Source organism: Perissodus microlepis, chromosome 3 (genome assembly GCF_051167445.1).
Source record: "Perissodus microlepis isolate ML-2025 ecotype Zambia chromosome 3, ASM5116744v1, whole genome shotgun sequence".
NCBI classification, from domain to species: Eukaryota; Metazoa; Chordata; class Actinopteri; order Cichliformes; family Cichlidae; genus Perissodus; species Perissodus microlepis.
Window position 1 is genome coordinate 52,016,555 of NC_140463.1, and position 135,623 is coordinate 52,152,177.

Below are 135,623 nucleotides of genomic sequence, written 5' to 3' on the forward strand. Positions count from 1 at the left end.
CTGGCAGCACTTTGCTCTCCTTCCACATGTTTAAGGAGGAAGTGAAGAAGAGCGAGTGAGTTGTCTTCCTCTGTGGGCCCAACATCAGGCAGCAGCCACGTATTTTTAAAAACCCAGCACACTGCTTCAGAAACACTGAGTCCAGGTGACCAGAGTCATGTGATCAGTGAGGTCTTCACTCAGGACGTCACAGCTTCAGGACCTGATTCAGAGCTTTATAAGGACGTGGATCATTGGTGCTGATGTTGTGTGAGAGCTGGTGAACCATGGGGAACATAAATAACAACCAGGCCATCAGCAATTCTACCCCAGCTCTAAAACCTACATAATACACTATACATATAGTTATATAGGTTATAGTATGTTATATATAAACGTAGCTGAAGCAGTTTCATTTGTAGCTTCACGCTGCACTTCATATGTTTGTCCACCAGATGGCAGCACAGAGGCCTGTGTTGGAAAGCTTTGAGTAATGAAGCGTTTTTACTGTGTGTTGGATCAATAACTGAGATTCATCGTATCACACAGCTGTGCTGCTGCTGCTGGTGATGTCAGCACATCTGGAACAATACGAGGTATCTGCTACCAGACTGAGCAGGACGTGAGACCTGTGGACTGTTTAAAGCTGTCCCTCCACAGCTCACTCAGACCTGATCCACACCTCAGTGATATTCTCTGACTTACTCAGTAGAGACAGAAACCATTCAGATCTGGGACGATCAGCTGACTGATGATGTCACACAGACTGTGTTTTTCAGGAACAGTGATTCTGATGTGAGCCTGCTAGCTGCCAGCAGACCTGATGAAACCACATGTTCACATCTGTGAGGACAGACTGGACTCTGTGACTGCACCTTGGTTCTCCTCAGAGGTCTGTACAGGAGCATGTCCACCCCCACTGAAGATCTCAGTCACTGTGAAACATAGAAACCTGCTTGTGTGGCCTCTGCCTCACATGTAGATACAGCTACAGGTTTCTCTGTCAGTCAGACTGAAACAGTGTCCTGATGCTGCATCATTCAGCTCTGTGCCCCAGTCAGCATCACTGTGAGCTACCAGTGTCAGTGTTTCTGCCCTTTTCCTGTAACACTACACTCAGCACAGGCTCAGCTGGTATCCAGTGTTGGACTTTGGCTTCAGCTGCTGTGATAGATCCTCTAACATAGATCAGCTCTGCTACATGTTGTTAGATAAGTGCAGCTGCTGTCATGTCCTGATGTTTCTCTGGGTCAGCAGCTTCTCCATCAGAGGTTCACATGGAGCTGATCCAGTATCTCCAGTAACTGTGTTCTGTGCCTCACTGGTTCATCCTTCTGTCTGTGTGACGTCAGTCAGATGTTGAAGTTAAACTCTGTAATCTTCACTGTGTCACAGAGTTCAGTGAGTCCCGTTATTCACAGTATCAATCAGATCATCAGAGAACAGCTGATCAGCAATCAGTGGTGCCAACAGCGCCTCCTGTGGTGAGAGGATGCAATAATGCAATGTAGCATTTTTACACTGAACACTTGCAGTCATGGAAACTGTCTGTTGGATCTGTGTGACGTTGCTTTCTTGTGTTGCTTTCTTGGTCAGAGTTCCTCACAAATGTCCAGATTATTCTTCTAATGAGGCGTCGACCATGTTTTCAGTTCTTTGGAAGAAAACGTCGCCCTTTGCCATCCTTACTTTTCTTTGACTTCTTCAAATGCAGCTGAACTCCAGCTGGTATTTTCTTGGACTTTGCAGCTGTTTCTGGTCATCAGTTCATTCCTGCAAACCTCTGAAGCTGAACAACAATGATGCTGCATTGCTGGCTGATCCCAAAAGGTTGATTCTGTTCATCTGGACGTTTTCAGAAACGTTTGCTCACTGATCAGGTGACTTCTTCAGTCTCAGCTGACTGCAGCTTTACAACCTTACAAACAGCACATTTGCACAACGACTGAAACCAGCAGCAGCAGCACCTGATATATATGATACTAATATAATACAGATACATATATAATCCATACTAATGATGAAGGAACTGAGCTCACAGTCCATTGTTCATTCAGTGAACTACTCAGTTTATTTTGGGCCTCAGAAATGCTCACTCTGTTTGTACATCACTGTCAGCAATAGACTCATTCTGCTGTGTGGACAGGAACACATGTGACATCACTTCCTGTTTGTTTGTGACTGAAGAGGAAGAAGTTTACAAGGAATCATTTAGAAGAGTTTCAAACATCAACTGATTGAATCCATGAATCTGAAAACGTGTTTGTGAGTGAAAGAGACAGACATGTACAGACTGAACTATCTGTTCAACAGTCAGAGTGTTTCTCTAACAGGAGACACTCTTTACACTCCACTCAGCACAGGGACACTGAGGAACCAGGACAGACTGCAAACCCAGGATAAAGAGTTTGAGTGAATGTGGTGTTGAAGGTGTGGAGGTGGATCAGAGTGTCAGAGGAGACTCTGTAGAAGGACAGAGTGCCAGCAGGACAGTCCACATACACTGCTGCTCTGTTAGAGACAGAGGAGGAGGAGGAGGAGGAGGAGGAGGAGGAGGAGGAGATGGATGTTACTCTGTTATTGTGCCTGACATGACGAGGACCATCATAATCACAGTACAGACTCCAGGACTGATCATTCCATCCAAACACACAGTCATCACTGTCTCCTTTCCTTCTGATGCTTCTGTAACTCACTGATATACAAACGTCTCCTCTCCACTCGACCTCCCAGTAACAGCGACCAGTCAGACCATCTCTACACAGCAGCTGTTCACAAACATCAAATCTGTCTGGTTGATCAGGATATGACTGAACCTCCTTCACACGTGTCACCTTCCTGTTGTTGTCAGACAGTTTGAGGTTTGTGTTCACTGTGTTTGTGTCGATTGTGAGTTGACAGGAATCTGATGGAGAGAACAAACACAATCCAGCTGCAGTTATTGATCCATCATCTGTTCATTGATTGACACTTTGATGATGACTCCTGACATGATGAAGATGGTTGAATGTGTGCTGCTTTGTTTTCATGAATCCCATTAAAAACACACTTACACTTCCTCAGACCTGGTCTCAACCATCGGACTCCAGCAGGCTCCACCCTGAAAGGAGGAGGGGGTCAGAGCAGCACAGTCAGCATGCACACATGGACATTACATGGCTCTCACACACACTGTTACACACTGAGCTCAAAGCTCGGCTCCACTGTTTTATTCAAAGAAATCTACATTTATTTATCAGCACATTTAAAAACAGGTTGAGCCAAAGTGCTGCACAGAGTAGAGAGAAAATAGGAAACATACACAGTAATTACTATAAAGACTCGTCAGAACTGAAAGCTACAGAGTACAAATGTGTTTCCAACCGGCTTTTAAAAATGTCGAGTGTTGGTGACGACCTGATGTGAAGGGCGACTGTTCCAGAGTTTGGCTGCAGCCATCGATAAAGCTCACCTCTGTTTCTACGTCTAGTTCTGGTCAGAAGCTACTTATCTGCAGACCTGAGGGCTCCACTTGGATTCTTTTGTTAAAGAGAGATAAGATGGAGCCAATCCATTCAGAGATTTAAAGACAAACAACAAGATCTGGAAGTGGATTCTACCACGTACTGGTAACCAGTGGAAGAAGCTGGAAAAAGCTGGTGATGGGTTGTCTAGCACAGACCCACCGCTGGAACCAGACAATTCATGAGGGAGAGAACTGTGACAGCGCCGTTCCTTCACTTGACCTCAGTCGCTCTCGTCTGCTCCCTCGTAACACTGCTCTTTATTGAGGTTACATGAATATGCATAAGTTCATTAACATATGACGTCTTACACAGGTATGAACAAAGAGTACCAGTCTGTGCATAGTGTAGGTGTGTGTGTGTGTGTGTTCCAGATGTGACCCTGTGACCCCAAAGCTGGTGCTAAGAGTCCAGCGGTCCCCCTAACAAAAGGCTCTTATACTTAACCAGACACAGAGTAGGTGTCCTCCTACACCATAAATCAGTAAGAGAAGGTAAGACCTCTCTCATGACCTTAAGGTGTGTGTGCATGCCAGAGCACTCTGGAAGGCACACTGAGTCTTCACAGACTACTAAGGATCGAACCTCTATCATTATGCAATCGATTATAAAACTCATATATAAGTAAATATTTCTAAGCAAACCTTACAGCTGGTTTTAAAACCAGAATTTATTTGTTTCTCAAATGAGAAAGAGCTATCGAGAAACACTCCTAAATCTTTAGCAACCAGAGTTCTGAACTTTTCCAGTGGGCCAAGGTCAACATTATTCGATAATGCTAATTCTTTTCCCTTGCATTATAACAATGTGAGGAGTTAATGCTAAGTATACTGCCATTAGTGGCTAATTCTAATTAGGGGTGAATAATTATTACCAGCTAATGCTAATATCGTTTTCTCTTCCCTTTTAACAATGTGAACAGCTAGTGCTAGGTAGGCTGATGCTAGCAGCTAATGCTAATTTGACGTGAATTAGCATTATATTAGTGAGGAGTTAATGCTAAGTAGACTGCCATTAGTGGCTAATGCTAATTTTAGGTGAATAGGAATTGGCATCTAATGCTAATACCATATTTTCTTGCTTTATAACAATGTGACCAGCTAATGCTAAGTAGGTTACCATTATTAGCTAATACTAATTTGAGGTGAATTAGCATTATCCGTTAATGCCAACAATATTTTTTCTTACTTTTTAACAATATGAGTAGGTAATGTGAACACTTTTTTCATTCAATTTTAACTTTTCCCCTGCGATGTGAAGAGTTAATACTAAAGAAGACGCCATTATTGGCTAATTCTAATTTTAGATGAAAAAGCAGCTAATGCTCATATTGTTTTACTTTGCTTTGCAAGAATGTCAGCAGCTAATGATACGAAGTCTACCATTATTAACTATTGCTAATTTGATGTGAATTAGCATTATCCAATAATGTTAACCCTTTTCTCCTGCATTATAACGATGTCAGGAGTTAATGCGAAGTAGGCTGCCATTAGGGGCTAACTCTAATTAGATGAATAATTATTAGCAGCTAATGCTAATATTGTTTTCCCTTCCCTTTTAACAACGTGAGCAGCTAATGTGAATTAGCATTATATTAGTGAGCAGTTAATGCTAAGTAGGCTGCCGTTATTAACTAATGCTACTTTGACGTGAATTAGCATTATGTGCTAATGCTAATACTGTTTTCCCTTACTTTTTAACAATGTGAGCGGCTAACTCTAAGTACGCTGTTGTAAATAGCTAATGCTAATTTAATGTGAATTAGCATTATTCAATAATGCTAACACTGTTTTCTCTTACTTATTAAAAATGATAGTAGCTAATACTAATACTGTTTTCCGTTAGGTAACAACGATGTGGGGAGTTAATGCTAAGTAGGCTGCTTTTAGCGGTTTATTCTAATTAGGGGTGAATAATTATTACCAGCTAATGTTAATATGGTTTCCTCTTCCCTTTTAACAATGTGAGCAGCTAGTTCTAGGTAGGCTGATGCTAGCAGCTAATGCTAATTTGATGTGAATTAGCATTATATTAGTGAGGAGTTAATGCTAAGTAGACTGCCATTAGTGGCTAATGCTAATTTTAGGGGAATAGGAATTGGCATCTAATGCTAATACCATATTTTCTTGCTTTATAACAATGTGACCAGCTAATGCTAAGTAGGTTGCCGTTATTAGCCAATACTAATTTGAGGTGAATTACCATTTTCCGCTTATGCTAACAATGTTTTTTCTTACTTTTTAACAATATGAGTAGTTAACGTGAACACTATTTTTCATTCAATTTTAACTTTTACCCTGCGATGTGAAGAGTTAATGCTAAAGAAGACGCCATTAGTGGCTAATTCTAATTTTAGATGAAAAAGCATTAGCAGCTAATGCTTAAACTGTTTTCCTTTGCTTTGTAAGAATGACAGCAGCTAATGATATGAAGTCTACCATTATTAACTATTGCTAATTTGATGTGAATTAGCATTATCCGATAATGGTAACCCTTTCCCCCTGTATTATAACGATGTCAGGAGTTAATGCTAAGTAGGCTGCCATTAGGGGCTAACTCTAATTCGGTGAATAATTATTAGCAGCTAATGCTAATATTGTTTTCCCTTCCCTTTTAACAATGTGAGCAGCTAATGCTAATTTGATGTGAATTAGCATTATATTAGTGAGCAGTTATTGCTAAGTAGGCTGCCATTACTAACTAATGCTACTTTGACGTGACTCCTTTCACTTGCATTATAAAGATGTGAAGAGTTTATGCTAAGTAGGCTGCCATTAGCAGCTAATGCTAATACTGTTTTCCCTTGCTTTATACAATTTGAGCAGCTATTGCTAAGTAGGCCACTTTGCTCTGCTAAGGATTTGTGTGACCATGATGGAAACTCTGATAAGCTAATGCTGCTAAGCTAATGCTGTTTATGGGCCCTGTTAGAATCAATATTTCATTCTCATTCTGTTGTTTGAGAACAATAACAGAAAAATGTGCTCTTGAGAACAAATTTATTGTGAATTCAGCTGTGAATGTAGAGTTTGTCATTATTTAAGCTTCCATTTCCAAATGTTAGCTGACACTTTATTAGGTACACTGACATCTATCTCAGGTACACCTGTGACCTAGATGTTCCTGCAAACAGACTCCTTGGAGACCCCTACATAAATATCCATGTACTATCCAGCTAGACTAGTGTGTCTGTCCCTGAAAATATTCCTGCATGTGTGATTGTTCATGTTTCATCTGCAGGAAACAAACAGGAAGTGAGTGAAAGACACAGGAAATGTTTCCAGCTCTTCCTCCTCTATCAGACATTCTTCATACCTGAGAGTGTCCAGTCTCCAGCCTGGTTCCTTCAGTCCAGCCGACAGCAGCTTCATTCCTGAGTCACCTGGATGATTATAGCTCAGGTCCAGCTCTCTCAGGTGGGAGGGGTTGGAGCTCAGAGCTGAGGCCAGAGAAGTACAGCCTTCCTCTGTGATCAGACAGCCTGACAGACTGCAGACACACAAAACAACAATCTATCTGTCAACAACCGTTTTCTCTTTGTCACAATAACATCTATCCATTTACATCCATTCAATGTAACTTTATTTATAAGTGACAATACCCAACAGACAACAACAGTCATCTGAAGGTGTTTAACAGAGTAAGGTAACAGCCTCCAATATTAGAGAGAAAGCCCCAAACATCAGACAATCCACTGTGAGCAGCACTTGGTGATGGTGGGAAGAAGAACTCCCTTTGACACAAAGATCCTCCCAGTGAAAACAGGCTCCAGGAGGAGCATCTACTATGACTGGTTGCAGGATGAGGGGAAAGAGAAGAGATGAGCTCAGAGAGACAAGAACAAAACACAAACTAAGGAGACAGAAGACAAAAGTTAAGGACATGCAGTAGTGACATATAAAAGCATCAGGAGTGAAAAGAGGGGAGAAGAAAGCAGAGCATCATGGGAAGTCCACCAACAGCCTGATTCTATAGCAGCATAAGTAAGGGATGGTTCAGGGTCACCTGAACCAGCTCGAACTATAAGCTTTATCAAAAAGGAAAGTTTGAAGCTGATCTTCAAAGTAGAGAGGGTGTCTGTCTCCTGAACTCAAACTGGGAGCTGCTTCCACACCCAGTCCAACATAGCCAGGCTTTCTTTGCTGCTTTGACAAAACCTCAGATCCCAGTCAGAGATGATGAGCATCATCACAGTGATGATCATTCTCTGTTAACCCAGGCTTTCTGCTTCAGGATCTGTGCACGCTCACAGAACAAGGAGACCTTTAAACATCATTTCACTAAATGGATGGACTGAGCTCAGCCTACAGATGAACTAGTGCCAGAGATCATAAAGAACATCAAACAGTCAAATTCAACACTTTTAATGGAAATATGAGATTAATGCTGCAGACAATCATGAACCTGCTGAATTCATGAACATCAGGAATGCAGCGAGTGGTAAAATAAAGATTTGACCTCAGTGTGCTCAGTGTTACTGTCTATTCCTAACATATTCCTAACATGATAGCTGCACTTTAGAGCGCTAAAACTGGAACTGACACATATTTAACCCTTTAAAACCGGTCAGAGCGGGCATGCTCTTTTTTGCGCAACTACTTTTAAATCCTTGTAGAACTGCAACCACGTAAGCTAGCGCATATGAAACCGGAGGAGTTGTACTTACATCTTATGCCATCAGCTTTTCCTAGGTCACGGTTTTCTTCCACATATAACTTTGCAAAAACGGCATAAAAAGCACTTGCAGCAACAAAAACATAATATTCCAGAAACACGCTTTGCCGATCCGAGCAGCTGTTCATAACACTGTTCATAACACTTCCTACGTTAGAATAGACGTCAACTATTGCATGTCCGCCATGACCTGCCCGAAACCGGAAGTGACTTCATTTTCGCGGAAATGTAGTTTTTTGCCATCAGGGCCTTATGAGCCTATACTGGTGTTTTTAAAAGTTATGTTTGACTTTATGACTTTCTGTGTCGTTTCTGGGATGCTTAGAACTAAAATTGCACTGCTGGAAATAGTTTATTTTGATGCACATGCTGTTATATACATATGCTGCTTTTTTGCAAATTTGCATTATAATGTTTATTTTCGTTTTTCCTGCAGTATATAAAAATTGGTGTATTTCAAAAATAAAACTATGAAGACACTCAAAATAAATTTCCTGTGGTGGGAAACTATTTTGTTAACTTTTTTGTATTTACAGTTTTGAGGGATAAGCCTCTTAAATTTCTCTAACTAGAAATATATGTTAAAAAAAACAAAAACGATTTTCAAGTTTTTTGTAGTTTATTGCACTTTCTTGTAATTTATGTAATTTCTATGCACTTAATGCAGACATATTATTAAAATTTGGGTTATAATGGTTGTATTGATGTATATTGTAGAAATGTTTAGCTTATTTTAGAGTTTAGAAATGTGTTAACATAGAATGTAGAATTATTGCAGAGACACTGACACTGCCCTCAATGTAATAAAGGCCTGATTGTGTCATGAACTCAGGAGTAGAGTATAGGAGACCCTCCCTAGTTGAACTGTGAAAGTAAAACAGAGAGGAGTTAATGGCAAGTGGAAATTCCCCAGAGAATGTTTGGGTGGGGGTCTCAACATTTGTAACTGGATAACTGTGGTCTGGAAGGGAGATGGGTTTTATGACCTCTAGGGAGTCACCTACACCCACAGTGTTTTAACTGTCACGCACACTCACTCACGTGCACACACATACACACAGGTATGCGTACACAGTCACTCACGAGCACTCACATAGACACGCGGGAACGTGCACATGTAGGCATTCATGTGCTCGTGCACATAGACACAGACACAGAGTTTGCAGCACACCGTGGGGGGGAGGGGGGGGGGGGGTTTATGATGGGGACGCCTCTATAAAGCTGGCTGTAACTAACAAAGGGGTGAAGATTTTGCAGAGGGACACCGGCCTCGTCTTCCCTTCTAGAAGTGCATGCTTAAATGAAGATGAATAAAGATGAATAAAGGTTTTGTGTAATAACTACTGAGTTCCGGTGCCGTCTCTGGAAGTTTCGACGAATAAAAGAACCGGGGTGAAACTGATTTCGCAACAACATTAACTTGAAATGCTCCCAAAAATGGCACAACAGCATGTAAAAATATAATATAAGCTCTGGCGGACTTGGTTCTAAGGTAGGTCTTAAAGGGTTAATTACAGCGCAGAGTGCTGATTAGTTGTGACGATCATCACTTGAGTCTGAGATGGCCAAGCTTTTCATATATCAGACAGCGTCGGGCCGAGCAGTCGTATCCACGTTGTAACGATGAGGCGGTCACTTTCACACAGTCACAATGAGAAGAGAAGTGTGACAGCACATCAGAGCCTGTTTAGGCTTAAAGGGTTAAACTCTACTTACTGAACATGCCGATTTAGAAAAAGGGGAACCCCAGCTCAGAGTTCTTAGAATAAGAATAAGAACTCTGAGCAATTTGTACACACACACACACACACACACACACACACACAAACACACAGACACACAGAAAAGTATAAATAAAGCACGCAGACAGTGATGAGACGCAGGTCTTTTATCCATGACTGCCCTCGCGAATAAAGACAACTGCAGTGTTTGTGTTTTCTAACTCAGGTGTCTCAAGCTGAAGAACTACAGGGTGATTTTTAGAAATCCCCTGTCAGTATGTGTGTGTAAATACAGCATGAATATGTAGAGGACATGTTTGTCGATATAAGTAAATGAATGCTCTGCGTCATTTGAATCTTTGATTCTTGTTTCTGTTGCAGGTCTGTGACTGAACTTCTGGGAGGAGAAACGTTGGTTTCATGCTCTGTGATTCTGTGTTTTGTCATCTCTCTCAGGTGATGGAGAGCTCAGATGATGACCCCGCCTACGTGGTCAAATTCAAGTCTACATTCAGAACAGAGCTGGAGACACGCAAGAAAAATGCCAACATTGTATATGTGAAAACTGCTGCTGCACTGGAGCCAGATTCAAGGAGCTCAAGTGTTTACCCAGATCTTACTGAACTTACTGAAGGAACAGAGGGTTGTTGGAGGGGAACCTGTGGAAGCAACAACATCCGAGCCACCAGAGAAAAAGTTGGCCCTATTGGTGCTTCATCAGAGTGTGATTGTGAACAGGAGGAAGACTCAGCTGAGAACAGTGTGGTGGATACAGAGCAGAGCCAACCATCAGTACAGAGGCCTGTCCATTAGAGTGCTGCTCCAAACATGCAGCACATGTACTTGGCCACAGCTGCAACATCTGTACCTGTGAAAGCTTGTTCTCTGTTGCTGCTCATATTGTACAGAAGAAGAGAGTTTCTTTATCATCAGAAAATGTCAATGAGCTTGTGAGTCTTAGCAGCTGGCTCGGTGCAGAGGAGGAAGAAAATGTCAAGTCAGAGGAAGATAAATGCAGTTCATGTTGTCAACTCAACCTGGACTATTGAAAGAGTTTTTCTTTGTCTTGTTTCTGACTGAGATTCTCCAAAGGAAATCCAGCACAAACACACACTTCACACACTCAAAGTCCTGCACAGTAAATGAGCTGATGAGCGTTTGTGCTGCTCCCTGATAACAGAAAAATAGTTCTGCTGGTTCCTGTTCTGAAAACACACATTTATAAATGTTCACTTGCTGTTGATCAAAGGTATGTTGGTGGCTCTGGACGCTGAGGGGAACTTTGTAAAAAACTAGATCAAATGTTAACGTCCTGGCAGAGGCAAAGAACTTTGATTTGATATTTGATTAGATTCATGTTTCAGCTCAGATTGACAGAAATATTTGAACTGCTGCTGTGTTAAAGGGAACACTGCTGTTAGAAAGAACCTGATCTGTTTCTGCACACTGAATGTTGCACTTCTCATACTGCAGTACTATTAAAATAAGTACACAATACACTACTTTTGAACTCGTGATTGAATGTTGCTGTAACAAAGCCATTAATGGTGATTCAAAGTGTTCATGGTTTCCCAGCACAACAAATGATTGCACAAGTGTTACTGATCCACTTTCTAATGTGTGTGTAGCCCACACTGTGTGTCACTGTGTCACAGGTGAGTCTGTGTATCCAGGTTCTATGAGGAGAACAGGATATAGTGACTGAGTCCAGCAGCTTAAAGTCTGACTCCATCCTCCATTTAAATAACTCACACCAACAACTGAATAGCTTTGCCTTTGTGTAGCTGACACTTCATTTTAATGTCCTTCTATTCTGGTTCATCTGGTTTCAGTTTCTATAAGCACACAGGTTTCATAAGTGACTCTATGACCTCAGTAATCTTTGCTGGGCCTTAATGCTCTGAACAAAGCTGCACATCACAAGACTAAATAGAAATGAATCAGTCTTTCATTTCTCACTGCTGTTTGACTTCAGCTCTCAATGTCCCACCATAACCCATGGAAAGAATTACTGTCCATCCAGGCTCCTGAACATGAAGCTGATGAAGGTGGAGTATTGTGAGGGCTGATGGAGATGATGATGAGGAATCCAGGAGCAGTGGGTGGATGGCAGCATCAGCATGAAGGATCAGTGTGAGAATACATCATCATCCACAAAGAAAACCAGTCTGAGTGCCTGACGCTCTTGTTAGAAAGACGCAGTCCCAGCAGTTAGCTTGTCTGCTAGTTAGCTGAGAGCTAACTCACTTGTACATTGAATACCAAACTGTGTAAACCAGGGGTGTCAAACATATGGCCCGTGGGCCAAATCCAGCCCTTGAGATAATTTCATATGTCAAATATTGATGAATTTTCAGGCTTGCTGATAATCAATGTGAGCACGGCTGATGTTTTATTCTGATGAGCAAACCATGTGGCCAAACACTTTAAGAGACAGACTGGGATCATACCATTATGTGAAAGAGGACGGAAATGTCCCATAGACAGCAAGGGTAGTGGTAGAGACCACGTACACAGAGAAATGGGAGCTGTATTGAAATGCAAGCGTGTCAGGAAAGAGTGAAAAGGCAAAAAATAAATAAAAATAAGGCTTTTATGAAAACACTCAATAAAACTTGCTGCCTTTAAAAAGACTAAATGTACAGTTCAGTATTGAATACTACATAAAATAAACTATATATAAAGTGTGTCTGAATGGCAGAGATGCAGAAATATGTGCATGTAGCACAGAGCCATGGCTCAGTGTCTGAATGAGTCTCACAGACCTGAATGTGCTGTTGAAGCCATTTATAATTATAATGTAATTCTTTACTCGTTTGATCTGCTCCTTTCCACAAGCGACCAGACATAGAAGGTTTTGGACTTTTAACTATATTTTCTTAAGTTTTACAACTTTTCTTACTGTTAAAAAACCTCGTTATGTCCATTCATGCTATACAAAGTAATTAGACATGTGTGGTATCTACAGAAATGTCAGAATCTCAGCTAAAAGTTCACAAAACCATCTCAACAACCACCAAACAGCTAAAACAGCAGGTGAACAGATTACACAAAAAAGATGTAAAGACAAATCCCCCTGATCATCTGTTTTTTTTAAACATGAAGCGTAGTTTTGGACGTTCATTTACTGCTGGTTCAGTGAATTTTGGTTGGACAGTGATGAAACCTGCAGTCTCAGAATCTGTGAGAAGTCTGCTTTCAGCACGCAACAGCATTGTTGTGTTGTGTGCTGTGGATTCACCTCTGCAAACTCACCACTGTTTTACCATCATGTTTCTACTTAGACAATAACAAAGGAAGCAGTTCCCAGGAACTACTTCCTGTCTTGTTAAGATAAGAGTATGTTGCCCTTCAAAACACCTCCACTTCTCCTCTTATTAGAGGACTGCCTTATTATTAATCTGCTAATTCTGTCAGTTGATGAAAGAAAAATGCTTGATCTCACCTGAGAGTTTCCAGTGTACAGTGTGGACTCTTCAGTCCTTCAGACAGAAGCTTCACGCCTGAATCCTTCAGGTTCATGTTACTCAGGTCCAGCTGTCTCAGATTAGAGGTCTGAGAGCTGAGACCTGAGGACAGAGCTTCACAGCTTCTCTCTGACAGGTCACAGTGACTCAGTCTGAAAAATAACAGATAAACAATTACAAAAATAAAACACTTATGTTGAAGTGTAATGAGATACTATTATATTTAGCAATATTTAATCTTGTTTTTGTCAGGAAACTGAGCACTGATGCAGAGCAACATGTGGAGAGAATCAGAGGAGAAGAAGTGAAGAGAGAACAGCAGTAAAACAACACTGAATTGTTCAGTGTGCTTTTGATATCAACAAAATGTGTCAAATTTCTTTATTTTGCATTTCTTTTAGTAGAATTGATGATTATCACTTAGATAACAACCACAGGCCAGGTCTAAATTGCACTTTGGTAACAGTTACACCCAGAAATATTTCAGAAATGTGGACAATTTGTGCTCCAATGTATTCAGTATTGAACAAACTGAGTACCGATGACCACTTAATATTTTTGATATTTTATTTGAGTTGTTCCCACCTGATCTGTGTTAACTAGAATAAACATTTAAAAACTAAAGCTATGATCACATATGTACTTACAGAGCTTTGTTGGAGGCTTTGACCACTGGCAGCAGCCTCAGAAGAGCCTTTTTAAAGGCTCATGTTCTCACTTAGATCATCTATTTCTACTTACATTTCTTTCTGGGAAAAATGGGGATTACTTTGAAAACAGGAAGTATTATCCCCAAAAATCAGCCCTGGATTAGTAAATCACTCCAACATGTTCTCAGGCAGAAGAAGCTGTCTTGTTATGAGGGAGAGAAGAAAAAGATCGAGGCACAGAAACTTGTTGAAAGAGAGATAAAGCAGCTAAAATCAGGTCTAAAAGTAAAGCAGAGCATAAGTTGAATAAAGGACACTCAAGGCTGGCTTGGAAAGGAATGAAGTCCATGGTGGGGATGCAGAACAAGGAGCAAAGATGAATGTGACGCTGAATCAGCAGAAGACTTGGACTCATTTGATTCCAGCTTTGCTATCATTGATTTCAATGAAGAGCTTTGTGATTGTAGCAAAGGGCTGGTAGCTCTGAGAGTGACACTGATGAGGTGTCTGTGAAGGTTCGCAGTCATCTAAAGAGCTTAGAAAAAAAGGCATCTGGACTTCTTTAAGTTTCTTGAAGACGTTTCACCTTTCACCTCTCATCCAAGAAGCTTCTTTATTTCTAGGGTCAAATAGTGGAGAGTCCCAGATTTAAGCCCTGTGGGAGAGTCCGCCAAGGGGGTCATGAACCCCCCTGTTGATCCTCTACCCAATCACACGAGCCAAGGTGTGAAATGGGTGTAGGTCACAATCAGCCAAGGTTGCGGAGAGCTCATTGTGAAACCTAGCCCCACCCTATCATGTGATTTCTTGAGGTTAGCCTGTGTACAAACAGACTTCAGCCATATGAGAGTGAGTGTGAGTGAATGAGAGCACACACAGGACACTCTGATCTCTGAATGTGTGTGACGCAGTGAAAAAGAGGATTGTACTGGATATACTGTGACTGACAAACAGAGTTTAAAGAGAAAGGTGTTTGGATTAAAATGGATTATGCTAAAGCGAACGTGCTAATGAAATCTGAACTGACTGACATGTGAAGTGAAGATAATTCAGATGTAAAAGAGAGAGAGAAACTGATAATAAGGTGGGGCTAAAGATTAGGGAAGGGCATGTAAACACCTGATTGGCTGAGTAGATATCAGATCGACAGTTTCACAGTTTTCCCTGTGGATTATAACTTTAAGAAGATGTGACATTCATCAAGGAATCCTGCTGTCCGGATTATTTCCATGAACACTGAGCTGGAACACATCTACAGTGCTGGAAGTGCCCATCTCACCACCAACCTCTCTGTGCACATTCACTTTTCAACCCTTTGTGAGACACTAAAGATGTAAATCTGAGTATTATTCTATGTTAGTGCAAACACCTCTAATAGGTTGGTTTAGTCTTTCCAAGTCATATCTTCCCTTGGAGTCTGCGGTCCAGGCTCCTAAAACCATCCTAGTTTAACAAGCACTACAATCTAGAGGAGAGCTGCACTAACAGGTGTGACTGATGAGATCTGACCTGCAAGGATACTCATGTTTATGTGTATCAGGACAAGAAGGGAAGACCTGGACATCAACTCTGTCAGGCTGCCTGAGTCCGCTCACCCACATCAGCTCAGAACTCTGCATTATCTACTGATTCAGACTCAGAGGATCAGGGATCAGAAGTTCTACAAAGAGTAGAACCAGACTTCCTGTATAGAGGTCTGCGGGCCTACTGATCCACAGTGTCAGCACAACTTTCACATCATATTCATCTCAGCACAACTAAAACATGTGACTGACCCCAGAGTTTCAAATCGACATCGTGGATTCTCCAGAAGAACAGACAGCTGCTTCACTCCTGAATCCTGCAGGTTGTTGCACTCTACACTCAGGTCCAGCACTCTGGGATACAAGGGGTTGGACTTCAGTGCTGCTGCCAGACAATAACAGCTGATCTCTGACAAATCACAGTCAAACAATCTGTATGAAGAATGAAAGATGTAAGTTTATTAGACAAAGTGTGAGCTTGAAATCATTCAGTGTTTCATCATCTGTTCAGAGCTGAAGAAGAACAGCTGAAGCCAACAGGAAGCAGCTTCAAACAAACACAACAAGAGAAAAAACTCTGAATGTTTCACATTAAAGTCGTACATTTATCATAAAAACAGGAAAAAGTCGTGTTTTTCCTTCCAGGAACCACAAGGCTTCACTTTCAAAGGTGAAGTGTGAAAGAAATGGACATATTTGAAGTCCAACACCTTTTTCCAGTCACATTATTAAAGCAGACAAACTACAAGCTCATTTTCATTCCTACAAGTCATCTTCTGACCCTTTATTATTATTGTTATTATTCAATATTTATGGAGGATGTTTTTAAATTAGGCTCAAATATGTGACAGACATTTCATCCCATGTCAGTTCATGGGCCGGATTATCCAACACACACTCTGACCACAGGCCCAGGGGCCACGCACAGCTGGGCTCCATCCAAGAGACAGGAAACAAACCAACACGATAATACAGAGCACCATGTGATCTTCTTACATCTTCAAGACAAACATAGTAAAAACATGAGCATATTTGTTTCCTGATAAAATGATGTGACAGGTAGAACAGAGTAAAGTGGTGGTGTTACAGCCTTTCTCCCCTCTGCTGCCGAGGCTGTTAGTCTCTCCCAAACTCAGCTACAGGACTTCCAAATGAATGAAAGCAGCAGAAGTGGCTTTACAAATGAAAGAGGAAGAGGAGAAGAAGAGGAGAGGGAGGCCACCCTGACCATCACTCCAGCTGAAAACATCACACTTCCATTAAAGTTGGTGAGAAAATGTTGAGCAGGATGAGCTGCTGGCTAATCTGGAGGCTGTAGCAGCAGCTCACAGTCACAGTGGATTTCCACTCATGAAAAAGCTCTGGCTGCTTCATTTCTCATCTCATATCAGGGACCTTAATGCTTCACTGAAGCTGTACTGTGATGCTTCCTTTCCATATTCAGCCCAATGTGCTCTGTATTGTTTTATGCAGGTCATCTAAACAGGAATGAGCAGCTCATTTCAATATAAAAGGTTGGAACTGTAAAGAAAACAAACAGAGCTCATAAACTGAAACTGATTTCATTTTTTCAGCTGGAACAATTTAGTTGTTCCTTTTTCAATACATACATAATTATATTTACAGTAAGTCTTATCATTCCCCTTTTCCCTGTCAGTCACCGCCAATGTTCCCTCTAATGTTTCATGTGTCTGAGCGAACACACAAACTCCCTGAGCGGTCCCTTGGACCACTGTGAGCAACAGCAGACGTGTGCACTGTGGTCACGCAGGCATCCAATCCATCCAAGTTACATGGTTTATTAAAGTAATCAAATTACAGCATTTACATTTATGTTAGACTACTTTTAATTAACTGCTTTAGCCCAATTGCAATGAAAATTAAAAAAAATCTTGTTCATGACCTGTGTAGTATGTGAGTTTTGCAAACAACAAAGTTTGTTGCAATAAATACTGAATACTATCGTTGTTATAAACAACAATACTATTCAGGAAGAAAACCAAACATTGCAGATATTTTTATCATAACTCTGGTTTTACGTGGCCGATCAACACAATTTAAAAACTGGTTTAAAGTCCACACTTTGTCCGTCAATTGGTCCATCTGTCCTGCTCACATCTCCGATGGTTGTAAATGTTGTCATTAACGTGGCTTCACTCCACATCAGCCGTTTTGCTAGCTAAAACACCGGTGTCGGCACATAAGGACGCTGTCATAGCCTGTCAACCTACATTATCCTACATTCAAATATATTCTCCAGCTACAATAGTGTTTGTGTTCCTAAAAGGATTTCATGAATGTGTTATTGTTCATGTCACATCTGTATGAAACAATGAGGAAGTGAGGTTTATCCTTCATGATCACAAACTGTTCCAGCATGGAAACCTGAGATTTGTGTGGAGCAGCTGACCTGTATGATGTGCTCAACACAAACATTATTTACCATCACTTACTGTGTGACTGAACCACGTGGGTGTATGAAACATCGCTTTTAGTTTTAATAGCACATGGCAACATTCAGACATGAATCTATACAGTAACACTTTGATTTGTTACAGTGAGGAGACTGTTGAAGGGAACGATGAGGGGAAACTGCAACAGCAGCAACAGAAACCCAGGAGACAAAGCTGAGGTCTGGGTTCCTCTATGCTACACACAGCCTCCTGCTCCTGTGCTTTAGTAAACACATAAATATCTCCAAGTACACTTACTTCAGAAACTCTATTAAACTCATTACAAGTTTACTTCAGCTTTAAATTACTCACAACATCAGCACACGTGAGTAAACAAAGTAACTCACACAGCTACTGTTCAAGTTTAGTCATCTTTAATACAAATATACCTCATTATTATGAATCTCACAGCTACCTGCTCATTGAACTGAACAATAATTCTGTTTTACTATTAAAACAAAATATGTGACTGTAAAAAAAATCTTCAGACAGTAATTAAGAATCTCCTAAGCAATCCAAAGATAAAGAAAAGTTCACCTGCCAATTCTATAAAGCTTGGTTGTTTATACAATAATATCATTTAATGATCAGCAGTGGGGATTTTTGGATCCTGACCTGAGAGTTTCCAGTGTACAATGTGGACTCTGCAGTGCAGCAGACAGAAGCTTCACTCCTGAATCCCGCAGGTCATTGTTACTCAGGTCCAGCTCTTTCAGACTAGAGGACTGGGAGTTGAGAACTGAGGACAGAGCATCACAGCTTCTCTCTGAGAGGTTACAGCCACTCAGTCTGGAAGAAAACAAACAAACAAATTAATTAAATCAGTCAAATGAAACATTTTTTAATGCCAGCATGCAATACAATCATTGGTTAACTAAATAGCTTCATTAAAACACAACTCTTCTTCTATATCAGCACTTACTCCTTGTAAGCTCCACCTGCTCCACCTTCTGAGTCAGAAGACATGAAAACAAACTGTAAATCTAGTAGAAACATGATTGGAAATCTTCTCAGATCCATTTGTACATTTAGAGCCTGATCCTGAAATATAGCAGCACGGACATTCACAGCAGCAAAGGGTTCTTGCTGATCTGAGCTGGCTTGGCCCTGGCTTATTGAAGATTAAAGAAAGCGGAATCAGCTGTTCAAAACCCCACAAGGCTGCCCACTGTGACTGAAACAATGGGACGGGTCGTGACTTCTCAAAATGGGCTCATTGAACGCAGCACGGATAAGATCTTGAAGAAGCTCATGGCGGTCGTGAGTTCTCAGACTTTGCTCTTTGAGCGCAAAACTGATAACCTCTCGGAGAAGCTCATGGCTCTCCAACGGGAGATTGAGAGACGAGTGACGGACTGTTAGATCAGCTGTGAAATTAACATGCAGTTGTTCGCACCAAAGAAAACCACCATCATTTCATGCGGCTAACATACCGGCGGCAGCTGTGGTCTCAAGGCTGGAGCTGAACATAACAAATCTCACCCTGATGACAGACGGCGTTTAGACTGTTCCTTCCCATCCTAAGCATGCTTATCCCCTCCCAGCATGTAAACCTGAGATCTGTGTGGAGCAGCTGACCTGTACGATGTGCTCAACACAAACATTATTTACCATCACTTACTGTGTGACTGAACCACCTGGGTGTATGAAACATCGCTTTTAGTTTTAATAGCACATGGCAACATTCAGACGTGAATCTATACAGTAACACTTTGATTTGTTACAGTGAGGAGACTGTTGAAGGGAACGATGAGGGGAAACTGCAACAGCAGCAACAGAAACCCAGGAGACAAAGCTGAGGTCTGGGTTCCTCTATGCTACACACAGTCTCCTGCTCCTGTGCTTTAGTAAACACATAAATATCTCCAAGTACACTTACTTCAGAAACTCTATTAAACTCATTACAAGTTTACTTCAGCTTTAAATTACTCACAACATCAGCACACATGAGTAAACACAGTAACTCACACAGCTACTGTTCAAGTTTAGTCATCTTTAATACAAATACACCTCATTATTATGAATCTCACACCTACCTGCTCATTGAACTGAACAAAAATTCTGTTTTACCATTAAAACAAAATATGTGACTGTAAAAAATCTTCAGACAGTAATTAAGAATCTCCTAAGCAATCCAAAGATAAAGAAAAGTTCACCTGCCAATTCTATAAAGCTTGGTTGTTTATACAATAATATCATTTAATGATATGTTTGGATCCTGACCTGAGAGTTTCCAGTGTACAATGTGGACTCTGCAGTGCAGCAGACAGAAGCTTCACTCCTGAATCCCGCAGGTCATTGTTACTCAGGTCCAGCTCTTTCAGACTAGAGGACTGGGAGTTGAGAACTGAGGACAGAGCATCACAGCTTCTCTCTGAGAGGTTACAGCCACTCAGTCTGGAAGAAAACAAACAAACAAATTAATTAAATCAGTCAAATGAAACATTTTTTAATGCCAGCATGCAATACAATCATTGGTTAACTAAATAGCTTCATTAAAACACAACTCTTCTTCTATATCAGCACTTACTCCTTGTAAGCTCCACCTGCTCCACCTTCTGAGTCAGAAGACATGAAAACAAACTGTAAATCTAGTAGAAACATGATTGGAAATCTTCTCAGATCCATTTGTACATTTAGAGCCTGATCCTGAAATATAGCAGCACGGACATTCACAGCAGCAAAGGGTTCTTGCTGATCTGAGCTGGCTTGGCCCTGGCTTATTGAAGATTAAAGAAAGCGGAATCAGCTGTTCAAAACCCCACAAGGCTGCCCGCTGTGACTGAAACAATGGGACGGGTCGTGACTTCTCAAAATGGGCTCATTGAACGCAGCACGGATAAGATCTTGAAGAAGCTCATGGCGGTCGTGAGTTCTCAGACTTTGCTCTTTGAGCGCAAAACTGATAACCTCTCGGAGAAGCTCATGGCTCTCCAACGGGAGATTGAGAGACGAGTGACGGACTGTTAGATCAGCTGTGAAATTGACATGCAGTTGTTCGCACCAAAGAAAACCACCATCATTTCATGCGGCTATCATACCGGTGCCAGCTGTGGTCTCAAGGCTGGAGCTGAACATAACAAATCTCACCCTGATAACAGACGGCGTTTAGACTGTTCCTTCCCATCCTAAGCATGCTTATCCCCTCCCGGTGCAGACGATGGGTCGAAGGGATCAGCGCAAATGCTGCAGGCCCGGATGCGCTGTCTACACCGGCTGTCTCTCACCTTTTACCCATCCCTGTTGCTTGTCATGTGTTTCTATGGCGCGTTAAGAGTTTTCATGTGTTCTGCGCTAAGGTCTTTTTTTTTTCTGTTCTCAAACTGATCTCCCTGTTGGAGCTCAGTCTGGGGGGAGTTCTTTTTTCTCCTCATCTTTCCTGATGTTGTGCATTTTCTGCTGTTCGGTTCCGGGTCGCTGCTCTGGCTGACCGGCCAGCTACCTAGCCTGACCTGTCTCCCCAATGTGATGTTTGTGTATTGTATGTACGGTTGGCAAGGTCAGTATCCTAATTGCCCCTTGAAAATAAATACAGTGTTCTGAATCTGAATCTGAAAAGATTACAGAAGACGACTCTGTTCAGTAAATATTACGCTCATGCGGTCAAGAAATACCAAAGGTAGGTAAAACTCTGGTTGTTGCAGCCATCCAGTATGACATGCTTTGTACTGTCCTGCTGCAGTTTGTGACACCTGGTTGATGAGTTGTGAAGGATGATGAAACAAACACTTCACTCAATGTTTTTCTTCTAAACTGGATGTAATTTTGGCAGCTGAGAGTTTTTCACAATCTATCCCAGCTGCAAATAGGAACACAACAAATAACTAACTTTACCCACTTGGATCCTTATCATTCAAGATTGTGAAAAGATTCTCTACTCAGAGAATACTGGTGATTTTAGATGAGAGAGATGATTTGGAAGATGATGAAGGGGAAGAGTTTTCAGAACTCGAGGCCTTTTGTCTTCACTGTATAGGACAGAGAAGACAGGAAGGGAGGGAGAAGTGAGGAGAATAACACACAGGAAATGGTCTTGGGCAGACTCAAACCAGGCCCTGGAGTCACGACTAACTTTCAGTACATGGGTCACCTGCTCAGCCAGGTAAGCTACTGCAGTCAGCAGTGTGTGAGTTAATTTGGAGACAATGATGACTATAAGTCAGGTAAAAAAAAAACTTATCATCAATCAACAAGGGGAAAACAGTGAGCTTGAATGACCAAGCTTTGACCAAGGGTGGCTCACTCCTCGGTCTTCTTGCCCAAGGAGTGAACCACCCTGCATGGCTATCAATGTGGTGCAACGAAGGCCATCATACAGTACAGGCCATCCAAGCTGATTTTTAACTTTTCGTCCCAGATACCACCTTAAAAATCATCTAGATTAGGATATGTTGGCTGATATGAATTGTGTTCTAGATCCAATCACAACAAACAGAGAGCTGTTGTGTGTCCAAGGTGAACAGGAAGAATATATAAATGCATAAAGTCAATAAAGTCAGAAGGTTGTCTTTAGACTGTGCTGCAGTTTATCATCAAAGACTGACAAACAGGCACCATGCTGCCAATAAATGGCATCAAGTATGACTTGAGGTTTTTCTTTTTTTTTTTTTTATCAAGATTACATTTTATAGCAACCACAGCAGAGATGACCAGGGAAGGTGTGCTTGAGGGGATATAGCTAAAACAGCTGGTTTCAGACTGAAGATGAACTGAGGTGCTGCACCCAAGTCTGCAGGTTCAGGGAGGGACAAACATCTGCTGCAACCAGATTGGAGTGAGAGGAGAGAGCAGGCCAACAACAACAAAGAAACAACAAACACACTGTGGAAGACCGAAGCAGAGTTTAGTTTAAAGTGGAACTAAGGATGTTTCTCTGACTGCCAGGATTCACTGAGTAATTCAAATGCTTTCTTTAATGCAGGACCCACCAGGCATGTAAAAGCAAGTGTTTCACCAATATTTGTGACTAAACATAGACCTGCAGTAGAAATGTATCTAGGAGCATGCATGTGAATATAAAGTATCACAACATTAGGCACATGCAGCCTAAGTGTTTAAACAAAGACTGATAACATAACAGCAGCAGTGATGATCAGAGTTTATGGTGGATTCAGCGTCTCGAGTACACCGAGTTCTGGAGGCATCAAAAAGGTTACAGTTGTATTGGAGAAATCCCAAAACTTTAGGATACAAATTCATAAAAAGACAGAAAGCCTGGTGAAATAAATTACTGACATAGTTGGATGTTAAAAGTAAAGACATGAGTACAAATGTACTCACAGAGCTTTGTTGGAGGCTTTGACCACTGGCAGCAGCCTCAGAAGAGCCTCCTCTGAAGTAGAGTATTTCTGCAGGTCAAACACATCCAGATCTTTTTCTGATGACAGTAAGATGAAGACCAGAGCTGACCACTGAGCAGGAGACAGTTTATCTGTGGAGAGACTTCCTGATCTCAGGGACTGTTGGATTTTTTATTTTTATTTTTTAATTAATCCTTTATTTATCCAGGTAAAAAATCTCATTGAGATTAAAAATCTCATTTCCAAGAGAGACCTGGCATCATGGCAACAAAAGTCACATACCACATAGGTATATAACATTTAAAACAAATACAATATCCCATACAAACATGTGTAAAATATACAATAACAGATCAAATTAAGAGTACATTAAAAACAATCACACTGAGTAAAAGAGCTGTTCTCTCGTTCCTTTAAGACAGACTTAAACTCTCCCAAGGTAACCAATTCTGATAATTTCAGTTCCTTCTGCAGATTATTCCAGGAAGCAGGGGCAGCGTATTTAAAAGCCCTTTTGCCCAATTCTGTTCTGATTTTTGGGACAATCAATTGTATGATTTTGTTCGAACGAAGGTTGTATTGGTTGTGGTTTTTACACATATAAACACATAAATAAGATGGAACCAGCCCAAGGAGAGATTTATAGATAAAGATCAACCAATGGGAGAGTCTGCGAATATGCAAAGATGGACATTTAGCAGCAGCATACAAAGAACAATGATGTACATGATTTCCATAGCCAGTAATAAAACGTAAAGCACAATGGTACACAGTATCCAACCTCTTTAGGCAGTGGGCAGGTGCATTCATAAAAAGCAGGTCACCATAATCCAATAAAGGTAAAAAGGTTGCACGAATCAAATGTTTTCTCACTTGGAGGGAGAAACAGGATTGGTTTCTAAAAAAGTAACCTAGTTTTAGTTTTAACTTCGACACAAGCCTTTGAATGTGAGTCTTAAATGACAAATTCTGATCTATAATGATCCCTAGATACTTGTAAGATGTGACCATTTCAATTTCAGATCCTTGAATTGTTTTAATCTTAGGAGATGTAGCTAACAACTCTTTGCCATTTGAGAATAACATGAGCTTGGATTTCTCTGGATTTAACACCAACTTAAGTTGAGTTAAATGGGACTGAACGACATCAAAGGCAGACTGCAGAAATTGCAGGGTTTGTGCTATTGAAGGGGATGAACAATAAATAATTGTATCATCTGCATAAAGATGAAATGCTGCATTTGACAAATTATCACAAAGGTTGTTTATGTAAAGAGAAAATAGCAATGGCCCTAATATGGAGCCCTGCGGAACTCCTTTGGATACTGGGAGAAAAGAGGAAGAAGACCCAGCAGCATGGACACACTGTTTTCTTGCTGACAAGTAATTTGAAAACCAACTTACAGCATTTACAGATAGACCAATATTGTTTAGTCTATTTAATAAAATAGCATGGTCAACTGTATCAAAAGCCTTTGACAAGTCAAGTAAAAGAGCAGCACAGTATTTTTTGCAGTCCATCGAATCAACAATGTCATTAACCACTTTAATAGCAGCAGTTATTGTGCTGTGTTGTTTTCTGAATCCTGACTGATGTTGGGAAAGAACTGAATTTTTGTCCAAAAAGTCTTTCAGTTGTTCACTAATGAACTTTTCTAGAACTTTTGCTAGAACACACAATTTAGATATGGGCCTGTAATTATTAACATCTGAAGGATCACCTCCTTTCAGCAAAGGGAGAACATGGGCAGATTTCCATATTACAGGGATCTCACTGTTCGAGAGGCTAAGATTAAAAATGTAAGTTATTGGTTCTGCTATAAAATCTGCAGCCAACTTAAGAAAATAGGGATCAAGTTGATCTGGTCCTGCAGATTTATTTAGATCCAACAGATTTAAAGCCCTGTGGACCTCAAAAACATTTAGCGGAGAAAAACTGAAGGGTTGGACCACAGATTCAGTTTGAGCGGTTGCAGAGAGAGCCTCTTGTTGATTAAGCTGTTTTAAATCTGGATATAAAGATTCAAATAGAGATCCTGAAGAAACAAAATGCTCATTAAAGCAGTTTAGAATGTCGCATTTCTCTGTTAAAGTGCAGGAGTCTTTTACAACAAAAGTTGGCATCTCATTTGTAGTTATGTCCCCATAAGAAGATTTTATTATTTTCCAGAATTTTTTAGGATCGTTCAAATGTTTAGTAGTATTTGAAAGATAGAATTCTGATTTGGCCTTTTTAATTAAGGAAGTTGAACGGTTTCTGAGCTGTCTAAAAATCAGCCAATCCGCTTCGGATTTAGTTTTTCTGGCCTTAGCCCAGGCAGCATCCCTTTTTTTGAGTAGACTGGAGAGCTGAGGAGAAAACCAAGGGTTGTTTCTGCATTTTACTCTAAATTTGCGGATAGGGGCATGTTTATTTATAATTTTGATAAAAGTATCATAAAAATAATTCCATGCCAGCTCAAGATCAGTTATCAGGTAGATTCTACTCCAGTTATAGTCCCATAAATCATGAAAGAAAGCTTGCTCACAGAAATGCTTAAAATCTCGTTTAAAAGCTATCTGTGGCCTTGATTTTGGGAGCTTCGATTGTCTGACTACAGCTACCACACAGTGGTCACTGATATCATTTGCGAAAACCCCAGTGTGAGAATATTTATACGGCATATTAGTTAAAAATAAATCAATAAGTGATGACTTTTCTGGGCATTTAAGATTTGGACGAGTTGTGCTGTAAATTAGTTGTGTGAGATTATATGAATCACACATGGATTTAAAACTGTCTGAGGCAGAGGACAACCAGTCCCAGTTGAAATCTCCGGCCAGCACAATTTCATTAAAATCTAAAGTAGATAGTTTTTCACTAAGTGAAACTAAAGCCTCACTACTAGCTGAGGGGGGTCTATAACAGCCCACAATGGTAATAAAATAGCCCTTGAAAAGTTGGAGCTTGAGGGCAAGAAGTTCAAACTGTTTACAAACAGATACCGATGAATCGACAGTAACATGGAATTTGCTTTTTACATAAATTGCAACACCGCCACCCTTTCTGGGGCGGTCGCAACGGAAAAGATTATAGCCCGTTATTGCAATGTCTTTGTCAGTAATTGATTTAGTAAGCCAGGTTTCTGATAATATAAGAATATCAGTATCTAACTCTTTCATCCAAATTTTCACAAAATCAAGTTTGGGAAGAAGACTTCTGACATTTAAATGAGTGATACCAAGACCTGTTCGAGTTTTGAAATCACAAGGAGTACTTAAGCATTTGCAATCTGGACCGGGATTAGGTTGCACATTTCCAGATAAAAGAAGCAGAAGAACAATAAAACATTTTCTTTTCACAGATTTTTTCTGTAGGATTACAGACTGATTTCTCTTAGTGCCCGATCTCTTTGGGGGGTGAGAGGATTGGGAAATAAACCAGTAATATGGAATAAATAAATCAGTTAAATCAGTTGAAATGAGATCTCTGCTGATGATCACATTTGAGAAACTTCTAAAAGATGTAAAATCCCACCTTGTTCCCTTTGAGAGGAGTAAGAAGTATGGTGTCTCTTGCTCCACAGACTGTTCCTGCACCTCATGTAGACAAAAAGCGGTCTTCATTACAGGGTGGTTCTGGGAATGTACCAGGGCCAGGTGGCGAAGCAGACCATCGTCCGCCGACGGGCTGTTGTGACCTTCTTGCTCGTGGGAGGCTGAGTCATCAAAAGGGTAACTGGCGACCACAGTGCCACCATGCAGGCCCCCTGACAGCACAAATCCCCTCTCCTGGATCCATCTCATCACCTCCATCACCTCGGGGATATCAGCTGGATCCACGGTGGCCAGATTATAGCCAAGGGCTAATTTCCATCTGTTGTCCGGAGACTGTAGTTTGGGTACAGCAGGTGGAGGCCCAGGCAGCCGAGGTGGAGGCCCAGGCAGCCAAGATGGGGGCCCAGGCAGCCGCGTTGGTGGCCAAGGCCGCCGAGGTGGAGGCCCAGGCAGCCGAGGTGGAGGTCCGAGCAGCTGGGGTGGAAGCCCAGGCAGCTGAGGTGTAGGCCCAGGTAGCCAAGATTGAAAACCAGGCAGCAGAGGTGGAGACCCAGGCAGCCGTGGTGGAGGACTGAGCAGTTGAGGTGGAAGCCCAGCTAGCTGAAATGAAGGCCCAGGCAGCCGAGGTGGAGGCCCAGGCAGCCGAGGTGGAAGCCCAGGCAGCTGAAATGGAGGCCCAGGCAGCTGAGGCAGAAACCCAGGCAACTGAGGCGGAGGCCCAGGCAGCTGAAATGGAGGCCCAGGCAGCTGAGGCAGAAACCCAGGCAACTGAGGCGGAGGCCCAGGCAGCTGAAATGGAGGCCCAGGCAGCTGAGGCAGAAACCCAGGCAACTGAGGTGGTAACCCAAACAGCAGAAGTGGAGGCCCGGACAACAGGGGCGTAAACACTATTAGCTGAAGATGTAGCCTTACTAACTGGGATGGTGGTTGTAGCACAGTTAGTTGAGGTGGAAAGCAATGCAGAGATAGCTGTGCCCATAGGCTAACTAGGCTAATTAGTTCTAGCCAGTCCAAATCACTGATGTTTAAATTAGGTCCAGGATTTAGTTCTATATCACCTGGGGGTGGTCTAGCATGACCAAAATCCAAGAATCTTGTGAACAAAAGATGTTGACTCCATTTGGCTGGGAAAGTGGTATAATTATCCAGCTTTCTTGGACATGTCGAACTCCACAGAATATAAAAATGTATAAAAACAAAAAGACAAGTTGATGTCAAGATCCAGGGGTTTTTAGATGGTTTTTTAGGTGGGTTTTTTGGCAAAAGCACAGGACCTGCCAAGCTGTGTGTCTGCACCCTAGCAGCCATCTTGAAAAAAAAAAAAAAAAAAAAAAAAAAAAAAGATCTCCTCCACTAGAGAACGATCATTCAGTTCATTCAGACAGTGAAACAGATTGATGCTTTTCTCTGCAGACAGATTCTCACTGAGCTTCTCCTTGATGTACTGGACTGTTTCCTGATTGGTCAGTGAGCTACTTCCTGTCTGTGTCAGCAGACCTCGTAGGAGAGTCTGATTGGTCTGCAGCGAAAGACCCAGGAGGAAGCGGAGGAACAAGTCCAGGTGTCCATTTGGACTCTCTAAGGCCTTGTTCACAGCACTCTGGTGGAGAGATTGGAGTTTTAGTTTGTTAAATAGTTTAGACCATGTAGAGGTTGTTTGTTGTTCTTCCAGCAGATTGAGTCCAGAGTTGATGACGGTCCGATGGACATGAAGAGCAGCCAGAAACTCCTGAACACTCAGATGGATGAAGCAGAACACCTTGTCCTGGTACAGTCCTCTCTCCTCTTTAAAGATCTGTGTGAACACTCCTGAGTACACTGAGGCTGCTCTGATATCGATGCCACACTCTGTCACGTCTGATTCATAGAAGATCAGGTTTCCTTTCTGCAGCTGATCAAAAGCCAGTTTTCCCAGTGACTTAATCATCTTCCTGCTCTCTGGACTCCAGTGTGGATCTGTCTCAGCTCCTCCATCATACTTGACCTTCTTCACTTTGGCCTGAACCACCAGGAAGTGGATGTACATCTCAGTCAGGTTCTTGGGCAGCTGTCCTCCCTCTCTGGTTTCCAGCACATCCTCCAGAACTGTAGCAGTGATCCAGCAGAAGACTGGGATGTGACACATGATGTGGAGGCTTCGAGCTTTCTTGATGTGGGAGATGATCCTGCTGGCCTGCTCCTCATCTCTGAATCTCTTCCTGAAGTACTCCTCCTTCTGTGGGTCAGTGAACCCTCTGACCTCTGTCACCATGCCAACACAGTCAGAAGGGATCTGATTGGCTGCTGCAGGTCGTGTGGTTATCCAGAGGCGAGCAGAGGGAAGCAGTTTCCCCCTGATGAGGTTTATCAGCAGCACATCCACTGAGGTGGACTTTCTAGGGTCAGTTAGGATTGTAGTTTTGTGGAAGTCCAGAGGAAGTCGACACTCATCCAGACCATCAAAGATGAACATAACCTGGAAGTCTTCAAAGCTGCAGATTCCTGCTTCTTTGGTTTCAGTAAAGAAGTGATGAACAAGTCCCACCAAGCTGAACTTTTCCTCTTTCACCGCATTCAGCTCTCTGAAAGTGAATGGAAATATGAACTGGATGTGCTGGTTGGCTTTGTCTTCAGCCCAGTCCAGGCTGTATTTCTGTGTTAAGACTGTTTTCCCAATGCCAGCCACTCCCTTTGTCAGCACTGTTCTGATTGGTTCATCTCTTCCACGTGAGGCTTTAAAGATGTCTTCTTGTCTGATTCTTGTTTCTGGTCTGTCTGGTTTCCTGGATGCTGTTTCAATCTGTCTGACCTCATGTTCGTCATTGACGTCTGCAGTCCCTCCCTCTGTGATGTAGAGCTCTGTGTAGATCTGATTCAGGAGGGTTGGGTTTCCTGCTTTAGCGATGCCCTCAAACACACACTGGAACTTCTTCTTCAGGGTGGATTTAAGGTTACGTTGACAAACTGCAGCTTGAATTACCCAGCATTAGAGGCAGGTGTGAAAAAATAGATTTTCCTATTTAAATGGTTTTAATTTGAATAAAGCTGAAGCAGCAGCTCACAGTCACAGTGGATTTCCACTCATGAAAAAGCTCTGGCTGCTTCATTTCTCATCTCATATCAGAGACTTTAATGCTTCACTGAAGCTGTACTGTGATGCTTCCATATTCCAGTGAGGCCTCCATAATGATTTCAGCTGTTCTGTACACACACTGTGTGCCCTGTATGGCTCAAAGTCTCTGCAGCCTGTTTTTATCTGCTATCATCAGATCTTCATCATCCTCATTCACATCCCTCACACACTCTACAGCCTCATCAGCACTGACTTCATCTTCACTGACTGATGGAGCACAACATGAACCTGTGGAGGCTGAAACACTGTCCTGTCAAACATCTCCCCGTCACCACTCCACTTCTGTCAGCCTTTAAATGAACCCTGCTCAAGTCTGTCACTTCTGTTTGGAGCCAAAAGGAAAAACTTTTGTTCAGTCGTTTGCAAAGACAACATTTCTGAAAGCACTCAAACTTCTTCACATTTGTCTTCATCCTGAACACATCCTGAACATTTAGGAACTAAAGAAAGTTTCAAACATCAATCAAAGACCTGAAATATAGAAAAACAACAACAGCCGCAGTCAGTGAACTCACCTTAGAGTCTCCAGTCGACAGTTTGGACTCTCCAGTCCAGCACACAGAAGCTTCACTGCTGAATCCTGCATTTGTTCCCACTCATGTCCAGCTCTGTCAGATGGGAGGGGTTGGACTTCAGAGCTGAGGCCACAACTTCACAGTGAGACTCTGAGAGCCAACACCGAGTCAGTCTGAGATGATAGAAAATATAAAATGTGTTATTATAAAACCAGAAAATCTGCATTATAAACACAGACTGAATGTATATGAAGACAAAACAGAGTGAGGTCATAATCTGATGAATCTGCTCTTCACGTCTGTGCTTCAGCTCCTCTTACTGTGTTTGACATGACACAACGATTGAGTCTCTCTCAGACCTGCAGACTTTTAATGAGAATCTTTGTTTGGCTTTAATCTGCAGATGAAGGAGGAAGATGGTGTCACATTTAGGCTTCCATAATGTCCACAGTCTGTCACTGAGATCTGATCCAGAGTCAGAGTGAAGACACACATTTGGACTGTTTCCTGTTTTGAATCTGACTCCAGAACATTTTGAATGAGTTCAGCTCAGTGAAGAGTTCCAGCTGGAAAGATGATCTCTGTTTGCTTCCTGCTGTCAGGTACGACTGTTCACGTCCACATGCAGGAAAAACCTGCTGACTGTTACCAAACGGAGCAGAAATCTCATCACTGGACAATAATGATGAATGAACTCAGAGCTGCTGATATCAGATCTGATTTCAGGGGAACTAAACACAGAAATGATTGGCTCATTTTAGCTTTCTGAGCCATTATCTGCTGGTGTGTCGCTAGTTGGCAGAAAATGATTTGTATTCCTGTTCAGGGCTTCAGTGTTTATGAGTCCAGATCCAGGTGACAGCAAGTCAAAATGATGTTACCTGTCTGTGTCCAGCAGCAGCCTGTATTCACTTTGAATATTGTTATAACCTGACATGGATCAGTTTGTCTTTGATTGGTTTGTAAATGTCACTGTTTCCATTGGACCTGAGTGACGGTACAAAGACAGAGAGGGAGAGAAAGGAGAGAGAGGATGGAGACAGCAAAGAGAGAGCAAACACAAACAGGTGAGAGTGGACAGGTGACCAAGGTCAGCAACCAATCAGAGAGCTTCTGTTTGACCCACAGTCACTGATGATGACTGCACATAACCAAGCAGTGTGTTACTCTGATATCAAATATGGATCCTGCTCTTATAATAATGATCATCAGATGATATTATTGTGTTATTTTGTAGCTGAATACGATGTTTGTGTGATTATAAGTGAAAGAAGCAGTGAGGAGGATGGAGAGAGAGAGAGGACAGAGGCTGAAGTTACAAACACTAAAAGGATTTTTCATGGATTTCATGGATGATTTGAGTCAAAGGAGCTTGCAAAGAAAAGCGTCTGGACTTCTTTAAGTTACTTGAAGACGTTTCACCTCTCATCCGAGAAGCTTCTTCAGTTCTAAGGTCAAATGGTGGAGAGTCCCAGATATAAACCTAGTGGGAGTATCCCCCCACAGAGGGACAAAAGGACTCCCTGATGATCCTCTAATCGCCTGAGCCAAGGTGTGAAAGCGGGTGTGGGTCCCAATCAGCCAGAGTTTCGGGTGTGTTCATTGTGAAACCTGGCCCCACCTTATCATGCGAATTCCTGAGGTCAGAGGCCCAGGATGTGAGTGGGCGTTAAGGCGTCTGGGAAGGGATCTCAAAACTGGATTATAGATGGCAGAGAGTTGGTGTCGTAAACCCCCGCCTCTGTTCAAAGATGGTCGCTCACAGTGGACATAGATGGCTTCTTTCACTCCTCTTTCAAACCATCTGTCCTCTCTGTCCAAAATGTGAACATTGGCATCCTCGAAAGAGTGTCCTTTATCCTTAAGATGCAGATGGACTGCTGAGTCTTGTCCTGTGGAGGTGGCTCTTCTGTGTTGTGCCATGCGCTTGTGAAGTGGCTGTTTGGTCTCTCCAATGTAGAGGTCTGGGCATTTCTCGCTGCACTGTACAGCATACACCACATTGTTAAATCTGTGTTTTGGCGTTTTGTCTTTCGGGTGAACCAGTTTTTGTCTGAGCGTGTTGCTGGGTCTGAAATGCACCGGGATGTCATGCTTGGAGAAAACTCTCCTAAGTTTTTCTGATACACCGGCTACATAGGGGATGACAATGTTGTTGCGTCTGTCCTTCTTATCCTCCCTCGCTGGTGTCTGGTCTTCTTTTCTGTGCCTCTTTGCTGACTTTAAGAACGCCCATTTAGGATAGCCGCACGTTTTGAGTGCTTCCTTTACATGTGTGTGTTCCTTCTTTTTTCCTTCAGGCTTAGAGGGAACATGTTCTGCCCGGTGGTGTAGGGTCCTAATTACTCCAAGTTTGTGTTCCAAAGGGTGATGGGAGTCAAAGAGGAGGTACTGGTCCGTGTGTGTGGGCTTCCGGTAAACTTCGATGTTGAGTTTGCCGTTCTCTTCAATGTGCACAGCGCAGTCCAGGAAAGGCAAACAGTTGTCCTTTGTGTCTTCCCTGGTGAACTTGATGTTTTTATCCACAGCGTTAATGTGCGCAGTGAAGGATTCCACTTCTTGTGTCTTGATTTTGACCCAGGTGTCGTCCACATATCTGTACCAGTGGCTGGGTACTCTTCCTTTGAAAGAGCCAAGAGCCTTCCTTTCCACTTCCTCCATGTAAAGGTTGGCTACAATAGGTGACACGGGGGAGCCCATGGCACAGCCATGTTTTTGTCTGTAAAAGCCTTCGTTGTATTTGAAATATGTAGTGGTGAGGCAGAGGTCTAACAGTGTGCAAATCTGATCGGGTGTGAAGTTGGTCCTGTCCTCCAAGGAGCTGTCTTCTTGTAGTCGTTTTCTGACAGTCTCCACGGCCTCCGTGGTGGGTATGCAAGTGAAGAGAGAGACTACATCAAAGGACACCATGGTTTCATCTGGGTCCAGGGTAAGTTTCTGGACCTTGTCAGTGAAGTCGGTGGAGTTCTTGATGTGGTGTGGGGTGTTCCCCACAAGGGGAGCAAGGATGGTAGCAAGGTGTTTAGCAATGTTATAAGTGGCTGAGTTTATGCTACTGACTATGGGTCTGAGTGGGACAGCTTCCTTGTGGATTTTAGGAAGTCCGTAGATGCAGGGTATGGCATCCCCTGGGTAAAGGCGGTGATATGTAAGGCGGTCAATAATTTTGTCCTTTTCAAAGTCTTGAAGGCAAGCTATAACTTTCTTTTTGTAGCTGCTTGTGGGGTCTCGCTTTAAGGCTTCGTAGGTATTATTGTCACTGAGGAGAGTAGTGATCTTTGTATGGTAATCTGTAGTGTTTAGGACCACGGTGCATCTTCCCTTATCAGCTGGTAAAACAGTGATGTTGTGGTCTTTGCTCAGGGAAGCGACGGCCTTCTTTTCCTGTATTGTGAGGTTGGATGGAGGGACTTTGGCACTGGAGAGCGTGGCTGAGACTTTCATCCTGATTTGCTCTGCTTCTGTCTGTGATAATTTATTAATCCGTATGGCAGATTCTGTGGCTGTGATGAGGTCCACTATGGGCAACTGTTGTGGAGAAACACCACCACTACATATTTCAAATACAACGAAGGCTTTTACAGACAAAAACATGGCTGTGCCATGGGCTCCCCCGTGTCACCTATTGTAGCCAACCTTTACATGGAGGAAGTGGAAAGGAAGGCTCTTGGCTCTTTCAAAGGAAGAGTACCCAGCCACTGGTACAGATATGTGGACGACACCTGGGTCAAAATCAAGACACAAGAAGTGGAATCCTTCACTGCGCACATTAACGCTGTGGATAAAAACATCAAGTTCACCAGGGAAGACACAAAGGACAACTGTTTGCCTTTCCTGGACTGCGCTGTGCACATTGAAGAGAACGGCAAACTCAACATCGAAGTTTACCGGAAGCCCACACACACGGACCAGTACCTCCTCTTTGACTCCCATCACCCTTTGGAACACAAACTTGGAGTAATTAGGACCCTACACCACCGGGCAGAACATGTTCCCTCTAAGCCTGAAGGAAAAAAGAAGGAACACACACATGTAAAGGAAGCACTCAAAACGTGCGGCTATCCTAAATGGGCGTTCTTAAAGTCAGCAAAGAGGCACAGAAAAGAAGACCAGACACCAGCGAGGGAGGATAAGAAGGACAGACGCAACAACATTGTCATCCCCTATGTAGCCGGTGTATCAGAAAAACTTAGGAGAGTTTTCTCCAAGCATGACATCCCGGTGCATTTCAGACCCAGCAACACGCTCAGACAAAAACTGGTTCACCCGAAAGACAAAACGCCAAAACACAGATTTAACAATGTGGTGTATGCTGTACAGTGCAGCGAGAAATGCCCAGACCTCTACATTGGAGAGACCAAACAGCCACTTCACAAGCGCATGGCACAACACAGAAGAGCCACCTCCACAGGACAAGACTCAGCAGTCCATCTGCATCTTAAGGATAAAGGACACTCTTTCGAGGATGCCAATGTTCACATTTTGGACAGAGAGGACAGATGGTTTGAAAGAGGAGTGAAAGAAGCCATCTATGTCCACTGTGAGCGACCATCTTTGAACAGAGGCGGGGGTTTACGACACCAACTCTCTGCCATCTATAATCCAGTTTTGAGATCCCTTCCCAGACGCCTTAACGCCCACTCACATCCTGGGCCTCTGACCTCAGGAATTCGCATGATAAGGTGGGGCCAGGTTTCACAATGAACACACCCGAAACTCTGGCTGATTGGGACCCACACCCGCTTTCACACCTTGGCTCAGGCGATTAGAGGATCATCAGGGAGTCCTTTTGTCCCTCTGTGGGGGGATACTCCCACTAGGTTTATATCTGGGACTCTCCACCATTTGACCTTAGAACTGAAGAAGCTTCTCGGATGAGAGGTGAAACGTCTTCAAGTAACTTAAAGAAGTCCAGACGCTTTTCTTTGCAAGCTCCTTTGACTACGATGACCTGGATGACTGAGAACCTTCACAGACATGGATGATTTGAGTGATTTCCAGCAGGACACTTAAACATGTCAGTGGACGTCCTAAAGAACATATTCACTGATATGAAACGTGTCATTGAACAGGATTAATATCAGTGGAAACATGGTGGAAACAGCTGTGACTGCATGGATGTGACACACTTCAAATCTGTTCTCCACTCTTGGATTTGGGATCCATGGAGCTGCTGCTGAGTCTGTACAATAAAGGAATGGTGTGGAAGGTTGCAGCGTACGGACGCAAACACTTTGTGGTTACAATCTGATTTTATTTTCAAAATTAAACTACTAACCTACACTGATCAATGATGTTAATGATCACATCTGGACTCACCGAGCCTTTCTGCAGTTCCTCACAGCTGGAATCAGTCTCTGTCGTCCCCGCTCTGATGTTTTGTACTTCTGCAAGTCAAACTCATCCAGAACCTCCTCTGACATCTGCAGCATGAAGGCCAGAGCTGAGCACTGGAACTCAGAGAGTTTCTTCTCTGATCTGTTCTCTGACTTCAGGAACTCTTGGATCTCCTGAAATAATGAGGGGTGGTTCATCTCCATCAGACAGTGGAAGATGTTGATGCTTCTGTCAGGAGAGATTTCATCACTGTTCATCTCCTTCAGGTTGTTGATGACTCTCTGGATGGTTTCTGGACTGATCTCTGTCTGACCCAGCAGACGTCCTAAGAGTCTCTGGTTGGACTCCAGACAGAGACCATGAAGGAAGCGAACAAACAGGTCCAGGTGGCCATTTTTACTCTGGAGGGATTTATCCATGACTCTCATCAGCAAATCATCAGAAAATGAAATGTAATAGTAAGGATCATCTGGACTATTTTCCAGGAAGTTCTTCAGCACCTCTGTCTTCCAGCTGGTGAAACAGTGGAACATGTAGACAGCAGCCAGAAACTCCTGAATGCTCAGATGAACAAAGCAGTAGACTGGTTTCTGGAAGATCACACACTCTCTTTTGAAGATCTCTGTACAAACTCCTGAGTACACCGAGGCCTCTGTCACATCCAGACCACACTGCTCCAGGTCTTCTTGGTAGAACATGATGTTTCCTTTCTCCAGATGTTCAAACGCCAGCCTCCCCAGCTTCAGAAGAACTTCCCTGTCAGCCTCCGTCAGCTCCTGTGGATTCGTCTCATGTCCCTCATGGTACTTGTTCTTCTTCCTCTTTGTCTGAACCAGCAGGAAGTGTGAGTACATGTCAGTCAGGGTCTTGGGCAGCTCTCCTCTCTGCTCTGTAGTCAACATGTGCTCCAGAACTGTAGCAGTGATCCAGCAGCAGACTGGGATACTACACATGATGTGGAGGCTCCTGAATGTCTTCATGTGGGAGATGATTCTGCTGGACAGCTCTTCATCACTGAATCTCCTCCTGAAGTACTCCTCCTTCTGGGCATCAGTGAAGCCTCGTACTTCTGTTAGCCTGTCAACACATGTAGGAGGGATCTGATTGGCTGCTGCAGGTCGGGAAGTTATCCAGACGAGAGCCGAGGGAAGCAGATTCCCCTGGATGAGGTTTGTCAGCAGCTGGCTGACTGATGACTTCTGTGTGACATCAGACAGCAGCTTCCTGTTGGTGAAATCCAATGAAAGTCTTCTTTCATCCAGGCCGTCAAAGATGAACAAAAGCTGAGAGACAGCCAGCTTCTCTGCTGTGACCTTCTGTTGGATGGAAAACATGGAGCAGCTCCAGAAGACTGTACTGCTCATCTCTGATCAGGTTCAGCTCCCTGAATGAAAGCAGAACCACCACACTGACATGTTGGTTCTCCAAGCCCTCTGCCCAGTCCAGAGTGAACTTCTGCACTGAGAAGGTTTTTCCAACACCAGCCACGCCGTTGGTCAGAACCACTCTGATGGGTCTCTGTTGGTCAGGTAAGGCTTTAAAGATGTCCTGGCACCTGATTGGAGCGTCATGGAGGGCGTCCATCTTGGAAGCTGTCTCCAGCTGCCTCACCTCATGTTGGGTATGAACCTCTTCACTCTGTCCCTCTGTGATGTAGAGCTCAGTGTAGATCCTGTTGAGGAGGGTTCTACTTCCTGTTTCATCACTTCCTTCAGTCACACGTTCACATCTCCTCCTCAGACTGATCTTATGTTCATCTAAAACCTCCTGCAGACCAACATCTGCTGAAAGAAAGAAAAACAATGAGACTAAAGAGAAAGAAAACTCTTCAATGTCTGAACAACACAAGAAGTCCAGTTTTCAGAAATTAGTCCATCAGCAGACAGATGTTCAGTCTTACTTTGTACACAGCTGCTCTGACTGGCTGTCTGCAGTCCAGCTCTGCTTCTGGATCTTTCTCCACACTGGGGACAGGAGGAGTCTCCTGATGAAGCAGACTGGTCCCAGTATGAGGAGATGCACTGTCTGCAGAACCAGTGTCCACAGCTGGTAGAGACTGGATCCTTCAGGACGTCCTGACACAAAGCACAGCAGGACGGCTGCTCCTCCTCACAAACACCACTCCTCTTCCTCTCTCTGTGAACACATTTCTTTATTACTAAAAACATTTACTGTTAGTGAAAAACATCCAGATTTGACCAAACTGCAGTTCCTCACAGTTCCTTTGATTTCATCAACACTAATGAGCTGCTCTTCCTGTCTGCCTGTCTTATTAAACACTGAGTGATGAATACAAACTCAACACTTCCTGCAGACTTCCTGACTTCACAATAAAAGCTTTCCATCAGAGAGAGACAGTTATGACTTTCACTGTTTTACAGCCGCTGTGTGCAGATTATCTGGGTCAGTCCACTCTGAAGCAGCTTAGAAGTGTCCGTGTAGAGCCGTGGTCTGACACACAGAGACTTCTGATTTTCTCTTTTTAAACAAACATGATGAAGATGAGCAGGTTTCTCTTCTATTATAAACTCTGTGTCTCTCTGGCTGGCTCATGATGGCTTTTCAGGTTTTATGTTTTGCTCTCTCCTGCTAGCGTTTTGCCTGCCTGGGTGGAGCTTGTAATGGCCTCTCGCTCTTGGTCCACACAGTTATGGTGATTACACCACCTGTTGCTGATTCACCTGGGCTTACCGGTAACCATTTAAAGCTGCGGCATCGAGCAGTTTGTCGCTGGGACATTGACCCTCCTGTGTTCATGATCTCAGCTCCTTGCTAAGAAATCTCTCTCTAAATTCACCAGTTGGGTTAACTTTGTGTATACTTTGAGTAAATATTTCCCCGGACCTGGTTACAGATGCTTACCTGTGACTCCCGTGTGTGGCTGTGTGAGTGGAGAGCAGGACAAGAGTGACTGAAGAGGAGTGAGTGTGGACTCCCTTCCCTCTTTTCCCTGGAGCCCTGGACCCCCTCCCCAACTCACTGTACATATATAGAGCACTGTGGTTCACCCCTTTGGTAAATAAACTGTCACCTTTTTGTTTGTCAGAACTCAGTCTGTGCTTGAGTTCCTCTGTTAGCCATGACATTTTGTTGGTTCTCTCTCTTCAGGTCCCTGTAAGTGTTTGATCGGCCTTTCTAAAACATTATATTTATCCTGCTTTGATTGTTTTGTGTGCTGAGGGACATTGTTGCACGATCCACTTTTTCTTATCACTCAAATATCCTGATACTTTCAGAAAGTTGGAGAGCTCTCCTGGCTTGCTTAGTCTTTGCTCTGTACTGCAGTACTTGCATTGGTTTCACTGGACAAGTCTGCGTGTGAATCTACAACTGATCTGACATTGTGGCACAAACACAGTAAACAAACACTACGAGCACCTTGTTTCATGTGCAGTGGCTTTCTTCTCATTCTGTTACTGAACACTGTATGAAAAGCCTCTCACTGCCAGCATCCTTCCAGCCCCACGACAACAAGTCCAACTCACATCTTCACAACACCAAGAAGTTTTCCCCTTTTCTTTGGAGAAACTGAGAAGCCAATAGGATTGTAGCTCAAACTTGCCCACAGTCCTGCTTCATCACTGCTCACTCCTACCTGTGTTGGTGCTCAGTGGACAGTCATAGCCTGCTGCTAGCATGAATGCTAAATGTACTGCTGTGGATGATCAGTAGAAAAAGATGTTGTCAGTTTGACTGTTTGCTGTGTTTAAAGTGTTTTTCTCAGTTCATCTTTATTCAAAGTGCATTCGGGGCTTTAGCTGACAGCTCTTTGTGCTAACAAGCTAAACTCTCTTAGTTTAAGCCAACAGACTTTACCAAACACAAAGCCTGCTGGTGCCTCCATGGGTTAGCTTGTGTGACTGGTGTTTACACCAATGAAATCTAAATCACACTAATGTGTCCTCCAAGGTGTTTGGTGGGAGCACCGAGTGAAACATAAGAGCTCTGGTAAAATAACAAACAGGGCTGTGAGAGCAACTGAAGTGATAAAAATACTGTTTGAAGATAAAAAACACTTTGATGTTCTCTCGTCACCTAACAAAGTCCAAACCCTGTAAACTATTTTAGCTTTAATAATTGTGGATTCAGGTATCCTGAACCCATCTTTGGACATTTGTAATTAAATATTTTAAAACTCCATCAAAGACTCCTGATGTGGCTGTTTGGAGAAGGAAAAGAGGGACAAAGTGGAGCGTCGAGCTGAGGCTTCATTCACTGCAAACCTACAGTTATGTTTTCTTATTTCTGCTGTTTGCATGTTCACAGCTGAAATAAAGCTGCCTCTTTGACTTCATCCTGTTGTGTTTGGGTCCAATCCTGCCTGCCACACAGCGCTACAGGACAAAGTCTAATATTTTTATCTTTTTAATGAATCTTTGGTCATATTTATCCAAGAAAACACAAACATGTAAAGGAGTCATCACAGTTCTCTGACCTCGTTGGTCCAGGTTCAGCACTGAAGTGTGGAGGGTCATGTATGGACCAGTCACTCCTTATAGATGGACAGCTGGAACCTGCAGACTGTGACCTCTGACCTCTGCAGACACAAACATGTTTTATTCAATGATCAATTCTCTGATAAAGTGATTGAAGCAGCTGTGATCACACAGACTGCAGATAATGCAGCTGTTTCCTGTCAGTAACAGTCCTCTTAGATTAGAGTTCAGCTTTTTACAGGAAAACAAATGTCCCTGAATGCAACAGCGAGACACAGTCTGCCTGTGTGGCTGTGATAGCTGCCGTTAGGAGCGCTCATGTGTTTGCAGTTAGACGAGGAGATGTTACCATCATGGACATGTTAACAAATCCTGCAGCATCACGTGGCACAAACACTTTGTGTTCCTGTCATCTGCAAGCAACAGGAAGTTCATTAATAAAGGCGGGATGGAGACGTGACTGTGATGGTTCTCCTTCATCCAGCTGTTACACACATCTGGGCTCACACGACGAGCCTTTGTCTAATACAGCAGCTGCTCTCTGAACACTTTTCTGAAGAGGAGCTGCACAAACCTTTGTTTGCTTTCTAGAGCAGCGTATCAAAGTCAAACTACCCACTGCTAGCAGCTGTTTCTATCATAGTTTAGGATCCAGATGTGTGAGGTCTAAATTTACACCTCTGATTAAAATACATAGTTAAAAACAGCTAATTGAGTCCAAATGTGTCTTAAAACCAGATAAACTGACAGTTACAGCTGAGCGTGTGTGTCCTTGGAGACACTGCTCTGCTACAGAGATGCATTTTAGAAACCAGGAAACATCAAAATCATTTAAATCAGAGAGTTCTTGTTACTAACAGCTCACCTCTCTGCAGCAGACACAGGCTGGACGTTAAAATTAATGATGGCATCTTTAGACCAGTCACTCTTTAAGGACACACAGCTGGGTGGAGGTCCAGGTGGGTTCCTGTGAATAATGATGGAGCAGTGATGTGAGTGCTGAGCTGTGACATGGAGAAGAGTCATGGACAGTTAGAGATGGTCATCTCACCTCTGAGCTTTGGTCTGGCTCTCATGTTCCCCACACAGAGTGGTTTTAGAGGTGAAGATATGTTTTTATTGTAGAAAGATGAACCAAATTTAGTTTGACTCTCTGACAAACGATGGCAAGATAAAAGTAGTTTGTTAAAAAAAGACACAAAAATGGTAACAATGAAAACAAATACAAACAACAGCATATCCTGATATGAGGCTCACAGATCAGGATCAATACAATACGTAGCAACCGACATTGATGTTGCCATGGTGACCGCTGCCATATATAGTATTTCTGTTACCTCACTTGTCTTAAACATCAACGCTGGCTGTTTTTCATTTTACTAATGAGTCCACTCTCTTCCCACACTTTCGTCTCTTCCTCGTGTTTGAGCTCCTCTCAGAGAGGATTTAAGAAAGAGCTTTGATGATGGCTGTAGCTCAGGAGCTAGAGCAAGGCATCTAATGATCAGAAGGTTGGTGGTTCAATCCCTGACTGCTCCAGTTGGCACACAAAGTATCCTTGAGCAAGACACTAACCCTCTCCGATGCATCCATCACAGTATGAACGTGTTAAACAAGAATCAGTCCATTCACCATGGAAATATCAAAGTAGAAAGTGATGTCAGTTATGATTGGCTGCACAGCGGGATCACATGACCAGGTGAGTGGTACAAATAACAGGAAGCTTCTCTTGTGGCTTTAACCCTCTGGGGTCGCTGGATGCGCCGGCGTCAAAATCACATGACCAATTTAAGAGGACACAGCTACAAGATGCAGCACGTCAGAGTCTCCATTTCAACTTGGGTCGAAAGTGCGGACTTCAAACTGTATACCAGTTTTTGAATTGTGTCGATGGGCCACGTAAAACCAGAGTTATGATAAAAAATACACGTGATGTTTTTTTCTGAACAAAACAGTGGTGTTTACAGCGGGAAGGACGGTAAAAACTGCGTTTTCTACAGACACAGCAAACACTCTCCGCTTGCGAGTGAAAAAAGAAAAAACACCACTTCCCTATTGGTGTTAGAGTTTACCATGTCAGCCAATCAAAAAAATGATATGGCAACATGTGACATTTGGTTGTTTAGGGAGAAGGGGAAGTTTTTAGGAGTGACACCCGCGAAGGAAAGCGGGCGAGCGAAAGACAGAGAGAGCGAGTTTTCATATGTGAGACATTAGTGACGTTTAGCGTGTTTGGAGGCTGTAGTTAGTTTGTTGTGTAGTTATTGTCTTGTATTATGTGTCAGTTAGACTCCTGAATTTCATATTTGCTCTAAAAAAGCGATAAAAGGCAGATTCCAGTGTAAACGCTGTTACCACATGGAAAACTGGACTGATGCACCTCCTGCTGTCAGACCTGCAGGGTTTAGGCCTTTAGTGTTCTCCTCTGTCTTATACTGAACACAAACTACATTTTTTGGACTGGCACAAATAATTTGTGTGCCTTCTTATTTGATGCAGAACACCTGATTGTTCTGTAAATAGATTTAAATGGTTATATAAAAAATGCCTGAGGCCTTGGCTGCATCTTTAGGTAAATAGTACCATATAACTTTGTTGTTTGCAAAACTTGTGCATAATTTTTAGAAATGTACAATTTCTATTTGCATTTCAAGTTATGAAAATGATTCGTTAAACATGTTTGTGGGTTTTACAGTAAAAAATATAACTTTTTTCTACTCGGATTTTGAATTTTTTGTCTGAATTTAGATCAACTGTGCTAATATAGTATACCAAAATGGAAAAATAACTCAAATTTCAGATGTTTGAGGTTGTGGTGAAAATAATGATACCAAACAAGGCAAGAAAAACATATTTTAAAGGTGAAATATAGAGGTAAAATCAAAAGTAGTCAAAAACAGCCAATTATACCCTGGACCCCAGAGGGTTAATAATCGTTTGAATTGATAACTTGTGATTTACAGACTGTTCTTTATCTTTTCATTGTCGCCTGAAACACAGAAAAATATCAATGTTGGAAAATATGACATTTATATCTAGTTTCTAAAGGATGGTTTAATTCTCCAAAGGCCACCACAGACAGGACAAAGTTATTTCATCATTATAATGCACAAAAACAAAAATCAGGATGAGCCCTGCTGCTCACCAAACTTGTGTTGAATAATAATTTGTGAATCATTTAGTTTAAAACATCAACTGACTGAATCCATGAATCTCATCATGTGTTTCAGAGTGAAAGACACAGACATGTACAGACTGAACTGTTTCTCTAACAGGTAAGACTAACTACATAGAGTCACTGACCCAGAGCGAAATAATAGTCTTTTGAAAGGACGGCCATATAAGTCTACACCTTTTCGAGCCCAGAATCCAAATCCAGGATTAAGAGGTTCAGTGAATGTGGTGTTGAAGGTGTGGAGGTGGATCAGAGAGTCAGAGGAGACTCTGTAGAAGGACAGAGTGCCAGCAGGACAGTCCACATACACTGCTACTCTGTTAGAGACAGAGGAGGAGGAGGAGGAGGAGGAGATTAGTGTACCCCTGTTATTGTGCCACACAGAGAAATAATGATCAGAACAGCAAAGACTCCAGGACTGATCATTTCTACCAAACACACACTCATCACTCCTTCCTTTTCTTTTGATTCCTCTGTAACTCACTGATATCCAAGCCCCTCTTGTCCACTCGACCTCCCAGTAACAGCGACCTTTCAGATCTTCTCTACACAGCAGCTGATGATAATCACCACCAAATCTGTCTGGATGATCAGGATATGACTGAAACCTTGTATGTGTCACCTTCCTGTTGTTGTCAGACAGTTGGAGCTTTGTGTGTATTGTGTTTGTGTCGATTGTGAGTTGACAGGAATCTGATGGAGAGAACAAACACAATCCAGCTGCAGTTATTGATCCATCATCTGTTCATTGATTGACCCTTTGATGATGACTCCTGACATCAGAGATGTGAATGACGAAGATGGTTGAATGTGTGCTGCTTTGTTTTCATGAATCCCATTAAAAACACACTTACACTTCCTCAGACCTGGTCTCAACCATCGGACTCCAGCAGGCTCCACCCTGAAAGGAGGAGGGGGGTCAGAGCAGCACAGTCAGCATGCACACATGGACATTACATGGCTCTCATACACACACTGTTACACACTGATAAAGGAACAGTCCAACATTTTGACACATAAATGTTTAAACTTCAAAAGAGCAAAACTCATAATCACATCACATTTAATCTCCTTTATTAAGCACGATGTCCAAGGAGCATTGACATGTGCCACAGTCAAGGTTCAACACACTGTGACATTCATGCTGTCAGGGAGTGGGTGCATATTAAATGTAAAGACTGGGACTGGCTACAAAAACTGATTCAGTACAGGTAGAGTGCAGCAGCCAGTGCATCACATATTTTGAGCTAATGCAGCGGTCATCACACCACATACTGCTTTCTATGTAAAGGAGCCTTCATTCTCAGATTAGGGCTGTTTGTGACCATAAAGTCTGTCTCACAAGGGCAGCCACTGGTCCAGGCCAGGATGCCTCCACAGTGGGATGTCTGAGGGTGCAGACATGGGTGAAGTTAGGACCAGGTGCCAGTGGACCTGTGTACCTCTGGAGGTAGGAGTTATCGTTTCACTCCACCAAAAGCAGGAGAGAAAGACAATTATTAATAATCCTTCTTATTATTAAATTATCTGTAGAGCAAATTTGTTGAAGGTAAACAAACAAATGATGGAAACAGCATCAACCAATTACAATGTTTCACTCTTGCAGGAGGAGGTTGTGGTTTGATGCATGTGATGAATATATTTATGTATATATTTATTTATTATTCTTCTAATAGGAAAATTATCTTTTATTTTTGTATATTTATACTAACATAAGTGCATTTAAAGGCTCGTCATCTTGATTTATTTATTCAGAAATGATATCAAACAATAATACAGGGAAACCCTGAATTAAATGACACAATTCTTGGTCATTGATGGTTACAGCTAACAGTGTCTCTGGGACCACTTTTGACAGCATTTGACTGAAGTGCTGGTTGGCTGCAGGGCCACCATGAAGGCTCTTTCTGGAGCTCTCAGTGCTGCAACACATATCCTGCAGTGCAGGCTGCAGGGTAACAGGACCAGTGGTTGTTAATGCTACATCCACTTTACAGTCAAAAACACCCACTAGTCTGGGCCTAACACCCAACCGGTGACCCGGTTTCCCCGACCAGCTCCATCCCTTTGTTTCTTAATCTCTTCTTTCTGTTGGAATGATTATTTCTTATTATAATTATAATTTCAAGGTTGATCGACCAAAGTTAATTCACTTTGACTGCATTCTATTTTTCTGTTGTTTTCTACTAACTATTATCACAAAGTCCAGAAGATCAATTTGATATTTTAGCACAAACAAGTTTCAGTAGCAAACGCTCAGAAGCAGCAAACTAGCAGTGCAAAATAGCCCATTTTAGTAGGCGGCCAGTTAAGTTTAGTGACCTAGTAATCCATTTACTTTTAATAATGTTTTTCTAAGCTGGGGAAACAACTTCCCCCTAATTCTAGTTTATGCTGGGCCAGGCTAAACATGTCCTGGACATGGTCTCTGCACACAGAGAAAACTTAAAATAAATAAAGAGAGTGAAAATGTCAGTTCCTTTCCAGAGATCAGTTTGAACAGGCTGCACCGTTGTTGCTGACAGAGATTTTGTCCTTTGAGACCCCATACAGACATCTACTGTTTATGTTAGACCAGAATGGGAAAAATGTTCCTATATGTGTGATTGTTCAAATAACACTGGTTTCCAGCATTAAGTAGTCAGGCAGAGCCAGTTTCCTCATCTATCAGACACTGTTTGTGGCTGTAACGGCCATCAACATACCTCAGAGTGTCCAGTCTTAGCTGCTCAAGCATCTTCACTCCTGCCTCTCCTGGGTTATTGTAGCTCAGGTCCAGCTCTTTCAGATGGGAAGAACTGGAGCTAAAAGCTGAGACCAGAGACTTGCAACCTTCCTCTGTGATCAGGCAGCCTGACAGCCTGCAGACATGACAAATACTCTTAGAGAAGAGAAAAATAGCTAAATGCAAACAGGAAATTGCAGCCAAAAATGGATTTAAAAAATTACATGACTGAAACAGGAGTTAAAAATAGTCATTAGTCAATCTAAACCTTAGATTGTAAACCTCTAAACCTCATCTACTGAACATTTTAAGAACGCTGACCTGAGTGTTTCCAGTTCACAATATGGACTTTTCAGTCCAGAAGACAAAACTTTCACTCCAGAGTCCTTCAGGTCATTGTTACTCAGGTCAAGCTGTGTCAAACTAGAGGGCTGGGAGCTGAGTAGTGAAGACAGAGTTTCACAGCTTCCCTCTGAGAGATTACAGACACTCAATCTGAAGAGACAATAAAGAGAAAAATAATAATGTTAAACTTTCTGGTCTGAACCTTTGAAAAATACATGATCTAGATAAAATATCATCTCTATAGAGGTTAAATCATGTGGAGGGTAAATTAATCATCAATAATTAATCAATTAGTCATCATTAAATTGTTTATTAAATGTCATTAATGAATTACAGTAAAGTGTGCGTGTTAGTCCCCATAGGGAAATAGTTCCTCTGCATTCACCCCCCTCCCCTCCCCATTCACCCAGTGAAGCAGTGGGCAGCCACCAATGCAGCGCCCGGGGAGCAGTGTGTAGGGACGGTACCTTGCTCAGGGGTACCTCAGGGTAGCCGTTCAGTGGAGTCGAACCCCCGACCTTCTGATCATGGGGCCGCCACTCTACCTACTGAGCTATCCCTGCCCCCCGGTTCAAAATACTTCCATCCATTCGCTTCCGCTTATCCTTTTCAGGGTCGCAGGCGGTGCTGGAGCCTATACCAGCCATCATAGGGCGAGAGGCGGGGTACACCCTTGACAGGTCGCCAGTCTGTCAGAGGGCTAACACATAGAGACAGACAACCATTCCCGTTCACATTCACTCACAGATTCCCATCTATGGGCAATTTGGATTAATCAATTAACCTATCCCCACAAACTGCATGACTTGGACGGTGGGAGGAAGCCGGAGTACCCAGAGGGAACAACGATCCTAACAAATAATATTGCAGTGGTTGGAGATGAAACTTTGCTGACATGTAGTAAATGGACTGATTCCTATATATAGTGCTTTTCTACCTTCCTGGAGTTCTCAAAGTGCTCTATACAACAGGCCTCATTCACACAAGCACTTCTAAACACAAGTGCAAACTACCCGGAGGGAACCCACGCAAACACGAGAACATGAAAACTCCACACAGAAAGACCCCCGGCCCAGTTCTTAAGTTCAAAATACTTAATAAATTAAATATATACATAATTGATTTAATGCCAATAATTTAATTTAAAACATTTCAAATAAATTAATTACAAATTTAATGATTTTTAAATATATTTAATTAATCACTCATTGAAACATTTAATTAATTATTTAAGAATCTATTTATTTAATTCATTTTTGCACTTCTAGCCCTGCAGCTGTGCATGTGCTTACATATCCGCTGGTATGTATCCTACAGGTATTCTCACAGCAGTGCTGCTGAACATTAAATGACCAGCAGATGTCAGTTCTTCCAAATAAGCAGTTAAACTTCGTGTGATCTGCCTTTGGGCGAAGCAAATGGCCGGAAAAATTGGACATATTCACAGAGCTTTACCACACCATTCAATTCAATTCAATTCAATTTTATTTATATAGCGCCAAATCACAACAAAAGTCGCCTCAAGGCGCTTCATAGATACAGAGAAAAACCCAACAATCATATGACCCCCTATGAGCAAGCACTTTGGCGACAGTGGGAAGGAAAAACTCCCTTTTAACAGGAAGAAACCTCCGGCAGAACCAGGCTCAGGGAGGGGCGGCCATCTGCTGCGACCGGTTGGGGTGAGAGAAGGAAGACAGGATAAAAGACATGCTGTGGAAGAGAGACAGAGGTTAATAACAGATATGATTCAATGCAGAGAGGTCTATTAATACATAGTGAGTGAGAAAGGAAAAACTCAATGCATCATGGGAATCCCCCGGCAGCCTACGTCTATTGCAGCATAACTAAGGGAGGATTCAGGGTCACCTGGTCCAGCCCTAACTATATGCTTTAGCAAAAAGGAAAGTTTGAAGCCTAATCTTAAAAGTAGAGATTGTGTCTGTCTCCCGAATCCAAACTGGAAGCTGGTTCCACAGAAGAGGGGCCTGAAAACTGAAGGCTCTGCCTCCCATTCTACTTTTAAATACTCTAGGAACAACAAGTAGGCCTGCAGAGCGAGAGCGAAGTGCTCTAATAGGGTGATATGGTACTACAAGGTCATTAAGATAAGATGGGGCCTGATTATTTAAGACCTCGTATGTGAGGAGCAGGATTTTGAATTCAATTCTGGATTTAACAGGAAGCCAATGAAGGGAAGCCAAAACAGGAGAAATATGCTCTCTCCTTCTAGTCCCTGTCAGGACTCTTGCTGCAGCATTTTGGATTAGCTGAAGGCTTTTCAGTGAGTTTTTTGGACATCCTGATAATAATGAATTACAGTAGTCCAGCCTGGAAGTAATAAATGCATGAACTAGTTTTTCAGCGTCACTCTGAGACAGGATATTTCTAATTTTAGAGATGTTGCGCAAATGGAAGAAAGCAGTCTTACATATTTGTTTAATATGTGCGTTGAAGGACATGTCCTGGTCAAAAATGACTCCAAGGTTCCTCACAGCGTTACTGGAGGCCAAGGTAATGCCATCCAGAGTATGAATCTGGTTAGATACCATATTTCTAAGATTTTCAGGGCCGAGTACAATAACCTCAGTTTTATCTGAATTAAGAAGCAGAAAGTTAGCGGCCATCCAGGTCTTTATGTCTTTAAGACATTCCTGCAGTTTAACTAATTGGTGTGTGTTATCTGGCTTCATGGACAGATAGAGCTGGGTGTCATCTGCATAGCAGTGAAAGACAACATCCAACCATCACTAGACAACAATGGAATTATTTTAACTAAAACAAATAATCAGAAAGTCTTCTGCCTGGTCTCGTACCTCTGTGTTTCTGCAACAGAAATAATGAGCTGAAAGTTTCCTCACGACACCATGATCAGCTAAAAGGTCCCTCGAGTTTACCTGCATGCATCCCGTTCACCTGTCAGCTGTTTAACACATGCTGCTTATTCAGGAAACACGCCCACATTACCTGGTGACAGTCACAGTTTAATGCGGGCCGCTGTTTGTCAATATAAGGCGCACCGGATTATAAGGGGCACTGTTGATTTTTGAGAAAATTAAAGGATTTTAAGTTCGTCTTATAGTGCGGAAAAATATGATAGCCTGTTTCCTCAGCGCACAGCTGCTGGAGCTTGTGTTTACTCTCAAAGTGACCGATCTGGGTTGAAAAGGGGATTCAAAAGGAAGGGCAATGGACACTAAGATAACTACAGAATATTTTATAAGTGAACCTGTTGCTTTAATAAGGATTTGCATTAAAATTTGCATTTAAATTAAATAGATTTATTGACAGACTTCAATTAAATTAATATACGTGTGCCACAGTAATTTAGTTCTGCCACTTATCTGCTCAAATGACTGGAAATCTGATATCCAGTCACCAGCACAGCTTACTCACTTACTCACTTGCAGTCACTTACTTTACTGTTTTTGCTCCTGAGTTTAGTTTAGATTAAAGTTGTTAAGATAAGATAAAACTTTATTAATCCCTCGGGTGGGTTCCTCTGGGAAATTCGGTATTTCATAACTGCATAATTTTACTGAAGTTTAATGTCACAGCGGAGCACATGTGGAACTGAATCATTCGCCTGTCTTAATTATCTGATGTTTATATGTGTTAAACTTTTTTAATCTTTAATTTTAAATTGAAACTAACATTTAAAAACATTTGGTACAATGTGGAAAGAGGAACAGTTTAAACTTACAGTTACTACAATACTGAAACACCAACATTATCTCTTTTATTAACCCTTTAAGACCTACCATAGAACCAAGTCCGCCAGAGCTTACATTATATTTTTACATGCTGTAGTGCCATTTTTGGGAGCATTTCAAGTTGCTATACATCAATACAACCATTACAGCCTAAATTTTAATAATATGTCTGCATTAAGTGCATAGTAACCACATAAATTGCAAAAAAGTGCAATAAACTACAAAAAAATTGAAAATCGTTTTTGTTTTTTAACATATATTTCTAGTTAGAGAAATTTAAGAGGCTTATCCCTCAAAACTGTAAATACAAAAAAGTTGCACAAAATAGTTTCCCACCACAGGAAATTTATTTTGAGTGTCTTCATAGTTTTATTTTTGAAATACACCAATTTCTATACACTGCAGGAAAAACGAAAATAAATATTATGATGCAAATTTGCAAAAAAAACAGCATGTGCATCAAAATAAACTATTTCCAGCAGTGCAATATGAGTCCTAAGCATCCCAGAAACGACACAGAAAGTCATAAATTCAAAGATAACTTTTAAAAACACCAGTATAAGCTCATGAGGCCTTGATGGTAAAAAACTATATTTCCACGAAAATGACGTCACTTCCGGTTTCGGGCAGGTCATGGCGGACATGCGATAGTTCGCGCTGATGGACTAGGAAGTGTTACGAACAGCTGATCGGATCGGCAAAGCATGTTTCTGGAATATTATGTTTTTGTTGCTGCAAGTGCTTTTTATGCAGTTTTTGCAAAGCTTTATGTGGAAGGAAACTGTGACCGAGGACAAGCTGATGGCGTAAGATGTAAGTACAACTCCTCTGGTTTCATATGCAAAAAAAATTTTTGCTCTAGCTTATGTGGTTGCAGTGCTACCGGGATTTAAAAATAGTTACGCAAAACGGAGCGTGCCCGCTCTGACCGGTTTTAAAGGGTTAAAACATGCATATACACGGGTCACACTGCTTATTGAAAACCCCCCAACAAAGATCAGATCTTAATCAGATTTATTTTAGAATACAGTTTAATAATATTTTTATAAAGGCAGTTTAATAATTTCTGGAGCAAGCTGAACAGCAGTCTTCACTATCTACAAACAGCATGAAAATGCTGTGGTGAAAATGCTCTCTTTCCTCCTTAACCATCTTTTTAATGTTAGTTTTAATTTAATGCTTGTTTCAGACGCACAGTCTTAACTTAAAGTAACCATGGTCAGACTTGATTGAAGTAACTCAGGTCAGCCTTTCATAAACCGAAAACTCACAGCTGCCAACTCTAGTTTATGGCTAAACTCGGTTTGTTGAACTTGTGCCTTGAAAAAGGGTCCTGTTTGTCCCTCATGTTTTTGGATTTTTGTTTTCACATTTTTTTTTTTTTTTTTTTTTTTGTGTCCCGTTTGGATCTTTAGCCATCAGAATTGTTGTCTTAAGGCCAAGAAAGATGCCAAGCGGATTTATTTTACCAAGTGGATCATCGTGGCCTTGCCATATTGGTCCATTTGATTGACCTTTATTATAATTATGAATTTGTTTTATTTTCGGTTGCTACAAACGGGACAGACATGACTGGGGGATAGGACAGGGAGAAAGAATGAAAGAAAGAGAGGGAGAGAAAGAAAGCCAAAGGGGAGAAGAGACGGTGAGAAGGGGGGGAAGAAAGAAAAAAAACAAACAAACAAACAAAACACCTGGATCACCTGTATGGAGAAAAAAAAAACAGAAGAGAAAGCAAACAACAAAGAGCAACATAATAAAAAAAACAGCACCATCACAATAAACTAGCTAGCAGTAGATAACAGTAGATACTAAATATTAAACGATATTGTGCAGCACGCAAGATAGACAGTGCACAATGTGCTTTGAGGCAGCAGCCAAGAAAGGTGTAGTCCACGTCTGTGAACACCCGTGTGTACACCTGTGTGCACACCTGTGTGGATCAGCATGCTTGTATTCCAAAGGTTTCTCCATGTAACGATCTGCTAGGGAGTGTGGGGAGCCATAGCCCCGTCCACCAGGGTATGAAGCAGGTATGGAGGAGATCCAGGCCCCAGATATCCAGAGGCCCCAGAGTACAAGGACCCGAGGAGGACCACCAAAGGGGGGGGGAACCGTGTCACCCTCCTGGGAAGAGCTGAGTAGAGCCCCAAACAAGAGGTCACCCCGCAGCTACGGAGCAGAGGCCAGAGGGGGTTGCAGTGGCGTGCCCGCGGGCTCCGCCGGCAGCCAGCTGTGCCAGAGAGGACCGAGCTTCAGGCCCAGAGGCCAGAGGCCTGAGGTTATCCCACCCCCCGGAAGGAGCCCAGCCGGGCCACAGGCGCCCGGCCCCGCCAATCGGCCACCAGGAGTGAGCCGGTACATACATGAGCGCCCAGCCCTAGACGACAAGGACCACCAACACACCAACGTCTGAGTGCATCAGCCACCGGCAGGGAGTGTGGTGAGGGGAGATAGGCCTCCGTACTTTAGAGGGCCTGAGATGTTCCCAGAGAGGTTGAGTCTAAGACCCAACCTGACATATAGACACAGACGAACAGGCACACGCGGACACAGACGTGCATTCCCACCCCCATATGCACAACCAAATACTCGGCACTCACCCAACGTGTAGACAGACACAAATAGACACTGCACAGACAGTCGCACTCCCCAAACATACTCTATATCCCAGGTCCAGGTACCCCCGCCCCCAGAGGGGCAAGCCGCACCTAGACCCAGGAGATGTAACCCTTCTCTCTGGGGCGGAGGCAAGCGGACCACCTCCTTATCTGCAGTAGCAGGGAGGCCCCGCATCCCAGACCCCAGTCTGACGGCCAGCACCTCCTCCCAGCCCCCCAGCCCTGACGGCTAACAGAACCGGGGTGAGTGAAGACCTCAAACCTCCCTACGCCGGCTCATATGTAGTGTTGCTGTGTGCTGTTCTAAAGTGCACTGGGGCTGAGCCCCCCTGCACCCACCCGCCCACTGCTCCGGCGACACAACAGCCAGGACCCAAGCCCCCAAGGCCCGGCCAGCACCCCAGACCGGGGGGCGGAGCACCCCCAAACCCCCAAGCCTCCACGCCCGTCCCGGACCCTCCCAGGGGCAGCCAGGCTACCAGGCCAGTAACCAACCTCCGCCAGCACCCTCCCTGTTTTCACATTTTAGACTTTGCTTCTATTTGGACTTTTTATCAGTAATACGTGCTTACGTTTTGCTGGAACACTTGAAACTAACATAAATACATAACTCGAGAGGTGATAGTCAGCAGGGGTTTACAAGTTGTGTGTCGCGTTGACAGTGGTTTGCAAGCTCGACCACTCGCAAGGTGAGCTGGCGACATCACTGAAATCATCAGAGATGATTAGATTCATTTTGACAAAGTGAGCAGATATTGAAAGATTATGCCACTACATCCTTGACTGTAAAATATTAAAGTGTATTTGGTGACACACAAAAAAGGGTAAAGTTTAAGTATAGTTTGGGTCGACACATGTCCAAACCCTGGTGTGTAGGCCTACTTAGTTTTGAGAAATTGTCACGGGACCAGGGTCTGGGTGACCCAGGGCCAGTAAGAAGTTATGGACATGTGTGTTTTGGGTGCTGCTGTCTCCTGTTTCCATGTTTCTGTATCTAGGTGTGTGTGTGTGTGTCAGCCAGGAGTCTGGCCACACCTGCGGAGGAGAATTACTCACACCTGCAGCTGATCAAGCCTCGTCAGAGGAGCTACTTAGGAGTGTGGTGGAGCTCTCTCCGATGCTGGATCATTGCGTAACTTCACGTTAGTCTCTTGGCGAGTTAGTTAAGGTTAGTCTGCCGCATTGTGGTGTTTCTGACGGCTGCCTCTTTGTTATTCCCCAGGAGGAGTGTGGAGACGAGAGGGCAGCGAGCACGGGGTGCTCAGACACTGAGCAGCGGAGACAAAGAACACTAACAAAGCAATGGTTTTGACTTGAGCAGCATTAACCCCGCCCCCTGACTTTGATGGGTGAAGCTGACAAATAAATAATTAAATAAATATACATGCAACTATAACTGATGACATAAAAATTAGGATTTCTTAAGCTAAAGCCAAAGTGCTGACTCATTTTGCATGTTACTCTCAAATGTTTTCCCAAATAACAATAACATAACGTTAGCCACAAGAGGGCAGAAGCATTGATACAAGTCGCATGTATATAAAGGTACAGTGATTATATTACAGTGATTTTGACAATAACAAAACAGAAGTTTAAAGAAGTGTGTTTTTCCATGACAGATCTACCAACCAATCACAAGTATTTTCTCTTGGTAGTTTTTTCCCTGAAGTTCCTCATTTTGAGAGTTGAATAACTTGACCAGATCTCTGTCAAACCCCACTGTTGCAGTTTATCTATCCTGCCCTGTAGTTATTTATCTGTTCATTTCTGACACTTTCTCAACTTCTTGCACAAGCAAATGTAGACTGTTAGCAGCTGATAGCATAACTACTGTAAATCAATGAGATTTAACTGACTAAAAATCTGGTTTTAAATGGTTTTAGACAAAACCCCTTTGAAAGAGATTTCAAAGTAAGGATATGTCAGTATAAAAATAAATGTAGCGTTTAAGTTGCAAATTTCAAGTCAAGTCACAAACAACAATATCTGACCTGAGTGTTTCCAGTTTCCAGTTTCCAGTCTCCAGTCCAGAAAACAGTATTGTCAAACCTGAATCCTGAAGGTTGTTGTTACTCAGGTCTAGAGCTCTGAGCTCACAGTCTTCTAGTTGAAGAGAGGAGGACAGAGCTTCACATGCTCTCTCTGACAGGTTACAGCTATTCAGCCTAAGAAAGACATAAATCATCATAAATAAAATTACGATAAATTAAATAATAAAAACTTTATAACTTACAGAGCTTTTTTAGAGGCTTTGACCACTGGCAGCAGCCTCAGAAGAGCCTCCTCTGAAGCAGAATATTTCTTCAGGTCAAACACATCCAGATCGTTTTCTGATGACAGTAAGATGAAGACCAGAGCTGACCACTGAGCAGGAGACAGTTTATCTGTGGAGAGACTTCCTGATCTCAGGGACTGTTGGATCTCCTCCACTAGAGAACTATCATTCAGTTCATTCAGACAGTGGAACAGATTGATGCTTTTCTCTGCAGACAGATTCTCACTGAGCTTCTCCTTGATGTACTGAACTACTTCATGATTTGTCTTTGAGCTACTTCCTGTTTGTGTCATCAGGCCTTGCAAACGAGTTTGATTAGTCTTCAGACCCAAGAGAAAACGAAGGAACAAGTCCAGGTGTCCATTGGGGCTCTGTAAAGCCTTGTCCACAGCACTCTGATAAAAGTATTTCTCTGTCTGAGAGCTTGTTTGTTGTTCTTCCAGCAGATTGAGTCCAGAATTGATGAAGGGGAGATGGACATGAAGAGCAGCCAGAAACTCCTGAACACTCAAATGGACAAAGCAGAACACCTTGTTCTGGTACAGTTGTTTCTCCTCTTTAAAGATCTGTGTGAACACTCCTGAGTACACTGAGGCTGCTCTGATATCGATGCCACACTCTGTCAGGTCTGGTTCATAGAAGATCAGGTTTCCTTTCTGCAGCTGATCAAAAGCCAGTTTTCCCAGAGACTCAATCATCTTCCTGCTCTCTGGACTCCAGTGTGGATCTGTCCCAGCTCCTCCATCATATTTGATCCTCTTGACTTTGGCCTGAACCACCAGGAAGTGGATGTACATCTCAGTCAGGGTCTTGGGCAGCTCTCCTCCCTCTCTGGTTTCCAGCACATCCTCCAGAACTGTAGCAGTGATCCAGCAGAAGACTGGGATGTGACACATGATGTGGAGGCTTCGAGCTTTCTTGATGTGGGAGATGATCCTGCTGGCCTGCTCCTCATCTCTGAATCTCTTCCTGAAGTACTCCTCCTTCTGTGGGTCAGTGAACCCTCTGACCTCTGTCACCATGTCGACACACTGAGGAGGGATCTGATTGGCTGCTGCAGGTCGTGTTGTAATCCAAAGGTGAGCAGAAGGGAGCAGGTTCCCTCTGATGAGGTTTGTCAGCAGCTCATCCAATGAGGTGGACTTTCTGGTTTCAGTCAGGATTTTAGTTTTGTTGAAGTCCAAATTAAGTCGACACTCATCCAGACCATCAAGTATGAACACAACCTGGAAGTCTTCAAGCCTGCAGATTCCTGATTCGTTAGTTTGATTAAAGAAGTGATGAACAAGTTCCACCAAGCTGAACTTTTCCTCTTTCAGCACATTCAGCTCTCTGAAAGTGAATGGAAATATGAACTGGATGTCCTGGTTGGCTTTGTCTTCAGCCCAGTCCAGGCTGTATTTCTGTGTTAAGACTGTTTTCCCAATGCCAGCCACTCCCTTTGTCAGCACTGTTCTGATTGGTTCATCTCTTCCAGGTGAGGCTTTAAAGATGTCTTCTTGTCTGATTGTTGTTTCTGGTCTGTCTGGTTTCCTGGATGCTGTTTCAATCTGTCTGACCTCATGTTCATCATTGACCTCTGCAGTCCCTCCCTCTGTGATGTAGAGCTCTGTGTAGATCTGATTCAGGAGGGTTGGGCTTCCTGCTTTAGCGATCCCCTCAAAAACACACTGGAACTTCTTCTTCAGTTGGGCTTTAAGTTCACGTTCACAGAGTGGAGCAAATATTTCTGAAAATAAAAAATTCAGAAAAAAATATTATACAATAAATATCATAGCCTTTCAGTACCCTGAAAGGATGAATGTCTATTGGTCCATTTCTTGAGGTATTAGGAAAGATCAATATTCAGTCTTTAGAGAAATTCTCTTACTGCTCTGCAGATGGTCAGCCATCTCATGCTGCTTAAGTCTCCTCAAGAAGTGGAGTGTGATCTTCAGAAATGCTTCTCTGCAGCTCTTTCTTTCATCTTCATCCTCACCTTCAAACATCTCCTCATCTTCCATCTGGCTCTTTAAAGTTTCTGGGTGATCTGGACTCAGAACCTTCTGGATCTTCTTCAGCTCATTCTTCACAAACATGGTGATGTTGTCCTCCAGCCGCTGGAAAAGAAGACTATATGAATTACCCAGTGGTAAATGGACTGGTTCCTATATAGCTCTCTTTGATTCTCTGTGCACACAAAGCATTTTATACAACATGCCTCATTCAACCAAGCACATTGTTCTATGCTTAAATACTTTCTTTCACACTCTGATGGATGCATCAGAGGGCAGCTTGGGTTTAGTACGTTACCCAGTACATTTGCCAGCCAGGGTTTGATTCACAAACCTTCTGAGTAGTAGCTGACCTGCTCACCTCCTGAGCTACAGTCACCCCAATCTGACTGAAATCATGGAGCCCAAACTCTGATTTATGTTGGACACACTGACAATCATCTGGTCCACAAAGTGCAGCATAGAGGTGACTGAAAAGAACAAATGTAAACGTAGTACTACAAACCATAACCACAGAGTCCAGGTGTGTTTGATGTTGCTGTGCAGACTGACCAGTGGAAACCTCTGCTCTCTCCTGGTCCACTCTGTGGAGGAGTAATGTATAATTAGCTCATGTTATGTCTGTCCACACACAGACACAAGCTAAAGGTCCATGAAGTGATGTTTGGATGGGTTCAGTCAATCAGATGACTGTCATGGTGAAGCTTTGCTAGTCCTAGTGATCCCACTGAGAATTAACAACTCAGTTTCCAGATGTCTGTAGTTTTCTGCTCAGTTTCTTTAGTCCCAACAGCTCTTACCATCTCCTGCATAAAGCTTTCCCTCCATGCTCAGATGCCCTGGAACAAGGTGCTCTCTTTATATCAGTGAGTGGTTTAAAGTGACAACTTGCAGTGCTCGCCAAACTTTGTGTCAGCAAAAGTTCTACTGTTTCTTACATTTATTACATTTATTACATTTTTACACACACAAATCAATGAACGCAAAAACATAAACTTTTCAGATATTTTGTTTTACAATGTTACAAAACTCAGTTCACAACTACACAGTCTGATTTACAAGTACAAAATATTTATGACCACAGTTTGAGCCGATGTATGTCCCGAGTCTGTGGACTCAGTAGTTTTGTTTTGATTGTTATTGTCTTTTGTTACAATTTCATTCTGATTAAGATTTTCTAGTTCTGAGGTTTTGGTTTCTGTGTTCCCTCTGTACTGTGTTAGTATTGTGTCTCTGTGTTCACTTCCTGTTTCATTTTGACAGTGCCATGTCCTACGTTAGTGTGTCTACTTTTGCTTCAATAATTGATCAATGATCAATGATCAATAATTTTTTCAGTAGAGGTTATCTTAGCTTCTGCACAGTCCATCTCCACTGCCCTTCAGAGAAACAATTTCAACTAGATGCTGTTACACATGGCCGTAGTCTCAGCTTTCATGCGAATGCTTCTTCTGCTTGCCGTAATGTTGAACAGCCCATTTGAGGGTTATCCTCTCTGTGAACCAGATGCTTGATTTCACACAGAGGTCCACCAACTCAATTTGATCAGTTATGGAACGATTTACCTCGACAGGCTCCTTCACTCGCTGCTTTTAAACCTCCTTTAAAACACACTTTTACTCCCTGACCTTTGACCCAGTGTGACATGTTGACTCACTACCTCAGACAGCTTCAAAATAGTCTTTTTGTTTTTTGGTGCTGCCTAAAAGAACCGTAAAATATCTGTCCTATATACAGTTATGTTCATATATTTTTGTACTACATCAGGAAACTCAAAAATATAGTTTGTAATATTTTAATCCTTATTTTTAAAACTGTTTTTGTCATTTTTCTTCTCCCATTGCATCAAAAATCATTATTTACACTAAATAAATGAGTCAGCAGCTCTCTTACATTGTTGCTGCAGGTTCATTACTGAAGTCTAGAGGTGTTCCTTTGGACCAGTCACTCCTCACAGACACACAGCTGGATGCTGCAGATCCTGCTCCATCCTTTTCCTCCATCTTCTTGATGTCAGGGTGGAGTTAGTCTGAGAGGTAAACACACACACTCAGAGGTGCTGTTGTACTGGAAGCATCACACTGACGGGTTTCTAAAGTTCTCATTGATCATTTCATGGAGTTTCTGTGGTAAACACTGTCCTGTGACGTATGTGTTATGGTGAGGGTCATGAGGGCTAACCAGCCCCACTCCTTACTCCTCATATTTCAGCCTGAAGCACAATAACACACTGTTAAAAAAAAACATCCTAAAACAACGGTAATATTCCGGCAGCTGGGGCGCCAAAATACGATCGTGAAATAACAGAAAATAACTCCCCATAAAAATACGGTTATTTCCAGTAATGAAAATACAATTAGTTGCGCTAATTTGACATGGGATCTTGCCTTTTTCAAGTGCCGCTAAACATTAAATCAGGAACATGTTAATGTGATTAAACAATGAAATCATCTATAAATAGGGAAAAAAAACATCTTAAAAAAACGGTAATATTCCGGCAGCTGGGGCGCCAAAATACGACCGTAAAATAACAGAAAATAACTGTCCCATAAAAATACGGTTATTTTCAGTAATGAAAATAGAGTTTGTTGTGCTAATTTGACATGGGATTCTGCCTTTTCCAAGTGCTTTTAGACATTAAATTAGGAACATTTTTACGTGATCAAACAATGAAATTACCTATAAACAAGGTCACTGAATGTGGAAATATGAATCATAATACGTAAATGTACAGAAATATACAGTTAACAGTTGGTTTAAATAATAATTGATTGCATGCCCTGGGACAGACTGACAGAGGCAAGGCTGCCATATCACACCCTCGGCCATCACTAGTAGGCGGTAGGTGAAGAGTCTTCACCACGGACACAACGACGGAGAGTGTCCGAGCCGGGGCGCGAACCGGCAATCTTCTGATCACAAGGCAAACTGCCAACTCTTGAGTCACGAACGCCCTAACTAGCAATGATAATAATACTTATGTGATGTAACACAAGCTTATAGGGATCATGTTATATACTTTTCCATAGCATTACATTTGAATTCAACAGTTCAATCTTTCAAATAACGGACAGATATTTGTGAAATCATGATACATTTGTGAATCTGTATCTAAATATGCATATGTACAGACAGATACATTTAATAATCATGACAATTATGTTGTATTACATTACAGTGATTTAACGTTAATTTACATTTGAAATGTGAAGTCAAAGTCTATTTACGTAACTTTAATGATATTCTAGAAGAACAGAACATTACTGTAAAATGCACAGTAAAATGCCTTCATATTAGGGTTTTTTCCTACGGTCGCAGCCATACCCGCGACCTTGTTGTTATTAGTTCACATTCATTGGCTTGATGCTTAGCGTCATTGTTAAGTCTAATTGTTGAATGTTGCCATTGTGTTTCTTAAATTTGTACAGTCTTAGTTCAAGCAGTAGGATCAAAGCCATTCCTTTGATCCTGACCACCTCTCCAACCACTCTGTGCTGGGGGAGGTTTTATTGTAGATACATCCTATCTGAAAGATCTGTTTCTTTTGATGTAAGCTTCCTGGTTTTACGACCCTTTGGTCAGCAGGAGGTCTGACACACACACACACATTCTCACATAACACACACATTCTCACATAACACACACACACACACATTCTTACAGAAGTTCACACATATACATACAAATGCCTTGTCTTAGGACCATGTGGGCGTGGCTTTGTTCTGACGTGTTTTGTGTGAACTGTCTCTCAATAAAAGGTAGCAGGAGGAGGTCAGATCTGGGGGTCATTTTCGTGGTGGACACAGACAAGGCCTCCCTTGCGCAAATAATCGATCGATCGACTGTCTTGTTTTCTTCATGATGAATAAGTCTCTAGAATTAGCGGGGCTTGTGGAAACACAGACCCAACAGTCATGTTATTTATATTAATTGCAATTACTACCTCTACATTTCTTTTTCAAAATGTATAATTAGCACAGCGTGTCCGTGCAATGTTTTACATTGCGGCATGCAGAGAAATCTTAACAAAGAAGCTCACAGAGAGAGATTGAGCTTGGTATTTAACCCCAAGCTGGTAAGGGGAGCTCTTTATTAAAACACTTGCTGGTGCTACAATGTGCCTCAAGGTTCAACAACAGCACAACAGAAGTCACTCATGGTACAGCACTCTCTCTACAAAACAACAACTGTCAGTGACGCTGCACCACGGCGTAAACACAACATTTAAGATAACAGTTAAAAGTAACGTAACCATAAACAATAAAACAAGAACATCTAAACAGCAGCACATGTCCCAAGGCATGATGGGAGACATTTCTGGATGTATTTTTACAATCTAAATATGCATATGTACAACAAAATATATTTAACAAACAAGTAAATTGTGTTTTATTACATTTACAGTGATGTTATGTTATTTTACATTTGCCGTGTCAGATCACAGTCTACTTATGTAAATGTAATGATATTCTAGAAAAACAGTACACAACTGTAAAATACACAGTAAAATAATTTGACATTACTATTTTTTGGAACAGTGCAGCCTAAACCTAACCAGGAGGCTGTAACCTCAAAGGGACTTCATGGTTAGAAATAAAGGTTCAATGAAATGAAGCAGATCATAAAAACATGAGTTCCAACTTTAAAAGAAGCATCCACACGATGACGGCACAGCAGAGGAGCACTTTCTCTAACACACTGATTCAGTTCCACTGACACAAGGACACACACAGGAAGGCACAAACACACACAAGCCTTTATAAGAAACAACACAATCATCTGCGCTTGACTTGTCAATCCAAGTCCTTAGCCCATGAGCCCGCGGTATCAGACCACAGATATTCCCTTACTTTGAAAAAATAAAGCCAGTTTTCAGAACAGACCTGATGTTTATGCTACAGCCTGTTTACCAATATAATCAATATCAGATATCAGAGCAACAGAAACCTCGGTGATCAGGACGCTGGGACTGAGAACAGGAAGTGGCTCAAACGTCACAGTTTCATAACGTCACCCTGAACTCCACTCACGGAGTTTCTGTCGCCATTGTAGTTTTTAAAGTCCCGTGATAAAGGCGGGTCTTTCTGTGAATCCGCACGCTCATTGGCTAATAACTTGAGATTGACACGTCGTTATCCAATGAGCGTGCGGGAACTTCCGACATAAAGTTGTTTCCTTTGAAAAACCAAAGTCTGATTATTTTTGCCTCCACTGACGGAGTCTGTTGTTCCCGCCACAGAGACACAGTAATGTCAGAGCGGTGTTAACACTCACCCTGCCTCAGCACAGCTCTCACTCTCCTCCTGCTCTCTCACACTAAACGGAGGCTCAGCTAAACTCACTTCCTCTCTACTTACAGGAAACCAGCGCTCAGAGGAGCCGACCGGCCTCACATTTCACCCACAGACATGAACAGTGTGGAATTATTTCATGTCATAAGAAGAAACATATTCATGTTAACACTCACCTGCAAGGGCGTAGATTTGGTTTTGGCATTGGTGGGGACGGATGATTCAACCACCGAACCCTGCCCTGTTTCTTTTGTTCCCCTTTTTGTCTTTGCTTCTTGATAAAAAAGGAGAAGTATACTTGCCTACATATGCTATTCTACCTGCTTTTAAACCATTTAAAATTACAATTCATAGTTTTATATGTGAATTTTGCAAAGAAGAGTGAGCAAATATTTCCACATCAAGATGTGCCATGCTAATAGGTTCCTACCCAAAAAGACTGATTAGAGTGATAAAAGGCAAAGGTGCAGCAACAAAGTATTAGTTTAAGGGTGTGCATATTTGTGCAACCGGGTTATTTTAAGTTTTTTATTTTCACCTGTGATCTTGTGTCACCATTACTCTCTGAGCTTTGTGTTGGTTCTTCTGTCACTTGACAAATAGAACATACGTGACAATAAGAATAAAATGTGTAGCTGCTTCAGTGTTTCTGTCACTTTGTGCAGATCTTGACTCGTCAGTAATGTTTGTAGGCTGAGTGCATTTTTAAAACAATTTGTGCAAACTGCACTACAAGGTGGAATATTTGCAAAATCATGACTACCTCGTTATATTTTGTCTCAAAAATGAACCCTATGAATATGTCAGTGCCATTAGGATTAAATTATTGTGTCACCAACATTTTAACGTTAGACATATAATTTTAACAGCCTCTGTAAACTAATATCCTGGCTGCTCGAGGCTGCCGTTTTCTCTGACAGTTTCAATCAAAATTAGAAATGCTGCTCTGAGACTGAGAGAACTAATAGTGCTGCATGTTGTGCAGTTAGTTTCCAAAACACGTTATTCATGGTTACATACAATTTTAGACTGATGTGGGCCAAAGCCTAGAATAGCCTGTAATGTTATTGTGACGGACACATTTTATGAGTGAACTTGACTTTAAGTGACTTACAGGTTTCTTTGAAAAACACTTTCTTATATCCAGGTTCTTCCTTTTTGCTGCCACCCACCTCTCCTCCTTGCAGGCCCTAGCAGCGCAGGCTTGCCGCTGCTAAAACGAAACAGTAGTGGTGTGCGGATCGATACTGAAATATCGATTCTTCCGATACCAGCAATTTATGTTCTAGAATCGATTCTCATATTATAATATCGATATTTTAGTACTCTGGGGTAAATTTGTAGTTTTTCCATTAAAATGAACGCAGTGGAAAGAAACTATACCATTCGGATCGTCTAATTTGGAAGGAACTACTTCCTCTTACGCCTTTCATAGTCATATGCGAAATACGGCTGTATAAATGTGTCGCAGCCCATGGCGTGCACACTCACAACAATGGCTGAGCGCAAACAGAGTCATGTGTGGACGAGTTTTACCTCCACAAACAGCCCAGACGCGGTTTGTGATATATGTGGCAAGACAGTGAGGTGTTGTGGCAACACCACTGACCTCGTCAAACACCTCGGAGTAAATCACATCACAGAATATGATAAGCTTATGTTGAGGTGAACTGAAGAGGAGGACAGGGACAGGTGCTGCTAGGGCGAGACAGACGTCTCTCGCAGAGTCCTTTAGTGCTGCAGGCAGGCAACATGCTCAAATAGCGCACAACGTCAGATTTTTTTTATTTCTATATGATTATTCTGCATTATTAAGCAATAAAAACAAGTTGTCTGATGTCCTCTAATCATTATGAAGCAATATGGTTATGTTATTATTACAATTACATAATACAATTATATATTGTATTATGAAATGCAATGAAACATTAAGTTTTTGTACAGAGTATCGGTATCGGATCAGTATCACCGATACCACCCTGAATTTTACTTGGTATCGGATCGGAAAGGAAATCAGTGGTATCGCACATCACTACTAAACAGAGCTCCCTGAAAGGCACAGCCAATCACATTGGCCATATTTGTCACATGACGTAGGACTCCAGTAGAGAACGTAATTTAACTCTTTCTGCACCGCTGGGTGAATGAGACGTTGACAGATTGTTTTTTTCTTTCTTTCTATCGGGTTTGTTTTTCTTTTCTCGAAGAGATCAAATTATTGGTGGGGACACGTCCCTTCCGTCCATGCCAAATCTACGTCTTTGCTCACCTGCCTCAGCTCCACCTTCCTCCTCCTGCTGCTCTGAACGGAGGCTCAATACTTTCACTTTCACTGCTCCTCCCTAAACACAGAGGATGCTGGGACTTGTAGTTTTTTCCTTCCGGTGCGGTCTTCCTCTTTGTTTGTTTGTGTTTGTGTTCAAGTTATTTCGATCATGTATATGTCCAGGGCCGGGCAACCCAGTTGTCTTCACCCTTCCCAGTGTGGTGAATTTTTTAGCTCTTTTTGTTGTGTGTGAAATTATTTTTTTAACCATTTGACTTGAATTTGATTTAAGTAGATGCATATTCTTTGTGATATGAACACATGGGAAACAAAAATCATTTATTTTTAGCTCAAAATGACAACATTAACACAATAAAACAGGTCTCTTTCTTAAACAGAAGCCTGTCATGCTTAACTTTTGAGAATCAAAGTAAATCTTTCTTTAAAAGAACTCTGTCCTGCTTAATTTAAAATTATATAAATTAATAGAAAACATCCATCCATCCATTCGCTTCCGCTTATCCTTTTCAGGGTCGCGGGGGGCGCTGGAGCCTATCCCAGCTGTCATAGGGCGAGAGGCAGGGTACACCCTGGACAGGTCACCAGTCTGTCGCAGGGCCAACACACAGGGACAGACAACCATTCGCACTCACTTTCATTCACACCTAGTGACAATTTGGATTATCCAATTAACCTATCCCCACAAGCTGCATGTCTTTGGACGGTGGGAGGAAGCTGGAGTACCCGGAGGGAACCCACGCAAACACGGGGAGAACATGCAAACTCCACACAGAAAGACCCTGGCCTGATGTTGGAATTGAACTCAGGACCTTCTTGCTGTGCGGCAACAGTGCTAACCACCGTGCTGCCCTAAATAGAAAACAATAGAAAGAAAAATAATCTTGTAACAGTGCACATTTAGTGCATTTAGTGCAATTGGCTTCAGTAGAGGCATTATTTCAGCTTTTGCTCCCGTTTGTAAACCCGCTTGTTCCCATGATTACGCATCATAACTCATCATCATTATTCATCTATGTATTACTTTTATGTATTAGTCATCTATTTGTTGTAATCATCTATCCTTGCAGTTGTTTATTCCACAAAATAAATTATATTATCACACTTCTGGCCACATAGCGCTGATATTCACTGCACATGCCCATTTTAACCTTAACCAGAGGGTTTAAAAACAAACAAACCAGTGTTTACATACCATATCTGCTTCTGCCGTGGCCTGGTGGACAAAAAATTGGCTAAGGTTCCCCGAGCTTTCACGCCCCTCATGTTCTTCATGTGGCCACCATTAGAAGCAGTGCAGTGCGCTTTATAGGTGTTATGGTGACCTTTTTCCAGCCAGGTGTTTTCCTTTTCCCATTCCTCCCTGTACTTTTGCAGTCTTTTTTTATTTCTCTGAGGGGAACAAACATTGCTCGCTCATGAGGGTGTCACCGCAGCCGCTCACACTGCTCACGCACAAACACGTAAACGTCGGTGAAAAAGACGGAGCAGCACGGCTGTGCAGCGTGTGATCTGGACACAAGCGATGGAGGCACAACTTGTAGAACTTTGGAAAGCTCATCCAAGCCTTTTCAATGTGGCATCACAAAATTATCACGACCACAACAACCATGAAAATAGTTGGATTTACACTGCTGCTCAATCACAGCTGCCTGATCAATGTTTTTCATTTCATTCAATTTAGCAAAGTTGATGGTGGTGGTGTGCGTGTCTGTGTGAGTGAAAGACACAGAGGGAGAGCGAGCGACAGATTTTCTGTTATAACCTTCATTTTATGGAGGCACAGTGTGAGCACTCAGGTTGCACCAGAGCATCGGGCGATATAGTGTGAGACCCTGCATCGTGACCTACGAACTTATAACCCCTGCGAGCCAATCGTGCAGTTTGAAAATTGCAGTGTATGCCCAGCTTTAGGTGTACTGTCGTCCGAGACTTGCACCGCAGTGTCGGCGTTTGTTTCCCTGGCCCGGGCATTTTGACTAGAGACCGGCCCACCAGGTATTAAAGCTGTCAATAGAAAATTGTATTTAGTAGTCAGTATAATCTTTTAATAATATAAGTTTACATATGGTAGTGATAGGATGTGCGATCCTTAATAGTCTGCAAAAGCTTTGCGTGCATTCCAGAGTGCTCTGGCATTCACACCCACATCCTGGGAGCATGGGAAAGGTCGTACCTTGTCTTATTGTTTTACGGTAGGATAAACGTAGCTATGTCAGTTTTAGTCTGAGTGCCCTTTTTTACATATAGATGAACTGTTGGATTTTCCAGACCAGCAGGTTAAGGGAAGTCGGTTATGGGGTCACACTCTGACACACACACGCACACACACACATACATATACACCTCCACATTCCAATGTAAGGAACAAACGCCCACTGAAGTATAAATAAAGACCAGGGCAGTCTCAGAGTTGCAAGTCTCTGAGCCCTCACTCTCTCGTGCGAGCGCTCTGGTGGCTGCCCTTGCTAGCAAGAAAACCTGTGTTTCTCCTCTCTGATTCTCTGCTGAAGAAGTGTTTTAGAATACATCTCTTGACAAAAGCCATAAAGCCTTTGAATTAAAACAAACGCTGTTGTGACAGTGATGTACAGTCTTGTTGGTATATGTATGATTTCTATACATTTTACATCAGATAAAAACTTTGGTTGTAAGCTTCAGATAATTATTTAATAAAAGCGAGACATTTTAAATCAGAATAAGAAAGAAAAGTATTTCTTTGTGCCCCCCTTTCCCTGTTAATGCCCTACCTGGCCCCCTGGCAAAACTTTGCTAGACCCACCCCTGCACAGTTACCAGCTGTCAGCTACATAGAAAAGGATCCTGGTGTTATTAGTCTCTCAGAAACAGTTCATAACTTCCCTTCAACTCATTCATGTCACCTAAAAGGTAAACCTGTTTCTCCATCACAGCTCTGATGATTCAGTAAGGACATCTCCTGGTTTCATCTTCATGTTTCCATCTCACCACATAACCAAACCGATATTATGACCAGCAGCTTTTACAGCTGTAGCTCAGCATGAACGTTTTGTTTTGGTTTTTTTCTGCCCATGCCTGTGATGCCGCCCCCACCACGCTTTAATCATGGACTGTATTTTAGGTGTTGCATTTTTTCCTTGTTAATTGCGTAGAATGATGCACAGACTGAACCTCAGCCAAGACCAGTGCGCTGGAAAAAACTTGACAGACAGGGAGATTTTATTCCTCAAAGACCATCATCCAGTCGAAGTACTAGTTGCATGCCACGTGGTCAGTATTCTCACAACCATTGATTTTATCTCACAACATCTTTTCACCAAAGAATTTCAGTAAGTAAATATTCTTCAATCTCTTTTTTCCCCCAGTGTCCGCGGATCAGCATCAATGTCCACGTGAAGAACCTAGTTATGTTGCCACTGTCAACCCAACAAAAGGTACTTTACCTTCTTTTATATATTGTGATTCCTTTTTTAAAGTTTACTTTTATATTTGTTGTTATAGTTGAGTTAGGCAGGGCTTTTGTGCAGTCCTAAGAAACATACTGCCTAGAGTGTTTTTCACTTTGTGGAAGAGTTTCTTTATTTTTTTTCTGTTAGTGTGTGGAACTGAGGTGCTTCGTCAGGAGCTCCTTCAGTTGTTGGAGGATGGAGAAGAGGACGCAGCCATGACTTGTGAGACGTCGTCTGAGTCAGCTGCTACTCACTGGGCGATCAGAAACATGGTGTCCTTGCAAAAGTGGAAAGAGGCCAGGCCTTGTCTTATAGACAATATGTTAGCTACTCTGGATCCACAGTCACACCGTGTGTGTCAGTGTGGCAAACAAGTAGTTGTGAGGTGTCTGGACTGCCTGCCTCTTCCATTCCTTTGTGCTGACTGTGATATTGCAGTTCACACACGCTTTGTCCTGCACAGCAGAGAGGTAGTAACAGGAGGGTTTTTGAAGCCTTCATCAGAGTTTCACAAGCCAATAGGTACGGTTTTTAAGTCTTATGCATTTCTCTCTATGTACTATGAGTGGGTGCTGTTATTGTATATTTATTGTGTATCATTTAATTTCCAATTCTTTTTATATATATTGTGTGTTTTTAATGTTAGTTCGGCTGTAGCCTGTGCAAAGGCCAGACTATGTGTGTGTCTGCCCAGCAGGTAACGTTGAGGTTTCACCCGGTGCAATTGTGGCTCTTGTAACCATAAATGGTAAGTTGCTCTTTTGTCACACAGTACATACACAATAGAGGTGTTTTCAGGTTTTAGTGCAAATTGTACATTGCTACATTGTTTTGAATTACCCTCGGCCCGCAGTATATGTGGGCACCTGTCAAAGGTCATTTGGATTTACCAGACCGCTTTGAAAACAACATGAAATCTTCACAACATGAAAAAAATGAATGTCTTTGTTGAGCCATGACTGGATTTATCCTTATCCTTCCTAAAGGCCGTTATAACCTTGCACTGCCAGTGGTGAGCTGCACCAGCTGTGACCTAATGTGGTCCCCCTCAGTTAAGGACTTCCAGGGTGGTGGATATTGGCCTGGCACCTTAAATTTCTGCACCCTGTTTTCAATGGATGTCTTTCAGTCTTTCTATGACATTAAGAAGCTGCACCAGGGATGTCACTTAAGGCATTTGTCAAAGTGCTGGATGAAAGAACAGCCCATTTTGGAAGGGTGAGTTTCTAAATTTGTCAAGTTTAAGGAAATTGTGCAAATCAATGTTTATGATGACTGTCCTTGAATATTCTGTTGTTTGTCCTCTACTTAAAAGACTGGCAGAATATCAGCTGATGCCTTCAGTAAAAGTTTCTTGGAGTGGAGTGCTGTAAAGTTTGAGGTGGACAGGATGTGCAAGGAGCCATGCTTTAGCTGCCCTGCCTGCACTCCAGACATGCTCGCCGTGTCAGTTGATGGAAACCGCAAGCTTTATTGCTTTCAATCAAATGCAAGGTACGTTATGCATTGTGTACATAAATCAAATATGGATTTGTACAAAAATTGTATTTTGATGTTTCTTTTCAAACAACTGTCACTGTGTTCGTTCAGCACTTCAGAGCAGGGGAACTTTGAAGGTGTCTTCATTGAAAAAGATGAAGAAGTTGCTGAGTTTGTGAAATACATCCACAGACACACAAATGATGTAAGATACACATAAATATCAGTGCTGTCAGCGTTAATCTTGTTAAAATGACGTTAACGCCATAACCATATACACATACGTGTGTGTGGATACATATTTGGATGGGTGGATATTTATTTTGTTTTTCTCTTGGTGTTGTCGTAATACTATTTACTTGACTTTATCTTAATGCATACTTCATTTTGTCACCATGTGTATTTAAAAAATAAAAACGTGGTTTTTATGAGGTGTTGTGTGAACGTGACTTAAGGCTAATTCAGCTAATTCTTTTGCATTTGTGTTAAAAAAGTTTGTCCCTGATAGGGCGTAATCACGTCGTGTCTTTGAGTGTATAGGTCCCAGGGAAAGGGTTGTGTGGATCTTCATCTTGGACTGCAGCAAAGGAGTCGACCAAAAAGTCCACTGTTGGATGAAGAGGGCATGGAAATAGCTGTTTGTTTGCTGTTAGTCCTCCTAGCTGCATTGGACATGTTTCGAGGGGAGATCTTTGCTTACCCCCTTTTTCTCCAGAGGAAGTTGGCAGCTAGCGTCCCAGGACATATTATGTTCCCTTGCTCCGATGTGGCCTGTAAATATTTCCCATATTTAACCAACGTGGCTCAGCAGCGCCCTGAGCTGAGGAACCTCTTGTCAATGCGTCCTTTTCTCTCCGTCATGCATGCAAAAGCTCACACTTGGATATGCGAGGTATACTGCAGCTTGTAGTCTTGGATACGTTTAAGACATTTTGTTATAAGGTTGGATGAATTCAGCAGTCATGTATTGTGACCTCCTTTCTATAGATCAAATGGGGAGGTGCGTTTCAGGATGGGGCCGGTTCTACAGTTGGAGAAGAGGTGGAGCAAGTAAACAGTTTCCTGTCTAGGGCGGCCATCACAACGAAGTACATGTCTAAAGCAGGTGTGTGTCTGTGTGTGAGATTCCACTCAGTCTCCTGCTCATTCATTCTTATTTGTATACTAACTGAAATGCAGGGCGAACAGACATGCTGACCCTCCTGGCTTTGGGCTGGAACAAAAGGAAAGTGGAACAACTGGGCCGCACTTTGAGCCAGAGATATCTATCCTCTCACTTAGAAACGGATCAAACTGATGGCAGCCTTGGAGTGTTGCAGGCACGAATAGAGGAGCTTGTCGTCATCATCAGAGTGCGAACACAAAGTCTTTACAGACAAAATGGTGTCCCAGTTTCTTTGAAATGGACCGTTTGATGCTCAGTTTGTACAGCTTGTACAGCTACTTTGTAAACAGAATAAAATCAGATCCAGGTTTGTTTAAGCTGGATGTGATTTGTTCTAGCAAACAAATTGATGAGTGTAGATTAAAATGTAAATATATGCATTATGTGAAGGTGCTCCTTTTTATGATTATTTACAGATAGCAACAAGAGGCGCCACAGAATTCGCAAGGTCATCTTAGATGAGAAGAAACGCTTGGCATCAGTGATGCCCTCATCCAGACCGACGTTTGGCCCTGGCAGAGCACAAGTGAACGTAAGCTCTTGATATCTAAATATCCTTTTTAAACAAACTCCCAGTATCTGAGCAGCAGTTGAATGTTTTGTTCTTGAATCATAATATGCTACTATGTTTTCCCATCTGATGTTGTTAAACTGTAGCTGCTGCTGACCTCCGGACAAAGAGAAAGGTCTTTGAGAAGGTGATGGCTGTGAGGCGCCTGAGAGAGGAGGAGATGATCCTTTGCAGGGAGATGCAGCATCACTGGACAGTGTTGCGAATGCGATCTGTGGTGTTGGGGACAATCTCCTCAGACTGTAAGCACATCTTTTATTTATTTATACATTTGGTGATGAATTGATTGAAAATAATAGCAGATGCTAAAGTCTTACTGGATCTTTTACCTATATTTGGGTTGCTAGCTGACACTGCCTTCTCCCTTAAAAAAAGTTTAATTATGATCCTAATTCCTTGTGTTTATGAGGTGAGGTTTTTGTTTGTTTGTTTGTTTGTTTTACTTATATTTAATAGGTTTGTTGTTTTTACAGCCTCCCTTGTTGGCATGTCGGAGGATGCACAGAAAGGACTCCATAGCCTGGTTTAAAAACAGCAAAGTGAACTGAAAGCTGAAACGCTCAAAGTAAAGGACGTGTACAAGAGAATCCTCAGCCACCAACCACTCCTGGAAATGGACTCGGAGGAGGAGGAGGACATTCCAGACGATGCCGCTGAGAGTGATTTTAGCACTTCTGATGAAGACTGATTGTGTCATCATTGATGTTATGTTTGGTAAAATAAAAAGTTAATCACATCTGTTTAATGTGATTTTTATAATGTCTGTTTTAGAAATTGCTTATCATAAACAGACCTTTTACATGTTGAGAAGAAAAATGTAATTCCCTTGGTGCAGTTGTTTACCCTGAATCATTCTTTCCCATCTAATTTAATGACTAGTTTACATGTTCAGATACAATAACATAATTTAATTCATGGGATGCTTTCTGGGCTGCTCAAATTACCACAACATTTAAAAGCACCAGGCAGCACACTCACAAGGACATTTTTTGTTCAGTGTTTTGTTGAAGAAATCAACAAGTACAACTGAGATGTTTGCTGTAGTGGTGAGTTTGTTAAGAAGCATGCCAGCACACTGGTGAACTGACAGTCCCAGAATGCACCCGAGCCAGTGACTCGCCCCAGAACAAATGAAATTAATTATCTAGAAAGACAACCGTGATCAAAGACTAAGTAAAAGAGTAGGAAACAAAAGATAAGGGAAGGTACTGTGGGGTAGGAAAGAAAGGCCAGAGCTGTGCAAAATGACCTCCAGCAGGCCACAAATATGCACGTCTGTTCAAGCGGTCAGATACTGACTCCATGAGGGTGGTATGAGGGAGACGTCCACAGGTGGGGGTTGTGCTTACAGCCCAACATCGTGCAGGATGTTTGGCATTTGCCAGAGAACACCAAGATTGGCAACTTTGCCACTGACGCCCTGTGCTCTTCACAGATGAAAGCAAGTTCACACTAAGTACTTGTGACAGAGTCTGGAGACATATTGGAGAACCTTCTGCTGCCTGAAACGTCCTCCAGCATAATGGTTGGGCAGTGGGTCACTAATGGTGTGGGGTGGCATTTCTTTGGGGGACCGCACAGCCCTCCATGTGCTCGGCAGAGGTAGCCTGACTGCCATTAGGTGCTGAAATTAGATCCTCAGACCCCTTGTGAGACTATATGCTGGTGCGGGTGGCCCCGGGTTCCTCCTAATGCAAGACAACGCTAGACCTCATGTGGCTGGAGTGTGTCAGCAGTTCCTGCAAGACGAAGGCATTGATGCTGTGGACTGGCCCGCCCATTCCCCAGACCTGAATCCATTTGAGGACATCTGGGACATCATGTCTCACTCCATCCACCAACTGCACCACAGACTGTCCAGGAGTTGGCAGATGCTTTAGTCTGGGAGGAGATCCATCAGGAGACCATCTGCCACTTCATCAGGAGCATGCCCAGGTGTTGTAGGGAGGTCATACAGGCATGTGGAGGCCACACAGACTACAGAGCCTCATTTTGACGTGTTTGAAGGACATTACATCAAACCCGATTAATTATTCTGTATTGCACTGATCAAGGAACCAACCCAATAGGAGCTAAAGGCATCCTCTTCACATTACTTAACATAGTAAGTTTATACTATGTTTAATGTGCATTTTCTTCATCAGTCTAGAACATAACATGTTAGCGCTCCCTGGTTCTTTTTGGAGACAGGTCCTGAGACAGCAGGCAGCTTTGGAGAACTCATGCCAGCTGTGGTAATTAAGGAATACTTTGATTTAATATTGATTTCACGACAACTATCCTCAGGCACATATTCCTGGATATATACAATGACACGAGTAAACTCCCATTTTAGAATCATGGCCTTCTTTGATCTGACTCACTGCCTCAGACTTTGGACCTGTGTCCCCAAAACTACAGAGAATCCATGACACTGGGTAAGAGGCCTTGATCATGTTATAAGTGAGAGAGTTTGGTGTAACAGTGGTTGAACATGCCAAATCCATCCACAACATACTGCCATTCCCCAGCTGTAACCTGCATATGCATCAGACCAAAACTCAGTACCATAGCCACATGATAGACATACAGATGAGGGTAAAGGGCTGTGTCATGTTGCCAGATAGCTTCATCCCAAAAAAGAGAAACATTCTTCAAAAACAAAAGTTTGTGAATATTTGCTGTATTGCCAGGCCTGAACCAACCTGTTAAACTTATCAAATTATTGTCATAGATATGAACCTATTGATTGAAACAGAATAATCCATTCAAGCCTCCATCATTATCCAAGATCACTGTTAGTATTCAGATTATTTTATCTCTATTTTCCTCTAGAATGTTTTGAAAATCAGTATTTGATCAACAGACTTTTTAAAAGTGTATTTTGATCCTATTGTTTACGCGTGTAATTGCATTTTTATTGACATTATGACAGGAAAACCCTTAATCAAATTGTATCTTTGGTATCTAATAATAATATTAACAATAAAAATAATGTTACATATGCAATATGCACACAATAATGATGTGCAAACAAACAGGAAAAATAGAAAAAAATGACAATTAAAAAAAAAAAAACCCTGTATATACAAACCACATATGACCACGACTCCAAATGTGCAATTGTCACTGCATCTAAACATGACAGATGACATATTACAAAAAGGTAGAAACGTATAATATACAACATGTTGTGAAGCTGCTACTGGTGCAGTTAACTTTGCTTTAGGCTCCCATACACAGTACTGCTGACCCTAATCACCTCATACAAGATGTTACTTACTTTACGTGCAGTGCAGTATTACTTTAACTTGCAACATGTTATAATAGCCAAGTCACTTCTATATTTATGAGCATGTAGACAATAATGTTGGCTGATATGTAAAACTATGAGATATCGAGTGCTGGGAAGATATTATTGATGGATCAGATTCATGAATGTTTTAGGTACTTAAGCCACAATTAGAGAGTGAAACAGAGACTGACACTGGTTAGAATTGTATAGTAAATATTTTATTTTGAACTTTTATGCTGAACTACAAACTGTGAACTGTGCGACCTGTGGTGCCTGGTTTACTGTGTGTAAAACTGCGCAGGTTCCCATGTGTCATCCCACACTTTGCCACTGTCAGGAGAAAAACATAACAAACAACAACCACAACCACACACACACAAAATAGGATAATTTAGGTTGTGACATATGACAATTTTTTAGGATGAAATATCTTCTATATTCATGTCATGCTTTATACACCTTCATTGTAATATAAATTAATCAAATCAAGTCAGAGAGTAATAATATATGAAGTAGACGTCAAGCAGGACCACAGCAGCAGCCACGATGCTTCAGAACCTGCTGGATGAGAGAGCACAGAAACTCCAGGGAAGAAGTTTAGTTAGTAACATGCATGAACTGCATTACTGAGACATGTATGTTTACAGATGGTGGTGAGGGAGAGGGGGAGAGGTTTTAGTAAAAGGAGATGTGACTGCATCTTCAACCAATACTGAGCCTGCATAACCCTGAAAGAGACAGACAGAGACGGGGGGGGGGGGGGGGGGGACACTAACCCCCAGCAGTCTGGTCCTGTGACAGCATAACTAAGGGCTGACCTGAACCAGCCCTAACTATAAGCTCTATAAAGAAGTAAAGTCTTATGCCAACTCTTAAAAGTCTTGACCACGTCCACCTCCAAAACTCATAATGAACTTTGGAGGTGGACAGCTATCAAGCTCCTCACAGAAGAGCAGCTTGACAGCTAAAAGCTCCCAATTTACTTTAGTCCAAATACATGAATTCAAATTGAGGTGATAACTATTTATCAACAATATGAATGTCTGTTCCCGTCCAACAAAGTTGTTACTACATACCATGTTGAGCAGGGCTTCCACTTGACTTTAACTTCTTCTTTTTCCTGAAAAACATGATATAAACAAACGATTAATTAAGAAAGACATGCAAGTTGCATACAAAAAGGAGCTTATAAACATTTGTGTACTATTGAATGGCTCAATATATTATACAAGTAGTTTACAAAAACATAAGAACCACTACAATGCTTGTACTGCCAGCATCGAGTGCATGTCAGCAAAGCAACACTGCTTACATTGTGGCTCACAAGCAAAACTAACTGAAGCAGATGTTACTGAATGGGAAGGAGCACCTCCACATCAATCACTCCTTCTGAGCATGATGTCAGGAGGACTTTAAAGCACGTAAACATCAGGAAGGCAGCACGACCAGGTCGTATCAGGTGGTATGTTCCTATTTAATGTCCTATTTGGAGCGAAATACAGACTCAGTGTCTGAATTAGTGTCGATTCATCAAATACAAAAGCTTATGGATAGTCAGTCAGGCACAGTTCAAATCCGGGAAGTCCAAAGACGTAAACAAATCTTCACAGCAGCAGGCTAAATTACTTACATTTACAACTCTCCTGTCTACTATCTCTTCATATTTGAAAATCTTCTGTGTACGGTGTTTTCGGCATTCTGAAAAATAACAAATGAAATATTTACATGAGGTCTGTAAAACTGGAGAAAATGAAAGAATGAAAAAAGAGAAGAAAAAAGAAATCTTATCAAACTTAACGAACCTGTCGTGTGTTTTGTACATTTACAATAACATAACGTCTAACCTTTCCTTTTCCTTTTTTTGGTTGGGACATCCGAGGTGTACGCCGTAGAAATTGAGGGAGATGGAGGAAGTGGAGATGGAGAGGAAGATGCAGGAGGAAGCAGAGATTAAGAGGAGGATGCAGGAGGAAGCAGAGATGAAGAGGAGGATGCAGGAGGAAGCAGAGATGAAGAGAAGGATGCAGGAGGAAGCAGAGATGAAGAGGAGGATGCAGGTGTAAGCAGAGATTAAGAGGAGGATGCAGGAGGAAGCAGAGATGAAGAGGAGGATGCAGGAGGAAGCAGAGATGAAGAGGAGGATGCAGGAGGAAGCAGAGATGAAGAGGAGGATGCAGGTGTAAGCAGAGATGAAGAGGAGGATGCAGGAGGAAGCAGAGATGAAGAGGAGGATGCAGGAGGAAGCAGAGATGAAGAGGAGGATGTAGGAGGAAGCAGAGACCGAGAGGAAGATGCAGGAGGAAGCAGAGATGAAGAAGAGGATGCAGGAGGAAGCAGAGATGAAGAGGAGGATGCAGTAGGCAGCAGAGATGAAGAGGAGGATGCAGGAGGAACCAGAGATGAAGAGGAGGATGCAGGAGGAAGCAGAGATAAAGAAGAGGATGCAGGAGGAAGCAGCGATGAAGAGGAGGATGCAGGAGGAAGCAGAGATGAAGAGGAGGATGCAGGAGGCTGACAGAGGGAAGATGTTGGTTCAGGCTCTAAATGAAGAATAAATTCCTGGTTTAGAGCCTCTGGGTCTGGGACTGGTCCAGCATCCACATTGTCAGCAGAGGATGGTCCAGCTGCTGGTGTAGAACTTTTAGCAGGAGGTGAAACTTGTAATTCTGCAAAATGTTAAATACTAAATATTCATTAAAAGGGGTTGAAAATGTACAGTACACATAAACACATAATAAGTAGTGATTTGCATGTTTTCAGTTAGGTTTTTACTAAAGTTACAACTTGTAAATATTGGCATCAAATAAGTCATCTCACACCCTCACTGACCCAAATCATCCAGTACAAGTGCCCTCGGGGGTAGTGTGACATCTGTAGTGCTTTTCTACTTTGTACATTAATAAATTAATGAGTGTGACTATAAATCCAGAGAGCTAATGACTTTTATCCTCTGATGACACTACTTTTCTGAATTTGTAGTGCATAACATTTGACACTTCAACCTACTGTGACTTAAGAGTTTTGTACAGTGGTGATGCTAACGACCTCAGGGAGGTAATCAGGTGACCTCTTAAGAAGTATATAAGTGTATAAGAATCTTTGTGTTCATATTGGTAACATGTTTACATATGTATTTGTTATACTAGAAAGTCTCAAAGAGAATTATCAGGTGTGGTGTTCGAGAAGATTTATACAATTACATTTGTATATACATTAGTGTGAAAGACCATAATATACACACACACATATACAAAATTGTTAAGTCAGGTAACACCAGAGGTTCTCGATGGCTAGCTTTGGTGATGTGAACACCACATGGGGAGGTAATAAGGCATATATAACACTATTTTCATGTTAGCCACAGGACATGTAGGGCAGCTGTCACCTCACAGCAAGAAGGTTACTGGTCTGAAACTTGGCTGAATAATAGAATAGAACAGAATAGAGTAGAGTTGAATAGAATAGCTGGTGACTCTGAACTATCCTCGTCTTCACCATCTTGTTTGTCTCTATGTACCTCGTGGTGAACTGCCTACTTATCTAGGGTGTACCATGAGTATCACCCAAAGACAGCTAGGATAGGCTACCTGATAAGGACACCTGGTTACAGATAATGGACAAAGCATATCTTACTTCTCAGAAGGTGTTCATAAAGTTTCCTCATCTTCATGAGGATGTCACGTGCAGCACCTTCCGCTGGTTCGATGTGAGCGATCACATCCCCTACTATACGGCCCTTACGGTCAAACTGTCCAAGAAACAGAATTGGCTGGTAGCCCAGGGCGTGTAGTTTTGAAACCTGCAAGAACAACAAAGAAAAACATGCAGCCAGTCTTTCATGTAAGCAAACGGATGTATAACAAACCTTTAAGTTTCACATCTTTGTTGTTTTATTGTTGTAGATAGTTAAAAAGTATTTATGGCGACCAAACCTGTAACTGTATGATAAAATCCATCTTGAAATGTTTTGTCTCTCAGTTAATAGCTGATTCAATTAAAAATCAGAAGTAGCTTAAATTAAAATAGTTGAAGTTTTTTCTAGTTTGATGTCTTTAGTGTGATGATGTTATTCTGATGTGAATAACTTTTTTATTTATGCTCTTAGATAAATAAATATTTTATGTGTATATACATGTCTTGTTAGTTTCTTACTTCATGATATACAAGAAAACATTGACAACTGTGATTAATAAAGAATTGTCTAGCAGACCAACCACTTATTAGATCAGAACTTTTAAACTTACTGACAACTGGGCTGAATTAACCACCCTTCTGGCATTTCTGTTGTTTTTAACAGAGGCAGCCCAGTTGCTGTTTTTAAACTGTTCTTGTTTTTTTCCAATCCCTCCTTTACGTTCAGGCTGCCCAGGCATCCACTGCATGTCTTCCTGTTTCAGGTGTTTGCAGATCCTGTTGCAGATCTTCCACCTCTTTGTTAGTTACAGCCAGCTTTATAGAAGTGACCCCATCATAAAACCCCCATGGTGTGCTGCAAACTCTGTGTCTGTGTGTATTCACGTGCACGTGAGTGTCTGTGTGTGCGCGTACCCGTATGTCTATGTGAGTGCACGTGAGTGACTGTGTGCGCGTACCTGTATGTATGTGTGAGTGCACATGAGTGAGTGTGCATGTGGGTGAGTAACAGTTAAAGCACTGTGTGTGTGTCTGTATACATGACTTCCTGCCGGTCATAAAAGTCCATCTCCTCACCTAAGCTACACCAAATTCCTCTACACAACAGAGAAAACAGAGTTAACATATTACAAACACTGAGACCCCCACCCAGGTCTCCCCTGGGGAATTGCCACTCAACATTAACTTCTCTTTGCCTTACTTTCACCGTTCAAAGTGGGGGAGGGCCTCCTAGAAATCTACTCCTAAATTCATGACACACTCAGGCCTTTATTACATCCAGGGCAGTGTCAGTGTCTCTACAATAATTCTACATCCTACCTAACACATTTCTAAACTCTCAAATAAGCTACGCATATCTTCAAGTCCCCCTTTTTATCTGCCCTAAGGCAGATAAAACTAAACTAAATCTTTCACCATAATGTTTTCATACTGTGACTCCCCATTTCCCAAAAGTGTCGTCATGTCATCTGTGTTTGATTTGCTCCACCGTGACCTGTGATGGTGGAGTCGCCGGAGTGGATTCAGGTCTGTCTCTTGGCAATTCACTTATAAGAAAAATCACGGTTACAATAACAACAGTTATCACACCTAACACTACCGTTTCTCTCCAATTCCCCCTCAACCAGCCTAGAAAAGTTGACATGATGTAAATGTAGACGAAAGGCTCGTCTGTTTACATCTCTCCCTCACAGAAGGCTTCTCTGCAGAGCATCAAATCTGCATGGCAAAGTGACACACTTTAGGTGATCTTCATCCTTAGGAAAAGTGGTGTCAACTATTTCCCAGTCTCCTAGAATTTGTGCTTCACACAGAATCACAATTCCATCATTGGACTTCCTCTGCGCTGTCACTTTTGGAGCTTGGCACGCTCTCTCCATCCCTCGAGTTCTCACGTTCCAACGCTGCTGAAGATCTAAGGCAGAGCACGTCGTACACCTTAGTTGTCTTCCTCAACGTCAACGTAGAAAATCTTTCATTTTATTTAAAATTTTGCTGTGCGAAGTCTCCTCATGATGATCTCCTGGAAGCTCAGTAGCACAGCTCTCTGTGTGATGTCTGCTGTGCTGAAGATGATCTCTGATCCTCCTGAAGCCTCTCTCCTGGCCCCAGCTTCCCTCTTGTGGACGATCCTCTCAGCCAGTCCTTCTCGTCATGGCACCTCACGACATCTGCAAATTAAAAGATGACACTCCTCTTGTGCCACACGGCTCTCGCCATGTGTAAACTCCCCAATGAGACATGTAAAAGAATGTTGCACATTCTCTCTAAAACAATCTCCACGGTTTCCCACTTGGAGCAGCCATACTCCAACCTGTAACCCTGTGTAAAAACATTAGTCAGCAGTTACATGTTAAGCTTGTTTAACTCCAGGCTCCACCTGGAGCCTGTATCCTGGAAGACAAATCTGTTAAATCAAACTTCACATTTGCAACCAACTGTAGCCAATAAGAGTAATGAAGTATTCAGCATAAAAGACAAGTATCATGTGCAGGTTTTCTCCAATCATTAAATCACTATTATTGCCATAATTTGTCCCAAATCATGAATCATCCCAATTTATTCCACAATTTAATCAGTGACTTTCCTTAAGTTTGTCACTCACCATGAGCCCAATAGTGGTCAGATAATGAGCCCCATTTAACTATTCAGCAACCACTGCACATCTGTTCAATTGTCACTTGTCTGTCTGTGCTGAATCCTCTACATGCACTCTTAGAAAACAAACATTAGCAACACATAGGGTCAATCCTGGTGGTCAGGCGTAGGTCAACAGGTTCCAGAGGTGCTGTAAAAGGTCATAAAGTTAACACTCTGCTGTAAAAGAAGTAACACTGGTTTAAACACAGTATATGTCTCACACTATATACACTTCTCCCCTGTAATATTCAACATTTTCACAAGAAAACAGCGTAGTAGCATAATCAACATATAGCCTGTTAACACAGTTCCCTGCACACATAAACCCAGTAATCCTGTGGTAGAAAAAAACATTAACCATTAGTGTGTCCTGTTGTAACACATATCAAATCACCTGAAGAACTGTAATGCTGTAGAAAAGAGAATGCAGATGTTAGTGCTGCGCAGGTGTATACACACTTTCTCACAGTAACTTCTGTGAGCAACACAACCCCATGAATAACACACCCCTGGTAGATTCACAAACACAAAAAGTGGCATTTAAGAGTTAAATCGGCACGGCCCAACGTTCATGCAACCTAGGATGCTGCTGTCATCTTTCTGCTCCTGTAAAAGAAACACACATAGATTCATCCACCCTTTGTTATGTCCAGGTGGAGCTTAACCTTGAGTAGTGGTCAAGTCAGTCAAGTCTTGTGAGCTTTTGTCAGCTTTTACCAGTCAATCAGTTTTTTTTTCACTCATTCATTCCTTCTTTGCTGATAGTGGAATCGATTGTCGCATTTCGTTTCCACTCTCAGCAAAATGACATCATTTCAAAAAGAAAAATAAGAACTTCAGATCGGATTACCTCGCTGAATCCTTTTTGGGCAGGGACTCATTTCTAATTGTCCCAAATAAGTGGCTTTCTCCAGAGCCCATTGTAATTTTGGAGAAACTCACTTGCAACGCTTTTCTCGACGTGTCGTATAGCGCTTTTAATTCCCATCGTGCAGATCTCTCTCTGTAAGATTCTCTGTAAGATTAAGGTCGACTATTGAATGGCATATATTTTAAAGTAAAGGTTTTAAAACCAAGTTAACGCTGAAAGTACAAACGTCACTAATGTCACATAACTTTGCCGACATGTGGCCAACAGTAATATTTTAATGTTCTTCATTATTAAACATTTGCACATAAATAAGTGACATAATATTCAGTACTTACTTTAAAAGTTTACTCTTCAGCCGCCCCTCTTCCGTCGTTTTTTTCGGCAAAATTATCCACACCGACCGCCGCGCTATGGAGTCTGGGATATGTTGGGTCATGAAGTCTACACCGCCACATCCTTAAAATTCAGGGAAATGAAGGACACATTTGAAGGCCGCATTTCGAGCAGCCTTTGAATTGGGACAGCCTTAAAATGCGGCCTTTGAGGCTGCAGACCCTGAATTGGGATACAGCCCTTGGCTGATTGTGACCTACACCCATTTTCACACCTTGGCTCGTGTGATTAGGCAGAGGATCAATAGGGAGTCCATGACCCTCTTAGGGGGACACTCACACGGGACGTAAACCTGGGATTCTCCACCAGTCACTCTCAGAACTGAAGAAACTTCTTGGATAAAACGTCTTCAAGAAATTTAAAGCAGTTCAGACGCTTTTCTTTCCCAGCTCCTCAGACTGTCCACCCTGTTAGCTTGGTTAAGTAGCCATGAAGAGTAGAAGGCCAAGTATGAGTTTCAAACAGTAAACACATTTATTTTTAAACCCTGCAAATAAACAACATTAACATCAAAAGTTTTACATTTCCTAAATGTATCCCACAATCTGAATATAACACCCACTTCCCTACATTTGATCCGCTGTGTTAAATATGATTAAGAACAGAATGCAATCATTTGCAAATCCTATAAACCAGGATTTTAAATGAAGTGAGAAAATGAAACATTTAAATTTATTTGATGGCAGCATCCTCTCTCCAAAAACTAAATGCTTTACGATGTTTAGTGCTGGACCATGTTGGTTAATGTGTAAACTACTGAAACGTTCAACAGTTTCCATTTTGATTAACCTGACCAACATATAACATAGAACACCTTTGAAGTGGACCTCGCACCCTGTCGATAACTTCAAACACGTCGAGGTCTTCAGAGGCTGAACTTTGACCCAGCATCACAAGGAGCGCCATAAACACTTGTTACGGTTATTAGAAGGAAGCCAGCCTTTAGACATCCCCACAATGACATCGTGACCAAGGGTCTGTTGCATGATTTTTAACATGGCTACAATGTGTCGTCTGTTGAGTCATCGTTTAATACAACAACGTACTGAAAGAGAGCATTCAGCATCTGACTGAGCTGGACTAACCTTCCCTTTCAAAAGTGAAAACTGCAACATAAAACTGGAATACAACCAACTTCTAATGAAATGTAACATTTTATAACATGAACACAGATTCCAGGTGAGCTGTGTCTTCCAGGACTGGATTTACCAGAACAGGTATGAGGACGGTGCCTGACGGGCATGTACGAGCTGGAGTGGATCCCAGCTAACACAGGGTGAGGAGACAGACGACCGTTCACGCTCACACTTATTCACCAGTTAACCTAACCCCATTACCTGAATGTCTGTGAACTGTGGGAGGAAGCCAGAGTCCCCTGAGAGGACCCACACAAACACGGGGAGAACATCCAACCTCCACAGAGACTCTCTCTGCACTAAAAGCACAAAATAAAAATCACACCGTCATGTAATTTAAGAAACTGGTCTTAAAAAACAGTTAATCTAATATGTCCAAATGGAGCCCGTGTTAAAATCCGTACTGGGCTTCAGAACATCAAGTGAACAACGTCAAATGGGACCTGGGTGCGTTGTCTCCTGATAGAAAGTGCTGAGGATCAGAAGGACTCAGGGACAACACGATATCTGTCCAGCAGAGGGCGGCATTATTCCAAACGGCTCCATACTAGAAACATGATGTGGAACAGCTGACCTGTAGATCTGCTCAAGAACAATCGTCACAGTCTGATCACAGTCAGTCCCACATCTGCCATGTTCTCAGCTTCCTTTAGTACAGGTAGCTTTAATGATCATTTCAAGTGTGGTTGTTTCATGGAAACAGAGAGCAGACTGCAACATCCGTGACAGCCACCTCTAACACTCTGATGGACATGTGGACAGCAATGCTGCCTTGAACAGTACCGATGTTTCAGGGCTGATGATGTTTTTGGGTGGGACATCTACATCCTGACATATCAAGGTTACTTTACTTTTAGGTAAATTTGCTTTACAGAAAAATAATAGCATTTGTCATCCCTTCACAAACACACACATCGATTTAAACCTGACAGACACATATTTGGAAATTAGTCGAGATGAATCAAATCAGAAAAACAGTTATTCGTTACTAAGTTTAGTGACGGCAGCAGGGACAAAGCTGCTTTTATAAGACTTTGTCCTGCATCATTCTTATGATAAAACAGACTCAATGGCCCCAAGATATTTATATGACTGCACTTGTCCTTTACTCTCTACATGTTTGACAATCAGGTTAAGTAGAATCAAAAGTGCGTCCTCCACTCTTCTATTGGGCTTATGTGCAATCTGCATTGAATCAAGCTGAAGTTCAGTGTCTTCCATAATCACATTTCTGATGATTTTTTCAAAGACTGAGGTGAGGGCAGCAGGCCTGAAGTCGTTTAGAACTTTTGGACGACTAGATTTAGGACCAGGAACCACAACAGCTTCTTTCCAAAGAGAGGGCATGAACGATTTATTCAGAATAACCTAAAATGTAGGACTGAGTTCTTGAGCACAAGTGTAGGAGCCATATGAGTTGTTCCTTTTTGTTTTGGATTAAGAGGGTTGGTTTAAATGCACACCTTGTATTGGTGCACGGGTGTGGGGCGTGACTCGTGGGCGTGTTAGGTGATAAATGTGGTTGCACTCACCTGTTTGCTGCACCTGATGAGCAGAAAGGTAGGGTGAGCATGAGGGGAAACCTGCTGACCCCAGCTTGAGTCATTTTTGACTGTAACTTGATGTATGTTTTATGCACTAATTGATGCCATAGGCCGATGTTGTAGTTTGGTGTAGTAATTGGTGTAATTCTTTGTGAGTTGCAGTCATTGTGTTTGTGCAGTCTGTGCATTTGTTTAATAGTTTGATGTGCTGATTTGTATAGTGGACAGTAACATGTGGAATTAAAGGAGCAAATAGTACAGAAGTGCATCTCATGTGTTTATTGTTGTCGTCATCAGCGTCCTCATGTTTAGCCTGCTGCGGCCATTTGCTAGAGGAGCCACAACAACTTGTCAACAGAAGAGTTTGTAGGTTTTATTGGATTATTTATATATAGTTTTATTGGTGAGAGTTTTATGGTTCGCTGTTGCCTTTTAGAGTAAGCCTGTGGCTTCACACAGCTGGTTTCAATCAGGAGTCTTATTCCCCTGTTAGGTTTCAGCAGTTTCACCTGCATTAGGCATTGTACTGATTTGCTTTCTAGTTATTGTGCATCAGGCGGCTGAAGCCATTGGCTTGGGAGTACCACCGCAGTTTGTGTTTAAGACAGTTTGTCTTCCTCACACCTGACGGTATGGAGGTACATAAATGCTCAGGTGAAAAGAGAAACGAGCAGAGACACAATCTTGTCCAAAGTATACGATCTTACTGTGAATGGTTGGCCGTCCTGTAGGGACACTCAGTTCTCTGCGTACTCCACCTGCAAAGACCAACTATCCGTTTGCCAAGGATGTGTCATGTGGGGAACTCGTGTCATACTGCCACCCAAACTACGTACAAAGGTACTGGACTCACTGCACGATGGACATTTGGGTGTTGTTAATATGAAAAGTCTTGCTAGAAGCTATGTTTGCTGGCCAGGCACTGATTGTGAAATAGAGTATATGGCTAAATCCTGCCTTGGTTGCAAGCAGACGCTGCGCCAGCCTCAAACAGCACCTGTACACACGTGGGAGTGGCCATCCACTCCATGGCAACACATTCATATAGACTATGCTGGCCCATTTAATTCAATTCAATTCAATTTTATTTATATAGCGCCAAATCACAACAAAAGTCGCCTCAAGGCGCTTCATAGATACAGAGAAAAACCCAACAATCATATGACCCCCTATGAGCAAGCACTTTGGCGACAGTGGGAAGGAAAAACTCCCTTTTAACAGGAAGAAACCTCCGGCAGAACCAGGCTCAGGGAGGGGCGGCCATCTGCTGCGACCGGTTGGGGTGAGAGAAGGAAGACAGGATAAAAGACATGCTGTGGAAGAGAGACAGAGGTTAATAACAGATATGATTCAATGCAGAGAGGTCTATTAACACATAGTGAGTGAGAAAGGTGACTGGAAAGGAAAAACTCAATGCATCTTGGGAATCCCCCGGCAGCCTACGTCTATTGCAGCATAACTAAGGGAGGATTCAGGGTCACCTGGTCCAGCCCTAACTATATGCTTTAGCAAAAAGGAAAGTTTTAAGCCTAATCTTAAAAGTAGAGATAGTTTCTGTCTCCCGAATCCAAACTGGAAGCTGGTTCCACAGAAGAGGGGCCTGAAAACTGAAGGCTCTGCCTCCTATTCTACTTTTAAATACTCTAGGAACAACAAGTAGGCCTGCAGAGCGAGAGCGAAGTGCTCTAATAGGGTGATATGGTACTACAAGGTCATTAAGATAAGATGGGGCCTGATTATTTAAGACCTTGTATGTGAGGAGCAGGATTTTGAATTCAATTCTGGATTTAACAGGAAGCCAATGAAGGGAAGCCAAAACAGGAGAAATATGCTCTCTCCTTCTAGTCCCTGTCAGTACTCTTGCTGCAGCATTTTGGATTAGCATTTTGGATTATTATGCACCAAATGTTCCTGGTTGTGGTTGATGCCCACTCAAAGTGGCCAGAAATCTTCCCCGTAAAGCAAGCAACAGCTGCCAGCACGATCAATGGTCTTTGGTCACCGTTTGCACACACAGGTCCGCCACAACAGCTCGTAAGTGACAATAGTCGTCAGTTTACTGGAGAGGAGTTCCAGTGTTTCCTTAGGAGTAACGGCATACGACATATCACTTCAGCTCACCATCATCCTGCAACAAAGCTGAACCAGCCAGTCGCACAGAGGGGAAGTCGCTACAACAGAAAATTGACAATTTCTTACTGGCTTACAGGAACACCACTCATGCAACAACTGGACACACACCTGCAATGCTCTTCATGGGACGGGATCTGAGATCACGTCTAGATTTGCTGAAACCAGACATTCGCAAGGATGTCCAAGATAATCAGTCTTCCATGGTGGAAGCAACAAGAAACAAAACCAGATTCTTCAATGTTGGACTAAAAGTTCTCGCCAGAGACTACAGAGACCCAAGTCGGAAATGGCAGTCTGGCACGATTCGTTCATGGACCGGACCGCTGATATACACCATAAATGTTGGAGCCAAATTAGTCTGGTGTAGACATAGTGATCAGATTCTAGATGCAGAATGTCACGTGGTTCCAGAACAACCTGAGAGCACATCTACACCTCAAGATTCAGAAGAGTTTGCCCACGCATCACCACCTGAGGTTCAGGGTTTACGTGAAACCACCAATGTTCAAACACCTGAACTTTCCACACAGAGCACTACGGACTCTGACCAAACAGACAGACGTTACCCTGAGAGAAATCGCAGAGCACTGTCCCTGATTTAGAAACAACAGAACATTTGGTTTGATTTCACAAGATAAGAATGACGACTGAGTTGGAAGATTGTTTTATGTTTAGTCAAATCTTTCACACATAAATTCGGATTACAAAATCATCTCCTAAGTTTGTTGTTTTATTCAAGGAATTGAAATTATAGAGAAAATCTGTGAAATGACTTAAAGAAAACAAACCACAAAAACTCTATCATACTCTAAACCCCCTGGTTTAGGTCGGCAACCTTTCTGATGATGAGTGCATCTAAAATTTCCTCAGAAGTCAATGTGCTATATGATTGCATTAGCAATAAATTACACACTATATAGACCAACTTTATAGGATTATATTTGTATGCAGATGCTGGCAGCTATCAGCGAATAGATATCAGCTATTTGGAAACAAAAAAAGACTTTTTATCCATAACAGCAAATGAACTGTACAACAGGAAATACAAATACTATTTATGGTCTCCTCACAACAATGATAAGAAAAATAAACTGGGCCAATATGGCATGTTTGTTAATACAGGGATACACATGTTAATGTGATCTCTGGTCTCCCACTCGGAGACCTGTGTCTCCGAGTGGGAGTTATTGTAACTGACTGTAAAAAGTCAGCACAAGGAAAATAAACTCCACCTAAACTTGGTTTTTATCTGACCCAGATAGACTGCAGGTCATAACTTCTTACCTGAAGTTCAGTTCACCTGACGCTCGGACCGGCGGCCGCCTCGGGTCTCTCCTCCTCCTGCCTCCCCTTTACCTCATCCACCTGCTGCCTCTGTGGAGGCTCCGCCATAGCCGCCACCAAACAACTGACTTATTTTTACACATCGACCAGACTCTGGCCAATCCACCACCTTCCATCGTTTATACCGTTACAAAAAAATATTTTAAAAAAAATCATCGGCCCATAAAAACGAAAAATCACCATCGGTATGCCCGATGGCCAGTCCAGCTATGGTCGTGCCATCAGTTAACCCTTCACGTGCCAGCTGTGACACGCGTGCCCAGGGTTGCCGACCCCTGCTCTAAAGCATCTGATTTGGATTCCTGAGATCAAATATATTTTCCTTTGGCTTTGTTTTCTTCCCATTTGTGGCTTTAATGTAGTGTTACATCCTGTTTGTTTGCTTCCATCTGTATACATGTCCAGATTCACTGTTATGTTTCTATTCTTACATTGCTGTGTGATCACTGTTCCCTATGCTAACTGATGTGACCTTTTGTATCTTACACTGATACTTGTCATATTTGTATCTGCGCCTAAAAGATAAAAAGTTTTCCATGCTAAAACACAGCTCCACCTCCTGCAGTTCTCCCTCTGAACCACTAGATGTCTCTGTTATCTAAATGAAGACATGCAGCACAGCAACCACAGCAGCGCTCAGATCACACGTGTCCTGTTATTATGTATAAAAGCATGAAACAGGTGGGCTCAATATTAATGTTGTGGAAATATATGAAAAAGCAACAGAAGAGTGAAAACATTTCGTGTTTCTAGAAAGATCTTTCAGCTCATAGCTGCTCACAGACTGTATTTACAAGTGACAAACTGCAACTCTACAGTACATCTACAGAAAATATCAAATATATTCTGTATTCAAATCTATTGAGTGATGTTTGAAAGTCTTTCCAGGTGAGTTTGATCCAGGAGGGTCTGAAGCCAGAGTCAGACAGAGACTGTGCAGAGACTGTAGAAGGACAGAGCAGCAGCAGAGCAGTCCAGATACACTGATGATCCTCTGTCAGATCCAGAGGGACACACAGGGATGATGCTGGACTCTACATTGTGTCTGACAGTGGAGCTGTTCTCAGAGCAGTTCACTCTGCAGCACTGACAGTCATCTGCACTTCTTCTCATTCCTCTGTCAGTCACTGCTGGATGAAGCTCTCCTCTCCACCTCCCAGTAACATGGCCCAGTCAGAGCGTCTGTACACACAAGCTGCTGCTGCTTCAACCTCTCTGGATCATCAGGACACAGCTCCTCCTCTCTCAGCACACACACCGTCCTGTTTACCATCATCACCTCCACCTGCAGAGAGAAGAAGGAAGAGTAGAGGAGATGTTTCCAGAGACTCTTCATCAGCTGTCAGTCAGTGATGCAGCACATCCAGTATAAAGAGCAGCAGGGACTTCAGTGCTGGGACTGTACTAGGACTCATTGTTGCTTCACTTTTTCTAATCTTTGGATTTTTATTGAAGTTGATGAAGATGTTTTTCCCTCCTAGTTTGAGTTTGGACTTTCATTCATTAGAAGAACCTTGGTGTGTCCACTCTGAGCTCTGTAGGAACCCCAACAACAAGCCCAACAATCCAGATGGACGGTTCCAGCTGTTAACTGGAGGAATTCCATCCAAACATCTGCTCTCACTAAATTCTTCCTCACCTACAGACTGTGTTCTTCACTGCTTTAAACTTGGAAATGAATGCAGTCATTGGTCTGCGTGCTGCTTTGTTCAGAGAGCTGATTGGCTGTTGACAGTGTTTGATCAGAGCGTGTCAGCCGTTACTATGGTGACCATAAAGGTCAGAAACAGGAAGTGTTTGTCCAATCCTGAAGCCTGTCACCATTCTCCTCTCACAGCTTCACTGAGAAGCTGCAGCTTTACAGGAAACTCTGGATCTTTGTTTCATACTGACTGTGTTTAGTACAATACTGCTGACAGCACCACCCACTCACTCCATCACTCTACTTACAGCAGAGTCTCCAGTCTGTAGTCTGGACTCTTCTTAAGATCAGACAGCTGCTTCACATCTGGATACTTCAGCACTGAAGTCCAACCCCTCCCATCTGAGAGAGCTGGACCTGATTTACAACAACCTGCAGGATTCAGGAGTGAAGCATCTGTGTGGCTGCAAGCCAGGTGACAGAGCTGTTGCAGGTTTGTATTGGCAAACACTTGCTTTTCCCGTTTAATGTATTTCTTTTAACACCAACTAACTTATGCAACTTAGATGCTGATTACTGTGAGCCAGAGCCATAGTGTTGTTGTGCACTGAACAGAACGGAATTGGTGAGTTTTACCTTTTAATTGACTGTTTGTATTGCTACCAGCTGACGCTAATTGGCTGCCGCCGGTCCAAACAATTTGATTTTGATTTGACCGATATTTGTTGAATAAAAAATGTTGTGAAGCTATATAGTATGTATATAGCAGTTGAAATGTTTCAGTTAACTCCTTATTGTTTATTTATTTATAAACTGTGTACACAGGAACAAGAATAACTTGATGTATTTAGCTTAATTGGCTGACATTTTTGTATTATTCTTGTGATTTCTTAGTGGCCTTGTTTATTTAATGCAGGCCAGGTGAACCTTTTTTGGGGTATGAAAAAGGATGGCGAGCCAATGAACGGCTAGGAGCAGGACTCATTCTGCAATTGAGCTTCCACTGGTTGGGTAGGAAGCTATCAAAGAGGACGCTCTGTCTCCTTTTTCCAAATACACTGATTTCCACAATCATACACACCATTCCCCCCCCCCCCCCCCCCCCATTTATGGACAATAGCGCTTGGACATCTCTCATGGACATTCAGATAAAACTCATGGACTTCAGTGTGGATCAGTGGATTTGATGTTAACATGTGTTATTTATGGAGGAACTGTTTTTTGAGAATCTATATTGCTTGGTATAAGCCATAAGCCAGAAGAATTTGCTTAGTTGTCTTTGTGCACCCCACTGGGTTTTTGATTAATTGAATAGCTGCAGCAGGAGTGATTATTTAAGTTTTCCTTTTCTTTTCTTATTTTTCTTTGGGGTTTGGTTAAATACATGGTACCTGCAAAAGCATTTTGTGTTGTGTATTTATTAATTACTGCCCATCAGCTCCAGTAGCATTCCTAAATCTTCTGATGAATAATAACCATAATATTTCACTCAATACCTAGCCTGGATTAATTCATTTGCGCTTCATCAGTGTTACACTTATGTTCATTGGTGCTTCTAAATTGGCTGTATGTGTGGATGTGAGAGAGTGCTTCTGTCTCTCTCTGTTGGCCCTGTGATGGACTGCTCACCTGTGCAGGTGGACCACGCCTCTTGCCCTATGACAGCTAGGGCACAGGCTCCAGCCCTGTGAGCCTAAGCTGAATAAACAGTTAGCAAAAATGATTCATAGATGGCCTGGAATTCCCCAGTTAGCAGTTTGGTAGATAGCTATGACATGCTAATCCCATCCAGCAGCTGTATTCTACCTGTAAGCTGATCCCTGCTGAGCCAAAGCACTTTTTCATATACAAATTACAACCTCTAACAGAAACCTATTGGTCAGCATCTTATTAGCCTGCTGTTAGCTTCATTCCACAGAAAACTGAGAGAAACTAACAGAGTTGATAAAGAATAAAGAGAAATGTGCTGATTTAAAGCCTTTGAAGTGCTTCAGATGATCTCTGTCCACTCATTCATTCAATTAAGCTTTCTAATGCAGCTTTGATCTTCACAGTCTGCTTTATGAAACTCATTCTAACCCTGAATGTGAGTGTTCCTCCTTCTCTTTCCCATCATTCATGCTGGCAGTGGAGGAGATTTGGATGTTGGACCGTGTTTTGGATGGTGTGTGTATGTTTGTGTTGGACTGCTGTCTGTAAAGCAAACGCACATTTTGCTTTGGATTTCAGTGTCAGACAGACTTTAAGGTGAAATGAAGAGTTTGAGAGTTTCAGAATGAATTATCCAGTGGCGGATTTTTCTTCTTCTTTGAAAGTTTGAAATGTGAACATTGTTCTGCTGCAGTCAATGGACTAAACCAGAGAAGAAGAAAACAGACTTTACCATGAAGATCCTCAATGTGGATCAGTATAATATCAGCCTGATGTCTGCAGTTTAGTGTCAGAACAACTTTCACATCATATTCATCTCAGCACAACTAAAACATGCTGACTGACCTCAGACTGTCAAGTCCACATCCTGGACTCTCCAGGAAACCACACAGATGCTTCACTCCTGAATCCTGCAGGTTGTTGTAAGTCAGGTCCAGCTCTCTCAGATGGGAGGGGTTGGACTTCAGTGCTGCTGCCAGATAATCACAGCTGATCTCTGACAAACCACAGTCCCTCAATCTGTATAAAGAATGAAAAGATGTAAGTTTATTAGACAAAGTGTGAGCTTGAAATCATTCAGTGTTTCATCATCTGTTCAGAGCTGAAGAAGGTTCAGAATGTAGAAGTTTAGAAAATGGAAACTCCAAACAGCTGAAGCCAACAGGAAGCAGCTTCAAACAAACACAACAAGAGGAAAAACTCTGAATGTTTCACATTAAAGTCGTACATTTATCAGAAAAACAGGAAAAAGACTTGGAAAAAGTTGTGTTTTTCCTTCCAGGAACCAAGGCTTCAATTTTAAAGGTGAAGTGTGAAAGAAATGGACATATTTGAGGTCCAACACCTTTTTCCAGCCACATTATTAAAGCAGACAAACTACAAGCTCATTTTCATACCAACAAGTCATCTTCTGACCTGGACTAACAACACTGGTCTCTATGTGCAGCTGGCTGTGAGACCAGTGCTCAGGGACCGTCTACAAAGTGCAACACTGAAAGAACATCACACACTAATTTTCTTCCATCATCCAACCTGAAGAAGAAACAGAGATGGCTCCCCTTCAAAGTAAAAGCTGCTCCTTTTGGACACAGTATCAAAGAAAGTCTACAGTATAACATAGAAAAGACAGAAACAAGTTTTGGTTGTCTTTAAATTGTGCAGAAATGAAACTACACTAAGATCAATTATGTGACACACATTTCATCCCATGTCAGTTTGGCCTCATCCTGGGACGGATTATCCAGCACACACTCTGACCACAGGCCCAGGGGCCACGCACAGCTGGGCTCCATCCAAGAGACAGGAAACAAACCAACACAATAATAAAAAGCACCATGTGATCTTCTTACATCTTCAAGACAAACATAGTAAAAACATGAGCATATTTGTTTCCTGATAAAATGATGTGACAGGTAGAACAGAGTAAAGTGGTGGTGTTACAGCCTTTCTCCCCTCTGCTGCAGAGGCTGTTAGTCTCTCCCAAACTCAGCTACAGGACTTTCAAATGAATGAAAGCAGCAGAAGTGGCTTTACAAATGAAAGAGGAAGAGGAGAAGAAGAGGAGAGGGAGGCCACCCTGACCATCACTCCAGCTGAAAACATCACACTTCCATTAAAGTTGGTGAGAAAATGTTTAGCAGGATGAGCTGCTGGCTAATCTGGAGGCTGTATCAGCAGCTCACAGTCACAGTGGATTTCCACTCATGAAAAAGCTCTGGCTGCTTCATTTCTCATTTCATATCAGAGACTTTAATGCTTCACTGAAGCTGTACTGTGATGCTTCCATATTCCAGTGAGGCCTCCATAATGATTTCAGCTGTTCTGTACACACACTGTGTGCCCAACATGAACCTGTGGAGGCTGAAACACTGTCCTGTATGCAGTGGTCACTCTGTTGAATTTCCTTTACCGCCATCTTGATGGCGCCAAAGCTCATGCTCGGCTCTTATTTATTGATTTTTCTTCAGCTTTTAATACTATCCAGCCACATCTTTTAGTTGATAAGCTTCTTAACCAGTTTAAACTTGATTTTAATCTCATTGGTTGGATTTTAGACTTTTTAACTGACAGATCTCAGTGTGTGAGTGTATTTTGATCCTATCGTTTACGCGTGTAATTGCATTTTTATTGACATTTTGACAGGAAAAACCTTAATCAAATTGTATCTTTGGTATCTAATAATAATATTAACAATAAAAATAATGTTACATATGCAATATGCACACGATAATGATGTGCAAACAAACAAGAAAAATAGAAAAAAATGACAATTTCAAAAATAATACCCTGTATATACAAACCACATATGACCACGACTCCAAATGTGCAATTGTCACTGCATCTAAACATGACAGATGACATATTACAAAAAGGTAGAAACGTATAATATACAACATGTTGTGAAGCTGCTACTGGTGCAGTTAACTTTGCTTTAGGCTCCCATACACAGTACTGCTGACCCTAATCACCTCATACAAGATGTTACTTACTTTACGTGCAGTGCAGTATTACTTTAACTTGCAATATGTTATAGTTATAATTATAGGTTGTGACATATGACAATTTTTTAGGATGAAATATCTTCTATATTGATGTCATGCTTTATACACCTTCATTGTAATATAAATTAATCAAATCAAGTCAGAGAGTAATAATATATGAAGCAGACGTCAAGCAGGACCACAGCAGCAGCCACGATCCTTCAGAACCTGCTGGATGAGAGAGCACAGAAACTCCAGGGAAGACGTTTAGTTAGTAACATGCATGAACTGCATTACTGAGACATGTATGTTTACAGATGGTGGTGAGGGAGAGGGGGAGAGTTTTTAATAAAAGGAGACGTGACTGCATCTTCAACCAATACTGAGCCTGCATAACCCTGAAAGAGACAGAGAGAGAGGGGGGGGGGCACTAACCCCCAGCAGTCTGGTCCTATGACAGCATAACTAAGGGCTGACCTGAACCAGCCCTAACTATAAGCTCTATAAAGAAGTAAAGTCTTATGCCTACTCTTAAAAGTGTTGACCATGTCCACCTCCAAAACTCATAATGGACTTTGGAGGTGGACAGCTATCAAGCTCCTCACAGAAGAGCAGCTTGACAGCTAAAAGCTCTCAATTTACTTTAGTCCAAATACATGAATTCGAATTGAGGTGATAACTATTTATCAACAATATGAATGTCTGTTCCCGTCCAACAAAGTTGTTACCATGTTGAGCAGGGCTTTCACTTGACTTTAACTTCTTCTTTTTCCTGAAAAACATGATATAAACAAACAATTAATTAAGAAAGACATGCAAGTTGCATACAAAAAGGAGCTTATAAACATTTGTGTACTATTGAATGGCTCAATATATTATACAATTAGTAATAACTGAAGCAGATGTTACTGAATAGGAAGGAGCACCTCCACATCAATCACTCCTTCTGAGCATGATGTCAGGAGGACTTTAAAAAGAGCTACATGTCCTCTGCAAACTGAAAAACAAAGAGGAAGAAGTCCCTCTGCACAAAAACACTGCAGATGACAGGCCATGCAAACATCTATTGACCTGTTTGAATGCCTCCTCATCGTGTGAGCCTTGAAGTTTTTTTGTAAGAAGACTAAGACCACAGTGAGGACATTTCATTTTCATGGACTTTCCACAAGCCACAGTTTCATTTAGCACAGAGGGTAGAGCACATGAATGTTCTACCGAAGATTCAGAAAATGGTTTTGAATTTTGAATTTGATGGCAGCATCCTCTCTCCAAAAACTAAAGGCTTTACGATGTTTAGTGCTGGACCATGTTGGTTAATGTGTAAACTTCTGAAACGTTCAACAGTTTCCATTTTGATTAACCTGACCAACATATAACATAGAACACCTTTGAAGTGGACCTCGCACCCTGTCGATAACTTCAAACACGTCGAGGTCTTCAGAGGCTGAACTTTTACCCAGCATCACAAGGAGCGCCATAAACACTTGTTACGGTTATTAGAAGGAAGCCAGCCTTTAGACATCCCCACAATGACATCGTGACCAAGGGTCTGTTGCATGATTTTTAACATGGCTGCAATGTGTCGTCTGCTGAGTCATCGTTTAATACAACAACGTACTGAAAGAGAGCATTCAGCATCTGACTGAGCTGGACTAACCTTCCCTTTCAAAAGTGAAAACTGCAACATAAAACTGGAATACAACCAACTTCTAATGAAATGTAACATTTTATAACATGGACACAGATTCCAGGTGAGCTGTGTCTTCCAGGACTGGATTTACCAGAACAGGTATGAGGAAGGTGCCTGACGGGCATGTACGAGCTGGAGTGGATCCCAGCTAACACAGGGTGAGGAGACAGACGACCGTTCACGCTCACACTTATTCACCAGTTAACCTAACCCCATTACCTGAATGTCTGTGAACTGTGGGAGGAAGCCAGAGTCCCCTGAGAGGACCCACACAAACACGGGGAGAACATCCAACCTCCACAGAGACTCTCTCTGCACTAAAAGCACAAAATAAAAATCACACCGTCATGTAAGTTAAGAAACTGGTCTTAAAAAAACAGTTAATCTAATATGTCCAAATGGAGCCCGTGTTAAAATCCGTACTGGGCTTCAGAACATCAAGTGAACAACTTCAAATGGGACCTGGGTGCGTTGTCTCCTGATAGAAAGTGCTGAGGATCAGAAGGACTCAGGGACAACACGATATCTGTCCAGCAGAGGGCGGCATTATTCCAAACGGCTCCATACTAGAAACATGATGTGGAACAGCTGACCTGTAGATCTGCTCAAGAACAATCGTCACAGTCTGATCACAGTCAGTCCCACATCTGCCATGTTCTCAGCTTCCTTTAGTACAGGTAGCTTTAATGATCATTTCAAGTGTGGTTGTTTCATGGAAACAGAGAGCAGACTGCAACATCCGTGACAGCCACCTCTAACACTCTGATGGACATGTGGACAGCAATGCTGCCTTGAACAGTACCGATGTTTCAGGGCTGATGATGTTTTTGGGTGGGACATCTACATCCTGACATATCAAGGTCACTTTACTTTTAGGTAAATTTGCTTTACAGAAAAATAATAGCATTTGTCATCCCTTCACAAACACACACATCGATTTAAACCTGACAGACACATATTTGGAAATTAGACGAGATGAATCAAATCAGAAAAACAGTTATTAGTTATTAAGTTTAGTGATGGCAGCAGGGACAAAGCTGCTTTTATAAGACTTTGTCCTGCATCATTCTCATGATAAAACAGACTCAATGGCCCCAAGATATTTATATGACTGCACTTGCTCAGGTTTGTCCGGATTTCAAACTGTTCTAAAAGTCTTTTGATTCAAATCTGGGGCTGTGTTATTGAAAGCAGAAGAGAAATCGATGAACTGAAGTCCTTTACTCTCTACATGTTTGACAATCAGGTTAAGTAGAATCAAAAGCGCATCCTCCACTCTTCTATTGGGCTTATGTGTAATCTGCATTGAATCAAGCTGAAGTTCAGTGTCTTCCATAATCACATTTCTGATGATTTTTTCAAAGACTGAGGTGAGGGCAGCAGGCCTGAAGTCGTTTAGAACTTTTGGACGACTAGATTTAGGACCAGGAACCACAACAGCTTCTTTCCAAAGAGAGGGCATGAACGATTTATTCAGAATAACCTAAAATGTAGGACTGAGTTCTTGAGCACAAGTGTAGGAGCCATATGAGTTGTTCCTTTTTGTTTTGGATTAAGAGGGTTGGTTTAAATGCACACCTTGTATTGGTGCACGGGTGTGGGGCGTGACTCGTGGGCGTGTTAGGTGATAAATGTGGTTGCACTCACCTGTTCACCGCACCTGATGAGCAGAAAGGTAGGGTGAGCATGAGGGGAAACCTGTTGACCGCAGCTTGAGTCATTTTGATGCATTTTTGACTGTAACTTGATGTATGTTTTATGCACTAATTGATGCCATAGGCAGATGTTGTAGTTTGGTGTAGTAATTGGTGTAATTCTTTGTGAGTTGTAGTCATTGTGTTTGTGCAGTCTGTGCATTTGTTTAATAGTTCGATGTGCTGATTTGTATAGTGGACAGAGACATGTGGAATTAAAGGAGCAAATAGTGCAGAAGTGCATCTCATGTGTTTATTGTTGTCGTCATCAGCGTCCTCATGTTTAGCCTGCTGTGGCCATTTGCTGGAGGAGCCACAACAACTTGTCAGCCAGTGTTGGGTAAGTTACTTTAAAAAAGTAATTAATTACTATTACTAATTACTTAATTAATATTGTATTTAAAATACTTATCTAATTACTGTGTCTGAAAAGTAACTTAATTACTCAATAAGTAATTTAACTAAATACTTATTAAAATGCCCATAAACCTTGAGTGGACAAACAATAGAAACTAAACTCTTTAAATAATAAATAATTTTTAAAAAATACGAGTCAACATGAAATAGTTTAGCCTTTTTGCTTCCTGAATCATCTTTATTACATTCTATAAAAAAACATTCTTTAATAATTACATTTTTTAGTAAGGAATGTGACTTTCTTTAGCTAAGAAACACAATTCCAGAATAACAAATATATTTTTCTGCAACATATCTGAATAACAAAAAAGCTTAACTTAAGAAATGTTATACATGACATATTTCACGCAGTAAACATTAAAATTTTTACATTTTCCAAGCAATGAGTAACATATTCATACATAATGTATGTAATCATGTCATGTGTTTCAACAAAGTGAAGTTAACTCTGAACTTTGGTTAACAAACAGAATTCCTCTGAAACTTCCTCAAACCAATGAGCACCATATTTCCTGCATGCTGTATGCACTCATGTTTTCCAAAACATTTTTCGTACTACTTAGCTGTGTTGTTTTTGAAAAAGTTGTTGTATCTCATTAATGTAAGTCTCTCAAAGCGTTCACTTGACAGTCTGTTCCTTCTGGGTGTAAGCACAAGATTGCCGAGGCTAAAAAGCCTTTCGACTGGTGCGCTTGATGGTGTGGCTGTGTTGTACCTCAGTGAAATGGCCTTAATCCTGGGAAACTGGCTACGAACACCCAGCTCAGACCCAGCAGATTTCAAATATTCCATCACCTCTGTTTCAGCAGAGTAGGTACAGTCGTCCTCCTCAAATGAAAAAAAGTCATCAGTGGAGTTAGCAGGGTTCTTGTGATCTTGAGCAGGTTGTTGGTCTTCAAGAGACAACCTCCCCTACGGTGGCCCTGAGAGGCCAAACGGACTGCAACTTCAGAAAACACTTGCAAAACGAAAAATGCTGCAAAAAGGAAAACGCTGCAAAAAGAAAGACGCTGCACTGCAACTTCAAGAAAAACGCTGCACTGCAAGAAGAAAAACGCTACAAAAAGAAAGACGCTGCACTGCAAAAAGAAAAACGCTACAAAAAGAAAGATGCTGCACTGCAACTTCAAGAAAAACGCTACAAAAAGAAAGACGCTGCACTGCAAAAAGGAAAAACGCTACAAAAAGAAAAACGCTGCAAAAAGAAAAGCGCTGCAAAAGCACACAAAGCACAACGGAAATAGGAAAAAAGACAACGGAAATGTTCCTGGGGAGACAATAACCCGACGGACCAGTTGCACGAACCAAAACATGTTAACCACTGCGCTAGGACTGGGACACACTTCAAAGAAGTGGAGGAGAGGTAAATGTGTTGTAATCTCATGATTCTAATAATACTACAGATATGTTTGCAGTGTTTGGGAGTAACGAAATACATATAACACTCACGTATTTAAAATACAAAATACGAGTAACTGTATTCCGTTACAGTTACTGTGTAAATAGGTGGTATTCAGAATACAGTTTTTTTGTTGAAATAAATAGATTACACATCATTATTTTCCTATTTCGTATGTTAGGCTATGCCCTCTCTATTTTTTTGTTAATTCCACTCTGGTGGAAACCCAAACAAAACAAGCATTAAGAGGCTCTAATGCCTGTGTCTCAGTTTCGCGGCCCATGCCACCTCTACTTGCGGCAGTATAATGACATGACAAAATATTTTCAATAATTATTGTTCAAAAAATTAGTTAATATGAAGGCAATAGGCAGAGTATTACAGGCATAGCGATAAAGGATGTGCCCTCATGTAGTCCGTGCTGCAGGGAGAATGGACGTTAAGTTTCTGTGAGCCAGGGAGTGAGAAAAAGGAAAGTGGAAAAGTATGAGTTCTCACCTAGCAGAAAAGGGAGATGGAAGCATGTAAATATAATAATAACCACTGCAGCCAAAAACAGTGCCTGACGAGTCCAGATGTAAGTACACTGTTTAGACTCGACTGTACAATGTGTTTGTGTTTTCCTCCGAAACAATAAGTTCGGTTGAAGCAGCCTTTCAACGCCTCTCTGTCTCTTGCTAGCAAAGTTGACCAAAACTGTAAAGCTAGTTCCAGGTGCGAGCCAGACACTGAACCCCACGTATTAGCCAAAGGTCCCTTTACAACAGTTCGGAGCTGCAGATATATATATATATATATATATATATATATATATATATATATATATATATATATATATATATATATATATATATATATATATATATATTTTTTTTTTTTTTTTTTTTTTTTTTTTTTTTTTTGACTGTTTTGTAAAATAAATTGCTAAAATCATACAACTCATGTTTTTCAGGTTAAGATGTATTGTCCATTCTGTGGATTCCAGTTTGAGAACTTGACAAAATTTTGCTGTTCCTGTGGAAAAGACATAAGTTTTGTACCAGCTAAAGATGCTTCCACAGAACAAGAACACTCAAGAGGTAATTTTTTCTGAACTTCCTGCTATTGTAACTCGTTCTATACGGAAAAAAGTTAAAAGGGCAAGATTTGTTCAGGTGTTTGTAATTTACAGATAGTGTCATAAATGAAAAAAAAAAAAGGAAAACTATAGACATCAGGTGTCATGTGACTAATAAATCTGCATTTCTGAAAGCAAAGACATTTTTCTGCTGGATGTGACTGTGGGGAAGAGGTAGATTTTTTTGTGCATTATGTTCATATGTTTTTTGAATAATGACTTTTTCATGTTTGCTTTTGAATTATAAACAACGATAGACCAATAAAGAGTCTCTCTGTCTTTCACCCTTTTTTCCTGTTCAGCCAAGACAGTTGTTCAGCAGTTCTTCAAGTACCGTGAAGGTAAAGAGGCAGAAAGGAGGATGTTCTCAAAATACAAAAAGAAATCAAAGAAAACAGTGAAGGTATAAATACAAAGTTTTTTAAATGTTAATCTGTTGTCTGACAACACTTTTCTAATATGTGACCACTTTTTTTTCCTAAAATGTAATCTAGATTTCTGTTGGGATCATGAACAAAAAGAGGACTGGCATGAGACCCATAAGAGGGAAATCACTACCATTACATGTTGACCCAAGCTGGTCATCTGAGAGGCTGTTGGGTGCTGCCATTAAAAAATTGAAAGCTTTCAACCAAGATATGAAAGATGTAGAATACATCCTGCTCTACCCTGATGGCTCTCAAATAAAAAATATTCCAGGAACTGACACACCCTTTACGATTGAACTCTACAAAGAGGCCGTTGGCAAGCCTTACCAAAGAATTACACTATTTGTCTGCACACTTGAGGACTTTTTGTCAGAATGTGAGTTAAATATAATTGCCATTAATTCTTTTTTATACTCATATTGTTAAAGATTACTGTGTTGAAGATTTTAACCAAAGTATTCCATACGTTCCCACAGATGTTAGTGTTTCAGAAGTTGAGGAGGATGATGAAGTTATCGTTAGGGTACCACCCGTTACGTCACCCCTCTCTGACACAGTGGTATGTAAATCTCAAGGATTCATTAGTTCGAGATGTTAGTGCTCTCAGTTCCGGCATAATGCATTCAATGTCTGGATATAAGACTAATATCATTCTATCGTTGTGTATATATAGTGGTAAGAATCTGAGCAGCCATAATCAACGAGTTTGGTGTTTGATGATTTTATCTGACAGCTTTGGTCAAGTCCAGAAAGCAGTACACCAGAGCCTATACGTCGGTAAGTTGGCTACCTTCTAGCACATTGATCTGGCCTCTGTGGCAGGTATATAAACATCTAATGTTCTTAACACTTTAATGTTAGCATTTGATGGCCACAAAAGCATGTTATGTCTTATAACATTTTCTTTTTATCATTGGATCTATATTTTATAGGTCAACTTCAATATCCCAAACATCTGATGTGCAAGTACATAATACTCTTTTGTATAACAATGTTGCATATTTAATTGTTAAGTTTCATTTGCATGCCATTACATCTGCAGTTGTTATGGTATTGTGTTGTGTTTGTGTTTATGCTGAAGGTTCAGTGTGGTACAGAATCTCAAATGGCATCCACATCAGGAGAACATACTACAAGTTACAAGTTAGTCTTAAGTTATAAAATTACATGATTTCCCCTAGGGATCAATGAAGTATTATGATTCAGATTGTGATTCTAAAATTTAAAAAATATGAAATGATATATCTTGTAAATAATTATAAAGTAATAAGCTCAGTGAAACCGTTTTTTGTTGTTGTTTTTTAATTATAGAGGTTCTCTATCTAATCCATAACTTGAGCAAATTCAGTCACGGTGAAGTATTTCAGACCCAACCCAGCCAAATGTAGAGCCAGAATTACTATTACATAAAATGTATTTTAATCTTCTGTTTTTACTCTCCTTTGACAGTATCTATACCAATATCTATGCACCTGTCGTTATTGACAGCAGTTCTTCAGATGCTGAGGGAGAGGAGTTGCAAAAGGAAAACTGGTAACTTTCATATCTCGAATAAGTACAATAAACCCATAGTGTGTGACTTGCAGTTAACCTATTTATCAAATATTTTTTTTTACTAAAAATAGTGCTGGGTACTGCTGCTATTTTTGATCCTAACCTTTTACAGGAGCAAACATAGCTTAACTTTTCCTGTGAAGTTATTCTGCTGATGATTGTATTCAGGAAAAAAAGATTCTTAAAATTATTTGGTTGCTGATGATTGTTCTTCAGATTACTATTTTGCTTTTTAAAATTAATTAACAGAAAAAGGCCAATTGATAAAGCAAGAAAAATTACTTAAAAGATATTAAACAAAAAAAAAAAAATACATAAAGTGTAAATAGTGTAAATATTTTGTTGCTTTTCACTGACTCATTCTACAGTGATGAACCTGATGGATTGACAGCTGCAGATGTCATCTCAAATCTGGCTCTGAAGATCAACAAAACCTCCTGTAGCAGATTCAACATTAACCGAGCCAATGTCTGGGATGGTGCCTACCGAGGCTTCAGAAGGTCTTCATATAGTCCCAACTCTGGCATGATGGTGAAATTCTCTGATGATGTGGGGCTGGCTGAAGAGGCAATAGATACAGGTGGGCCTACTCGAGAATTTCTCACCCTTTTGATGGAAGCCATAAGGACGAGAAGAATATTCGAAGGAAAAGACTATGCCAAATATCTCACATTTCATAGTAAAGGTATCTATTTTTTTCACATTTTTTTCCATGGTCAAAATTACTTTATTATAATGAATTGTCTTTATCTTTAGCTGCAGATGAAAATGAATATTTCTACGTTGGAAGAATGATTGCAGTTTCCATTGTCCATGGTGGTCCAGGGCCATGTTGTTTATCTCCAAACTTCTTTATGTACCTTGTTGGAAAAGAAAAGACATTCGAGGCACCAATTGATGATATACCAGATGAAGTAATCAAGAAGGCTCTACTAGAGGTAAATTTGTGATGTTATGATTATGACAAACGCCAATAAATGCAAATTTTTAGTTTTAGTTATCCACTTAACATAATCTTGGTAACTAACTGATGCCTGAAATGATTACGGATTGTGTAATCCAAGACTGTGTTAAATTGCACATTAATAGACAGCATGCGAAGGATGTCACTTGTGCATGTGTATGTGTGTGTAATATATATTTTTCTCTTTAGATAAAGAATGCAACATCTCTAAGTGAGCTCCGAGTAATCTCAGAAAAACACTCAAGCATGCTCCAGACAGCAGGATGCTGTCGATTCATGAGGACACTGGAGGATAAGAAGAAGGTAGTAGCGGATTACATTCAGTGGTACTTCATCTACCGAAACCATCTTTCCATCCAAAGGTATAGAATTCAGACTATTATGTGCCCATTTTACAAAATCTTTTCAGAAGAATAAATTGTTACTTTTTTTTTATTCCCGTGAAATTTAAAGGACGGAAAAAACATATTCTAAATGCAAGACCTTTTTCAGGAGGACTTTTTTTTTGTAGCAGGATGAGTGTCTTAGCTAGATAAGAATGTTGTGCAGTTTTGCTTTCTTGCACAAATAACATTAAACATTTTATTAAAAATTAGACTGTTTTCTAGTTTCAGAAAGGGTCTAGCAACACTGGATTTTCTAAACGCCCTGGAACAGCATCCTTCACTCTTCTTCTCATTCATGTGCTACACTGAGACCAGGCTGACAGCTGATCTTCTTGAGAACATCTTCCATGTGCAATTTGGTCCACCTGGCAGCTCTAGGCGTCAAGAGGAGACAAGAGTACTAAGCTACTGGCAAGACTATCTGCTTTCTGTAGAAGGTATTCAATTTGGTTGAAAATGTTGAAATGAGAACATTTATGTCAGCAAAGTGTAATGGCACCTTTTTCCTGTTTATTATCATTAGAAATAACTTTTATTCTCTTTACATTTTCAGAGAGAAATGGAAGTCTGTCTCTTGAAGACATCCTTATGTTTGCAACTGGACTGAGAGAAATTCCTCCTGCAGCAATTCAGCCAAAGCCACAACTTCTTTTCCAGACCACTTCACGCTTCCCTGTAGCAGATGTCTGTGCAAATACTATCAAAATCCCAGTGTTACACAGTTATGAGGACTTCCAAGAAGCCATGGATTATGGCATCCAGAACTCTCCTGGGTTTGGGCTTCCCTAAGGTCCAAGTCCTTTTGCTTTTAAGCCACATTTATGGTTTTAGCAAACATTTGAAGTTTGTGATTTTAAAATCTGAAAATTTTGTTTCTAATAATTTATAATAATTTCTGTAAATCACATAAAGTTTAATGCATCGCAGAAAGTTCAATCAGGTTTTGGAATTTCAAAAGCATAGTATCATAGTGGGACAATTGAACAAGTTAGACATATTTCACTGTGTTAAGAAATTGCCAATGTAACAAAATAAAACATTTCTGAAGTATTCTAATGTACTGAGACACGCTAGTATAATAACACAGGGAAAAAAATCTGATAAATTCAGTTAAAAGGCTTTATTTAATCAAACACTTCTGTGTTTGATTACATTTTTTTGTAAGATATGCAAGTTGTTCTTGGAGTTAAAAAAAAAAAAAAAAAGAAAAAAAAGAAAAACCCACATAAATACAGGTCTCGCTGAATGCTTTTGTAAACCTTTGTTTGTAAAACAGATCTCCAAATTAATCAACGTGTTTGTTACAACACCTAATTAAAAGGAACAAGTTATTTTGTACAGTATGGTCTTTTGATTTCTTCAGGTAGAAAGCGTACACACTGAAAAGTTGACGGTAGTGAAACTATTTATATAAAAACTATGGTACTATTTTTTTCAATACTCATTAAAGTTGGTTTGTGACAATTAGTGTCAGTGGTAATTGTACCCACTCTGTCTTTCCAAGTTTGTGAAATGAACCTGGAGATTGTCGTCCCCACATAGACTGTACTGAGCAGGTAGAATGTCATCAAACTGGTGCAGGATTTCTTGAGGCACTTGGAATCCACACTCTCTTCCACCATACCTTAGGTCAGTCAGAAAAATGAACAAATTCAGTCACTTCTCCATGTACTATCCTTCAAGGTTACAGCAAAAGCGCAAAGTCAATCTTATAATTAAAAGTCAGTTCTGGAAATTGTGATTTTAAAGAATCTTCATTATGCATATATCTACATTTGTCATTTTTAGCCAAGATGTGATCCAAAGTTAAAATATGATTGTCTAACTTTTTTTTTTTTTTTTTTGGAAAAAAATATAAAAATAAAACGTATGTGCATGAAGTCAGAGAACAGAACTAATGGCAAAACACAAGTAGCAGCTTTAATTTCTATTCAGCAAAAAGGTGAAAACAACAAAACACACTATTCAATTGCTAAAGTGTGTGTAATACCTGCTGTGAGTAACAGTTAGGGCAAATTGTTAAACCTAAATGACATACTGCTTACTTAACTCAAGTGGTTAGGTCAAGAAAGAAAAGAGTGCACATAAGGGATGGACTGTTCCTGAACCATTTTATAAATGAACAAAAGGTTTAATAACAGCAAGCTGGACAGGTATCCTGCACATACAATACACTATACTGAGGAAGAAAAATTTTAGTAAAACTATGAAATAAAATACATGGACTAAATACATACCTATGAGGTAGGTGATACATGGCTTCTGGTTTACCAGATGGACAACAAGATTGGCGCATAGGTCGGATGGTGTGAGTGTTCCAGAGATCTCTGTACTCGTCAAGCTCTTTTTGCAAGACATTGAGGAAGACATATCGTAGAAGGCATTTATGTTCATGACTGCCGTTGAAAAGATGCCTCTCCCTCAGGTCACTGAAGAGTTCAATCCAGAACTGAGTTCTAATGGTGGAATGACAAGGCATATAAAATTTAATAACACAAGTAATTCAATGTAATTGTCCTCTTTAAAAAAAAGTCATAATCTTAAGAATATTGAAATGTGCGCAATTTCGTTCAAAGAAAAGCTTATTCACATGTTCTGAAGTGTTTCATCAATGCACTGCAGGAAAAAAAAAGCAACTTCACACAAATAACAAAATTTAACAAAATGATTAATCCTTCTGTTATTCCTGCATTTGGCGGTTGAACTTAAGAAAAGTTGTAATATACAGGTCTGTCCATATAAATGTACTATTTTGTTTCTACATGAACACTGAAGCTGTTATCACTTGTTAGATAACACACAGAAATCCAAAAGCTAGTGAAAACATCAGTATTTTTTTTTTTGGCACACAAAGTCGAAGAAATGTCTGAAACGAATGACCTCCTCTAACAAATTTCTGTCATGTTGGATCAATGTTCTTATATTACTCATATTACAGTTCTCAAATTTGAAGAATCCCTTGTTCTTTTATTTATATGACTCCCTACAGGTAAACTATTTGATCTAGATGTTAGTTTGGTACTACATAGGCACACAAATTTGAATAAATTTTACTCAATTTTAAATACATCAATCTTTACTGATGCCATTGCCTCTAGGATTTATAATAATTTATTAAAATGTTGAATGTCAGTTTGTTTGTTGTTTTTTATAGTTCCTTTTTAGGACTTTTGTGGAATGTCTGAGTAGGATTTTCTTTTTGAGTGTGTTGTTTTAATACAAACAAATGTCACTGGTATACCACACCATTTATTATATTTTTTGAAGCAGTTGTGCATCACATGAGAAAAATGTGTAGGTGACTATGTTTTTCTTTGTTTGTTTGTGACTGTAATTTAATATTTGAGTATAAAACCCCACCCACAAAAAAAAGTATATCGCTGACCACGAAACACCTTCAGAACCATTCAATTTTAGTTTCAGAATATATTTTAAAAGCCATGTACCTTTGCTTTCTGAACGAAGACCACCAACTTTCAATCCGTTGATTTGTAGTTGAGGTACCATACATATGACTGTGGGCTCCTGCAAGTTCATCTCCATGGTCTGATCTTAAAGCACAGTGAATGGCTACCATTGTGCCATTTTCTGTGCCACAGTCTGTACGAAGGCATGCTGGAAGTTGACCAAACCGTGACAAGCACTCCATATAATATTTTGCAATGATACCTGGGTCATTATTTGAGCTGCCACAGCTGAGCCACATAACTTTCCTTGAAAATCCATCGACACATGCACTAATAGCAACACCAAAGGGCTTCAGCTTATCATAACCATCCACATGCCACACTTGATTTGGTCCTTCTGAAAAATATCCTCTTCGAACAAACCTGCGTTTACAGCGACGCTTAACACCATATGGATCTAGTCTTGAGAGTATGTGCATTACATCATTTCTTTTAACTTTCAGATTATACTTTTGTCGCAGTGTCTGACACATGGATCTGTAACCCAGAAGCTGACCTGAGCCTCTCAGTTCTTGTGTAACAGTGGAAATGACAATGTCAGTGGGAGTAAAGTCAGTCCTTCTAGTCATTCCAGCATCTTTTAGCCTCCTCTTTAATGTTCTCAGACTCATACAAATATTATGCTTGTTTTCAAGAAAATCCAGGATCACTTCATATGTATGGCCCTCAGAGAAATACTTATTGATGATGTCTGTGACTGAGACTGGGCCTAAGGTTGAAGAGAAAACATGAAAAGATAATTACGACCACAGGAATCCACAAATGCACTTAATAAGTGTTTTTTAAAAAAAAAATACCACATCTGAAACAAGTCTCAATAAACATGACTCAAGTATTTAATCTTCTTGATGTGTGCTTAAATAAAGGCCAGCAAAAGCTCAAAGAACATGGACCAGGATTCAGGACTTATCACTCTCATTAAGACCTCTATGCTGACAACTCAAAATGAGCAAAATTAGAGAAGTTAGAAGAATTTCGTCACTGTGTACATATGTCCTATTAAGTCATAAACTAGTTTTTAAAATTATGCCGTAGAACCGGTGGCAGGCTTAAACCAGAATACAGTTCTTAGTACCTACCAGTTCATGCCTTTACGGTTTTTGGAATTCTGATTTATCTTTGCATACAGAGTCTTTAACAATACAAAAACCTTAGAATAAGGAAATGAATATAGTACTTTGGAATGGCACATGAATAATAATCCCCCCCCCCCCCCCCCCCAAAAAAAAAGTTAAACACGCACTACTGAAGCTACTGTGGTGTATATAAGTCATTATGAAGCAATTAAAAGGTGAGCAATAAATACTAGAACTTAGGAAAGTGAAGTGCTTACCATTCTCTATAAAAGGTGCTAAAACTTGAATGTTAGTTCCACAGGACCCACAAAAAACTCCAATTTGCCCCACTAGCTGGATTCCACAATATGGACAATACATTGCCTGATGAAGACACAATGCCAAATGAAAACCTGAACACATTAACTGCAATATTCCTTAATGACTTTGACTTATTAGTATTTGTTCTCGAGTTTAAAAAAGCTTCATTTCTAAGGCTACATTAAACATTATCTTTGTTAGAATTATCTTTGAATGTATATTCCAGATATCTGTAGTATTATTAGAATCATGAGATTACAACACATTTACCTCTCCTCCACTTCTTTGAAGTGTGTCCCAGTCCTAGCGCACTGGTTAGCATGTTTTGGTTCGTGCAACTGGTCCGTCGGGTTATTGTCTCCCCAGGAACATTTCCGTTGTCTTTTTTCCTATTTCCGTTGTGCTTTGTGTGCTTTTGCAGCGCTTTTCTTTTTGCAGCGTTTTTCTTTTTGCAGTGCAGCGTTTATCTTGAAGTTGCAGTGCAGCGTCTTTCTTTTTGTAGCGTTTTTCTTTTTGCAGTGCAGCGTTTTTCTTGAAGTTGCAGTGCAGCGTCTTTCTTTTTGTAGCGTTTTTCTTCTTGCAGTGCAGCGTTTTTCTTGAAGTTGCAGTGCAGCGTCTTTCTTTTTGCAGCGTTTTCCTTTTTGCAGCATTTTTCTTTTTGCAAGTGTTTTCTGAAGTTGCAGTCCATTTGGCCTCTCAGGGCCACCGTAGGGGACAACCCACGGCACTCTGTAGTAAGCATTGCCCTAACCATGTCTTTTTTCTCTTCTTCTCTGATCCAGCGTAACTTAAATTTAGGCAAAGTGACTGCAGCCAGGAGAGCTTCTTTATTGTCCATCATTGAGGAAAAGCGCACCTTGATCGCCTATGAGAAAAAAATACATCAGACACTTCACATAAGAGCATGATAAATAAAACAAAAATTTATTTTAGGGTAAGGCTATATATAGATTACCTTAACAATGATATCAGGGAGGGATGCTGTCAGCTTAAGCTCGTCCTGTAGTGCCAGCGTCCTGGACATTAGAATCTCCAGAGTTGGAAGAAGGATTCCAAAATAGCAGTTCTCTTCTCCTTGCAATATGTCTAGTGCAACAGTGAGTGGCTTCAACACGATACAATACTCCTTTATGAACAGGGGCGATTGTGGCTCAAGAGTTGGGAGTTCGCCTTGTAATCGGAAGGTTGCCAGTTCAAGCCCCGGCTTGGACAGTCTCGGTCGTTGTGTCCTTGGGCAAGACACTTCACCCGTTGCCTATTGGTGGTGGTCAGAGGGCCCGGTGGCGCCAGTGTCCGGCAGCCTCGCCTCTGTCAGTGCGCCCCAGGGTGGCTGTGGCTATAATGTAGCTTGCCATCACCTGTGTGTGTGAATGGGTGGATGACTGGATATGTAAAGCGCCTTAGGGACTAGTAAAGCGCTATATAAATACAGGCCATTTACCATTTTACTCCCGATCAGTGAAGCATTTGATTCCAAACTGAGTGCAGACAGTATTTAATTCAGCGAGGGGAATGTCAGTGATCCTGGACAGAGCGTCGTGAAATGAATTCCATCGTGTTGAAACAGGTACTATGAGTTTTTTCATGAAAAAATTATCTACCAACTCTGAAGCAACAGAAGAACGGTTTGCTTTTGTCCACATTGCAGAACACTTTGAAGTTGCACTTCTGCAGATGAATTTTGCCTCATTTGCTTGAAGCCATTTCTCAACATCATGAAAAATTAAGTTCAGTGTGTGTGATGCACACCTTAAGTGTGGAGGGAGAGAAAACTGTCCTTCAGATTCTGTGGAGAGGGTCTGCTCAACATCAGTAAATGTCACCTCTTCATCTTCTTCCGATTCCTCATCAGAGTCTGATTTTTGGAACATTCTAAAAGCTTTGATGAAATTGGACCCGTTGTCTGTCACGGTCACTTTAGAGTTCAGTCCATAAGCCGAATGTACTTGCTCGATTTCATTGCCGATGACATATGTGTGTCTCCCTCGAACTCTTTTACATGCTAGCGCTGCATGTCCTCGTACAAAAGTAGAAGGATCAATCCAGTGTGCCGTCATTCCGAGAAACCTTTTGTTATGGCTGGTCCAAATGTCAGCAGTCGTGGAAATATATTCCAAACTCTCGAATGTCTCTTTAAGCTCCATTTCCATGTCAGCATAACACTCATCTAAGTAAGTAGAAAACGTTTTTCGATCATGCAGTGCTGCTTTTTTACCACACACAGGTATTTTGTTTAATATGCACCTAAAAGACGGAGACTCTACAGTACGCAGCGGTAGCATGTCTTCCAGAACGTAGCCTGCAATCATTTTCTTAAGCTCACCTTCAGACACTTCCTGTGTTGCTGAAGTGAAATCAAGTTTCGTCTGCTTAGCAGGAGTTGCCGCGGTGTTATCCATGGATGATGAAAATGGCTCACTCAGAAGGCTTTGTCTGTGCTGCCGTGTCAGGTGCTTCAGCAGATTACTCGTGCTATTGACAGCGGCCGATAATTTTTTCTCCCCAAGACATAGCTTACATATTACCGTAATGTTCTTGTCTGCTTGTTTTAGAAAAGTGAAGTGACGGGAATATTTCCATTTCATAAAACAGGCCCTCGCTTCAGCCGAGTCCGACATCTTCTGCTGTAGGATACGACTATGCGGCAAACTGGCGCGAAATGACGTACAGCTGCGCTACAGCGATGTTAAAGCGGCAGAGTTTATTTTTACCTTTAGAAGATAAATTATTGAAATTAAATAATGATTTTCAGCGAGTTTAGTTATTTTACAATGAAATACCTAAAAATGAACAGTAATTAGTTACTCTACTTTTTCAGTGGTAAAGTAAATGGTAAATGTCCTGCATTTGTATAACGCTTTTCTAGTCCCTAAGGACCCCAAAGCGCTTCACACTACATTCAGTCATTCACCCATTCACACACTGGTGATGGCAGCTACATTGTAGCCACAGCTGCCCTGGGGTGCACTGACAGAGGCGAGGCTGCCGGACACTGGTGCCACCGGGCCCTCTGACCACCACCAGTAGGCAAACATGGGGTTAGTATCTTGCCCAAGGATATTTGGCATGCAGCCAGGAGGCAGCCTGGGATCGAACCACCGACCTTCTGATTAGTGGCTGACCTGCTCTGCCACCTGAGCTACAGCCACCCCCTAGTAATTTGATTACAGTAATTTAAATACAGTAATTTAAATACAGTAACGCTTAGTTACTTAGTAACGCGTTACACCCAACACTGTTGTCAACAGAAGAGTTTGTAGGTTTTATTGGATTATTTATATATAGTATATATATATATATTTTTTTTTAAAATAAACATTTCAAACTATTTACAGAACAATCAGCTGTTCTGCATCAAATCTGATGCCACACAAATTATTTGTGCCACTCCAAAAATAATTTCTGTCCACTATGAGATAAAGGAGAACAACAGCCTGATACCTGCAGGCCTGACAACAGCAGATGTATCACTCCTGTAACACCTGTAACATTCAGCAGTCGCCTCATTGTTCTGACACACACAACAAAACTATTGACTACACAACACACTAACTACACAACATTTGTGCTAAACGTCGCAAATCTCTCACATCTCAAAGCACCGCCATCACTCCTAAAACTTCCCCCGTTTCTTAACAACTAGATGCCACGTTGCCATATCATTTTTTGATTGGTCGACATGGTACTTTTTTGGACGAATAGGGAAGACTGAAGGGGGTGGGGTTTGTTTTTGCTCACAGGTGGAGAGCGCTTTCGAGCCTTTTTTCTTATAAAACGCCGATTTAACCGTTTCTTCCTGCAGTAAATATAAACAACCAGTATTCGGAAGAAAACCACATCACAACTCTGATTTTACGTGGCCTATCAACACAATTTAAAAACTGGTATAAAGTCCACACTTTTTCCGTCAATTGTTCCGTCTGTCCTGCTCACATCTCCAATGGTTGTACACGTTGTCATTAACGTGGCTTCACTCCACATCAGCCGCTTTGCCAGCTAAAACACCGGTGTCGGCACATAAGGACGCTGTCATAGCCTGTCAACAAGGTTGATTGGCTGCGCATATACGCATCATTGGCTGGACTATGTGATAAGGTGGCATCGTTCCCATATGGGAGCAGCCAGTCACTTACTGACTAACACTGCAAAACAGAATTGTTAAAGTATTAATTTTAATTTCAATTCAGGTTTGACTTTTTTTGTGCGCAACGCAGAATTTCTGTGCGCAGAGACTGTGCCAGCAGTGCGCAATTGCGCACGTGCGCTGCTTAGAGGGAACATTGCATAGGCCCACTAAAAGTTACAAAATAAGCTAATATCAAATACATTTACTGTAAACACATCAGAAGGTTATTCATGTGGCAAAAAGTTAGATCTATACAAAATGTTGCAGGGAAACAGAGAAGGAGCTCATATAGGTCTGAGTTTTATTCACATCTATTGTGCAGGTACAAATAACAGAGTGGAAAACTTCATATTTTGTGTTTGCAAACATTAATTTATGAAGATTAATTAACATGAGTGTAGCACAAAGTAAAGGTGAAAGCAGTATTCTGACATGACAGTGCAATCAAAACACATTTTGCCACTACAATCTGTGAATAATTGTGACAAACAACTGTCATTTTAATATTGGACAAAATAGTTGTGCAGCCCTAACCTGAAATATGCTGTTTGTTCTGAATGAAAAACGCTAGTCTTTGGTAAACATTTTAATCACATTTATAGATGCAATATGTTATTTCAGTTAAGACTAAATGTTACCACACGTTCCCCTCATTAGAGCACATTTAAAGTGTGGAGAAGTCTGTGAAGGTTCTCAGTCATCCAGGTCATCGTAGTCTAAGGAGCTTGGAAAGAAAAGCGTCTGGACTTCTTTAAGTTACTTGAAGACGTTTCACCTCTCATCCGAGAAGCTTCTTCAGTTCTAAGGGTCAAATGGTGGAGAGTCCAAGCTGTATTGAAGAATTTCTAACTTCATGTAGGCTAAACAGCGGCCTAGAACTAGACTCAAAACCCTGCAGTTGCCCAAAATAAAGGGGGCATTAATGTACCAGATTCTACAGAACACCAGAAATAACTGCTAAGATGGGTCCAACACATCTGAGTTCATGCTGGAGGAACTGTGGGACACACTCTGCCAACCACACTCATATATTGTGGCTCTGCCCTAAACTCTGTGTATTCTGGAGGCAGATATTTAATGCTCTCAAAGACATTTTCCAAGGTAAATATTCCACTAAGTCCTACAGTAGCAGTGTTGGGAAGGATTGCAGAACATATTGACTGCAAGGCCAAAACTTACCTGCTAAATATATGACTCACTGCAGCCCTAAAATGCATAACTATCAGATGATTAAAACCAGATATAATCTATGGATCCAGAGAGTGTCTGTCTGATGGAACAAATTACATACTCAGACTACAGAAACAAGTCTTTGAGAAATTGTGGGGACCCATGTTACCTTTAGTATTACAATGAAGAACACCACCTAATTTTGTGAGCTCTCTCTCTCTACACACACACACACTCACACACACACACACACGTGTGCTGGACATTCATGGCTGCTTTGTGTAGTTACAGTTGAATAGAGGAAGTGTAGGATGTATCACTGCTGATTCAAAATAAATAAAAATTTAGTTAAAAAAGAGTAACAATTAAAAAGATGCAACACTGTTGTAATCTTGTTGAAATTTGGACAGCAGGAGGTGTAGTTTCCCTGAGTTTGTTTTCCTGAATTTCTCTGTATTTTTTGTCACTAAGAAGTCAGGAGGCAGCATGAAACATGAAGTAGATTCACAACTTTTTAAAAATTTGATTAATTATCCTTTACATTTGAGAGTAACAGATAGTTAAGTAAACTAGTTATCATATAATCTTTAACCCTTTAAAGCCGGTCAGAGCGGACACGCTCCATTTTGCGTAACTATTTTTAAATCCCGGTAGCTCTGCAACCACGTAAGCTACCGCAATAATTTTTTTTGCATATGAAACCTGAGGAGTTGTACTTACATCTTATGCCATCAGCTTGTCCTCGGTCACGGTTTCCTTCCACATATAGCTTTGCAAAAACTGCATAAAAAGCACTTGCAGCAACAAAAACATAATATTCCAGAAACACGCTTTGCCGATCCGATCAGCTGTTTGTAACACTTCCTAAGTCCATCACCGTGAACTGTCGCATGTCCGCCATGACTTGCCCGAAACCGGAAGTGACGTCATTTTGCGGAAATGTAGTTTTTTACCATCGGGGTTGTATATAATGGTTGTAATGATGTATAGCAACTTGAAATGCTCCCAAAAATGGCTCCACAGCATGTAAAAATTAAATATAAGCTCTGGCGGACTTGGTTCTATGGTAGGTCTTAAAGGGTTAAAAAATGGAAATATAAATGTTTAACATCAGATTTCTCACAGAAACACAGAATTTATATCAATAACCCTAAAACATAAAAGACAACTTGTCCACCCAAGTTGTGAATGCAATAACATGAGAACGAAGGCACGTAGGAGTTTCAAACTGATACCACAGGTGTGTCTATAATTGGTTTAAAATCAGTAACCTTGACCTTGAGGTCAAATTTTTATGAAAATCTTGTAAATTGATAACTTGAGAACATGGCGACATAGGATATAGAAATTCATTACATAGGTACATCTGCTGGGAGGCTGAGGGGCACTACTGGCTGTTGCTAGTAGTTTTTCTTTGAAATTTTCTGTTTAATTAAAACAATGCAGACTGAGTCATCTACAACAAAGATATGATTACCTGACAAAAAGGAATCTCATATACATGTCTATTCAGTAAAAGAAATTAATTGTGTTTAAAGCAAACAGATAAAGGGATCAGTAACGGCAATTATTTGTCATTGTCTTACTTGTCTTAGCCCAGTTAGGTAAACATTAACAATTGTGGTGGCAGATTTATTTTGTCATGTATTTAACCCTAGAACACTATCGCTAAAAATAGTAACACCATCACTAACGCCGGGTGACTTTTACCCAATATATTATACCCAACAAAAAGTACTTGTCATCAAAATATATAAAATATATGACAACACATGACAAATTAGAGTGGTTTTCTTTTATTTTCAGCTGTGCCATATCTAACAAAATGGAAAAAAAGTTTCATGGGGGGACCTTAAAAAATGCTCCAAAATTTCTGGAAAATTAGCAGTTGGAGAACAAAACAAATCCTAAACAAAAATATAATGATGCAGGAAACTTGGTCTTTGGTTCACCCATTCCTGGGATATTTGAGTCTTCCCTGGTGAAGGCACAGTCTCCTTGACACGCGAACAGCTGCAGGAGAGAGAAACAAAAAATGGCATTTTTTGAGTGGGTAAAAATGACCAGTTGACTAAAATATTTTTTTTTACCATATGAATTCACTTGGATATCACCACTTGTTGATATTTATTCATAACCACTGCACTAAATAAGGATAACATGCAAATTCCAAGACCACTCTTACTTACCTATTCCTTACATGCAGTCAGTACACACAGGGTAGTAATGGCGTGGACACACTGGTCGACGGCAGACATGGCACCTGTATTGTGTCTTCCTGTCCAAGCCTGTGGGGCAGTCAGCACACCTCACTAAGGGACCACTGCTTTCTGCTGCCACTGGTCCTGCCTCACCTTCAAGAGTGCCAGGGGTAGGGATGTCGAGCACGCTACAGATCAGGACTCTGAGTTGACGTGACAGATTTGAAGAGGGGAGCCTCTGCTCTGCCGATGGTTTGATGAGTGCCAATGCCAGAGCCTGCATATAAGGCCTCCTCTGCATTTGGTTTTCACCTCTCTTCATTGCATTCTCATTGTGAATGATCCATGAGTTTATCACACCAGCATTGATCATGCCATAGAACACGCAAAGGGGCCATCTCTTGGTTTTTCTTCCACAACCATAGTGAGCGCACATCTGGTCAAAAGTATCGACACCTCCCTTTGTTTTGTTGTAAAATTCAATCACTTCAGGCTTACGAGTGGGTCCTATGCTTGGTTGTGTATGCATGGATGACAGGAGCAGTCCAACCTTCTTTTTTGAAGCTTTGTCAGGGAGGAAGGACACCAAGGTTAGTTCTTTGGTAAAGAGAAATGCACTGGAGCCTGGCGTGTGATTTTCTTTAACTTTCATCACTTGTGGGATCTCCCTTTTGTTTGCTTTTATTGTTCCCACTAAGGTCATGCCACAGCTGGCTACATAACATAGCTTTTAGATAAAAAAAAAAAAAGAAAAGAAAAAGAAATCTAATCAGCTAACAATTGCCAAGTTAAACAAACCTTACCTATGTGTTACTCACTAGCTGGGATGCCAAAGACACTAAACCTGCAACAGGGTGACAGCTGTAGTTGAAGAGGGACAGTAAATATGGTGAGCCTGAATGTTGTCACCCTTGAAATGCGGCAAGATCGCCTGATTTTATACACTAACGCTATCACCGGATGAAATCCACCCAAAACCTACTTTACCCTCTATCACTATTGCCGGGTGAAATTCATCCGAACAAATGCCTGTAGGAAAAAGCGGGATTTGGGGTAGGGAAACACCCACGCCTTCAAAGACGTCAAAGACAATTCTGAAGCTACCCAGGGACCCACCACACTCAGACAAACGCAACATATTGAAAATTATGTAAATACTTTTGCTCGGGTGAAAATCACCCGGCGATAGTGTTCTAGGGTTAACTGAGAGCCATGCTAGGCTCAGGGAGACTCTGCTGACCGTCTGTCCCGCGGTCATGCAGGGACTTCATCAAGCTTGGTTGTCTGTTCTTTGTGTGTTTTGATTAAAGAATGTTAGCTACCGCTCACCGCTCGTCTGCAGGCTTTATTTAAATGGAAAACTTCCACAACAGGCAAAAAAAAAAGCTTTTTGCTAAAAAAAAAAAAAAAAGATTTAGAGCAGAGGTTTTTTGCACTGCATTTTAAAATGAAAACATATTGCATTTATTTACAATTAAAGACACAGAGCAGAAAGTGTGTTACTGTTTTACATCCACAGACACACAAGAAAAGAAGCAGGCAACATGAGGTCAAGTTACGGCAATTTTATTATTTATTATTATTTCATTTCCTGCCTCCTTCTTTGCAGTTTGATATTTATTTTTGGCTTCTTGTGCTGTGCTTTTCTCTTCCTCCAATGCTTTTTGAGCTTCCAACAGTTCTTTCTTCATGTTTTCATTCTCGTTTTCTGCGTGCTGTTTTCCCATTTTCTCTCCTTTAAGTTTGAGACCCACATGCAGTAATTCCTGCAATACTACTTCAGTTTCAAACTTTGAATTTTTAGCTTCTCCTCTTGATTTTTCTGCCTCTTCTTTTAATTTGACATTTTCAGCCTGTATCATTTGAAATTCTTCTTGCAGGTTAATCAGCTGTACTGTATTGTATGGTGAAGCACTCGCCGATCCTCTTCTCCTTCTCCCTTGATTCATTTTGGCCTTTTAAACAAAGGAACCAACGTATTGTAGAGGAGTGAAGTGAAGTTTTCGATGTTTCTTCGTCAACTGTCGTTTGTCCTGCACAGAGATGCTGCTGTAGATGTGTCTCTAGCTGTGTCTGGATACAATGAAACATGCTGTAACTAAGTGCTTGTGTTGCACAGTTCTACTAAACATTCCATTCCATGCATGCTCCGCCCACATGGTCAGGAATGTCAGGTGCTGCATCACCAAATGCTGCTCCCGTTGCCTAGCAATAACAGCTGTTTACTTTTTGGGGTCTGGTTCATTGTTTAATAAAGAAAACATGTCCAAGTATTGGGTGCTGAGGCTCAGCGCATATTCTAGCCTGCTGTGTGGGTGGGCAGCTAGAAATCACTGGTGGGCAACATGAGTGAGGAGAAAACTGGAGCAGCCAAGCAGGGAGCTGCAGGTTGCTGGTTTGAGTCTCTGTTCAGATGCTGGTGTCTCCTCTCTCTGAGATGTCTGCAAACAGTCCCAGATAAAACAATAAGGATAATAAACAAACACGTGACTAAAATAACAATTATGACTCTGATGTGTTTCATGTGTAGCAGGATGGCCTCTATACAGCAGTCGCTGCAAGCATCCACATCGCCACACTTACGTTTCTTTAAGCAGGCGTGCTGGGCTCCTCCTAAGGAAAGTTTGAAACTTCATTTCCTTAATGCTGGTGAACTTTTTACCAAATATTTTCATCAAAGCTTCTCCATCACTGACAGGGATTGTTTGGATCTTCACACTCATCTCCACCAACCCTAAAAAATGAGTCTCACTTTGCTCATATAATGCCAGGAGTGTCTCCATATTCCACAAAAGTCTATGCAAACATGTAACAGTATCCCATATTCATAGAAATATTATTGATATTATAACAAAAGCTGTCACCAACACAATTGTCCCAAGTGCTTTTTTTAAACAGGATTTTCAACCAGGGGATTTCCCTATAGCTTAATTTTTTTTTATATTTTGTACACAACAACAGAATAATTTCAGAAAAACACAAAATGACTGGTGTCAATATTATTTGCCCCACAAAAAAGGTCGAATATAAAACAATATTGCAAATATTGCACAGTTGAAAAAAAAAAGCACTACAGCTCAGTTGTTCCCGCCCTCCTTTGTCCTCCTGTTTCCCCTCCCTCTCCCCTCCAACGAGGAGTTTGATGGTGTGTGAGACAAAGGAGTTTTTAAGCCTGTTGGTTCTTGTCTTTGGGAGAAGCAACCTGTCGCTGAACAGGCTCCTCTGATTATTTACCACCGTGTGCAGAGGATGCCCAGCATTGTCCATAATGTCCAGCAGTTTCTTTAATGTCCTTTTCTCTGCCACTGTCACCAAAGTGTCCAGCTTCATGCCGACCACAGAGCCAGCCTTCCTGATTCGTTTTTCCAGCCTGGATGAGTCCTTCTGTGCTGTGCTGCTCCTGAGGAAGTACAGTCTGCTTTGGCCTTTTTTATACAGGTGCTGCATGTTGCATGACCAAACAGACAGACAGTGGGATTACACAGGACAAAGCTGAAGACAACTGACTGCAATGGACTGCTGCAAGGGGGGGAGACGAGACTACAGTGGGAGGAGGGGGAGGAGACATGGAAGAACGCTGTTGTTTAGTGTGGGAGATCAAATTGGGCTAAGGAACCTGGGGAGGAAAACCGACTGCCTTTGAGTGGAGAATTGAAAAGTGTCTGAAACACTGCAAGGAGGAGAGGCACACAAAAATCACACACACAAACAGAAAATGCATTAATCCTACTAACACATATACACATTGTTGTGGAAATTTTAACAATAACCTGCAACACACCCAGTGAGCTTGATTTGAAGTGGGTTTAATAAACACATTGCAATGTGGAGAGAGCATCCCAGTGAAACACCAGGACCATCTCTGAATTGTGGCCACCGCCCTTACATCTTATGTACAGAGTTTGTCTGTGTCTATATGTCAGGTCGGGTCTTACACTCCACCTCTCTGGGAACTCCCAGGCCCTCCAAAGGCCTATCTCCCCTCACCACACTCCCTGCCGGTAACTGATGCCCTCAGGGGCCGGTGGGTTGGTGGTTCTTGGTGTCTGGGGCTGGGCGCTCAGGCATGTACCAGCTCACTCCCGGTGACTACTTGGCAGGGCCTGGTGCCTGTTGCCCAGTCAGGCCTCTTCCGGGGCAAAGGGGGCCCTCTGGGCCTGCGGCTCGGTTCACTCTGGCACAACTGGCTGCCGGCAGAGCTGGCGGGCACGCCACTGCAGCCCCCTCTGGCTTCTGCTCCGTGGCTACTGGGTGACCCCTCATCTGGGGCTGTCCTCAGCTCTTCCCAGGAGGGTGGTACGGATGCCCCTCCGGTGGTCCTCCTTGGGCTCTCGCACTCTGGGGCCTCTGGATGTCTGGAGCCTGGATCTCCTCCATGCCTGCTTCATGCCCTGGGAGACGGGGCTATGGCTCTCTACATCCTCTAGCAGATCATTACATGGGGAAACCTTTTGAATACAAGCGCGCTGATCCACACAGGTGTGCACACGGGTGTTCACTGTTCATAGACATAAACTACACCTTTATTGGTGCTTGTCAATGGAAAATTGTACTTCGTAGTCAGTATAGTCTTTTAATGATATAAGTTTGCATATGGTAGAATACTGCATGTAATCATTTGTGTTTAGAAGTATATAGCTGGTGGCATATTGAAAGAATGTCTCATTCTAGGAGGTCTGTAACATTCCAAGGTGTTCTGGCGTTCACCCCCACATCCTAGGAGCATGGGAAAGGTTGTACCTTGTTTTATTGTTTTACGGTAGGATTAACGTAGCTATGTCAGCTTTAGTCTAAGTGCCTTTTTTATATATAGATGAAGTGTTGGATTTTCCAGACCAGCAGGTTAAGAGAAGTCGTTTATGGGGTCACACTCTGACACACACACACACACACACACACACACACACGTACACCTCCACATTCCAATGTAAGGAACAAGCACCCACTGAAGTATAAATAAAGACCGGGGCAGTCTCTCATTTGCGAATCTTGGAGCCTCACTCTTGGTGTGTGAGCTCTGGAGGCTGCCCTTGCTAGCAAGAAAATCTGTGTGTTTCTCCTCTCTGATTCTCTGGTGTGTGAGCTCTGGCAACACGTTCTCACTCCCAACTCGTCAAACGTGTGACGCATGGTCAGGCTCCCTCTGCTTCACTTATCGACGCGCAGGGTACCCCCCTCGCGTCAAGAATTGACGTGCAGGGTCCTCTCATTGAATACTATAGAGCTCCCTTAACGTTGCTTATTGACGACAAGAGATTGCCGCGGAAGAGCCTGTTGTCCGTATATTTATATATTTCCGAAATCACATTGTAGTGACGTATACTGAACACAATAAATTATATAATGTAAACAACTACCTGAAAAACAGGTAGAACGATACTTTTGTATCGTTTATTGCATTTATGGAGGGAGTGATGTATGCTGGGTAATGGCACAGCTAGCGACTGGGTGACTTTATTCACCCGCTTCGGTTGTTATCAGTCCATACAATGGGCGTTATTAGCACAAATCAGTCCCATAGATATGGGCCATCTCCTGCTAGATTGTTCAGAAGGTTGTTCTCATCCATCCAGATGGAGGATCACTAACAGGAGCGTGGAAGACTCCAGAATCCACTCTGGCTGGTATCCGGTGAATACAGCAGTGTGTACAGGTAAGACCATTTAAACGGACAGCATTTATAGAATGACTATTAAAAGTCAGCGAGTGTCAGTAATGTTAATGTGGTTATGTTAGTAATACACCGAGTGCTAATATAACAGCTTTAAGATGCATTTGTAGATATTATTACGTGTTTTACCGTCTTCATGGTGCTAGCTTAAAGTTATGGTGTAAACGTTAGCTTATATTGGAGTAAAGCTGTTACTGTTTAAACGATGTTAGCACAGAAATATTAGCTTCTGTCATGACTGATGAAGTTACTAGTTAATAAAGTTTTCAGTAAAGTGTTTAATCGCAGCCACAGATTGACAGTAAATATCTCGATTAGCTTCAGTGCATCTGTAATAAATATGTGCAAGTTTCAGTGCTTCGTTTAAACTGTATGATACTTATACTGACCCAGGGTCAGTGTAAAATACAATCCTAGCTGTGTGAACAAAGCCTGGCTCCTTTGATCCTGCATGACAAACCTCAGGATGCAGGTTATTATTACTCTTTCCTGCTGGCACACCTGTCACACCTGAGAGTCAGCTAGAAACTTACAGTGACGTGGACATCATGCAAAGACTGCCAGACTCTGTAATACTGCAAATGATCAGTGACTCAGGTTAACACTAAACTTTAAACTGTACCTGTGTGTGTCTCTGTGTGCTGAACATTTAGGATTGAGTCAGGCTGCATTGACTGTGGGACTTTAATGTGTTAAAAGCAGCTTGAAGACGGCTCAGAAACATTTGAAGATTAAAATTTAGCATTATGGCTGCTGGTGGTTTGTAAAGCCTCTACTCAGCTGTATTTTTGTTACTAATTTATGTTCGTTGTTGTTTAACACAGATTTCAGAAGGGCAAATATGCTTAATAGTTTAACTAGATTTCATTTGTCAGTGTGGGACTGCTGAGTCACCTGAAGAACTCATTTCATTCATTCTCCACATGATGTTCATTTACAGAAATGTTTCACAGGAACTGATTCCTCCCAAAGGGTGAACTAGTGTGTTTCCATAGATTACCTCTGTATGAATGCACTTCTTAAATGAAGGCAAGTGTTTGTCCTTTTTTGTTCCTCAGGTACAGTACGTGATATCAAGGGCAGGCGGTCAACACTGGGGGAAGACAAGAAGCAGACGTACTTCCAAGAGGGAGCTGCAGTGAGGACACAGCCAGGTCACTGAGGTCAGAGGTCAGAATCTGAAACAGCTCAGGTTTATATTTTAGGTGTTATAAAAAAATCAAAATGTATTTATAAAGAAACCTTTAAATAATAGTCATAATTATGATTATTATAAGAAATATCAAACATTTAAGTGGATTTTCTGTTACACATATTGTGTTAGCCCTGCAATAAACTGGCAGCCTGTCTTTGTCCTGTATCAGCTGGGATAGGCTTCATCCTCCCGCAACCCTGAATTGGATACATTGTATTCCAATTATGTAATCTGATCATTTACAAACTCAAGGTATCTAATCAAAATGTAAGTAATAATTATAAAATGGGAAAGCAGAAATAAGTGTGACATGAATGTAAATGTGTGAGCTGACATAGAGGACAGCTACATGTAGTCAGAAAAACCTTTGTTGTCAGTTTGCAGGTATATCAGCACGAGACATTCTTACATAGAAGAGACTGTTAAAGTCTCTAACTCAGTGAAGCATTATTGGTCCAGTCTGTTTGGATAAATATAGTAAGTTGATGTATGTCCATTTATTGACACATTTTCTTAAGTGCTTATGCAGTTCAGGATCACAGTGGAGCTGCAGCTGGATATGTTCAGCAAAGAAACCTTACAAAAGTTAACAATAAACCTGCATCCATGTACGTTGTTGTCCACAGGATGAGAAAATCAAACTGGAAGACTGTGGAACATGTTAATAAATGTTTGTGTGTTTATCCCTGTGTCTTTCACAGGAGGCGCTGGAAGGTTTCCCTAATAGTTCCTGGTGAATCAAAGCAGAACCATAAAGGTTGCTGGACTGCATGATGGCCTTACCCCTGAGCAGTCATCCTGTTAAAGGAGGAACCAGTTAGAAGCTGTTTTCAAAGTAGCTGAGCAGATTTCATCTCAAGTAAGCAATTAACTGTTTGTTCGTTTGTTCTGCCACTTAAAGAGCATTTAAGGACGTCTTTTGAGTGTCCAGTTGAATTAATTCTACTGGCTCTCATGGTCATTTGTTATTATAGACATATTTTTCATGTTCATCCAGATATTTAGTAAATTCTATCTATTTAGTAATATCTGTCAGCTATAAAATGTAATATAAATATAAAAATATCTAAATATCTCCTGTCCTTTATGTTTTAATGATGTAAGTCTGTTATCGTGTTACATTAGCATTCCTCACATATCAATGAGATGCTGTACAGTACAATCCTACTGACACAGCAGAGGGATAACAACGGCTATTCAACATCGTTACACGACACATTCGAGCTGCATGATGCAGACAAAGTGACTAAATCATCTTTTTGTGGTTTATTGTCTTCAAACCAGCAGACAAAGCTGATGGCAGAAGATGTCGGAGAAGAACTTCAGGCCGTACTGAAAAGGTATTTTTTTCTTGTTATCAAAAGACATTTGGAGTGGCAGCTTCTACAACTGGTTGTGCTAAAGTAAAGCTTACAGTCTAAGAAATCACAGTGTTGTGTCACGACCTGCGGGATCGGCAAGTTAAATGACTACAAACGTAAAGCCACTAGTTCCCACACTGGAGCTCCCTGACACTGTGTGTTAACCGTATTTAGCTTGTATCAACAGTTGTAACAGGCTAAGCCACCTGAGACACTGCATTGAATGATTGTTCCTGTCTTAATGATTTCAGCTGACTGGTTTCAGCTCAGATGTTCTGGTTTTTCCTTTCAGTAGATCAAAGCAGCTCGTGCTCCTTCTGCTTCCATTTTAGAAGAAGAAGAAGAAGGCGAAGGCTTCAGCGAAGTGGCGTTCATGGTCTCAGTGAACAGTCACGGTCACACACTGCATGTGGTTTTAAAAGCAACATGTCTGTTCACCACAACAATGGAGATGTGTAATATTAGTGCAGCTACGGTTTGTTCTTGAACATCAGTTCTGTTTTCTACTTTGATCACTTAGACCAAAAAAGTGTTGTTTTCAGATTCTTTCTTTTACATCTATAAACCACCTGTTCATTTTTTATTACAATTAGTTTCACATGAATGTTAGTGTTTCCTTTATGATCTTTTAATGCTTACACTACACTGTACATGTCTACATTAGAGACATTTCTGTTACCTGTTTCTGTTCACTCAGAGTTGTGAAATGTTCTTTTATTTGATGCACAATATGAAGTTCATAATTTTCTTACCAATAAAACTCTAATGACAAACATGAACAGCTGTGCTTATTTCTGAGACATGAGTTTTTGAATGTGTTGATATTTAGACAGTGTGCATCTGTAGGCTGAAACTGTGATGGTGAACCTGAGGTGATGGTCAACAGAAGGCAAATATATATCAATATAAAACAATATTGAAGTAATGTCTTTACCCTCTGCAGCGTGTGGACGCTGTGCACGCAATCACCTTATTCACTGTAGTAAACATGCACCGCTAGCTCACGTGACTGACTGTCTCCATGGTTACATCGTATATTATTAGCTATGTAAACAGCTTCCAAAGATGCCGCCATAGCTCTCTGCAGCTGTAACACTTTCACACTTTGCAAATCATTTCATGTTTTTGATAGTTATGAAGACAGAATATGTTTTTAAAGTCATGCTAGGCGGTTGCTATGGTGGTTGCTGTGGACTTGGGTGGACCGCGTCCGATTCCTGTTATTAGCTGTCCGCCGTAGGAAGGCTGCGTTCCATTTACAAGTAGTGACAGTCTGCCGCAACTCGAACTCAACCCCCGCTTTGTTCTTTAACCCTCTGATGCATGAATTATGAAAGCCTTGGTCAAGATTTTTTTCTTAAGTGCTTTTATTCTTCTCAGGACATGAAAAAAAAGGTTCAACTCTTTTTTTCCAAAAATATGTTTTTTTTTATAAAGTTATAGACTCGTCCACTCCAGTGGACTACATGCGCCCAAGCACTTAGCATGAAATACTGTGAACTTATTGTAAAAATGAATTATCTTGTGTTCTATTGTAAATATACAAGCACTTGTTTGCTTGTATGCTTTGAAAAACATCTCAGCAATTTTTTGGAACTTTCAACTCATATAGCCCCAATGTTTAGGCGTAAATAACAAAACCAATCAATAGTTCCAGCCGTGAATCCTACACCTGAATATGTCAAACTATCTCCAACAACAGAAACATTTTTGAGTCTACACAATTCTACAGCGATGCAGGACAGTATTACCAAGCGCTTATTAGCATGCTGGAAGAAAACACAAACTGACATCTTAGTCTCTGCATATCCGATGTTCATCACACCTAGGCTGTGTGAAAGTTTGCAAAGCATCCAGGGCACAATGGCACACAGCATTGCATACAGATGTATTTGGTCTTCCGTGTGCACGCAACATTGCATTTTTCACCTCGATCAGTTGGGGCCAGTGATATCCTGTAGCAAGCCTGACCTCACGGGCTACTTTGCTGACTGCTCTCCGCTTCACGGGTTGTGGGGTCCCACTGGGTCTTCCTCTTTTGCATTGCTGTAGGGTGCCACTATTTATCAGTGCACGAGCCACAGATGCTTTGAAGAGGAGGAGACTCATCTTTTCCAAACCAGACATCTGGTAGAGGCGCCAGGCATTTACAATAGTCACATCCAAAAAATGAAAAAACACTCGGATGTACCACCTCTTGTTTCGACGTCTGTGGGGATACATTGCCAGACATTGGTCAACAAGATCAACCCCACCCATGTGTTGATTGTAAAGGGCCACAGAGAAGGGCTTTTGGACCATCATCATCTTTTTTCCTTCTTGACCCATCTGTTGGCAACATCTTCAGGGGATTGGCCAGCACAGGACGAGACCATGTGGATGACAGAACTGTCAAGCCAACGTGTGACAGTGATGTTTGCATTATTGCTGACAACAGAACAAGCTCCTCTGCCCAGTTCTTTCAGTTGTTTTTCACTCTTGAGTTTGTGATCTGCTCCCTTCAGCCTGTTTGCTCTGCATGTACCTGTGCCATAGAACCCTTGGTCTTTCAAGGCCTCGATGAGTGGAATGCTGCAGAAGAAGTTATCAAAAAACACCTTGTGATTTTTGTGTTTTATGTCATCACAAAGACGCATCACCACATCTCCAGCCATTCCCAATTCACTGATGCGACCACTACTTGCAGAGCCTTGGTACACTTCAAATCTATTCATATAGCCTGAGGTTCCTGCTCTCACCCATACCTTCACTCCCCAGGGTTTGGGCTTTTTTGGTATGTATTGCTTGATGGACAGTAGGCCTTTGAAAGGAATTATCGGCTCATCAACTGACTGAAATTCCTCAGGGTCTGCTGCTACCTTGAATGTCTCCTGAAGAGCACATAGGATTGGTCTTATTTTGAAGAGCCTGTCTGTGTTTGCTGGCTGGTAAGTCAAGTTATCCACAAAGTGCAGGTATCTCAGGATTTGCTCATATCTGCTTACAGACATGGCATTTGCAATTATTCCAAGACGTAGACCGTCCTCACTAGACCAGTACATTCGTGCCCTAGGATACCGAATGTACCCCATGATCAGGTTGATCCCTAAAAAAACCTGCATCTCTTCTCCTGTTACTGACAGATTTTCTTTCCCTTTTTGTAGAGCATACAAGTTGGTGTTGTATGTTATATTATCAATTAGCTCTGCTGGAAACAGATGTCTGAAGAAATCTATGGGATCCTTCCCCTCCACATTCAATTTCCACTCTCCTAGAAAAGGAGGCAAGTCTCCATCAAAGTCATTGTCTTGGACTTTCCAAACATTTTTGCGGGCTTCAGTATGGTCAGGTGCCATGTGCCCATTTCCCACAGCTCCCTGATCATGCTGACTTTCCTCTTCATCCTGCCCCTCATCATTCTCACTTTCTGTATCCTGACTGTCTGTGTCTTCATCATACGTAGCTCCTATGTCTCTGTTCTTCTCTGGCAGCCACTCATCATCACTGGACTTATCACTGAACTCATCATCACTGCACTCATCACTGAACTCATCATCACTGGAGCTGCATGGAATTTCCTGGACTATTCTGTACGCTGCCTTATTCTTTGCTGCATTTGAAGTCTACAAAATATGATAAAATAATTATTATAGTAACTCAAACTATAGCTGATCTGCACAGAAATATATATTTTAAATGAGTAGCTTATAAATGTAACAATTATATGCTTACTTATAACCAAAACAGTCCCAAGAAACAGTGAAGCAGTTTATGACTTATGTTAAAAAAATATAGTGGGTAATGCATGATGTCCACTTCAATGGACACATGGTTAATCATAGTTTTCTACATATTAGACATAACATGTACGTTTTAGTAGCTGTCCACTCCAGTGACCACTATGCATCAGAGGGTTAACTAAAAACAAATAATCAGAAAGTCTTCTGCCTGGTCTCGTACCTCTGTGTTTCTGTAACATGAATAATGAGCTGAAATTCTCCTCACGACTCCACCGATCAGCTCGAAGGGCCCTCGAGTTTACCTGCAGGCATCCTGTTCACCTGTCAGCTGTTTACCACCTGCTGCTTATTCAGGAAACACGCCCACATTACCTGGTGACAGTCACAGTTTAATGTGGGCCGCTGTTTGTCAATATAAAATAATTTAGTTCCAATATTGTGCACATAATGTGAAAATGTACCGTATTTTTCGGACCATAAGGCTCACTGGATTATAAGACGCATTAAGCGAAACAAAAATGTCGGATAAGTCAAACTTTACTCAGCTCATTCTTCTTGCTTCCTCCACTTCCGTACCATTGATTCATTAATGTTTAATTCTCTCACAGCTGCTTTATTCCCATGTTGGGAAGGGCGATGGACACTAAGATAACTACAGAATACTTTATAAGTGAACCTGATGCTTTAATAAGGATTTGGGCTATTTGCATTTAAATTAAATAGATTTATTGACAGACATCAATTAAATAAGTAAACTTGTACCTCAGTAATATAGTTCTGCCACTTATCTGCTCTAATGACTGGAAATCTGATATCCAGTCACCAGCACAGCTCACTCACTTACAGTCACTTACTTCACTGTTTTTGCTCCTGAGCAAATCAGTTTGTTTTAGATTAAAGTTGTTTCATAACTGCATCATTTTACTGAAGTTTAATGTGTCAGCGGAGCACATGTGGAACTGAACCATTCGCTTGTCTTAATTATCTGATGTTTATATGTGTTACACTTTTTTAATCTTTAATTTTAAATTGAAACTAACATTTAAAAACATTTGGTACAATGTGGAAAGAGGAAGAGTATTTCCACCAGGAGCAGAAACGTCTGACTCAGATCATGATGATCTGATTCAGATCATGCATCAGTACATTTCTATATTTTTATATCTATAAAAAGAAATCTGACACTTGCGAGACTTTATCAAAGGTGTGAGCATCACAGCAGATGCCTTTGTGTCAAAGTAGCTGAGGATCAAACAGAAAAACATGAAGGTTTTCCTGGCCTGGGATTTTATACAAATATTCTGCAGTACATCAAAAATGAAAGAAAACCATTAATGAACATATGAACATTACCTGATGCTGCTGACGTGAAGCAGAGCAAAGTTACAGAGGTTTTATTACAGACACAGCTGAGCATTTTGCAATTTTGCATCATTTTAAAAAGTTTAAATTTGTTCAATTTGAACGGCAGAAATGAGGCTTTGTTTTCAGAAGTAAGTAAAAGAAAAAAAAAAAACAGCGGCCGACAGAGAAAAGCCCACTAAAAGAACGCCCACCAGACCAAAGTAATGGTTTTGACTTGATCAGCATTAACCCCGCCCCCTGACTTTGATGGGTGAAGCTGACAAATAAAATGTATTTGTGAACACCGATGCAGGGCCAGGAGTAGCAACGTGAATTAAATAAATACATCATTAAATAATTCATTAAATGTGTCAGAAAAATTATTAAAATAGAAAACAAACCAATAAGTGATTAAATATCTAATCAAGTAATTAGAATTGTATATAAACAAATAATGAAACATTTAAATAAATAATGAAAGATTTTAAATGAAATTAATGGATAATTCATTATTAATATATTTCTTTAATTGATTATGTACATTTTTAATTAATTACTGAAATAGTTAATTCATTAGTGATGTCTTTATTTAATACAACCATAAAACTATTGCTAGTTTACGCAAAATCAATTTAAGACATCAATTTTAAAGGTTAAATTATGATAATGAATACATGCAACTATAACTGATTACATAAAAATTTGGATTTCTTAAGCTAAAGCCAAAGTGCTGACTCATTTGGCATGTTACTCTCAAATGTTTTCCCTAATAACAATAACATAATTACACTTTAGCCACAAGAGGGCAGCAGCATTAATATAAGTCACATGTATATAAAGGTACAGTGATTATATTACAGTGATTTTGACAAAAACAAAACAGAAGTTGATGGCAGTGTGTTTTTCCATGACAGAATAATTACGCACACCCCACTTTGCAGTTATTTATTTGTAAAAAATGTTTGGAATCATGTATGATTTTCGTTCCACTTCTCACGTGTTCACCACTTTGTGTTGGTCTTTCACGTGGAATTCCAATAAAATTGATTCATGTTTGTGGCTGTAATGTGACAAAATGTGGGAAAGTTCAAGGGGGCCGAATACTTTTGCAAGCCGCTGTAAAGTTCACTATCAGTAACATCACAGCACCCACCCAGCTGTATAGAAACTCCGTCATGCTAGCTAGTACGCAGTACGAGTTATTGTAACTGACTGTAAAAAGTCAGCACAAGGAAAATAAACTCCACCTAAACTTGGTTTATATCTGACCCAGATAGACTGCAGGTCATAACTTCTTACCTGAAGTTCAGTTCATCTGACACTCGGACCGGCAGCCGCCTCGGGTCTCTCCTCCTCCTGCCTCCCCTTTCCCTCATCCACCTGTTGCTTCTGTGGAAGCTCCGCCATAGCCACCACCAAACAACTGACTTATTTTTAGACATCGACCAACATCTGGCCAAACCACCACCTTCCATCGTTTATACCGTTACAAAAATAAAAATAAAAAACATCATCGGCCCATAAAAACAAAGAATCACCATCAGTATGCCCGATGGCCAGTCCAGCCATGGTCGTGCCATCAATTCAATTCAATTCAATTCAATTTTATTTATATAGCGCCAAATCACAACAAAAGTCGCCTCAAGGCGCTTCATAGATACAGAGAAAAACCCAACAATCATATGACCCCCTATGAGCAAGCACTTTGGCGACAGTGGGAAGGAAAAACTCCCTTTTAACAGGAAGAAACCTCCGGCAGAACCAGGCTCAGGGAGGGGCGGCCATCTGCTGCGACCGGTTGGGGTGAGAGAAGGAAGACAGGATAAAGACATGCTGTGGAAGAGAGACAGAGGTTAATAACAGATATGATTCAATGCAGAGAGGTCTATTAATACATAGTGAGTGAGAAAGGTGACTGGAAAGGAAAAACTCAGTGCATCTTGGGAATCCCCCGGCAGCCTACGTCTATTGCAGCATAACTAAGGGAGGATTCAGGGTCACCTGGTCCAGCCCTAACTATATGCTTTAGCAAAAAGGAAAGTTTTAAGCCTAATCTTGAAAGTAGAGATAGTTTCTGTCTCCCGAATCCAAACTGGAAGCTGGTTCCACAGAAGAGGGGCCTGAAAACTGAAGGCTCTGCCTCCCATTCTACTTTTAAATACTCTAGGAACAACAAGTAGGCCTGCAGAGCGAGAGCGAAGTGCTCTAATAGGGTGATATGGTACTACAAGGTCATTAAGATAAGATGGGGCCTGATTATTTAAGACCTTGTATGTGAGGAGCAGGATTTTGAATTCAATTCTGGATTTAACAGGAAGCCAATGAAGGGAAGCCAAAACAGGAGAAATATGCTCTCTCCTTCTAGTCCCTGTCAGTACTCTTGCTGCAGCATTTTGGATTAGCTGAAGGCTTTTCAGTGAGTTTTTTGGACATCCTAATAATAATGAATTACAGTAGTCCAGCCTGGAAGTAATAAATGCATGAACTAGTTTTTCAGCGTCACTCTGAGACAGGATATTTCTAATTTTAGAGATGTTGCGCAAATGGAAGAAAGCAGTCTTACATATTTGTTTAATATGTGCGTTGAAGGACATGTCCTGGTCAAAAATGACTCCAAGGTTCCTCACAGCGTTACTGGAGGCCAAGGTAATGCCATCCAGAGTATGAATCTGGTTAGATACCATATTTCTAAGATTTTCAGGGCCGAGTACAATAACCTCAGTTTGATCTGAATTAAGAAGCAGAAAGTTAGCGGCCATCCAGGTCTTTATGTCTTTAAGACATTCCTGCAGTTTAACTAATTGGTGTGTGTTATCTGGCTTCATGGACAGATAGAGCTGGGTGTCATCTGCATAGCAGTGAAAATGTATGCTATGTCTTCTAATGATGCTGCCTAAGGGAAGCATGTATAATGTAAACAGAATTGGTCCTAGCACTGAACCCTGTGGAACTCCATAATTAACCTCAGTGTGTGAAGAGGACTCTCCATTTACATGCACAAATTGGAGTCTATTAGATAGATATGATACAAACCACTGCAGTGCAGTACCTGTAATACCTACAGCATGTTCTAATCGCTCTAATAGGATATTATGGTCGACAGTATCGAACGCTGCACTGAGGTCTAGCAGGACAAGCACAGAGATGAGTCCACTGTCAGAGGCCATAAGAAGATCATTTGTAACCTTCACTAAAGCTGTTTCTGTGCTGTGATGAGCTCTGAAACCTGACTGAAACTCTTCAAATAAACCATTCCTCTGCAGATGATCTGTTAGCTGTTTGACAACTACTCTTTCAAGGATTTTTGATATGAAAGGAAGGTTGGAGATTGGCCTATAATTAGCTAAGACTGCTGGGTCTAGAGATGGCTTTTTGAGTAAAGGTTTAACCACAGCCAGCTTGAAGGCCTGTGGTACATAGCCGACCATTAGAGATAGGTTGATCATATTTAAGATCGAAGAATTAATCAATGGCAGGACTTCTTTGAGCAGTTTTGTAGGAATGGGGTCTAAAAGACACGTTGATGGTTTGGAGGAAGTAATTATTGAAGTTAACTCAGAAAGATCAATTGGAGAAAAAGAGTCTAACTTAACATCAATGGTACTAAGAGTAGCTGTAGATAATATTACATCTGTGGGATGATTACTGGTAATTTTTTCTCTAATGATAAAAATTTTATTTGTGAAGAAGTTCATGAAGTCATTACTAGTTAACGTTAAAGGGATGGTTGGCTCAACAGAGCTCTGACTCTTTGTCAGCCTGGCTACAGTGCTGAAGAGAAACCTGGGGTTGTTCTTATTTTCTTCAATCAGTGATGAATAGTAAGATGTTCTGGCTTTGCGGAGGGCTTTCTTATAAAGCAGCAAACTATTTCTCCAGGCTAAATGAGTCAGTTAACCCTTCACGTGGCAGCTGTGACACGCGTGCCCAGGGTTGCCGACCCCTGCTCTAAAGCATCTGATTTGGATTCCTGAGATCAAATATATTTTCCTTTGGGTTTGTTTTCTTCCCATTTGTGGCTTTAATGTAGTGTTACATCCTGTTTGTTTGCTTCCATCTGTATACATGTCCAGATTCACTGTTATGTTTCTATTCTTACATTGCTGTGTGATCACTGTTCCCTCTGCTAACTGATGTGACCTATTGTATCGTACACTGATACTTGTCATATTTGTATCTGCGCCTAAAAGATAAAAATAAAAAAGCTTTCCATGCTAAAACACAGCTCCACCTCCTGCAGTTCTCCCTCTGAACCACTAGATGTCTCTGTTATCTAAATGAAGACGTGCAGCACAGCAACCACAGCAGCGCTCAGATCACACGTGTCCTGTTATCATAGCTGGACTGGCCATCGGGCATACCGGGCATTTGCCCGGTGGGCCGCTGGCGATTTTTTGTTTTTATGGGCCGATGGAGTATATATAATGAAAGGTGTTGGATTGGCCAATTGGTCATGATCGACTCTGGGCTGGACCAATTACAGCCGAGGAGGCCGGATGCACCCTCCCCCTTGTTTAGCAATCACGTGATTTTCGCGCATTGCATGCCGGGAACTAGTGGCAAAACAATCCAAGTACCGCATCAAATGCAAGCATTTGCAGCACCGCAAAACGTTCATTCTCCGGTTCCAATACCTTCTTGTTTTTTCTTTGCCGCACAAAAAAGGAATGTACAAAACAAAAGGAGAACAATGCCGGTCCGTACAAAGACACTCGACGAAAAGACAAAGAAAAGATACGAGGAAAAAATCAAAGGAGTGAAAGGGTCAGACCCTTACGAGCACACAGAGTGGACAAAAGACGTTAGCGTGCTGCCCAACGTTCACTACGCTCAGATTTATAATTATACGGTTCTTGGAGTGAGTGCATACACTCATGAAGTTTAGTAACTTCAGGTCACTGCAACAAGCCCAGGTACAGTTTACTGACGGATGGGTGCAGGACCTTGAAATGCACCGTGTAGAACGAAAGACCATCGTACGAACAAACGTAAGTTTACCAGTCTCACAAATCGTCGTCATAAATACACATTCGTTAACCATTTATTAATATAACCTTTGAGCTCAACGGTAATTAATTAGTAGTGGAAATAATTTCTGGTAGCATTACAGAAATGTAGCAATGCCAATAATATTGTATGTTGTAATCGCACTGGACAATTAGTGATACAAAACAACTGTTTTATCCTGTGAATAAAAGTATATGTTTTTGTCAATGTACCATGGTAATAACAGAAGCAAAACGCAATATTGTGTCAGGACAATTCACTATTTATGCACAATAAATAAAGGAGCATAGCGCGACAATTTCTGTTCAGCGCCAGACTTGCTTGTAACCTATATCACCAATTATGTTAAGAAAAATGACGTATTAACTACTACAAAACTCTGACCTTTGTGGGAATGCTTGGAGCAGACTAACATGTGAGCTGGAGTGTTCTGAGACATTATATTTGGTATATCCAGACCATCCGTCGGCTCTTACTTCGGAAACATGGCTTAAAAAATTTCTCTTCAACGACGTAATCCGATAAAACAACACGATCTCTTTACCCGTCGGCTTCCCGTGGCTGTCATGCGACCGGCTATTGAAGTTAATAATACAACAGCTTCTTGCCATTTTTTGGGTTTCTTTTTATCGCTGTGTAACTGAGTTCAATTGAAAGCCTGCGTGCGCTAGTACCTCTTCCCACAAGTTCCCAGAATCCTTTGCGGTTTTACCCCTGAATGACGTCACATTTTCAATCTTTATCCTGGTGGGCCGGTCTCTAGTCAAAATGCCCGGGCCGATTTTTTGTCCCAGTCCAGCCTTGCCTGTTATTATGTATAAAA

The 135,623-nt window shown here is 41.4% G+C and overlaps 7 protein-coding genes, 2 long non-coding RNA genes and 1 pseudogene across 10 annotated transcripts; 2 read left to right on the forward strand and 8 right to left on the reverse strand.

Moving 5' to 3' along the window:
• Positions 1-2,023: 2,023 nt before the first annotated feature.
• On the reverse strand, positions 2,024-14,320 carry LOC146391914 (stonustoxin subunit alpha-like). The gene is made up of 5 exons (XM_084917145.1): positions 13,992-14,320; positions 13,323-13,496; positions 6,798-6,971; positions 3,033-3,079; positions 2,024-2,884 (listed from the first exon to the last, which is right to left on the reverse strand). Exons 2-5 carry the CDS (start codon positions 13,397-13,399, stop codon positions 2,334-2,336), a joined length of 849 nt encoding a protein of 282 aa, XP_084773271.1. The 5' UTR covers positions 13,400-13,496; positions 13,992-14,320; the 3' UTR covers positions 2,024-2,333.
• Positions 14,321-28,104: 13,784 nt separating this feature from the next.
• Positions 28,105-29,760, reverse strand: LOC146391915 (protein NLRC3-like; the record flags this gene model as incomplete). The annotated part of the gene is made up of 1 exon (XM_084922903.1): positions 28,105-29,760. A coding segment is annotated over one exon (1,656 nt), but the record flags the coding sequence as incomplete, so codon positions are not given.
• A 661-nt stretch (positions 29,761-30,421) lies between these two features.
• LOC146391916 (protein NLRC3-like) lies at positions 30,422-40,848 on the reverse strand (annotated as a pseudogene). The gene is made up of 5 exons (XR_014799744.1): positions 40,823-40,848; positions 40,207-40,308; positions 37,672-37,907; positions 35,754-37,555; positions 30,422-30,607 (listed from the first exon to the last, which is right to left on the reverse strand). The product of XR_014799744.1 is annotated as a protein NLRC3-like (transcript).
• Positions 40,849-42,775: 1,927 nt separating this feature from the next.
• LOC146391917 (protein NLRC3-like) lies at positions 42,776-64,713 on the reverse strand. The gene is made up of 10 exons (XM_084915690.1): positions 64,616-64,713; positions 58,949-59,084; positions 57,561-57,639; positions 56,932-57,160; positions 55,020-56,790; positions 54,778-54,951; positions 46,429-46,602; positions 46,088-46,243; positions 44,237-44,283; positions 42,776-44,075 (listed from the first exon to the last, which is right to left on the reverse strand). Exons 2-10 carry the CDS (start codon positions 59,056-59,058, stop codon positions 43,489-43,491), a joined length of 3,327 nt encoding a protein of 1,108 aa, XP_084771816.1. The 5' UTR covers positions 59,059-59,084; positions 64,616-64,713; the 3' UTR covers positions 42,776-43,488.
• A 10,112-nt stretch (positions 64,714-74,825) lies between these two features.
• On the reverse strand, positions 74,826-78,217 carry LOC146391918 (uncharacterized). The gene is made up of 6 exons (XM_084917299.1): positions 78,181-78,217; positions 76,728-77,213; positions 76,392-76,487; positions 76,178-76,245; positions 75,624-75,667; positions 74,826-74,877 (listed from the first exon to the last, which is right to left on the reverse strand). Exons 1-6 carry the CDS (start codon positions 78,215-78,217, stop codon positions 74,826-74,828), a joined length of 783 nt encoding a protein of 260 aa, XP_084773425.1.
• A 20,273-nt stretch (positions 78,218-98,490) lies between these two features.
• LOC146391919 (uncharacterized) lies at positions 98,491-110,658 on the reverse strand. The gene is made up of 4 exons (XM_084917494.1): positions 110,453-110,658; positions 109,962-110,145; positions 109,726-109,871; positions 98,491-99,222 (listed from the first exon to the last, which is right to left on the reverse strand). The coding sequence occupies exons 1-4, from the start codon at positions 110,647-110,649 to the stop codon at positions 98,871-98,873; spliced, it is 879 nt and encodes a 292-aa protein (XP_084773620.1). The 5' UTR covers positions 110,650-110,658; the 3' UTR covers positions 98,491-98,870.
• Positions 100,635-105,355, forward strand: LOC146391920 (G2/M phase-specific E3 ubiquitin-protein ligase-like). The gene is made up of 13 exons (XM_084917535.1): positions 100,635-100,793; positions 101,134-101,234; positions 101,326-101,635; positions 101,736-101,818; positions 101,993-102,036; positions 102,192-102,225; positions 102,341-102,402; positions 102,709-102,792; positions 103,182-103,498; positions 103,570-103,751; positions 103,967-104,139; positions 104,386-104,600; positions 104,717-105,355. Exons 1-13 carry the CDS (start codon positions 100,673-100,675, stop codon positions 104,950-104,952), a joined length of 1,962 nt encoding a protein of 653 aa, XP_084773661.1. The 5' UTR covers positions 100,635-100,672; the 3' UTR covers positions 104,953-105,355.
• Positions 106,417-109,646, reverse strand: LOC146391921 (uncharacterized). Its single transcript, XR_014798946.1, has 4 exons — positions 109,277-109,646; positions 108,964-109,069; positions 107,610-108,339; positions 106,417-106,619 (listed from the first exon to the last, which is right to left on the reverse strand). It is a non-coding gene; the product is annotated as an uncharacterized LOC146391921 (long non-coding RNA).
• Positions 110,659-110,691: 33 nt separating the features above from the next.
• LOC146391922 (uncharacterized) lies at positions 110,692-111,624 on the reverse strand (the record flags this gene model as incomplete). Its single annotated transcript, XM_084922905.1, has 1 exon — positions 110,692-111,624. A coding segment is annotated over exon 1 (933 nt), but the record flags the coding sequence as incomplete, so codon positions are not given.
• Positions 111,625-123,217: 11,593 nt separating this feature from the next.
• Positions 123,218-124,697, forward strand: LOC146391923 (uncharacterized). The gene is made up of 3 exons (XR_014798951.1): positions 123,218-123,344; positions 124,071-124,228; positions 124,654-124,697. It is a non-coding gene; the product is annotated as an uncharacterized LOC146391923 (long non-coding RNA).
• The last annotated feature ends 10,926 nt before the right edge of the window (positions 124,698-135,623 follow it).

What these genes read in the sequence shown, in the direction of transcription:
- LOC146391919 (XM_084917494.1), bottom strand. Translation starts at nt 110,649, where the DNA reads ATGTGGACAAAAGCAAACCGTTCTTCTGTTGCTTCAGAGTTGGTAGAT. An exon ending in TGCTTCACTGATCGGGAGTA is followed by an intron (nt 110,146 to 110,452) that starts AAATGGTAAATG and finishes GCCACAATCGCC; the next exon opens with CCTGTTCATAAAGGAGTATT. An exon ending in CTTACTACAGAGTGCCGTGG is followed by an intron (nt 99,223 to 109,725) that starts GTTGTCCCCTAC and finishes ACCGTAGGGGAG; the next exon opens with GTTGTCTCTTGAAGACCAAC.
- LOC146391918 (XM_084917299.1), bottom strand. Translation starts at nt 78,217, where the DNA reads ATGAAGATGAGGAAACTTTATGAACACCTTCTGAGAA. An exon ending in CTCCTCTTCATCTCTGCTTA is followed by an intron (nt 76,488 to 76,727) that starts CACCTGCATCCT and finishes AATCTCTGCTTC; the next exon opens with CTCCTGCATCTTCCTCTCCA. An exon ending in CAAAAAAAGGAAAAGGAAAG is followed by an intron (nt 76,246 to 76,391) that starts GTTAGACGTTAT and finishes GTTATTTTTCAG; the next exon opens with AATGCCGAAAACACCGTACA.
- LOC146391920 (XM_084917535.1), top strand. Translation starts at nt 100,673, where the DNA reads ATGTATTGTCCATTCTGTGGATTCCAGTTTGAGAACTTGACAAAATTT. An exon ending in AATCAAAGAAAACAGTGAAG is followed by an intron (nt 101,235 to 101,325) that starts GTATAAATACAA and finishes AATGTAATCTAG; the next exon opens with ATTTCTGTTGGGATCATGAA. An exon ending in CTATCTGCTTTCTGTAGAAG is followed by an intron (nt 104,601 to 104,716) that starts GTATTCAATTTG and finishes TTACATTTTCAG; the next exon opens with AGAGAAATGGAAGTCTGTCT.
- LOC146391914 (XM_084917145.1), bottom strand. Translation starts at nt 13,399, where the DNA reads ATGAACCTGAAGGATTCAGGCGTGAAGCTTCTGTCTGAAGGACTGAAG. An exon ending in TGTACACTGGAAACTCTCAG is followed by an intron (nt 6,972 to 13,322) that starts GTGAGATCAAGC and finishes GTGTGTCTGCAG; the next exon opens with TCTGTCAGGCTGTCTGATCA. An exon ending in GAGACCAGGTCTGAGGAAGT is followed by an intron (nt 2,885 to 3,032) that starts GTAAGTGTGTTT and finishes TCTCTCCATCAG; the next exon opens with ATTCCTGTCAACTCACAATC.
- LOC146391917 (XM_084915690.1), bottom strand. Translation starts at nt 59,058, where the DNA reads ATGGAGGAAAAGGATGGAGCAGGATCTGCAGCATCCAGCTGTGTGTCT. An exon ending in AAAGCCTCTAAAAAAGCTCT is followed by an intron (nt 54,952 to 55,019) that starts GTAAGTTATAAA and finishes TGTCTTTCTTAG; the next exon opens with GCTGAATAGCTGTAACCTGT. An exon ending in TGTGAACTGGAAACACTCAG is followed by an intron (nt 46,244 to 46,428) that starts GTCAGCGTTCTT and finishes TCATGTCTGCAG; the next exon opens with GCTGTCAGGCTGCCTGATCA.